This window comes from Gopherus flavomarginatus, chromosome 8 (genome assembly GCF_025201925.1).
Source record: "Gopherus flavomarginatus isolate rGopFla2 chromosome 8, rGopFla2.mat.asm, whole genome shotgun sequence".
Taxonomy (NCBI): Eukaryota; Metazoa; Chordata; order Testudines; family Testudinidae; genus Gopherus; species Gopherus flavomarginatus.
Window position 1 is genome coordinate 80154440 of NC_066624.1, and position 144179 is coordinate 80298618.

Sequence of the window (144179 nt, forward strand, 5' to 3'; positions counted from 1 at the left end):
ACCCAAATTTGATCACTCCCCTAATTGCACAAAGACAAGTTACAAAAGAAAACAAACATAAACCTATTTATTCTTTTCTAAACTTACTACTCTGATAAGAGGCTGGTTCTTTGATCTTTTCCACTCCGGCTGAAACTGAAACTGACTCTAAACAAAGGAAACTTCCCTCCTTCCTTTTGAAACATCTTGTTCCCCCATTGGTTCCTCTGGTCAGGTGTCAGCTAGGCTAGGTGAATTTCTTAACCCTTTGCAGGTAAAAGAGGCATTAACTCTTAACCATCTGTTTATGACAAAGGCAAAAGTAGTTAAGGACATTGAGGTCAATGGTAATTGGGACAAATTACAACATGGTTTTACAAAAGATAGATCATTCCAAACCAACCTGATCTCCTTCTTTGAGAAGGTAGCAGATTTTTTAGACAAAGGAAAAGCAGTGGATCTAATTTACCTCGATTTTAGTAAGGCATTTGATATGGTTCCACATGGCGAATTATTAGCTAAATTGGAAAAGATGGGGATCAATATGCAAATTGTAAGGTGGATAAGGAACTGGTTAAAGGGGAGACTACAATGAGTCAGACTGAAAGGTGAATTGTCAGGCTGGAGGCAGGTTACTAGTGGAGTTTCTCAGGGATTGTTTTGGGACCCATCTTATTTAATCTTTTTATTACTGACCTTGGCACAAAAAGTGGGAATGTGCTAATAAAGTTTGCAGATGACTCAAAGCTGGGAGGTATTGCTAACACAGAGAAGGACTGGGATATCGTACAGGAAGATTTAGATGACCTTGTAAACTGGAGTAATAGTAATAGGATGAAATTTAATAGTGAAAAATGCAAGGTCATGCATTTAGGGATTAATTACAAGATTTTTTGTTATAAACTGGAGGCGAATCAGTTGGAAGTAACAGAGGAGGAGAAGGACCTCAGAGTATTGATTGATCACAGGATGACTATGAGCCATCAATGTGATATGGCTGTGAAAAAAGCTAATGCAGTCTTGGATGCATCAGGTGAGGTATTTCCGGTAGAGATAAGGAGGTGTTAGTACTGTTATACAAGGCACTGGTGAGATCTCATCTGGAATATTGTGTGCAGTTCTGGTCTCCCATGTTTAAGAAGGATGAATTCAAACTGAAGCAGGTACAGAGAAGGGCTACTAGGATGATCTGAGGAATGGAAAACCTGTCTTATGAAAGGAGACTCAAAGAGCTTGGCTTGTTTAGCCTACCCAGAAGAAGGCTGAGGGGAAATATGATTGTCCTCTATAAATATATCAGAGGAATAAATACCAGGGAGGGAAAGGAATTATTTAAACTCAGTACCAATGTGGACACAAGAACAAATGGATATAAACTGGCCATCAGAAAGTTTAGACTTCAAATTAGATGAAGGTTTCTAACCATTAGAGGAGTGAAGTTCTGGAACAGCCTTCCAAGGGGAGTAGTAGGGGCAAAAGACATATCTAGCTTCAAGACTAAGCTCGATCAGTTTAAGGAGGGGATGGTATAATAGGATAGCCTAATTTTGTCAATTCATTTGTCTTTGACTATTAGCAGTAAAAATGCCCTGTGGCTTGTGATGGGATGTTAAATGGGGTGAGATCTGAGTTACTACAGAGAATTCTTTCCTGGGTATCTGGCTGGTGAGTCTTGCCCACATGCTCAGGGTTTAGCTGATTGCCATATTTGGGATCGGGGAAAAAAATTTCCTCCAGGGCAGATTAGCAGAGGCCCTCAGGTTTTTTCACCTTCCTCTGCAGTATAGGGCATGGGTCCCTGCTGAAGATTCTCTGCACCCTGAAGTCTTTAAACCATGATTTGAGGACTTCAATGGCTCAAACACAGGTTTGATACAGGAGTGGCTGGGTGAGATTCTGTAGCCTGCATTGTGCAGGAGGTCAGACTAGATGATCATAATGGTCCCTTCTGACCTTAAAGTCTATGATTCTATGAGCCACCAACCTATCTTAGACAGTCTGGATTCAGCCAAAATAAATAATTTGAGTATACACAAATATGCTATGTCTCAAACAGTTAAAAACACAGCCCCTTCCATGAAAAGTGTATCATGATTTACAAAGGGGTGAAAAAAAAATTAGAATAACTTCTTTAATGAAACATTAGCTTCATAATTATGGTTCCCTATTATCATAATTATGAGTGTAATGTATTTGCATTTGTGTGTCATGTTTACTGTAGCATATATGAACTTGAAAAAGTCCTGTGAAATCTTATTGAGAGAAATATTAACAGCATCTTATTTTCAAAAGCCACTTTTTTTCAAAGAAGGGGGAAAAAATGTACGTCAAGTTGGTCTTATTTGTCAACGTGAGGTATTAAATAACTGCAGTGTGAAAATCAGAAGATAATTTCATAACTAATTTCTTTTTAAAACTATGACTGACAATTTTTGTAAACAGATTGATAGAAAGCCCTTGAGAGTAGTGTGTTAATTTCTGGGTACTAATCAGAGATAGAATGTCTGAAAAGTATCAGACTATTTGCTGAATTTAACTACGCTTTGGATTTGATTATGTTTGCATTTAAAGATTTAATAGATCAAAGCACTGGCTGTTTGCTGTAGGTAAATAATATTTAGGTTGCAGAAGAGCTGGAGTTTGTTGAGGCTAAACAGAATATAGCTGTTAAACTGTTATGCGAGTCAAAAGATTTTCATATTACAGTTACAGTGGATCTGCAGTGACTGAATTTGAGTGCTCGCACTCTCTCTTGCTTTCTCTCTCTCTCTCTCTGTAATAGCTGTATGACAGGAAAGCCTTATAACAAAGAAGTATTCTGTACTCCCATTCTGTTTATATCCTTTGATTTGTGTACTTGTTTATTTTGGTCTTAGAAATGACTCCATGGAAAACTGATTAATCATGATTAATTTTCATGAGATGAAAAAAATGCATGCAAGAACAACAAGGTGACTTTGGGCCAAATTCTGCGCTGACTTAACTGGGTTGCAGAACTTCATACAATCCATCTTATAATTTACAGTAGCTGATGATAAATTTTGCTCCAGTAACATGGCATGAACCCACTGAGGTCAATGTGTTTGATCCTCCTTACCATTCAAAATCTGGGGTAACTGGGGTTAGAACTTCTCCTTCTCTTTCCAGTTTTTATTTTGCTATAAAGTTTAATGCCTTTTTGCTTGAAGCCTTAATCTGCATGCCAGATGGGAATGAAAGCCAATGTGCTGAAATACCGTAAGAAAGAATGTGTTCCTTGGCATTTCCTGCCCAACCAGAAACAGGAAGTGGGCAGTATCAGATATCTCACAAAAGACAGTTCCAACACTGTTTCAGGGCAGGGAAGATTTAAATTCAGGAGGAAGATGGTGTTGTGGTTAAGACCTTGCACTCAGGCAATTTAATATAATTCCCAAAAACGCCACAAATTTTCTGTTACCTTGGGCAAGTAACTTAATTTTGTGTCTCAGTTCCTCTTGTAAAATGAGAACTACATTTTTTTCTCTCACTTTTTATCCATTTAAATGTTCTTACTGTGTATTTGAACAGTACCTAGAACAGTTATTGTATATTGTTTGTATTGCACCAACTGGCCTGGTCATGGACAAAGGCCACATAGGGCTAGGCATTGTAGAAACACAACAAGATGATGATCCCTGCCACAGAGAGATTACAATCTAAGAAAGACCAATGGGGTCCCAATCTCAGTTGATGCCTCTAAGTGCTAGCATCAAACAAACAATAGTAAAACAACAAGTTTTGCATAAGCAGCTGTGCTATGAGTGCTCATCTGAACCAAATGCCTGAGATTTGTCAACCAATGACATTAAGGCTATTTTTGTGTTACTTTAAATGGAGACAGGGTCTAATCCTGCATACCTGGCCATATCCAATGGGCATGGAGCATCCAAAACTTAATTCCAGTGAAACTTTTAGGTGTGCAATTAAAGCTCATGAGTGTGCCAAGATTACAAGGGGTCTGAAGCAACTAAATCAGTGGATAATGACAAAGCATCCATTTGACGTCAATAATTTTTCCAGGGATGGATGGAGGGCAGATTATATTTTTATTCACTCTCTCTTTTCTTGTACTACACTAGTAACTCAATTATTTTATTCTCCATATGGGGCCTTTCCTATGGGAGATAAATCTCCCTGGAGTTTTGTAAACACTTAAGACTAAATATTTCTGTCAGCAGGGTAAATATAACCACTTTCATGGGAAGTAGTTAAAAATGAGAGTTGAATTTAGGCCTCCCATCTCTGAACCTAGTTCCTAGGAACTTCAGTGAGTACAGCACAAATGCATCTGCTGCTAGAATTTGATTTGTAGTGTTCATTTTTGTTTTACAAGTAACTGTCTTTTTGTTGTTGTTTTTTTTAAAACTTCATGTCCAAGCCCTGGACAACTGTCGCTTCAAAGTCAAGCCCAAATCAACAACGTCATGGTGTCTCTGATGGAGAAATATTATTTGTGCATTTTGTCACTGCACTTGAAAGCTTTAACTTCTCTGTATTTTCCTTTTTTTTTCTTTCCAAATGCAGTTAAAGGTCTAGACAGAGCTGCCTTGTATCCAAAGTTCACATACAAAATGTTTGTTTATCCTGTAAATCCTAAAAACATGGGATCTCTTTATATTACATATCTCTTGGTATGATTTCAAACCAGGACCCAAGAACAGCTGTCTGAATTCAGTAATCTCAGTTATTTCTCACAACAGTAGTCACTCGGAATTTATTTATTCCTAGGAATAAATGTCTTATTAATGAAAGTACCTAAGGGAGATGACATTGGTGACAGGAACTTTAAAAAAAAATTGTCCAAAGCTGCTGAAGTGACCTAGATGAATGAGTGAGTGACTTTTCTTTAACCCATCAATTACTAAGAATAGCTATATTTGTGCTACAGTCTTATTCAAGTTTTACCCCAGTGTTTGGAAGGTCTGTGAGCCCAAGTGATCACATCTTTTAGTTGTGCTGCATAATAAAACAAATTAGGCAGAGCTAATCCACCCTACTTTGTAGGTTTATATAGAATGTTAGAACTCACCCTTTTTTCTTTAGTTTCATATGAATTTTAATAGCACATCCTACCATGGTGGGGGATATCAACAGGGATACACTGAAACAAAATTAATAACTTTGGGAGGACATTCAGTTTTACTATGGGTATGTCTACACTACAATTTTTAGAAATCGATTTTATACAGTTGACTGCATATGTCCACACTAAGTGCATTTAGTCAGTGGAGTGCGTCATCACTACCATGGCTAGCATCGACTTACGGAGCAGTGCACTGTGGGTAGCTATCCCACAGTTCCCGCAGTCTCTGCCACCCATTGGAATTCTGGGCTAAGCTCCCAGTGCCTGATGAGGCAAAAACATTGTCGCGGGTGGTTTTGGGTGCATGTCATCAGTCACCCCTCCCTCTGTGAAAGCAACAGCAGACAATCATTTCACAGCTTTTTTCCGTGCAGACACCACACCACGGCAGCTTACTGCTGCCACCACTGTTGTGTCCTGGTTGCTTCTTGGGTGCTGCTGGCAGCAGACGGTGCAGTAGGACTGCAAACCATCATCATACACTGCTTCCGTTGCAACTCTGCTCTGCTGATATAGCTCGACAGCAAATTTCTCCATGTTGTCTGTCATGGGCTCCCAGGTCCTTGGGAAACATGTGCTCTGCTAACCGTCATCCTCCACCGCTTCCACTGCAACTCTGCTCTCCTGGTGCCATGAATCCACCTTGCAGGTCCTCTCATCATTCGGTATAAAATCTATTCTCGTGGCATCCATCGGCATCCACCGATTGTGCTGCAAATCTGCTTTCCTGCAGTTGCCATACCATGGCAAGCATGAAGCCTGCTCAGCTCACCGCTGCTGTTGTGAGCATTGTAAACACCTCGCACATTATGTGCAGAAACAGAACCTGCAAAAGCAAGTGAGGAGGCGACGACAGCGCAATCACGATAGTGATGAGGACATGGACAAAGACTTCTCTCAAAGGACAGGCCCTGACAATTTGGACATCATGGTGGTAAAGGGGTAGGTTAATGCCATGGAATGCCAATTCTGGGCCCGGGAAACAAGCAAAGACTGGTGGGACTGCATAGTGTTGCAGGTCTGGGATGATTCCCAGTAGCTGCGAAACTTTCGCGTGAGTAAGGGAACTTTCATGGAACTTTGTGATTTGCTTTCCCCTGCCGTGAAGTGCAAGAATATCAAGATGACAGCAGCAGCCCTCAGTTGAGAAGCGAGTGGAAATAGCCCTCTGGAAGCTTACAATGCCAGACAATTACCAGTCAGTTGGTCATCAATTTGGAATGGGTAAATGGGGGCTGCTGTGATCCAAGTAGCCAATGCAATCACTGAGCTGCTGCTATCAAGGATAGTGACTCTGGGAAATATGCAGCTCATAGTGGATGACTTTGCTGCAATGGGATTCCCTAACTGTGGTGGGGTGATAGGGATGTGCGTTCCATCTATCTTGAGACAGGACCACTTTGGCAGCCAGTACACAAACCGCAAGGGGTACTTTTCAATGATTCTGTAATCACTGATGGATCATAAGGGACGTTTCAGCAACATCAACGTGGGATGGCTAGGAAAGGTACCTGACGCTCACATCTTCAGGAACTCTGGTCTGTTTGAACAGCTGCAGGAAGAGACTTACTTCCCAGACCAGAAAATAACTGTTGGGGACATTGAAATGCCTATAGTTATCCTTAGGCACCCAGCCTACCCCTTAATGCCATGGCTTATGAAGCCATACACAGGCATCCTGGAAAGTAGTAAGGAGCTGTTCAGTTATAGGCTGAGCAAGTGCAGAATGGTGCTAGAATGTGCATTTGGACATTTAAAAGGTCACTTGTGCAGTTTACTGACTTGATTAGACCTCAGTGAAACCAATATTCCAATTGTTATTGCCGCTTGCTGTGTGCTCCACAATCTCTGTGAGAGTAAGGGGGAGACGTTTTATGGCAGGGTGGGAGGTTGAGGCAAATTGCCTGGCCACTGATTACATGGAGCCAGACACCAGGAAAATTAGAAGAGCGCAGCAGGGGACACTGCATCAGAGACCACCTTATCTGCATTAGCTTCTGGGACGAAGATGATAGAAGGAGTGTTGAAACATCTGCAGCTGCAGGAGGAAAAAACGGGGGGAAAAAACAGGGAGAGTAGTATTTAAAAAGACACATTTTAGAGAACAGCAGGTAGACTCTTTCACAGTGAACCAAGCTGTTAACATTACATAGCACATGTGCTTTCGGTACAAGGTCGCATTTTGCCTCTTATATTGAGGGCCTGCCAGTTTGGTGTGAGAGATCACACACGCAGGGCTGGGCAACAGACTTCAGCTTGCAGGCAGACATGGTAAGCCACAGTCTTTCACCTTCTTCAACCTTTATAACATGGGAATGGTTTCAAACAGCAGCGCTCTCCTTTCCCATACCAAGCACCCATTGGGTTGGCCATTTAAAAGGAGGGGCTGTATTGGCCGTGAATGCATCCCAAGTCTTCAGGGCAAATTAATCATTAAACATACTTGCTTTTAAACCATGCATCATAGTTACAAAGGTACACTCACCAGAGGTGCCTTCTCTGGCTTCATGGTCTGTGAGCCCAGGTTGGGAGGGTATTGGCTCCTAACAGTTCCTGGCTGTTGGGGAGAAATGGTTTTTCCACTTGAGTGCTGTGCACTAGCATTCTCCTCCTCCTCCTCCATCTCCTCATCTTCCTTTATACCCAAAATCCTCATGTCATAAACAGATAGCTAAGGGTTAATATTCTTTTACCTGTAAAGGGGTAACGACAGTAACCTGAAACACCTGACCAGAGGACCAATCAGGAAACAAGACTTTTTCAAATCTGGGTGGAGGGAAGTTTTGGGTGGGAGTCCTTTGTTCTTGGTCTGTTCCTTTTTCTCGTCTCTGAGAGTGATCTTTCTATCTCCTGGCTTTCTAATCTTCTGTTTCCAAGTTGAAAGTACAAAGATAGTAAAACAATAGGTTTATATTGTTTTCTTTTGTATTTACATGTGTGTAGTTGCTGGAATGTTTTAAATTGTATTCTTTTTGGATAAGGTTGTTTGTTCATTTTTTCTTTTAAGCAATTGACCCTGTATATTGTCACCTTAATACAGAGACCGTTTGATGTCCTTTTTCATTCTTTTTGTATCAGGCTTTCTTTTTAAGACCTGTTGGAGTTTTTCTTTAGTGGAGACTCCAGGGAATTGAGTCTGCAGCTCACCAGGGGATTGGTGGGAGGAAGAAGTCAGGGGGAAAAATCTCTTTGTGTTAGATTTACTAAGCCTGACTTTGCATACCCTCTGGGTGAGGGGGGAGAGAGGTTAGATCTCTCGGTGCTTGTGTTTCAAGGACTTGAAGCAGGGAGGGTGGAATCCCTTTGTTTAGATTCACGGAGCTTGCTTCTGTATATCTCTCCAGGAAGTCAGGGAGGGAACACCTGGAGGGGAGGAGGGGGAAGGGAAATGGTTTATTCCCCTTTGTTGTGAGACTCAAGGAATCTGAGTCTTGGGGTCCCACAGGGAAGGTTTTGGGGTGACCACAGTGAGCTAGGCACTGCATAATTCCTGGCTGGTGGCAGCAATTACCAGGTCCAAGCTGGTAACTAAGCTTGGAGGTTTTCATGCTAACACCCATATTTTGGACGCTAAGGTCCAGATCTGGGAAGAAATGTTATGACACCTCATCCCTGTTGTGTGAGACTCCCCTCTTGCAGGTGTCCACAGACAGGGGTGGGGTAGTGGTGGTGGGGCCCCCCTAGAATTGCATGCAGTTCATCGTAGAAGTGGCATGTCTGGGGCTATGACCTGGAGCAGCTGTTTGCCTCTTTGGCTGTTTGGTAGGCTTTCCTGAGCTCCTTAATTTTCACACGGCACTGCTGCGGATCCTTGTTGTAGCCTTTCTCCATCATGCCCTTAGACTTTTTTTTCAAATATTTTGGCATTTCATCTTTTGGAACAGAATTCTGGTAGCACGGATTCATCTTCCTAAACAGCGATCAGATCCAGTACCTCCCATTCAGTCCATGCTGGAGCTCTTTTGCGATTCTGGGACTGCATGGTCACCTGTGCTGATCAGCTTGCCACACTGATCAAACAAGAAATGAAATCCAAAAGTTCCTGGGGCATTTTCCTGTCTACCTGGCCAGTACATCTGAGTTGAGTGCTGTCCAGAGCGGTCATAATGGAGTGCTCTGGGATAGCTCCTGGAAGCCAATACTGTTGAATTGCGTCCAGACTACTCCAAATTCGACCGGGCAATGTTGATTTCAGCACTAATCCCCCCATTGAGGAGGAGTACAGAAATCAATTTTAAGAGCCCTTTAAGTCAACAAAAATGGCTCCATCGTGTGGATCGGTCCAGGGTTAAATTGATCAAATGCTGCTAAATTCAACCTAAACTCGTAGTGTAGACCACAGCTAAGGCTACCCTGCCTAGCCAAGATACTTCATATTTGTTCCATTCCTCCTAGTCTCTTAGTCCTGGTCTACACTATGAGTTTTTAGTCTAATTTAGCAGCGTTAGATCGATTTAACCCTGCACCCATCCACACGATGAAGCCATTTTTGTCAACTTAAAGGGCTCTTAAAATTGATTTCTGTATGAGGGGATTAGTGCTGAAATCGACCCTGCTGGGTCAAATTTGGGGTAGTGTGGATGCAATTTGACTGTATTGGCCTCCAGGAGCTATCCCAGAGTGCTCCATTGTGACCACTCTGGACAGCACTCAACTCAGGTGCACTGGCCAGGTGGACAGGAAAAAGCCCCGGGAACTTCTGAATGAACTTCAGCATGGACCGAACAGGAGGTTCTGCATCTGACTGTATGGGGAGATGAATCCATGCTATCTGAACTCTGTTCCAAAAGATGAAATGCCAGAATATTTGAAAAAATCTCCAAGGTCATGAAGGACAGAGGTTATAACAAGGACCCACAGCAGTGCCACGTGAAACTTAAGGAGCTCAGGCAAGTCTATCAAAGAACCAGAGAGGCAAATGGCCACTCTGGGTCAGAGCTTCAGACATGCTGCTTCTATGCTGAGCTGCATGCCATTCTAGGGGGTGCCCCTACAACTACCCCACCCCTGTGCTTCCCTCTACCCCCACACCTTCCAGGCTACCTTGGCAGTTATCCCCCCATTTGTGTGACAAAGTAACAAATAATACATTAATTTGAAACAACAATGATGACTTTATTGCCTCTGCAAGTGGTGATCAAAGGGGGGAGGGGAGGGCAGCTGGCTTACAGGGAACTAGAGTGAACCAAGGGGGCAGGTTTTCATCAAGGAGAAACAAACAGAACTTTCACACCCTAGCCTGGCCAATCATGAAACTGGTTTCAAAACTTCTCTAATGCATAGCATGCCCTGCTGTGCTCTTCTAACCACCCTGGTGTCTGGCTGCTCATAGTCAGCGGCCAGGCGACTTGCATCATCCTCCCACCCCACCATAAATCTCTCCCTCTTATTGTCACGGATTGTGGAGCATACAGCAAGCAGTAATAATGATGGGAATATTGGTTTTGCTGAGGTCTAACTGAGTCAGTAAACTACACCAGTGCACTTTTACACATCCAAAGGCACATTCCACCACCATTCTGCACTTGCCCAGCCTATAGTTGAACTGCTCCTTACTACTGTCCAGGCTTCATGAGCCATGGGAGCAAGGGGTAGGTGCAACCGCATGGTGCTGCTGACCGGGAGAGCAGCCAGAGGCAGAAGCTTCCAGCTGGCATGATATTCCAGGCAGGACTGAATCTCTATTAGATGAAACTTAAAGAAGAGAATGACCTGGAGTCATTCCCATTTTTGTCCAGACACCCCAGCCGAACTCACTGAGGCTGGCCAGGAGTACCCACGGGACTACGATGATGACAGTTAGCAGTCTTATTGCACCATCTGCCGTCCGCAAGGCAAGGCAAGGGGATGCTGATGTGTAGCACTGCAGTACCACATCGGCCAGCGGCACCCAGGAGACGTATGGTGACAGTGAGGTGAGTGGGCTCCATGGTTGCTGTGGTATGTCGTCTGCACGGGTAACCCAGGAAAAAGGGCGAGAAATGATTTTTTGCCATTGCTTTCACAGAGGGAGGCAAGGAGGGGGGCCTGACGACCTGGGCCAGCTCCAGGGGTTTTGCTGCCCTAAGCAGCCAAAAAAAAAAGTCACGATCTGAGGCAATTCAGCGGGAGGTTCTTCGCTCCGAGCAGGAATGAGAGACCCTCTGCCGAATTGCCGCCGAATAGCTGGACGTGCTGCCCCTCTCCAGAGTGGCTGTCCCAAGCACCTGCTTGCTAAGCTGGTGCCTGGAGCCAGCCCTGCTGAAGACATGTACCCAGAACCACCCGTGACAATGTTTTTGTCCCATCAGGCACTGGGAGCTCAACCCAGAATTACAATTGGCAGAAGAGACTGCGGGAACTGTGGGATAGCTTTGAGCAGGGGGTTGGACTAGATGACCTCCAGAGGTCCCTGCCAACCCTGATATTCTATGATAGCTACCACAGTGCAATGCTCTGAAAATCGATGCTAGCCTTGGTACTGTGGACGCACACCACTGACTTAATGTTCTTAGTGGGGACACACACAATCGACTGTATCAAATTGATTTCTAAAAAATTGCCATCTATTAAATCAACCTAATTTCATAGTGTAGACATACCCTTATTTTATTCCACACTGTAGGGAATTGGCTTTAAGATTTTTTTCTGTTTCTTTGCATACTTATTCCTAAATATTTTAAAGATTCCTTTACCCATTTAAATGTATGTAGCTGATAAATTTGTTTTGACCCTTTTGGGAACATTAATTCCTGAAATTTCAGATTTATCATAACTTGTTTTGAAGCCTGATGCCAATGTCTGGTGCATAATTTCTAATGAGTCTTCTGGATCCTTCAGATGTAACAAGACATCATTGATACACAAAGCTATTGTGTGTTCTAATTCAGAAGGCATTTTGATGCCTTTAACCAAGTGATTGTTTCTTACATATATTGCAAATGGCTCCATTGGCAAACTAACAGTCTCATATACCCCCAGACAAATTTAAAAGGAGTGGATTGATGACCATTAACTAAAGCAGATACTTGAGCATGAGTATATCAAGCCATTATGACCATCTAAAATTGATTTCCCACGTAAAACTTCACCAAAATCTGTCAGAGGTATTGCCAGTGCTTAATTTGTAATGAAAGAGGTGCCAGGACTCAAACAATTAGTTGCCAGGGCTTAAAGCAATATTTTTACTTTCATAACTGATGCTGCAAGCCCAGAGATGCCAGGGCTATGCACTGCCAAGCCTACAAGTCTTGGGGCTCAGGAAAGTCCTGGCAGAAATTGAGCACTGGGGTTTCTCATTCCAGCCAGGCAAAGGCTTTTTCAGTATTCAAAGAAAGCAGCCTGCAGGAAGAATTCAGAGTTTATCAGATTGGTGAGGGTGAACATATTGGGCAAGACAGATATTCAATCTGTTTGCTAGCACATTGGCATTCATTTTTGCATCCATGTTAATTAAATAGGCCTATATGATTCACAATTGGTAAGATCTTTTCCTTCTTTAGGAACAACCACAGTTATTGCCTCTTTCCCTGAATCTGGAATCTCATTTCTCTGCAATGTATCATTAAACAATTTCATTCAATAGGGACCAAAACTTGTTTTAGAACTCTGTAAAACTCCCCGAAAAACCCATTGGTCCTGGAGCTTTATTGAATTTAAAATTCTTAATTACAACTTGAACTTCCTCTGCAGCAATTTCTCTATCAAGAACTCCTGTGTCATCCTCTGACAGCTCGGGTACTTTCACACTTCTAAATATCCATAAGCTTAGGATTTGGATGTTCTGTAAATATTTCAGAGATATGTTTGATACTAGTAACAAAATCTTACTTTTTATTTATCAGAAGGATGGCTGATTTATCCTGTTTCTTTTTTAACTTTCTGGCTAAAAGCCTTAGTTTTGTTTTTGTCTTTATAACATTTTTTTTTATTTTTAATACATCTAGGTATTTGTTTGCTCAGCCTTACCTTTGCTTTCTAAGGGTTGAGGTTACTAGATCTGTGAAAATTTGTATGGACTGACTGAGAATCAACAGTGGTTCAGCTCTCTCTCACTCTCTCATTACTCTCAGTATTTTATCCTTATCTTGATAGTAGTGTAGACAGACAATCCAATTACTTGGAATTGGGGCCTTGGGAAAAGGACCTGTGATCCCTCTCAAACTTTATTGCTAAGTTTTAATGTCAAGGTAAATATCACACAATATGTCCAGCAGATTTCTCTTCTCAGTCTGCTGCAGAATATCTATAATACCTATGTTAATTCTACATTCTCTATTTATCCTGCAGTATAAATGTTACTTTTTTCCCCATCTATTTTGGATTCTTTTATCTAGATTAGTAATGCCAATTGCTCATTTAATCCCGTTTCCACATCTGATCTTTTCCCATCAATCTTCTACATCAAAAGATATTTTAAAAAATTGAATTGAAACTCTGGAACTCTTCCTTATCTCCATATTCATATTCATATTTGTGATTTCTAACACCAGCTCCTTCAGGTCAGCCTTAGAGATTGGTGGTATTCCACTCATAATTTGTTTACAGGACGGGGGAGTTACACGGCCATGAGAGAGAGTCTTTGTTTTGAGGAGGGAGGGAGTGCAACAGATTTTTGTATCAAGTATTTTTTCCTTTATTTCTCAGACACATAAATCTTTCTCTTCTTTCCTCTTTGCTCATTGTGCCGTTCTCAAAATGGCAGCTGCCAAACTTCCTCTCCTATTCACAATAGTTACAATTGTATTTTTTTTTTATCCTGTTGCACTGACCCACCCTGCTGTGTTACATCATTATGGGATAATGAGGATCCAGTTCAACATCTGAGCTTGCAGATTCATTTTTAACGTTCTGATGGCACTGAATTCTGTTGCTGGATTTTCTCTCCCAGTGGCTACTCTCTGGGACTGGGATCAGCCACCTCTCCAGTCGTCTTATTTTATTTTGAAAACTGGCTCCAAAGTAGCCATTCGCATTTACAGCACAAACCTATGGATTCAGGTTGACTTGTTTTTTGGATCTTGTTACATTTCTTTTATTCCCCATTTATTACAGAGATCTGGATTAAGCCACCATTTTAGTTGTTGGGTTAGTCACAGTCCATCTGGCTTGACTCTTTTTATACTTGCATAGCTCCAGTATCGTCCATGGAGTTACTGCTGATTCTCACTGGGGTGTGAAACCAGAATCGAGTCCTAAGTCCATGATATTCAAACATGGGTACCTAAAACAGGTAGCCTGATTCTTGGTAGTGCTGAGAACCCACAGCTCCTGTTAAATGCAGTAGTGCAATGCTGCTCTGCAGCTTTCAAAATCACATCCTATATTTAAGTGCATAGACATCCAAATTTAAAAGACTAGTCAGAAAGGGTGAGGCATTGTACTTCCAGAAGCTTCTTTCCTCCAATTTTCACATTAAAATGAATTATGTAGGTTCTAGAAATAACCTCCAATATGCAGCCTTCTGAGCTAAGCATGACCAATGAAAACACACTACAGGAATGTCAAATCAAGGAGTGCATACAAATTTGCTAGGTTTTAATTAAGAAATTTTGGCAGTGTGATTTATCTAACATATTTCATCCTACAGATCTGGGGCACATACTGTACTATAGATCTGGGACTAAAAAACAAACTACCAAAAGCTAGGAAATAGCTGACCTGATTTTACTGCAAATATTCAAAAATTTCTGTGGCTGACATTGATGTTAAACATGATGGAAAGCGGAGCAGAACATCACCTTCCTTTACTTTCCAAATTATAATAGCTAATCCCTATGTGGAATAACCTGGAGAGAGAACATTATACTGTGGCAGCGTATATATGTGAAAATTTCTTCTAAAGTACTATGTTTGTATCCCTTATCAGCTAGTTGTTTTTCCATACACATGGAGCAAACAGATGCTTTCAGTTTGAACAAGCTTTGCCTTTTGTTAAGAACAAAGCAAGAGTAAAAGTAGTCTCCATGCAACCACAGTTTCTCCTTTGACAGGCCACAAATGGCACTTGTCTCAGAGTAGGGAGGATGGATCTCTCTCCTTTTAAAGAGGCAATGCACACGAAACAAGTCAGCACAACAAAATGTATGAATAAAGGTTACTTGAGCATGATTCCTGTATTTCCTTACTCTCTGTGTTGGCATGTCCTGCAGCACAAGGATTTGGCCCAAATTAAAGATGGATGGCTTTGTTTGTGCACAGTAATGGTTGTTTATGATAAGCTATTTCTTATTTATGCTGAACTCTTCCTTTTGCTCTGAGGATGATTCAGAACTTCCCTTATGTTAGAATCAAATATTTATCTGCACTGGAAACCCCTCCACGCACACATGTATTCTAATGAGGAAATAGCACATATACATAGCAACACTGATTTCTGTAACATGCCTCATTAACTCTTGCATTTGCCAGAGTGTAGTGTGGTCTCATGTCAGTGTCTCGTTCTAGAAGCTATAAAAAAGAGTTTTCCTTCCATCTCTGATACTGACCTTCTGTTGCCATAGCTAAGTCCTCTAACTTGTGTGCCTCAGTCGTCTTATCTAGATAACAAAGGTACCTCACAAGGGTGTTCAGGATTACTTAATGTCTGAAAGCACTCTGAAGAAGAGATGTACTCTATAAGCTGATTACTATAAAGCATTCTCAGCTCTAAAAATGAGACAATGCAGAGATTCAAGACTGCCATGTGAACAAGGCCTGCAACACTGATCTCATCTGATTGCAAATCTTTGGTCAGAGCAATATTATTTACATTCACAGGCCTGGCTGTAAATGTGACACAGACATATTTAGCTCTGAATCTATGGTCTTTGTTTTGCTCCTGGTTTTGTGGTGATAGAGATTTTCACCTATTGCTGAAGTGGAGTATTTATAGCTTTCAGACTGATGTGACCAATGTTAGCTTTGACAGCTTTCCCACCTTCTGAATGTAACAGCATAATAAGTAAGCTCCTTTCCAGTCTGCAAACTGCGCTTGGAGTAGAAAAGGTACTCTATAGGGTTTTTTTGTTTGTTTTTAAATCGGTACAGTGAAATGCACGTAGTGCTATTTAACAGAGTGTAGTCTTGCACTCCAGTGACAGATGTATTGCTCACTGGAAAAGAATGAGTAATTTTCCTTGTCTTCTCTTTTCATTGTAATTTGTCCATAAATATAACTGCAGATTCTATGTCTGGTGGTGGTTGACTCTGTTGGCTGGAAACCATTTTTAAACCCAAATATCTCAAGATACCAAGTTCCTTAATCGTACGCCAAAAGTGAGTTGACAAGAGTCTACTTCCCCTCCAAGTAATGGGACAGTCCATATAAATCAAAGTATCTGTAAAAGTATCTTAACTTCTGGGAGGACGGAGTGGTTCAAATAATAGATAATGGGCTGGAAAACTTTTACATCTGGCTTAAAGCAAGGCTATGAACAAGTTCTCTTGGCAGTTGGTGAGAAAACAGCCAGAGACCTAATCATCATCCCAAGTGACTAACAGGTTAAGCTTTATGGCAATTCTTCATTTAAAAACAGAGTAAGGTAAAGAGAGAAGTAGTTACACATTCAGGTTTGGCGCACGTTCTAGGTGCCATTTCCAAAGTATAAACAGAAGAAGGAAACACTTCAAGAGGGAGAATAGGGGCTTAAAGGAGCACCAAACAGAAATAGCTCAGGGCCCATATCTCATCCCATAATTCCCAGCAGAGAGTGGCTCTTGATGTATATCTTCTCTTCCTATGCAGAGGCACAGAAGGCACAGTCCATTCTCCATTGCCCCATACCTGGGAGAGAACCTTCCATTTAGTTGGAATCCAGAGGTGGGAAGGGTGCAGACTAAGGGATGGGCTGAGAGAAGAAGATGCAAATGGCCCTGGATCTTAGAGAGACAGGAAGGCAAATACCATCCTCCTGATGGAGCAATCAGCAAACTTAGTGGCTGATATGGATAAGTTTGAATATTCGTAGCAAATGTTTAGCACATGCCCACTCCTCAAACTTCCATATTGCTGTCGTCAATAGGCCACACCTAGACACATTCAATGTATGACAGGCGTTTTAACTGCACATTTTAAAGTGTCCATTGAAAGGTTATTCTCCTGTCTTGGAGATGTGGGAAATGCTATTTGATATGCTAAAGAGAGGTAGGATGGTCTTGTGTATGTAAGACACTAGACCGGGACTCAGCAGATCTAGAGACAATTTCTGGCTCTGCTACAGACTTCCTTTGTGACCTTAGGCAATTTGCTTAATGTGGGATTTTCAAAAGGTGGCCAGCTCCCATTAAAATTTGATGGGGATTTGCATGCCTACTTCTATTAGGCTCCTTTTCAAAATCTCATCCCTGGTTTCTCTGCCTCCTTTCTACACAAGTAAAATGGGAAAATATTTCCTTTGTCAGTCCTGTCTATTTAGACTGTAAGATCTTCAGGCCAAGGATGCTCTCTTACTAGTTACGTATACAATGCCTAACACAATGGTGCTCGATCTCAGTTGGGGCTTCGAAGATACTGCAATACATTTTTCTTTTTTCCCCATATGTATGCTTTTGTCATGAAAATGTTAGTTATTAATCAAAGGCTGTTGATATCTGATTTCTGTTTGGTCCATTTGTAAAGAGAATGGTGGCATTCTAATTCCTAGTGAAGAGTTGTCTACATCACTGAAGCATGGAGCTGCAACTGGAACTAATTGTTACCCTTCTTGATTGGCTCACCAGAAAGGCCAATAATTGAATGGGTGATATCCTTTAGGTCAGGCTTCCAACATAGTGGTGGGAATGGAGGAAATCTGCATAGCTCATAGAGTGACCAAAGTCCCAATTTTATAGGGACAGTCCCGATATTTGGGGCTTTGTCTTATATAGATGACTGTTACACCCCACCCCAGTATCGATTTTTCACACTTGCTGTCTGGTCACCCTAATAGCTCATGCTCTAATCATTCTGTGGATAAAATAGAGGGATTCATATTTGTTAATCTGGTACCTTTGCCTAGCTCCAAATGTACTCCCTTTTTTTAAAATTCAAGTTTAACATTCATGAGTCTTATTAATAGGCTGCATCTTGATCTCAGTGGAAAAAAAAGGTTTTTGATGGTGCAGAATCAAGTAAAATAACTGTTTTTCTTAAGTCTTGTACTATTTTTAGGACTTATGAAGGTCTTTGGGTAATATGTTATAAGTGACAGGTGATGTACCTTTTATCAGCTTCCTGCATTCCTTTCCTGCCTCCAAGTATTCATAGTAACAGCTTTTGAAGTGAGATAAAGTAAAGGGGAAAAACAGTCACAACAACAAGCTTGATGTTTCTGTTTTCTGGTTCCTTGATACTTGGGTTTTGAATTCCTCATGAAATAAACAGAAAATGTCTTGTCTAGGCAACATTTTTGCTATTAATCATTCATTAGAAACTCTTCAGTGAATTTCACTCAGAATTTTAAGTGTGTGTTATACACCAGACTATAAAAATGTGTTCCCAGAGGTAAGTAAAGCAAAAAAGTAAGCAAAAAAAAAAAAACAAAAAAAAACAAATGAAGATTAGATTATGACTTGATTTTCCTAATTGTTTTCTCTGATATTAAGACCTGTGATACAGACTTTATTCCATATGTATATAGTATGGTATGAAATACTGTAAAATGCATACATAAACAAGAACCTTGGCAATAGTAATGGCTGAGAGGATGGATATTTATAAATGACTATGTATTATTATCTATATAGTTTGCTGTGATTTACATACTCACAACTGTTGCCTTAAGCATATTGTTTCTATGGCTATGATTCTATAATGCAGCTAAGGGTGCTGTAGGAGAACAAGCCATGAAATTTGCATATACACCATTTAACAAAATCTTAAGCTTTGGAATGTGGGGGGTGTCATAAACAGATAGTAAAGGGTTAACAAGTCCAGTAAACCTGGCTAACACCTGACCAGAGGACCAATCAGGAGACAAAATACCTTCAAATCTCGGTGGAGGGAAGCCTTTGTTTGTGCTTTCTGGGTTTTTTTGTTGTTCTCTCTGGGTTCTGAGAGGGACCAGACTTGTAAGCAAATACCTCCAAATTTCTGAAACAGCCTCTTCTGTTCTATTTAGTAAGTACCAGTTAGGAAGGCGGTTTAGTCTTTTTGATTGATTGTTTTCTTTATTTGCAAGTGTGTATTTTGCTGGAAGAATTGTATCTCTGTTGCAACTTGTATTTGTGCTGGGGGGAGGACTCTCCCTGGTGTCTATAAGCTGAAAGACCCTGTAACATTTTCCATCTTGATTTTACAGAGACAACTTTTACTTTTTTTCTTTCTTTTAATAAAAGCTTTTTCTTTTTTAGAACCTGATTAATTTTTGGGTTATCTTGTGTAAGACCCCAGGGGAGGGAGCCTGCACTCACCAGGGAATTGGTGGGAGGAAAGAAAGAAGGGGGAGGAAAAGCCTGATTTCTCTCTGTGTTAAGATTACTGTCTCTTTCTCAGGGAGAGTCTGGGAGGGGGAGTGAAGAAGGGGGGGAAGGTGAATTCCTCTCTGTTTTAAGATTCAAGGAGTTTGAATCACAGTAATCTTCCAGGGTAACCCAGGGAGGGGAAACATGGGAGAGGCAATGGTGGGGGAAAGGGTTTACTTTCCTTGTGTTAAGATCCAGGGGGTCTGGGTCTTGGAGTCCCCTGGGAAGGTTTTGGGGGGACCAGAGTGTACCAGGCACTGCAAGTCCTGGTTGGTGGCAGCACTACAAAATCTAAGCTGGTAATTAAGCTTAGGGGGGTTCATGCTGGTACCCCATCGTTTGGACGCTAAGGTTCAGAGTGGGGGGCATACCATGACAGGGGGGCGTTATCTTTGGGGAAGCGTGTACGTTGTCATGTTCAACAGCATCCTCTTCAGAAGGTAACGACTTGCATTCTTCCACACTACTGAAAGCACCACACTACAGCAGGATTATTTCCCCTAGACTATCCCAAGCCACCTTATGTCAGAGACAGAGGCTGTCATTTTTCTTACCAGTGTAACTCCCTGTTTGTTACAAACCCTGCTCCTTTCCAAGGGACGTGCACTGAAATTTGTTAGCCTCTTTCTAGACATCAAGGTGATTCAATGTGGAACTGGAGCAAAGCTTTTCTTAGGAGAATTTTGAACAATAGGAACATATTTGGGGAATAAGGTCCAATAGAGAGCCACTCTGGGCAGTCTGTACAACACAAAGCAAAATTTAGCAATGAGCAGGAAGGAGGCAGCTGGGCAATGAGCAGATGAACAGTATCTCAAAGGCAAGGTGTATATAGGGAACAGGTGTCCAGGAAAGCAGGAAAATTTAACACCAGTTGGTCAGCATATGTGCAGGGCATCTGTTCCATTACTTATGACATTTTACTGTGTATGGCATTTTGGCATAGTGCAGTACTATGTATTGAAGGATTATTATATACTACAGTTAGCACTAGATTGGAACTGAGTATGTGTTGGATATGTAGCAATGAAGGTGGAAGGTAGGCATCTTTTGTGTCTCTGTGTTAATGCCAGTGACCAGATCACCCCCAGGCTATACTGCTTTCTGTTTGACTCAGTATAATGCACGTAACTAGGGGTCGTGAACCTCTCCTCTCTCCAAATCAACTGAGTTTGAACTATTTTTAAAAATAGGATAGTTCTGGTTAAGATAGGGAGTCATCTCCCACTTCCTTGAGATACTCCCAGGAGCCTATATCTCCACTTCATGGCCCTTTCCCTTATCAGATCCCTTTCCCTTCATCCTCACTTAGGTCTTCAGCTGTCTGACTGATCCTTTGAATCCGGGACTCACCTTAGTAGGAGGCATTTTGAAGACTCACTTTGCATCCCAGAACGTCAGATGTCACTGTGGGCCATATCACCCAGGAACTGAAAACTAACACATCAATGACCTGTGCAGAGGTAGCAGTTCCCCAATGGCCAGCTTAAAAGATAGGAGGTGTTACAAGAAGCTAAGGAAGCTCCCAAGCCAGGGAAGACATGAGGAAATTGTCCAAGGCCATGAAAAGTGGCAGGCAGGTAGAAACCAGCAGGAGTAGAGAGAGGAGAATGGCTGGCCCCTGTACATGAAGCAGCTCCAGCACTGCTGTGCCAGATCAGGTGCTCCCAGTTGGCCCAATTAAAGGGACAGGGACTGCACCTGGAGCTATAAAGGGCCAGAGGAGACCCAGTGAGTCAGACCTGGCTGAGGGGGCTGGGAAGCTGCGGGGAACATGACTGCCAGAATGTTCTGAGAGCCTAAAATGTAAAGGGTGAGTTGAGAAACTGGTTTATTTGTTTAGGTTTGGACAACAAAGCTTTTAAAACAGACTATGGACATGGCTATGAGTCCTTAGCAAGCTGGAAGAAGCCCTGTCTTGTGACATGTGGTGGAGAATGCAGGTGCTGCAATGGTCCTTGATACAAGGGGGAGAGGAGAATCATTGGTGCCAGGAAAAAGAGGGAATTGAAGCTTCAGATATTGACTGAGCCCAGATACCCCCCAAATCACCTAAGCTATGGGTGAGGGGATTGTCCTGTTAGTAATGGCTACTCAGTGGCAAGAGGCCCCCTTCTAGCAACAATCAGAATTGGTTGGTCTTAGGGACTGGAGGTATGGGGGGTAGGGATGGCATTGGTCATGGAGAGGGAAAGCTCAGGCCAGCTGATCCTTGGCCTAGTGACAATGGTGCTACAGGATGACTCAGAGGCCTCCCTTCATACCTTCAAGAGAGTAGCAAGTGCAGCAGGCTCGGAGGCGTTGACTCGGGCAGCCCTCATAGCACTGTTCCTGCTGGGTGAGGCACAGGCAGCCTTACCAAGTGGTAAGTAATGAGCAGATGGGCTTCTATCCTGTGGTGAAGGCTGCCCACGTTAGACTGGAAGTGTGGGGTACTTGTTTTGGGTTGAACCACTTCCACAGAGGGAAATACCATGAGTGGTGACTCAAAGACTACAGGACCTCACAGCCTGGTGGCTATGCCTCCGGACCAGTGCAACAGAGAATCATGGACTAAGTCATCCTAACACAGTTAGTTATTAAAGGCTATTCCCTTGGCAGCCCAGAGCTGGACAAGGCAATTTCAGCCTGTCTTACTGGGGAAGGCAGTTGAACAGGCAAAAGCCTCCTTCAAAGTCAAAAGAGATGAGCAGCCTGAACAGCGTGGCAAAGTCAGAGTGATCCAACAGTGGGGTTGTTGCCGAGAAGCTCTCAGTGAGTGAGGATTCCAAATAGCGCAAAATAGGGCCCTGGGCAGTCCCCTAGTCCAGCAGAAGTACTTCGGGGAGGCGGAGGCGGGGTCCAGTGGTGTGCTTTAATTGGAGCAAGCCTGGGCATATTAGATGAGAATTCCCAATAATGGAATGTTATTACCCTAAGCTATCACAGCCAGACCTGTGACCTGGGGTCCATTCCAAATGACACTGGGGCTCAGCCATAGGTGGTAGCAGTCAGACTGGGAGGAATGGTGGTAGAAGGGTAGAAGGGCTTGTGGATTCAGGTTGAGGGTATATCCTTGTCCAAGAAGATGGTGTGATGGTAAAAGAAGGTGGACAAGCATCTGTCTGTGCATGTCTCGTCTATATGGTGAGGCACATGTCTATTCCACAATTGAACTGGAGGTCCAAGGCTAGAGAGTTTGGCTAAGTATCTGCCAGGGCCTGTGATCTTGGGGAGAGATTGGCTGAGTTTCCCAGCCCTGATGCCATTGAGAGTGGTAGCGAAGACTCATAGCTGATAGGGAAAGGAGTGGAGGGAGATTGAGTGGCAATGGCAGAGTGTGGCCAAGAGAAAGTCCTTGACTATCTTCAGGGCTTATAAGATCAGCTACAAAGGTGTTGAAAAGACTTAGAGGATGTAAACACCTGTCAGAATATCATCAATCAGTTTATGGGATTGGAACAAGAATTAGCATGTGTTAGGGTGGAAGCAGAGAGTGGGAATGTCTTTGGGTAGAGAAGGGGGCTAGGGAACAGATTCGGGTGGCTGAGACAGATGAGGGTACAGTAAGGACCCAGATAATACCTCCTCTCAGCCACAGCATGCTGTGATAAAGGCTGACAAACAGTGGGCCTTGGCAGGAGGAGGGACAGAGGGCATCTGTTCTCTGGGTTCCTTTAGGAGGACTGGGGAACTGCCAGAGCAACCTCAAGAGAGAACACAAGCTACATATGATTAAGCAAGAAAGAAAAGCAGCTGGCTGTGGAACATCAGGCCATTTAAGAAGAGAGAGGTTACCTGATCCTCATGGTCAGTGAACCTGAGGGAGAATTAGAGACTGCCTGCAGAGACCTTGAAACCCTGCAGAAGACGATAAAATTCTTTTTCAAGTGCTTGTTCATGTCGATTCCAATCAGATGTGTGCGTGTGCATGTTGACTGGAAGATTTTTCCCTTAGCAGCATCCATCAGCTCGACCTGGGTGCCCCCTGGAGTCGTGCCCTCATGGCACCTAATATATTGCCCTGCCAACCCACCACCCTTTCAGTTTCTTCTTACTGCCAGTGACAGTGGCTGGAACTTCCCTTGGCTCTTGCTCAGCAAGTTTCTTCTCTATTCCATTGTATGTAGTTTAGTTCGAGTTAATAGGTTAGTATAGTATAGTATTTGTTGGGGTTTCCCCCCTCCGGCCCCGGTGCCGTGGCCTGCCGTGGTCCCCGGATTTCAAGAACTGTGTGGCCTGCGCCTAGCACATGCTGAAAAGTGACCCTCACTCATTGTGTTTACAGTGCCTAGGGGAGGCCCATCAGAAAGATTGTTGTAAGATCTGTTGCGAGTTCCGCTCGAGAACACTTAAAGAAAGGGAACAGCGGCTCAAGGTGATCCTCATGGAGGACGCCCTATGCCCCCATTCCAACTCGGGCTCGAGAGACCTGATACCTATGGCATCATCCTTGATGGGAGCGTCCCGGCACTGTCAGCAAGTTTGGTGCCAAGGAAGGAGTCCTCTAGGGATGCGCAACACCACCACAACACCTCACAAGGCCCATCTGACGTTAGGCACCACTTCCATTCGCCAATGCCTCAAAAGAAGAAAAAGCCGGACAACCGCCCTCCTCCGGCTAAGCTACGAGGTGTGCAACCCCAGGCAGGCCACTCCTCGGCATCTCCTTCTGGGGCTGTATCGACTCCTGCCCAGGTGCAGCAGTTGAGTCCAGCCCCACCTCGATCACCGGTGCCTACGCAGCAGCTGCAACTCCCGTCCATGTCAGATGCATACCAGGCTCCTCGAGACCTCCTCCACCTGACGGCACCATTCTTACCTGCCAGGGAGGAACCCTCAGTGCCAACGGAGCTGCGTCCTCCAGTGCACTTTAAAGGGAAGCCGGCTATGATGTCAGGGCACTCTCCTTTGCCTTGTCCATCAGTACCTACCCGCTCCGACAGAGAGCCTACCTGCTCCCTGAGCTCCCGACGTTCGAGGCATCAAGGATTGTCTCCTCTGTGGCCTTCAGTGTCTGAGACTTCAGAGTCTGAGTCCAATTCCTATCGCTTGGGTAGAAGCACCAAGCCGTAGAGCGAGGTCGGGTAGAGACAGAAGGGAGCATCAGGTGTGGCATCTGCATAGCAGAATCTGCCTCAGTGGCCCTTTTAGACCCCCTGGGCTTATCACCAGGGCAAGGGAGGAACCCAGGGCTCACGCTCATCTTCAGTAGCCTCTGCCACCTTTGTACTGCCTTCCACTGTGCATCTGCCCCCGGTGCCTATGGTCCCGACACCTTTGCCTCCAGCGCCGTCATCGACTCTAGCACTGTGCTCGGTTCCGACTTCAGCACCAGCCTTCACGGCATCGATGCACCCATCTCTGACACCTGCACTGTTGTCGGAGTCGACCTTGATGCAGGCATCTACGGCCCTGGCACTAATGTGGGCACCGGGGCCCCCGACCCCAGTGACTCCTGTGAGCGTGCTGATGCAGCTCTTTCTGGTGAGACTGATGCTGACACCAATGCCTATTATGACATCTATGGTCCCAGCACTGTCATCGACACCACTTCCTCCAACATTGCCCTGGAAGTCACGTAACCCCTCTGGGGCAGACGGTAGGGAGCTTCCACTACCTGCACATGCTTCCTCCTCCTCCTCATCGCTGCATGAAGCATTAGCAGGGATGGCCATAGCTCCAGCATTAGAGGACAGCAGAGTCCTACAACAGTTGCTCCACAGGGCTTCCCAGGGTCTGAGCATCAAGGTAGAGGAGGCGGATCCCATGGTGGACACTCTAGCACCCTCAGGACCTATGACATATGCTGTCATCCCTGCCACCCACTGCCAAATGTAGTGAGCGGTGGCATTTTGTGCCTTCCAGAGGCTTTGAGCATCTTTACTCCCACCCACCTCCGGACTTGCTGGTGGTCGATACGGCTAACCAGCAGGAGAGACAGGGTTTCCAAGGTCCTTCCCCAAAGAATAGGGATGCTAAATGACTATACCTTGTGAGTAGGAAGGTCTACTTGACTGATGGTTAGCAATACAGAGATGAAAACCAACAGGCCGTTGTGAACAGGTACTCTTATAACACCTGTGCAGCAATGGCGTAGTTCACAGAGCTCGTCCCTTTGGATTCTCATTTGGAGTTCATTGCCTTGGTGGAAGAAGGGAGATTAGGCTCCTGGGCTTCATTGCTAAAAGGCTAATATCATTCTGAGATGTATTTAGAGGAATGCCATAAGGAAGACATGGGAAGTAGTTTCCTGATCTACTCGACACTGGTGAGACCTCAGTTGGAGTACTTGCGGTCAGTTGTAGATGCCAGACTTTAATAAAAACATGGACAAACTACAGTCCAGAGTATACCACCAAAAATGATAAAAGGTCTAGAAAACATGACCATGAAGAAAGGTTGAAAGAAACTGGTAATGTTTAGTCTTGAGAAAAAAAGACTGAGTGGAGATCTGATAAGTCTTCAAATATGTTAAGGGCTGTTATAAAGAAGACCAGTTGTTCTCCATGTTCACTGAAGGTAGGACAAGAAGTGGGCTTAATCTGTAGCAAGGGAGATTTAGGTTAGATATTAAGAAAAACTCTTAAACTATTAGGATATTTAACAACTGGATTAGGCTCTTAAGGGAGATTGTGAAATCCCAGTCATTGATAGTTTTTTAAGGACAGTTTAGACAAACACTTGTCAGGAATAGTCTGTTTACTTGGTTCTGCTGCAGAGCAAAGGGCTGGATTTTATGACTTCTCAAGGTCCCCTCTAGCTGTACATTTCTATGATTCTGTAATGGATTCATATTTTTAGTTTATTAAAGTACAATATGAGACCATTGATACAAGGTTCCTTTTCCATGGTAGTTGATATGTCAACTTTTCATTTGCAAGCCATGGAAAATTTATAAGATGACATTTTGTATCTAAATGAAATTGGCTTTATTAGTTTTGATTCTACTTGGTACAGTAGAAGTTAAGGAATGCAGAGGACGTGTAATAATAGACCGTTAGCTCCTATATCAAATTATGGCAATCTCTGATTTCCTGCAGCAAGAGAGACTCTCTAATTTAGTGTGACAAAATACTGCATTTCTCAATAGGTCTTACTGAACTGAAATATCAAAGAGAATTGTTGAGATAAGTAAAATAAATTGAGGACCATTTATCTGTTGTTAACTCATCTGGAATTCCAGGTGAACAAACCTTGACTTACAATCTTTTCTTATGTTGATAGTGTAGTGTGTGGCAACTCATTTTCTTTTTAAAATTGAGCAGAAGAGCAACAATAAGAAGTCATCTTTCCCTTTTTATAAACACATCTTTCCAGAGCCTGGAGCCAGGGCAATCAGGATTCCCATGTGGTTCCCAGCATTCTTTTATATTCAGTTTTGTGTATTTATTTCAGATTTCACATTTAGATCTTAGCTTTGACAGAACTCATGGCTGGCTGGATCAGGGTTTCTTGGTATCTGTATGAGTTCAGAAATGCTAAGAAAAATCCAATGTGTGTGTTTTATGCTATAATGTCCTTAGCACTGACTCATTTAGGATATGTCAGTTCACACATCCATCATCAAGCCTTTACTAGGCAAAATCAAATGAGCTAGCAGAAAAGTCTGCAAATAATGAAGAACTTGATTTAAAAAATCACTCTGCTAATATAAGACTATTAGATTATAATGAAACACTTCACAATTAATATGAAATTCAAAGAAACTATGAACAGAAAGAAAAACTTAGCACCAACATCAAACAAGTTTCTTTGAGCTAAGGACAATTAATGCTGAAGTAGTTACAAAACAACCATCTGCCAGAAAACTAGAACAGAAGAAATATTACATGAGGAATCCCTGTTGTTAGTGGGAGAAACGTAACCTTTTAAATAATTTGTCAAATTACCAGATGCTTCCTAACAGCTATGCTACCTGCAGCACAGTCATCTGAGTGAGAGCCCCTTCAGAGGGTAAGCCCTACTAAAAGAACTGAATACATGGAAACAAAGTCAAGGAGACCATTGGCTCTCTGTGTCTTGGACATCTAGAATGCTCACAAGAGTGTTTATGTTCTGGCCAAAGTAACACATGCTGACCCAAACAGTTCATTTCTGAATTCACTTAACATCTATTTTACCATTAACTAGACACACTTCAGTTGTTTAACTGCTTGCTAACATTTTCGTTTGGGAAGTGCAGTTTTTAATTAGCCTTGTCAATACCCATTGATCTTTTCAACACTGAGTCCATTTCCTATAATAATGTTGATTTGACTGAGTTATTATACCACCAATAATTCATTCTCTTATTAGTCCCGTCAGATAACTGTTCAGAATCACATGGCTTAGCTTTAATACACAGGTCTACAACATCAGTAGGTGGTCTCAGCTGGTAGCACTTTCTTGTATATCTTGCCTTTCCCAACTGACATTCTTGCATCGATCAAAGTATCCTTGACATTTGGGAATAACTTTATCTAGCAGTATTCAGTCTCCCTCATGCTTCCACTGGTACGTATGGTGCATGACCTCCAGTGTGCCTCTGTGCCTGCCTACAGCAACACGGTGGAGAATTTCACTCTCTCCAATTTTTTCTTCAATATCACGTAACTCTAGGAAAATTTTCGGAAGTGCTGAACCTACCTTTTCTAGTTTCATGCCAGGTTTTTAGCCAGGATAAAAGGTTCATGAGGCTTCATCTGCTTCACTTTTACCCAAGATTTAGTTTACACGTGGCACCATGTAGTGAACATGTGACACAGTGCTTACTGATAAGAGCGCTAGTAAGAGCATGATTTTTATTTTCTGGACCCAGTAACATGAAATAGGTCAGGCTACATTTCACTCTTCACTCCTGCTGCCTCTTAATAGGATGGAATGCCTGGTCCAATGGCCTTCTTCTCTGGGAGGTGATTTTCCAGCTATGTACCATCCCCTCTCTACCAAGCATGACTTCATGGAGGCACAATTCCTCATCAGTCCTTTCCACTGCACTTACAAACAGTATTCTTATGCCTCCAGATAGTGTGTTTTTTTTCCTCCTCCTTGTTCCCTCACCCACCCTCTCCAGGTTAAGGTCCTTTCCTCTGATCCCTGAAGAGTAACCAGGGTGCTTTTTTTTTTTAACTCTTTTATGAGAAGCTGAATCAGTGTCTTTGTCAAACTACAAGATTCATGCTAAAGTTTCATTCTTTTGTAACACATGCTGAGTTGTAGAGAGCTGCTTCACAAGGGAATATTGAATCAACCAGCATTTTCTTTGCTTCAGTACATAAAATTCAGGAAATGCTTCTTATCCTTTCCACCATGTCTGCCAGTTAATTTAGTATATCATATTTTAATAAAATTGTCCTTTAAAAATGTTTGCTGAGTTAATAGGGTGGCTCAACCAGTGAATATTCCAGATATTATTTGGCCTTTTTGAGTCAGGTCTGCTCTGATTTGTGGATTTTTACATGCCTGATATTTATCCGAGGGAGAAAAAGGATACTGAATTATAGTTCATAATGTACCCAGCACACACAAGCCTTATGAACAGAAACTTCCCTGGCTATGGTAAAGGGTAAGAGAGCTTATTTCCATGGTTTTAAAAACTTTCATTTATGAAAATGATAATGCATCTGTTTGCAGTTAATCTTTTCCACTGTCCTAAACAGAACTCATTCCTCACATAATGGAAGGATATAGAATGTCACCACACACATAGGCAAAGAAAACCTAACCCAGTTGTCAATAACACAATAGACAAGGTGGTCACGAGCAGAGCCACTGACCCTGTGTGTCTAGTACTGCTGTTCTGCAAGTCATTTAAAAGTATATCAGGTGACAAAGACAGTAGAAGGAGGAAAAAGAGAAGGAATAAAGGTGGTAAAACTGAAGAAAGTAGATAAGTGGACATGTAGATCTCTGGATAAAGAGGTGATGTAGATATACCTGTGTAGACGAGATTAGGGGATATGTTGTGAAGACTGGTAGAAGCCTCCTAGAGAAAGAGTTCATTCAGCTGGTATATGTGAATCAGGCAGCTTCTTCCTCCAAGCTGCCTGGTCTCAGCAGGTGGATCACTGGGAGCACAAGAGAGACAGGCTCTGTTGTGATAACTGGGGCCTTGCAGGCTTACTTTAATCATAAGCCTCAACAGTAGAAAGTGGGTAAAGGTTCATGAATTGTCACAATGACTTGTTATATACAATTATTGAAGAAAAGGTGTAAGAAGGAGACAGACTGGATCAATTTAAACAGATAGGGTCTACTGATACCACCTAAGGACTGTGTAAAGATTATGACTTTTAAACAAGAGGAGTAGGGGATCAAAAATCAATGGACCAAGACTAGTGCTTTGGAAATTAGGCCTACTTAGTGGACAAAATAATGAGAGGATGGACTATTCCACCCATCACCCCTTTTGGGGGCCTATAAAAAGAGGCTTGGAGGAGAATAAGCATTTCTACCCCATTGCAGTCATGGTGAAAGGATTTTCATCTTGACACCCAGACTCTGACACACCAGTGGGGATGCTTGACTATCACCATTGCACCAGCAAGGATCCCAATCTAATACCTGTGAGATCCTGCTTTATTTTCCCCTCCCTCATGTGTCCCTTTCTGGCAGGACTGGCTCCAGGGTTTTTGCCACCTCAAGCGGTAATGGTAATAGATTGGACACTATTTTCCTATATCTTTGCTTTGTTGAGGCTGGTTTATCACATACCGGTACTTTGGTTTTCCAACGATGTTTCATTTACTTGGTGTTCTCCTTCATGCAAAAGTTGCCTGTGCTACAAGCTGGGGTTAATAGGTCTTTTAATTTTATTCAGCTTTCATTCCTAGAAGCAGAGCAAGAAAAGTGATTATTTAATTTGAGTCCATAACAAGTGACAAACAGAAAAATGTAAAATAAATGGATCCAAACCAAAGGTCCTATTAGGAATGCAAAGTCAAAATATGATTGTTGATGTTTTACCAAAACAAGATCTCCTTGTTCTCCCATTCCTATTAATAAAATATAAAGTATTAATCTACTTTTGAATTACTGTACATTGATGCATTCACATTAAACTTATTGCACAACTATTAGTCATTGGATTGAGTTGACTTGATAGATTTATTAAACAGACAGACAACTCACTTCATAAACTTACTACAAGAGAATCTTTAGACTATGAAATATTTTCTATTTCTGTGCTCCCATCATCCAAGATGACATTAATCATGATGCTGCAGATGAATGCAATAAAGATTTTCCCTTTTCTCAAAATATTCTGTATTGTGGGTAAGGAGATAGAATGTCTAGATGGCCTAATGGATACAAAGGAAAAAGAGGCTGAGGGGAGGAAAAACACGGCTAAAGGCACAATTCTGTGATTTTACATTTCAGAACTGGCACAAAAAGCTGTAATATCTAAAATTATATATTTCCTTGGTGTATTTCTGATTTCTAGTTCAATTTCAACCTTTTTTCCCCAATTAAACTCATGGAAAAGATTTGAAATTTTGATTTCAAGATAGTGTGAAACAGGTATGTTAGGCAATGGCTCTGCTTCTGATCATAACCGCATATAAATCTGGCATAAAGCCACAGACGTCAATTGGGTTACAATGATGTAAAAGGAATATAGGTGAGAGTAGATTCTGAACTAGCTGCCTGATGTACTTTATGATGTATCAGCTATGTTTCTCAATAAATGTTTTAAATTATAAATAGTATCATAGTTGCAGGATCCTGTTTTCTTAGATGAAAAACTCCATTCTTGTTAGAAACTGAAATACTTATACACAGCTATTTGCACAGTAGACATGGCCAGATCTAAACAAGACCTAGGCCCTCATAAAAGGGTGGAGAACACAAAAAAGAATCCAGCCCTTAATTACTGCAGTCAGACACAAGATAAAATCATGATTGCTTCAGAAAGGTTCTGGAGAAATCTGCCTTTGTTTTGTTTTCAAATAAGGAAAGAAAACACCAACAACAAACATGGGACCAGATTTTCAGCTGCTGTAAATCGACATAGCTCTGGCATCAACAGAGTTACGCTGACTTACATCAGCTTAACATTTGTCTTGCTAACATTTGGAACTCCTGGTGAGACTTTACTGGTTAAAAGATCCAATCTTTCAAAAGCTAAATACATATTATAAGCATCCAGGCTGCAAGGTGGGAAGTGTATTGTACAGTACGCTCTCTTTCTTGACTTTGCCTTTTGAGAAGTTGTTATGGCATCAGTTTATCACAATTAGTAGCACATCAAGTATTATATGCTAATACTCACAGCTGTGCAAAATGCATGTTATCAACAGCACCCAGCAGTATTACCTCTACCTCCTCCACCTCCAGATTGAGACCGTGTTAGCTTATTAAAAGAATGAGAGGAAATGTAAAACATGGTTCTTTCAAGTAATCCAGATAGAAAAACAGTCTGTTGTTAAAGCTAAGGATCTAGTGATTGTATTTTCAATATAAGGGAGTAATGGAGGAGTATACAGACACAGAAACACTCACTCAAGAAGCTGAACAGTTTCTCATTATAGTAATATGACACAGGCCTGTGCAAAAGGTCTGTGGTCCCAGATCTGTATAGGTACGGCTACACTACAATGGCAGCCCAGAGTCAGTAGAACTTGTTAGCAGACCCTGGGTTTGTTAACCTAAGGCTTGAGCATCTACACTCATTTATGACTCTAGGTTAGGGATTGTTGAACCCTGGGTCCCAGACTGGGACTCCAGCATCTACGCTGCATTATGTGGGCCAAAGTCCAACTACCCATATCCAAGCCTTCGTAGCACCCTCCCAAAACATGGCTGTTTTAGCCCTCAGTTTGCAGTTCAGTGTGGAATGATCTCTCTCTGCCCACGAAACTTGACTGTCCAGAGGACAAAAAAGTTGGCCTGTGAAATTGTTGGATATTTCTCTCAGACTCCCAGAGCACAACCCCTGTGAGGCTGCATCTACACTGCAAAGGAATATGGATTGAACCCTGGGTTGACTCAGGCTCAGACCCTCCACCCCTGTGGGGTTCTAAGAACCTGGGTCCAAGACCTAGGTTAGCACAATCTGTATATAAACTGAAGGGGAGTTAGGCTTGAGCCTGAGTTTGAACCCTAGGTTTACATTTACGTGTAGACATAACCTGAGTCATTCCCTCCTGACACCAACCCTTGATGAGGAAGGTTACAGTTACATGAAATGACAAAAGTTGGTTTGCTGCATTTGTCTACATGGCTGCTTCAACAGCCACAATTTTCAGTTCCAGTCAAGTGTCTGAACTATGTAATAAATGTGAAGAGAAAGGGGGAATCTTCCAGGTTGTTGAACAAAAAAACCCCTACATTATGCCGTGAGGTAAGCACTACAGCAGCAAGAGGCTACGGAACAGCTGAAAAGTGAGTCCAAAACAGCAAAGCATGTAAGACTAGCAGTGCTTGTACACAACAGGAGATAACACGAATATACTAGTGGTGCTGGTGGCTTCTAAGTTTCCCTTTAGAGAGTAGTGTGTCTTGTAATATAGTTAGCAATTTACTGAGGTTGTATTAGACTTCTCTTTAATATAACTGGCAGCGGCATATGGCTCCAGACCTCTATTCTTTCCAAGTTGCTGGTCTCAGTCATTCATACTTCAGTCTTTATCTGATGTGGGCTGAGGATTTGTATCTGTTTGGGAGTAGGCTACATCTGGGGTTTCAGATTCAAGAGTGAATGATTGCTAAGGAACAGACAGAGATACCAAAATCTCACCAGATGTTCTTGTGAGTTTTCAGTGCACAGCAGAGTTCCCATATGCTCAGTCAATCTCAATGTTTATACCATCTTGAAAGCTGACATATTTCATGGGAACAGGTCTTGTGAGACATCAGACCCATCCAAATTCAAACTCTAAAGCAGGTCCCTTCTAGTGTTAGATTAGACTAACTAAAACTACAGAGGATAGTTCAGGTACCACAAAACAGCTGGTAAATAAAACACTGGATTCAAGAAATGGAATGGTGGCTTCCTGACCTGGCCCAATTTAAATGGACACTGATGAAAGAACTTTGTGGTCACTTCAAAATTGTTATCCACAATTATCCTGGCTAAAAAGGCTCAGTCACATAGTGATTAAAAATAGTTGTAACTAGTTGTCATGATGATAGAGCAAGTTTAAAAAGTGGATGTTTGGCGTAACGCTAAATTGTTTTGATGATAACGCTGAAATAGCAAATGCAGTATCCTATTGAAGTCTTAATACTACATATATCATATTTTATCTATGTATCTGAAACTGATATGCTATCTTGATCGGGTATCTTGAATACACTCTGGACACCTAATTTTCCTTACTTTAGGTCAGAGAATTGGTCATAGATTCATAGATTACAAGACCACAAGGAACCACTGTGATAATCTAGTCTGACCTCCTGTATAACACAGGCCATAGAACTTCCCCATAATAATTACTAGAGCAGATCTTTCAGAAGAACATCCAGTCTTGATTTAAAAATTGTCAGTAATGGAGACTCCCTCAGGGCCACTGGTTAATTGTTCAAATGTTATTTGCGCTCTCTATTAAAAATTATGACTTATTCCCAATATGAATTTGTCTAGCTTCAACTTCCAGCCACTGAATTGTGTTACACCTTTCTTTGCTAGACTGAAGAGCCCATTATTAAATATTTGTTCCCCACGTAGGTACTTGTAGACTGCAATCAAGTCCCCACTTAACCTACTCTTGACTAAGCTGAATAGCTTTAGCTCCTGGAGTCTGTCACTGTAAGGCAGGTTTTCTAATCCTTTAATCATTCTCATCTCTTCTCCAAACCTTCTCCAATTTGCCTGCATCCTTCCTGAATTGTAGGTGCTGGAACTGGAAACATATTCCAGCAGTGGTCGCAACAATACCAAATACAGTTTTAAAAAAACTTCTCTAGTCCTACTCAAGATTCCCTTATTTAAGCACCTAAGGATCACATTAGCTGCTTTGCCCACAGTGTTTCACTGGAAAATCTTGTTCAGCTGATTATCCACCATGACCCTCCGTCTTTTTCAGAGTTATTGCACCCCAGGATAGAGTCCCCCATCCTGTAAGTATCGTCTACATTCTTTGTTCCTAGATATATATGTTTACATTTAGCCTTATTAAAATGCATATTGTTTGCTTATTAACCAGCTTGCTAAGTGATCCAGATTACACTAAATCAGTAATCTGGCCTCTTCATTATTAACCACTCCCCTATTTTTATGTCATCTGTAATTTTTATCAGTGATGATTTTGTTTTCTTTGAGATTATTGATGAAAATGTTAAATTGTGTAGGACTAAGAACCAATACCTGTGGGACCCCTGAGAAACACACCTGCTTAATGATGAATCCCCATTTACAATTACATTTTGAGACCTATCCGTTAGCCATATTTTAATCCATTTAATGTGTAACATGCTAATTTTATATTGTTCTAGTTTTTTAATCAAATTGTCATGCAGTACCAAGTCAAATACCTTACAGGTGTCTAAGTGTATCACATCAACACTATTACCTTTATCAACCAAACTTGTAATTTCAAAAAGATATGTTTAATTTGACAGAATCTATTTTCCATAAACCCATGTTGATTGGCATTAATTATATTAACTTCCTTTAATTCTTTATGTATAGAGTCCTATATCAGATGATCTATTATCTTGCCTGAGATTGATGTCAGACTAATAGGCCTATAATTACCTCGGTCATCCCATTTACCATTTTAAACTTTGGGCAATTTGCTTTCTTCAGCCCTCCTGGAAAAAGGCTTAGAGTTAAAGCTCACTTGTCACTTCCAACTTTTTAATGGTACAAGTATTTTTAAAGCTACTATTTGGTTACATGGAAATGTGTTTCTTGTTGATTCTTTCGATATACATTATATATCTTCTAGAAGCATAATGTGGCTTTCCAGATGAAGTAGGGGATGTTTAAGTGTAATGCTGGCCAGAAGGGTCTGTGCATGTATCACTTGGTGACTAGATAAAATCTCATTTTCACTGCATCAAGACCACTGAGAGGAAGGCTATGAACTAGACTGAAACGTGGTACAATCAATCAGCTGTTCAGCTGTAGAGTAAAGAAATTTATCATCTCTCTGGTGGAATCTACACTGGACACTGCTTGTCCTGCTGAATATAGTAGAAACTCAAGTGTGTACCCTGCTTTTAAAACCAGTTTTTATGTTCTGCTTTGGGACACTGTCACCCAGTGCTCCAGGGTTGGGGGCCTGTTGGCTGCACTGCCCGGAGCACCAGGGCTTGGGCTTTGCCCCCCGGGGCTAGGGGCTGTGGTGGGGTGCTCTGGGCTCCTGCAGGGAAGGGGGCTGAAGGGGAGGAGCCGGGGGCTAGCCTCCCCCAACGGCCAGGTCACCGGCTGCCTATGGCCCCTAGCGCTAGGCATCAGCGTGGCCAATCCTGGTGCTTCAGGAAGCCCGGCCATCCTGTGTGCTGGTGTTCCGGGCAGCCTGGCACTGTAGCCACAGCACCCCCAGCTCCCATGTGCCAACCAGCACAGCCGCAGCACTAGCCACCCTGAGTCCCAGCGGGAGGCAGGCCCTCCAGGGTAGAACACTGGGAAGTGCAGGAGGGGGCCTGGCTTGGGGACGGAGCATGGGTGGGGCATGCTAGGCTGTTTGTGGAGGCACAGACTCCCCCTTCCTATGATATCCGCCACCTATGTTCGGCCCAAGAAAGTGCATCTATCAGAATCTCTTTAAATATGAAAAAACTTCATATTTCAAGCCAGTTATCTGAAGCTGCTCAGTTCCCTGGAAAGTAAAATACTAGACATACTGCATTTTAGCAGTATGGACTAGTCTTGTGTTAAAAAGCAGAAAGGCCAGTTCTGTGAATTGTGCAGTAACGGAATCATTTTAAGCACTAGATCATGTCCTGTCTCGAAAAACTATGGCTTTTTAAAAAGGCTTTTTTTAAAAGTCATTTGATGCACTGTTTCAAGGGATTTAGTGTCTAAATTCTAAGCTCAATTATAACAAGCAAATAAAAATTGTCTATCCCCAAAGACCATTACACAAGCCCCATAATAACTACAAAATATAGTTAGTGTGTGACTCCAATGATGTCAATAGGGATGAGTAACTGAGCGCACAATTTGGTACTCTCACTTGTGTATTGTGTCTACCAGTAAACTGCAAACTCTTCAGTGCAAGGAATGTGTTATGAGCCCTTAAAGAATTTCTAGGCTGCCACAGTATGCTATGAATAAACAATAAAAAATAGTAGTCCTATGTGGGAAGGGGGAGGTTAAAGGTGATCCTAAATTTAAAGTACATCATCTGTATTTAACATAGTTGGCAAAGGAGCCTCTTTAGTTCCATTTCTTGTATAAATGCCCAGCCTATATTGCTAGGCATCTGCACAACAATAAACATAGAGTATCAGCCTCAGAAAACAAAAACAAAAAACCCAAACACACATACATCACCCGAGCCAAATAAACAAATACCCCATCCAGTCTCTCAACCTCATTTTTTCTAGAACTCCAGTCCTTACTGAATACCCAGAAGTCAGAAAACTTGGGCTATTTCAGGCTGAAGGTGTGCAGTGAAGTCCAAAGTTCAGGGCCCTCACAGAAAAAAACAGAACTTTCTCCTATTTAAACCAAGAATGATCCAGTATGAGTCCTATAGGCTCATTGAAGCTGTGGCAAGTATTCCACAGGGAGAGAGAAGATTTCTCAAGTAGGCAGGTCACAAGCTATTCGGTACTCTGTAGGCCAAATCCTACACTTTAATTTCTGCTTGGAAACTAGTAAGTGCAGAGCATGTAGCATTGCTAAAATAAGATCATTAGGGGTCTCAACCCTGCAAACACACATGTAGTTGACTTAATTTTTGTGCATAGTCACAGTCTAAATCTTCAGATTAGATTTAATTTGTGGCCTTATTTAGAGTGCACTACAGTGATCTAAAATTTTCAATTTGTCTTGCTCTAGTCTGTATTTTTTTTAACAAAATGAATCACTTTGTCCAGAGGTTTTTAAAATTTAAACGTTAATTAGTCTACCTCCTGTGTGTTTTGTAGCAGAAATTAATTGTTAGGAGAGATTTGAAAGAGGGGATGTTGGTGGCTTGATACAAAGGTTTCAGGAGAGTGCTCCAGGCATAAGTGTGGCATGGAAGAATTACTGAGATAATCAGAAGGTATGCAAGTAAAAGAAACATGGTCTCATAATTGAAGCACATAACTAGGCAGCAGTGGGTTCTCTTCCTAGTTCTCCCATTAGCATCATTTTCTCTGTGACTGGAGACATATCTGTAACATGGAGATGACAATATTATACAGATATTTTATGAGGATTAACTGGTGTTTAAGTGATTTTGAGATCTTCCTATACAGAAGTGGTAATGATTTATTTGTGACAACTGTGTGTGTGTGTGTGTGTGTGTTTTGAGAATTATAATTTATTAGGGGAAAGACATATCACGTAATTGAAAATTCAATGCAAATAACACAACTTTAAGGTAATTACCTAAATAATGCTTCTAAATAGTTAAAAGTAAAGTTTATTATAACCAAATAAAATATTTCACTCTATAAATTATAGTGTTTAACCTTGATAAGCACTCCATGAAAGGCACAAGAAAACAAGCATTTTACATGTAAATTGGTCTACTCTTTCAGAACCAGAGAATTGAAAACAGATTTTAGTCATAAAAGATTGCAGCTTGTAAAAGGATTGGATGAATAATGAATTTTCTGTGGATCCCTTTTCTTCTTCACACTTCACTATTGCAGTGGTTCCTGAACTTGTTCTGCCACTTGTGCAGGGAAAGCCCCTAGAGGGCCAGGCTGGTTTGTTTACCTGCCGCATCCGCAGGTTTGGCCGATCATTGGCCAAACTTGCTGATGTGGCAGGTAAACAAACTGGCCTGGCCCTTCAGGGGCTTTCCCTGCACAAGCAGTGGAACAAGTTTGGGAACCACTGCACTACTGGACAGCGTTAGGTTAAAGTTTGTAAATCACTTTCAAGTTTCATATAGCTCTTACAGTTCCATTTATCCATTCCTGTCTGTGACATTTATACTACATTTTGACTGGATTTATTCAATAAAACAATTAGACATCTTAGGTCTTAAATTGGTAAACTGTTGTTGTATTGCCTGCTGTAACAAACAAATATACTTTCCCTTGCTGGGCTTACTGAGAGTCATACATTCAAAGTTATAGCAGAGATGGGGCCCTAGAAATAGAATCAGCTCTGTGTGATCATCCTGATTTTCATGCTCAATAAACATAAAGCAAGTCCACAAATTAAAATGAACTACTGTCGAGTATATGGCCTGAACTATGTTACAAATCTACATTGACTGAAAACTCCAATTCAACATTTCCCAAAATTCAAGTGAAACGCCTGCCCATGAAATCAGTAAGCACCCCCTTTCAACTCTGCCATGGGTTGTTTTCGGTGGGTTGATTGGTTGGTTTTGCTTTTTTTAAAAGCCTATCCAAAATGAGCAGTCACCTACAGTAACTTGTGTAGATCCTTCTTCTTCTCTCTTATATGCTTTGAGAAGCAGTGAAATAGTTAACTATGGCATTTGAGTTAGCACCTATAGAAATGAATGGACCAGTTAACATCTCCTGGGTATTGTGTCAGCCTCTCTGCAAAATCAGGAAGATACGACACTTCTTACATTCAGGTCATGTTTTTTAAAAAAATTTTCAGAACCATAACAGCTGGAGACTTCTTTCTGTTTTCATAGGAAAAAAAAAAAGACTCTTGAGAACAACTGAGATGTCTGTCTGCACCCAATTACTAGCTATTCTTTCACTCCCCACTAGGGAGAAGTTTTCTGGTCTAAACTATCACTTGCCCTGTACCAAATAAAATAAGAACCCCAAATCCAGAAGGCAAGTAAGAGAAGTAAATAGTTAGGGAAGGGGTGGGGGTATTGGCATTCTGAAAATATTGTAATGACCTTGCCTCAGTCCCTGGAAAAGTCATGGAGCAGGTCCTCAAGAAATCAATTCTGAAGCACTTAGAGGAGAGGAAAGTGATCAGGAACAGTCAGCATGGATTCACCAAGAGCAAGTCATCCCTGACTAACCCAATTGCCTTCTATGGTGAGATAACTGGCTCTGTGGAGGATGGAAAAGCAGTGGATGTGTTATTCCTTGACTTTAGCAAAGCTTTCGATACGTCTCCCAGAGTATTCTTGCCAGCAAGTTAAAGAAGTATGGGCTGGATGAATGAACTATAAGTTGGATAGAAATTTAGCTAGATCGTCAGGCTCAATGGCTCGTGATCAATGGCTCCATGTCTAGTGATCAATGGCTGGATCATGGCAGCCAGTATGAAGCGGAGTGCCCCAAAGGTCAGTCCTGGGGCCGGTTTTGTTTAATAACTTCATTAATGATCTGGAGGATAGTGTGGATTGCACCCTCAGCAAGTTTGCAGATGACATTAAACTGGGAGGAGTGGTAGATACGCTGGAGGGTAAGGATAGGATACAGAGGGACCTAGACAAATTAGAGGATTGGGCCAAAAGAAATCTGATGAGGTTCAACAAGGACAGTTGCAGAGTCCTTCACTTAGGACAGAAGAATCCCATGCACTGCTACAGACTAGGAACCAAATGGCTAGGCAGCAGTTCTGCAGAAAAGGACCTAGAGGTTACAATGGATGAGAAGCTAGATATGAGTCAGTGTACCCTTGCTGCCAAGAAGGCTAATGGCATTTTGGGCTGTGTAAGTAGGGGCATAGCCAGCAGATCGAGGGACATGATCATTCCCCTCTATTCAAGATTAGTGAGGCCTCATCTGGAGTAATGTGTCCAGTTTTGGGCCCCACACTATAACAAGGATGTGGAAAAATTGGAAAGAGTCCAGCGGAGGGCAACAAAAATGATTAGGAGGCTGGAGCACATGACTTATGAGGAGAGACTGAAGGAACTGGGATTGTTCAGTCTGCAGAAGAGAAGAATGAGGGGGGATTTGATAGCTGCTTTCAACTACCTGAAAGGGGGTTCCAAAGAGAATGGATCTAGACTGTTCTCAGTGGTGGTAGATGACAGAACAAGGAGCAATGGTCTCAAGTTGCAGTGGGGGAGGTTTAGGTTGGATATTAGGAAAAACTTTTTCATTAGGAGGGTGGTGAAGCACTGGACCGGGTTACCTAGGGAAGTGGTGGAATTCCCTTCCTTTTAAGGTCAGGTTCGACAAAGCCTTGGCTGGGATGATTTAGTTGGTATTGGTCCTGCTTTGAGCAGGGGGTTGGACTAGATGACCTCCTGAGGGCCCTTCCAACCCTGATATTCTATGATTCTATGACCATGCAGGTTTGCAGCTTTTAATTTTCTTTCACAGGTCAGATATAAACCCCATATCATTCCTGAGAAAAGCCCCATTCAAAGCATCCTACCTAACTTTAGTTTCTATTTCCAACTTGCATTTAAAAAGAACACCCCCCCTTTGTTCATCTGCAGCCTCTGTTCTGCCCCTGTTCAATGTTATTTTCATATTTGAACAGCGTGGTTGTTTATGGCAGTGTTTTGCCAAGTGTCAACCTACCTCACATAAAGAGGATCTGAGGTTATTCTTGACCACAAGGTAAAGAGATTTGACAAGGCTGTGATGATAAATAAGGATGATCCACTTATGAAAATTCTGGATCAAACTGTCACCTCAAATTTAATATGAAATAATGAACAGCTCCTAGCAATATTACACTCCCATATGACAGCTGTGTTCATAGGAAGTTTGAGTGTATGACAGTGATAGGACTTATTCTAGTCTCATAACAATTTGCACAGGATATAAATAGTGACCCAAACTTAATATTGGCACAGTTAAAATGTCTTGGATATGCAAAGCAATTTGCCAACAAAGGCTAATAGCCTCATTAATATACTTGCACTGTGTCATCTTCATTCATGGACCCATCATGAACTGCAGTAGTGTACTGCAAATTTATTTTGTTAGGTTAGAAAATTGCTCCAAGTACTCTTATTGCAATATTTAGTAATTGTTTTCAAAAACAAAGAAAATATTATTTCTGTGTAAAAAGAACTTTTTTGCTGACAAATCTCGTTAAGTTTCTCTGATTTAATAACTTAGCATTGATGCATTGGTTATGTCTTGCTGAGTCATTCCTAGAACCGGGAAAAATGTAGAGTTAAATCCATGAACTTCAGCTTGATTCATGACTCAGACCACTTTTAAAACTCTTGCTCTAATTTTGATTCTTAAATGAGAACTGAGTGCTATTGAAAATCAGGCCCCCACCTGGAAATCTCTCCCAGGAGAGAGATCTATTCTTGCTCCTCTCTCATAGACTCATAGACTCATAGGTCAGAAGGGACCAATCTGATCATCTAGTCTGACCTCCTGCACAAGGCAGGCCACAGAACCCCACCCATCCAATTTTGTACAACCCCTATCCCAGGACCGAGTTATTGAAATCCTCAAAAATGGTTTGAAGACCTCAAGCTGCAGAGACACCACCAGCAAGCGACCCGTGCCCCACGCTGCAGGGGAAGGCGAAAAACCTCCAGGGCACCTGCCAATCCGCCCTGGAGGAAAATTCCTTCCCGACCCCAAATATGGCGATCAGCTAAACCCTGAGCAGTGGCAAGCTCTCACTGAATTCAGTGGGATCAGACTTGGCAGGTGTAAACTTTGAGGTCAGTTCAGAGGAAAGTATGAAATTGCATGAAGTACTAGGAACTCTACTGGTCAAAGGTAAGTGCTTGTCTACACATGGAAGTATCCAGGAACAGCTATTCTTGGATAACTCAGTGTGTGCACACACTTATTGTGGAACAAGAGTGTGTTGTTCCTGTTAAGTTTAGTCCACTTTGAAACTTCCTAGGACTTAAGCATGTGCCTATGACCATTCTTATTCAGAGCATGACTTACCCACATATTTAAGTGCTTTCCTAAATTATGGCCACAATAACTTAGACAAGATGATGCACAGAATTCCCATAATTCTTTCTCATGAGAATAAGTGTTCAGTTGTAAAACTGTGATTCAGCCCTGCTAAAATTTTCTCTGAGTGAATGAAAAAGCAATGAAGTTTCATTCATCACTCCTTATCATGTTAAGCTAAGCAATTTTTGAGGCTTGCATGAGGACAATTAATTTTGCTAATTTGTGGCTTAATTAGAAAATGGTCTTACTCCCATCCTGGAAAAGAAGAGCAGATTAATAGCTTAAAATTGTATCCACCTCCCGAGGCTGTTTTATATCTGGCTTTTATAAAAATGGAGCCCACAAAATATATATGTTAATGACCCAGTAGAAGGAAAGGCTGTGACTTTCAGAGATTTCTTTTTTCTAAGAGCCCTGTCCATACTAAAAGCCTGTGGGCAGCTAAAGATGGGAGTATGGGAAAATCCTCTGCTGGTATGAAATTGTTGTAGGCAGCTCTACAGCGGACCCCTAAATCCTACAAAGCGGGGTGAATGCAGAAGGGGAGGGGACGGAGCACACTGCATTGTGGTGATCCTTGTCAGTGTGATTGGCACTAAGAGAGCATTAGTCTGTTGCAAGTCAGAGAAGTTTTGTGCCTTTGGCTGCTGTGGTCCTAGTCAGCCTCAGAATAAGACAAAGGTGTAGCCTAGTGTAGTTGAGGATTTAGTGTGATATATCTAAGTGGAGGTCCAAGATATAAATACTCTGGGAGGCATTCTTTTATATTTGAGTAGGTCAATTTTTTCTAATACTGCTTATTCTTAAGTATAATTATTTAGGCATCTTATTTGTTTAAGTACAGAGAATGTAAAACACATCAGATTGTTTGAAAGGCAGAAAACCAGCTTGGTTTGAATATGTTGATGATGAATTGCTCCACTTGTCCAGTTGCTGCCATTCCAATTCTGACATGCTTTTGCGCTGGGTCCGGCTTGTCTATAAACATGTGCATCAGAGTGTACAACTATTGTCATGAGTACCCCTAAAGAAGTAGAATGATGGCTGAAGGCTTCCTCAGGGATTGTTGGATGTAGCTGAACAATAAAGGTTGAATCCCACATCTTGAGTAGGGGTGGGGGAATGAATAGGAGAATAAGTACCATGTAAGTGTAGCATTAGTGGAGTAGATTATTTTAGGGAAACAGTATCCCTCCAGACTAATTCTTCATAACATGTGGTGCTGTGCCTGCTTTCCTTGATACAAGACCTGTTGAAATCTAATACTTTGAAAAACTTCTGTCACATTTTACTTCCAAAACAGAGCTCCACTATGATTTTGTATCTTCTTTCCTGTTCAAGTAGGAAACATAGCATTGTTTCTAATGTGCTAGTTTTAGTAGTCATGTAGAAAGTCTGTCAAATATAATTTTCTCGGTTGTAGTTTTTCTAACGTGTTTACATTGAGTTGTGTTGACTTACATATGCCACATACTTCAGATCATTCTCAATAGCAGAGTAATAAAGCTTTCGGTCACCTGTTCCTACTACATTACAAACAGAAATAGATAAATTAGAGTGTGCAGGAAGAGTTAACTTCATACCAGCTGAGTATTAATGTTGTGGCATCAGGAGTTGCTGATTCAATTGTAAATGGAAATCTCACAGTAATGCCATTCCTCACTGTAGATTGGGCAAAATACATACTTAACTATCCCATTCTACTGCCAATTGTTCTTGTTGAGATAACACTACTTCAGTATTTGGAAAGGTTTTTTTTTCTTGCCTTTAATAGTCAAAATAGACAATTTTTTCTGAAAATAATGTTGTTGAAGGAAAAATTGGAAGTAAAGCCAAAGTGAACATCTCCTGTGGCCATTCACCTTTCCCCCCACACCCTCACACACTACATAATCCTGTACATTTGTAGTGTTTTAATTAGGTCTTCATAACGTTTTTTTATTTTGAACTCATTGGAGACTCTCAAAGTTTGAGATTAAGTGAGTTATGACTTCTGTTCTCTGGATTAGAAGGAAAATACATTGTCTCAAGTTTATGGTAAACCTCAAATGTGTCAGCCAGGATGAGAAATGAGACTTAATATATTGCTTTAGAATTTCTGCAGACTTTGATACCAACCTGCCTTCAAAGTAAATCAACAGCAGACTGAAACTCACGTTCCTTAGTAGAGATTAAATCCCTGTGTACCTATTGGGTGTCTGGGAAGTGGGCGGGCAAAGCCCGCCCACTGCTAAAGGATCCTCCCCCAGCCTAAGGGGAGGAACCACAGGGCCACAGAACCCACTGAGTGAGGGGGACAACTAATAAAAGAACAGGGACAGGAGTGAGGTCAAAGGGTCAGAAGGAGGGAACCTAACGGGGGCACCGAGCAGAGAACCCCGGACAGCGCCCACTGCTCCTCGAAGGCGTCAAGAGCCAGTGGACGCCGCCCAGAGGAACTCCGCCCGGATGCGTGATCGGACCATGGAGCGGAAGCAAGCCCCACAGTCACCGGAGTCTCCATCGGCCAACCTCCCCTCCCTGGTCGCGTGGATGGCCTTTTTTGCCAGGGCGAGGAGGAGGTTGACCAGGAGGTCCCGGGACTTCGTGGGGCCATGGATAGGGAGTGCGTACAAAAGGAGGTGAGGGGAAAAGTGTAACCAGAAACATAAGAGGATGGCTGTGAGGAGCCGGTGTAGGGGCTGCAACCTGGCGCACTCTAAGTAAACATGCGCCAGGGGCAGGTGTCTGGGACAGAGGTAAACCGCGCCAAGTACACGCCCGTGCTCACGGCCCCATGGAGGAGCCGCCAACTGATATCCCCAGTGGGCCTTGGGACCAGGGTGGAGTAGAGGCTTGCCCACCGGGGTAAATCCCTGTGTAGCAGGGTAGACCCCCCTTACTGCTAGTGAATAAGATTGGAAAATGTTTTACAGTGGATAAAACTGAAGATCAGAAAACGTGGACGTTTATTAAGAAGATGAAATGATTGCCTCCAGTAACTGCCAATGATGATGGTGCTCTTTTGTCCCAGCAGTTCTAAAAGCTCCATAACTGAAGTCATCTTTAGCCTTGTAAAAGAATTTAATGCTGGCTTTTAATAGTATTTTTGGGATAATTGCACTACCATATTCTGTGAAAATACACTTGTCTATTAAAAATCTTTAAATCTTCCCAAGCATCTTTTCACTCCTAGGAAAACTTCTTTACAACACAGAAAGTAGATAAGACAGAATTAACAAAAATTGAAAACATTTATTCTGAATGAGATTTTTTTTCATACACTCTTCTGAATTGTCACTTTTTTTGGTACTACAACAAATATGTGCTAAAATAGACTGGACAACTATTTTCTGTTTGTCACTTTTTTTCATGTTGAGTATAATAATGAGTATCCCCATTAAAATTGACCAATGGATTGAATCAGAGCTACTTGTAGAAAAAGGTGCTGCTGAGCTTGATAAAGCTGGTGGAATGGGGCTCTAAATCTACACTTAAAGTATATTGACAAATCTCTTCCTCACCTTATCCTCTTAAAAAGAAAAAATACTCATTCACCACCAACATGAGGACACGCATAGCTTCAGCTAACATGTGAACACACACTGGTATAGCTGCTGAGAAGGCAGTCTCTTTGAAAATCCTCATTTTCAGCCATTTAAAATTTCTACAAACTCTTCTTACCTGAAAATTGTCACGATAGTCTGAGCCTAAACCTCTTCCAAATAAGAGAAAATTCATAGTTTAAAAGGCTATCGTCTAGTCTGACCTCTTGTATATCACACTGCAAAGGACTCTGCTGAATTCCTGTATAAAATAGATCATATTTTTTTAATCTAATTTTGATTTTAAATTACTCGTGGTGGAGAATCCACCACAATCTTTGGTAATTTGTTTCAATAGCTAATTATCAAAAAAATTAGGCCTTATTTTCAGTCTGAATTTGTCTAGCTTCAACTTCAGCCATTGCATCTTGCTATATTTTTTGTCTGCTACACTGGAGAATCCATTATCAAATTCTGTTTACTGTGTAGGTACTTATAAACTGTTATCAAGTCACCCTTAACTGTGTGTGTTTTGTTAAGCTAAATAGATTCAGCTCCTTGAGTCTATCACTGCAAGGTATATTTTCCAATCATTTAATTATTCTCTGAATCCTCTCCAATTTATTTACATCCTTGTATTGTGCATGCCAGAACTGGAGATAATATTCCAGCAGTGGTCGTGTCAGTGCCAAATACAGATGTAATATAACTTCCTTATTCCTACTTGAGGTTTCCCTATTTAGGCATCCAAGAATCTCATTCGCCTTTTCAGATACAGTTTCACATTGGAAGCTTGGGGGTTATGGTGGATAATCAGCTCAACACAAGTCTTTTTTGGCATCACTGCTTCCCAGAATAGTTTCCCATTCTGTAAATATGGCCTATGTTCTTTGTTTCTAGATGTATGACTTTAAATTTGGCTTTATTCATCCACTCAATTAAGAATCCCCATTTACAGTTATATTCTGAGACCTGTCAGTCATTTTTCAATCCATTCAAAGTGTTGACATATTATTCTTGTTTTAATCAAAATGTCATGCAATACCAAGTAAAATGTTTTACAGAAGTCTAAGTATATTACATCAACAGTATTACCTTTATCAATTAAACTTGTAGTCTCATGAGGGGGCGAAATTGCTAGTTTGATAGAATCTATTTTCCATTAATCCATGTTGATTATCCTCCTTAATTCTTTATTAATCGAGTCCTGTATCAGCTTCATTTTTCTTGTTGTTCTTTTGCCTGGGATCAGGCTGACAGGCTTGCAATTATCCAGATCTTCCTGTTTATGCTTTTTAAATATTGAAACAATGGTAGTTTTCTTCCAGTCTTCTGGAACTTCCTCAGTGTTCTAAGATTTATTGATGATGATCATTAAATTTGGCTTATAAGTGCAATATTTTTGATGGTTACGATGGAAGAGTTTCAGAATGTTCAGAGGTTTGGCTCGGATGCTTATCTAAACTTGATAGAACCTGTTTAGTATGGAGATGTGGCTATAAATCTGTCCGAGATTGGGCCTGGAACTCCTGATTTCTCTATCAGCTTTGTCATTGTCTTGCTTTTGAGGCCTTGAGCAATTCACATATATTATGCCTCCATTTCCTCATTTGTACAGGATGTTTCTGTACCCTGTGAAGATGCTTCATGTCTTTCTTTTTTAGGTATTCTTTTTGGCATAAATTTATCTATATACAAATTTGTGGGCATCATAGAAACACAAGAATTGCTTTACTGCATCAAACCCAAGGTCTGTTTTGTCCTATTTAATATCCAGTCTCTGAAGTGGTCAGTACCAGATGAAGGTGAAAGGGCCCTGTGGAAATCTGTACCCCATATTAAGTGTCATCCTCGTATCTCTAGGTACATCTACACTGCAGTAAGTCACCCGTGGCTGGTCCATGCCAGCTGACTCTGGCTTGCGGAGCTCAGGCTTCTGGGGTTGGGCTGCAGCCAGTTTTGGGACTCTCCCACGGTCCTAGAGCCCAGGCTCCAGTCAAAGCCTGGAAGTCTACGCTGCAATTAAACAGCCCCACAGCCTGACCCCCACAAGCTTGACTCAGTTGGCACAGGCCAGCCACAGGTTTTTAATTACAGTTTAGACATAGGCTGAAGCATTAGGTTTAATATCCTTGTAAAAAATATCAGTAATTACTACTTATATTCTGTCCACCATGAAAGATGGGGTAACAAACAACATGGTAGAACTAAACAGTAAAGCCACCTTCTTAAATTAGAGCAGATAGTACAACAGGCAATAAAGACATTTTGTGTTACTAAATGCTATAATTCATTACTGAGGGAAGGAGTGTGATATTGAAAGGACCATGCTATCACTTTTTAAGCAGAACTCTCCATTTTTTTCCGGTGAGAAATTCTGCTTAAAAATTAATGGCATGATATAGTTTACAGTTTGGGAAGTTTTTTCAGTTGACTTTAGAAAGTGTCTCAGTGATAACGAAGCCGCCTTTTATTCTGTACTTTGCAAAAAAAAATAGATCAGTATTTATATCTGTCCCACTTTGATCAAGTATGAGAGGGGTAGCCGTGTTAGTCTGGATCTGCAAAAGTGGCAAAGAATCCTGTGGCACCTTATAGACTAACAGATGTTTTGGAGCATGAGCTTTCGTGGGTGAATACTCACTTTGTCGGATGCATGCACGAAAGCTCATGCTCCAAAATGTCTGTTAGTCTATAAGGTGCCACAGGATTCTTTGCCACTTTTATCAGTTTGCAGTGGCAAATGATAAATATTCACATTAGGAATTTTGGCACTAATAAATGTCTAGCTCAAATAAAGAACATGTTATGTTAGGACCAAAACAAAATATCAGTTATACTTTACATTTTATTCTTCCAATAAAAAGACAGTTACTCAGATCAAGGCATTTACAGGATACTTTGTCATTTCCAAATGTTACTGACTGCCTTGCTCACTAAATTACTGTGTCATTTTAGGTAACAAGATATCCAGTTCTATTGGTGCAATAGACTACAGCATCCTGTGACATATCAAGCAGGTTCTATCTGTGCTTCATGGACAGATATAAATATTTAACAGACATTAACCCCTTAGTTTCATGATGAATTCAGCAACCAAAAAATGACAGGATAATATGTTTCACCTAGAATGCTTGTATTCATGAAGACAGTACCCTATCCACTGCACTCTTCCACAGTAATCAAAACAACACCATAATACCTAGATGTGGTGTTATTTGTAGAGACTTTGAGCCCCAGTGGTGGACCAGGAACAAAATGTGCTAGGTGTTGTACAAACGCAAGACAAAAAGACTGTGACACCTTGGCACCCCAATATTCACCACAGTCATGTAATTAGGATATGTTTTATACAAAGTACCCCTTGTGAGATTATTCAAAAAGTCTTGATCTGCTAGATAGAAATATCTCATTGGATTGTATGTGCTATCATCATATGTGATGTTATGAAGTCTGGCTATGTATGTGTTACTGAAACATGTTGTGAGGTTGAAAATTCCCACAGGCAGCCTTTCAGGTACAACAGTCAAAAGGCCAAACAATGTTAATGGCTTATTCAGTTCCCACAGGCAGCCTTTCAGGTACAACAGTCAAAAGGCCAAACAATGTTAATGGCTTATTCAGAAAATTCACACAAGCACAGAAATTTCCCCTAGGAACTGTGTACAATAGAAACCCCTCAGAGATAGCACTACATAATGGGAACTGTTTGGCCCAGGTCACAGCAAAAGGACTTTCCGGCAAATGGGAAGAAGATATAAAAAGGGGAGAATAACATCATGGGGGCGGGGGGAGGAATGACCCTCACTCTCCCTACAACAACACACCTGGAAACACCTGAGGGGCAAGGACTGAACTGTGGGAAGTCATGATCCCAGGCTAGAGATTTTTAGCCTGTGTATGAAAACTTAGGAAAGCCAAGGCAGCTTGTGCATTAAGAATCCGCAAGTCTGTTTATCACTTAGGGTGAGAATTTGCTAATTCATATCCTACTTATCTAGTGTGTTAAACTCAGTTTGCAGTTTTGTTTATTTACTAAAATCTGCTTTGATCTGTTTGCTATCACTTAAAATCTATCTTTTGTAGTTAATAAACTTGTTTTTGTTTTGTCTAAACCACGGTGTGGAAATTATAACTTGGGGCAGAAAACTGTTGCATATCTCTCTCCACATTGAGGGAGGGGGTGAATTTTATGAGCTTATGCTGTACAGTTCCCTGTGCTGTGCAAGACGGTATAATTTTGGGTTTATGCTCCAGAGGGGAGTGCGAGCTTGGCAACTTATCACAGCACCACAGTGTGAAAGGGAGCCCAGACTGGTAGGTCAGGCGGGCTCAGTGGTACCCCAGTTCCAAGTGGCACCCCAGGGGGAACTCATCACAGACTGTTCATGCCCCAAAGAGCTTATCTAATTCACAATCCCTCACAGATCCAGGTAAAGTCAATGAAGCTATTAGAGAAGAAATTTGTTCCTCAAAGGCATTGATGCTTATCCATGTAATAGTGAATAGTGTGCTAGTCACTTGTACTTTCAGGGTCCGATCCCACTGAAATCAAGGGGAATCTTCCCACTTACCGCAATGGACTTTGGATCGTATGCTAGCAACAGTCCTCTCCCATGCTGTGCCTGACCTTTTATCAATGTTTCCCATAAAATGGAATGATAAAGTGGTGAACTTTTTTCAAAAATTAACATCACCATTTTGTTTGAAAGCTTTCAGTACCCCTAAAATGTTGCTTTTCTCTCTAGCTTCAGACCTGTGTATATTTTTCCACTTTGAAAGATGCTAAAATGTGCAAAATGGTCGCTTTATGCAGGCACATTTTCAAACACAAGTGATAGGAATAGTATAATGATTGTCTCTGAAATTTCTCCATTCTGCAGAGAGAGAGGGTGGGTGGATGATACAGAAGAGAAGGGATTTTCTGCTGTCACTTTCATTAGACCCTCCTTTTATCTGTCAAAATTTCCTTTCTGAAAGCTTACCCACCAGACATTTCTACATATGCAGCACTCCAACCACTGGTTTTGCAGGTCTCTAAACTTTTATCCACAAGGTCACCAAGTTTGCAAATAAGAATAGCAGTAAATAGCACAAGATTCTTTTATTTGCTTTCCTATTTAAGCAAGCTGGCTTTGGGAGAGGCAACAGGGAGGGTTAGAGGCTTGCTCTCCACCCAACATCTTTACTAGATGGCAAACCTGCTCTCCCCTCAGGTGTCTTCAGGGGAAAGACAAGGCTACTGTCCTCTTCCCCCGCTGAACCAAAAAGTTATTCAGAGGAAGATTATTGGAGTCCTAGAGCTTGATCCTGTGGTCTAATTCAGTGGCAAAACTCCCATTGACTTCAGTGGTGTAAGATTAGGTGTTCAGAGTTCTTTTATGCAAAGTTATTGCAGGCTTATAGAGACTTGTGTCAGAAACTAGCCCAAAGACAAAAATTGCCCTTCATTGTACAAAGATTAATTCTTAGACGATGGAAAAGCCCACTTTTACACTGTGGGTATGGTGTACTGTCAGAAATAGCTCCATATGATCATTTTAGAAATAAGATTAATGACTAAAGAAGACTAGTCCTATGGGAAGAATACACATGTGTAAAGATGAGGTACATGTGATTGCAATAGAGGTGCAGAGAGAGAGCTGGGGAAACAATCAAGGGTTTGTACCTGTAAAGAATTTTTCTGTCCATAGTTCTTGAGTATATTTTTGTACTCATTGTTTTAAAACCAATAAAGACCTTTTAGCTATTTAAGATGTTTTTAAAACTGTGGAATATTGAAAATTAACTGTTCAGGATCAGAATAAAATTAAAAAACTTTCAAAAATTGAGATTTATATTGAAAATAGTATAACTACAATGAATTAGAGCACAATATTGGATGTATTATTTACTTCTGTATCTAATCCAATAACAATATCTGGCTCTTTGTTTTTTTAATTACTTTAAGCTGCTACAGAAATCCAAAATGCTGCAGAATTTAGCACCACCAAACTGTTTTGCCATGGTATTTAAGTCTAGTGTCCTGCACATTACTGAAGGTCCTAACAGTTAGTATTTCTATTACTAAAATCATAAGGAATGAATATAACTTTTTTCTTCTTTCTTTCACATTACTAGATTATTCATTTCACAGAGTAAATTGCCGGAGTTAGATTAATCAAGGTGTCCAACAGAGCTCATATCTATTGAGGATAGGTATGGCAAAATAATTATGTATATTCCCTATACTGATCTTTCTAAAAAAATTTACACACCTCTTAATAGTCGGACCTGTAATCTAGTAGAGAGGTGGTACTTTGGGATTGAGTCTTTCAGTGGATTGGAAAGACAAGGTGGTGCCTACCTACAGGTGGGTAAATGACTGATCTTTCACTTCACTGTTAGTTGTGAAAAACTGAAAAGAAAAGAGAATTGAGATTGAACATTGTGTGAAATACTTGAATGGTCATTAGGCCAGGGAGAGAGACTGAGAGTGACTCTATAGCTTTATGGTTAGGGAACTCACCTGAAGGATGGGAAGCCCAATGTTAAGTCTCTGCTCCAATTTATATTTAATTATTTATTCAAAGTGGAACAGCTTTAACTGGAGACAGAGACCTCCCAACTCCCACCCACAGTAACATATACCAGAGATCAGCAAACTTTGGCATGCGGCCCGCCAGGGTAACCCCCCTTGGTGGGCCAGGCTGGTTGGTTTACGTGCTGTGTCCAGAGGCTTGGCTGATCGCGGCTCCCACTGGCTATGGTTTGCTGCTCCAGGCCAATGGGGGCTGCAGGAAGCAGTAGCCAGCATATCCCTTGACCTGTGCCACTTCCTGCAGCCACCATTGATCTGGAGCGGTGAACCAAGGCCAGTGGGAGTTTCGATCAGCCAAACCTGCAGATGCAGCAAGTAAACACACTGACCTGGACCACCAGGGGGCTTACCCTGCTGGGGTGTGTGCCAAAGGTTGCCGATCCTTGGCATATAGCCTGGTGATTAGGACATTTCACCTGGGATGAGAGAGAACCAGGTTCCAATCCCTGCTCTAGAGCATGGATTAGAATTCAGTTCTTCCTCCTCCCAACTGAGTGTGCAAACCATTAGGCAAAAATTAGAACATGGGCAATGGCACCTTCTCTTCTTCCTTATTTCTTCCCTCCATATTGTGAATATAGCTCGAAAAAATGGGTCTCAAATTATTTTGTGTACTTTTATCAGATTTGTGAATAGTTTTGGGTTGACTAAAACCGCATTTCCTGGTGAATAAATTATTCTTCTGATCCATTTCACTCAGATCTGTATTATTGCTGGTTGCTGATTTATTCAACCCAAGTTATTAGTGACCAAACACTTTCAGCATCCAGTCTGTGACTTGAGTTGGTGGTCTTTTGCCAGTGGACAAATGTCCATATCATAAAGACACTAAACCACCATTATGGCACTAACTAGCCCCTCTGTTTGCAGATTCAGCAGATCATCTGAGGACCAAATGGGTCAGGGATTAAATTAGTGTCATGCCCTAGAGAGTTTCTAGCGGTGAGATCAATTTACATATCTGTGACTCATTTGGTTCTTGGATAAAGGCACACTGCAGGTTCTTGGATAAAGCCAGCTCTTGGAAATTTATACCATTGCTGTCTCAGTTTTGTGGATAAAGGGAGGGCTTGCAATCTCTGGGACTATGACTCTGGCACTTTTTACAAGTATTAAAATTCCCTTATTCTTACCCCAAGCCCTAATAGTTAATGAACTAAAAATCTCCTCCTTGTGGTGATCTATGATGAACTCATTTGACAGATCATCAGGCATAACTAGCTAAATACTTGTGGTGGTGATCAATATTCAAATGACATATTACATTTGAAATGTTTTATAAACTATATTCCAAATACAACTGAAATGGATGATTCAGTGTGTGACAGCTTTTCGAGAACAGCTGCTTTTGTAAAGTAGCTAATTAATGAGTTACAATCAGTGGTTTTCTTCCTGATGCAGAAGAAACGCATTAAGTGGCTTTTCCTATCATATGTTTAGATGCCTATCATGAGTAAGAGTTCTGTTTGTACTCTTAATTAAGTGATAATATTAATGGAATTGTATTTTGCTTCCAGATAATGAGATCTAGCCAAAAAAACAAATGGAGAAGCATTCACAAAAACACTTATCAAAATTAAACACTGAGACAAAGCAATTAGGGTTATTTCAAATAATTTACTTTTTAAAATAAATGTACATGAAATAAATCCAGCAGCCCTACAGCATGTTTCCACTGGGAGATTCAAAGAAGCTGAGTGAGCTTGTGATCTCCTGCCTGTAGCTCAATCCTGCATCAAAACTTCTTGTGAAATCAGCACAAATTTGCAACATGGAAGGAATGCAGAGTGAAATCGGGAGGGAGCTTAGTTCAGCATCTTTTCCCTGCCTTTGATGGGTTTTGGATCAGGGCACTGTTGAACAAGATACTTTTATTTTAAGAAGAAAAAGCTCCATAGTTCCAGGCAAATGATAAGAGTGAATTTAAGGCCAGTTCTGAAGTCTCCAGAGGCAAACAATTAGAAAAGGAAGACCTGATGGGTCATCTAGTCTAATTCTCAGTCCCAGAATACACAGGTAGGATCCAGGGCCAGAGTTCCATCTCTGTGGTCAAGACTGCAGTGAGGTGCTGAATACCTCCTGTCAAGCACTGACCATTCCCTACAACACCTTTAGTGTGCACAGCAGGATCTATGTAGACCAATTAAAGCACAACATATTAATGCTCTTTAGTTATCACACCTTGTACACCAGCCCTTCTTTGTACTCAAAGATCATAGGAGCTGATACAGCACATTTTCCTATGGACAGCTTTAAAAGGAACTGTCCTGGATCAACACATGTATGACTACAGCTCTGACACAGTTGGCATTTGGAAATTCCTCATAGCTCTAATGTTTCCTGGTGCATTATTTCAACATCAGTGCTGCAATCCAGATAGCATATTTAATATGTAAACTAGCGTTCAGCAACCTTTAGCCATGGTCTCTACATCTTATGTAACTCCAGGTGTTAAAGTTTCCTTAGTAGCATCATTGTTAGAATATTGTTACTTTGTGAACTGATGTCAGAAAGAAATGGGTTTTTTAGGGAACCATATATTCCTGTATTTAAGAGAACCATACAGGGCCATGCCCACAGAATGGAGTAGTTCTGCTTCTGCAGCAAATTTCTCCTTCCTTGTTTGTCTGTGACAAGAAGTTTTCCCCTTTTCCACAGACTGTTTTACAGCCAGATAGTGAGTTGCAAATCCAGGAGGGAAAGGCTGCATATGCATACTGCACTGAAGAGCAATTCAAGGTTTAGTTCCTGCCACAGTTGGTCTTGATCTATTTTATGTACATGTTCAGAGAACTCCCATTTCCCGTTTTTTATCTGAGATGGAGCCAGGATCATCTGACTGAACCAGTGAGTAATACCAGCACACTGAGTGTAAGAAGTGCATATTCTAGTGCTTATTGACTGCTATGCAGCCAATGGGGCTCTGAATCGGGTCCCATCTCTGTGGAGAAGACTGCAGGATCGGTCCTCTGTGCGTAGCCTATGGTTGATGTTTTCAAAGCTGACTAAGGGAATTAGCCATCCAACTCATTAATTTCTGTGAGAGTCATGGGCTTAACTCCCTTACTCAGCCTTGAAGATAACAACCAAAAGGGGTTTTTATATGGGGAAATAAAATTAACCGAGTGTTTCTCCTTTTAAATGTAGAGGCAAAAAAGTTAAGATTAAAGATGAGATAAGCCTGGGTGCCCTCATTTTAGTGGGGGGAGCTTGTTTTTAAAAAAAAATTAGTGTTAGGTCCTGATTCTGCAAACTCCTATGCACTCCACATGGGTCAAGTTAAGCACATGCCTACATTTTAGAGGATAAGGGCTTTCATTATTTTATTTTAATATAACTGACTTCTTTCTGTAAATCACTTTTGAATTATGTTGCAGTGGCTGAATTCAGCAAGAGAATTCTCTTCTATATCTGCACATCAAGGAGCAGGTGCTTGCATACTCAAGTTTTAATATGGTCCAAAAGAATCTTCCTATTTTTTCAGATTGATTCTATTTGGCATTTAAAATTCTAGGAAAAAATGTTTTTGAAAGATCAATAATTTGATTACATAAGGTCTGAGTGCATGGCTTTTTGCCAGTAAAATACTTAACCTGTCTCCCGCAACACTTTATCAACATGCAGTGCATAGGAACTAGTTAGTATCATTATTTACATCTTTGTTGCAGAGTTAACTTAGGGTATGTATACCCAAGTTACTCATCTCAAGTCAGCGTAGCTCAAGTAAGAGTGACCAGTCTGAAAAGGAACATTTGAACTGCTGTATCTGCATGGGTGGTACACTCACTGCTGTGTGTTGCTAGGACTTCCAGGGGCATATCCCATGATACATTATGCTGCAGTAAGATGAATTCTAGGAATTTGTTCCCAGTGAATTGTAGGAGAATGTCTGTTCTTTTGCATGGGAGGAGAGGGGGGAATGATGGGAAGGCAGTGGAGTGGCAGTAGCCTGCATCCACACTACAGAGTTGTCATGTTAGCAGCTGCCAAGTTGTATTAACTTGAGCTTCAGCCTATTCCCTGGATTGGACAGCCAACTCAAGTCAATGACACAGTTGCCCTCCAGTTCACACGTTTTACATGTGAATGGGACTCAAGATAGGGGCAACACTAGAGATATAATTTAAGTTACCCTTGCAGTGTAGACAAACATATAGGCCTGGATGGGGAGAAATAGGCACCTTAGACTGCAATCCTCAGAAGCCATCTAAGCTAGCCATAGAGAGATGCCAAGGAGAGAGGTGTGCTAAACCCCACCCCCTCACAGCTGTAAACCCTCACTGGAGCCAGGCTGGTGCCTGATATATAATATAAACAAAATATTCGGTTTTATCTTCAGTGGTTTGCCATTATTTCCTTACATAGATTTTCTTCACATACATTTTAGCTTTAATTTGTTTTCTAATCCTGTAAATACAAAAAGTCATTGGCTGCTGGTGCCTCACCCAGGTCCTCCATAGACACATTCGTCTGTGCATTTTATGATGGCTGGCTGGCAGTGCAGCCTCTGGGTTTAATTTTAATAGCAACCAATATCATTTGAAAATCTGCTTACACATCTCACATTACTAACAATGCTTTCAGCTTTGTGTGTCTTTGAGTTCCACGGCAGCCTAGTCTCTTCAATACATTTGAGTAACTTGCATGAATATTAAAAGGAACCTTTTGAACAGTTCTCTTGAGATTAAATTGAGCCTTTTATTCATTTACCACATGCTCACAGGAGGCCCATGCATATATTTCAGCCCTCTACCTGTCTCTGTAGTTCAAGGTTTCTGGGTCATGGAAGTGTATTTTCATTGTTCTGTGAAGTCTTCAAGAATCTACTTGGTCAATGTTGTGAGGAAGATAGGGCCATATTTGAGTTGGGGCTTTTATTCTGAGGGAAATGTAAAAGCAGTTCCTTGTTTCTAGGGCAAAAGTCCTATGTTTACACCTAGATTAGGCCCTCTCCACAGCTATTTCCTTAATTTATTGCAGGAAACCAGCAACTGTCATGAATTGGTAAGAGCATAGGAGTAAGTCATGTATGCACTGACTAGGTTATTTGCGATTTTAAAGAAACTGCCAAACAGCCGATGCTGCTAAACTTGGGCCCCCACATCTGTTACCCCAAATGGAATGCTGGTACCAGTTTTTCCAGCCTAGGCTGGAGTGGATCTGTCAATAATTTCTGTTTTGAAGTTGTTCTACTGTATATAAATATTAGAATAGTCACTGGGCCAGAGAGAGAGTTAGTCTATAGCCCAGTGATTATGGCACTCACCTAGAGTGTGGGAGACCCAATTTTAAATCTCTTCTCCACATCAGGCAAAGGGGGAATTGAACCAGGATCTCCCACATCCCAGCTACTCATCATGGGTTAAAACTTAAGGGAAGACACCAACATAACCTCCTGCTCTTCTGGCCATTTTGGGTGGGATTAGTTATACTCTGAGAATGCCTATTGGCTCGGACCCCATAGGTGAGATTAGTGGGGAATGCCTAGTCTGAGGATCTCATTAGAATTTAGGCATGAAATAGGTGCCTAGCCTAAGGCAGATGTATGCACAATCACTGGCAGAAATGTAGGCACTTAGGGGACTTTAACTGTGGAAAATTAGGGGTCTACAGATTTCTGGTGCCTATAGTTAGGTGGCAGTGGGGGATTTGACAATCTCAGGGGCACCTTCATGATACATTTAACTGCTCCTTTAAGCACCTAAATCCTTTGGTGTATCTCACCCTTTGTATTTCTTCTGCTTCTTTATTGGACAGCTGAAATGTTTTAAATAAAGAATGAATGACTAGGGAGAAGTTAATTTTATTCCTATTCCTTCATATTTTCTGATGCCAGACATGGAGAGCATGTGAATGCACTGAGAAAGGCATAGGATAGGATGACTACCCATGCTCTATTTTCAGACACAGCCATACTTGTAGCTAATAGCCAATGACTCATGTTCAGCAAGGAGATACTAAGAAGTATTTGATAAGATTGAAAAGCATGTTTACAACTAATAATTGTGTATGGCTTTGTACAATGAATTAGCCCTTGTCAGTTGTTATCCTTTAAAAAATAAACTATGCTGTCTTTTTTCCCCATACAGTTTTCCTGTATGTCTTTTTTTTATTTATTTTATTTATTTATTTTAAATAGAGACAGTCCTGCATGGCTGAGGAATTTGGTGCACATTGCAAAAAAAATTAGGAGTATAAGCAATGCAATGGTGCACAGCATATTACCATCTCCTCCTACTTGCGGGAACTGCTGTGACCCTTATTTCCATCAATTTAACTACTCCCAGGAGTGTTTCAAAGTAAAAGTTACCTAAGTGAAAAATCTCATTTAAAAAAAACCTTTTAAAATCATTCTTAGAATGCTTGCTTTTTCATACGGTGTTTGAACTTCTGGTTGTTTTGATACCATAATGGTTTTTTTGCTAACACTAGGGCTTGACTCATACTGTTAAACTTAGGCTACGTCTTCACTACCCGCCGTATTGGCGGGTAGCAATCAATTTCTCGGGGATCGATATATCGCGTCTCATCTAGACGCGATATAGCGATCCCCGAATGCGCTCCTGTTGACTCCAGAACTCCACCGGAGCAAGCGGTGGTAGCGGAGTCGACGGGGGAACCACGGACGTTGATCCCACGCCGTGAGGACGGTAGGTAATTTGATCTAAGATACTTCAACTTCAGCTACATTATTCACGTAGCTGAAGTTGCGTATCTTAGATCGATCCCCTCCCCTAGTGTAGACCAGCCCTTAGGTTAGCAGAAATGCAGGCACTGGAAAACATAGAGCAAAAGAATCAGATTTAAACTATGATACAATCAGGTCTGTTAGGTGCACATCAATTATTCCTGCTGTCAGCCAGAATGCAATTGATTTCATAGCAAATGTGTTCCACAGAGGATTCTAAATTGGAAAGTGTCTTTCCCTTTGTTGATGCAGATGTCTAAGTTTTAAAGTCTAAGATATCTTGCTCAGAGATAATTACAGGTTACAAAGTGAAATGAAAGGTAGTGTAACTACCGTGCACAATCCACTGCCATGTGGAAAACTTGCTTATCTGTTTTAGAAAATAGAGGTATTAAAATACTGCTGGTATTGAACTTTTTTCCATCTTTTTTTCATACATAGAGAGGGGGGGAGACTTAACAGCCCCAAGTCCGATCCTGTCTCCCCTTTTCCCTGACTCCCTACTGCTTGATTCTAAAAACATTTCATCCTCTGGATCCTGAAGAAGAGATTTACTGACTAGTAGTGGTCCATAAAGCATATCTGACTACCGGTGCTATAGGGCATTATTAATGGATAGCTCTGAGGTTCAGAGGGTATGTCTACACTGCATCTGGGAGCGAGCCTTCCCTCCCACTTGTGGTGATGAAGCTCACGCTAGCATGCTAAAAATAGCTATGTAGATACTGAGGCTTGGGCTAGAGCTTGGGCTCTCAAACTAGGGGGTAGAGGGGAGGTGATCGTGAGAGCGTCTCCATAGCTATTGTTAGTGTGCTAGCATGAGCCCCACCACACCAAGCCTGTGGACCTGGGCTAGGAGGCTTGCTCTCAGACAGATTGTAGACATACCCTGAATGAAAATGAACAAAGGAAGATCCATAACTGCTTATCTCTTGCATAGGGCTCAGTCCTGCACTCCCAACTCACGCAATGTTCCCCTGAATTCTGTTCTCCACTCCTGCAACAATATAGCATTTTTTTCCCTGGATGGCTGTTTACCATGTAAACTATTGTGTATCAGTTGCAACATAGATACAGTTATTTCCTTTAATCAAAATCTTATTTACTAGACATCTCTAACTCTTATTCAATTTTGCAAAGGTTTCTGTCCATTGTACTGAATGTCTAGGTATGGTTTGTTGCTGAATGTGCTCCTACACCAATGACAAACTCTTACCATAATTAACAAGGACTCAAATTTTCTGATAACAAAAAGGACACAAGTGCTGTGCTACATCTAGAACACAAGTGAAGCAAAAACATTTTCATGGTCACAGATTAGGAATTGTAATGCAAGCAATTTTTTAAGGATCCCCTAACTCAGTCTTGCAACTCCACTGGATTCAGAACTATACAGCAAAGAAGCAGACAACTTAGTAGATGTTTATATGGCAGAATTGTTCAAACACAAGGCTTCCTCAGTAACACCACAGTGCCTGGTCTCTATAAGATCTGGTAAGACCTGCAGTTTCTGTGCTCAATGGAGCATAGGGCCCTCTCCCTGTCTAGTCCCTGAGATAACAAGCATCAAAGCAAAGCTCATACATTAAGAAGCCTCTAAACACAGGAATACTTTAAAGGAGCTCAGAGTGAATCTTCATGTTGCAGGGTAAAGACACATTGTGCAGAGGGCCTCTGCTGTGGAACACCTTCGTGCCAGAAAGATGGATGAGTCCTCCTCCCCTCCCTCCTTTTAGAGGAAAATGTGCATTGTGCATCTTTACCCAGGCCTGTCTCTATTAATAGAGGTTTCACCAAAACGTGCACACAACCTGTTCCCTTTCCTTACTTCCATGAGAGACTCTCCCAACTGCTATCCGGTTGACTGACAAGCAATGTATGGTTCTCTTTAGTTATTGAACTAGGCAGCTAGATACTATGGTGACATGCATAATAAAAATACTTAAGAAAAATAGTTGTTTATAAAATTAAAGTTCATATGGAGCAAATGCTACAATGCACAGAAATACCCACCTCCTACCAAAGCCCTGTGTTAATAAACCACCAGAGGACGCAAAGGAAACTGAAAATGTGAGACTGAGGAAAAATTTGCCAGGCCTAAAAGCAAAAAATAAAACACCACATCCCCAATTTTCTCCAATTTAAAATCATGTTGGAATTAACCTTAATTAATAACCTGCATCCTAGGTCCTGATATTTTTGTTGTTGAGGGCTGACTGCTTTTATTTTTTGCTTTCACTGTTAAAAGAGAAAAATCAACTTTCCTGAACTGAGTCTACAGCATCTGTGCCCAAACGCCTCCACTCATGCTGTGTGTTTGTGCGCACACAGTAAGAAACAAAGTGGAGGTAACAGATAAGGATTCTGATTAACAAGTTACAAAATAAAATTAAATGACACTAACCAAAGGATTTGCCATGCAAGTCAAATTAAGAGTGAGAGCTTTGCCAGCACTTAAGCTTTAGGGCAGGGGCGGGCAAACTTTTTGGCCTGAGGGCCACATTGGGTTTCTGAAATTGTATGGAGGGCCGGTTCCGGGAGGCTGTGCCTCCCCGAACAGCCAGGCATAGCCCGGCCCCTGCTCCCTATCCAATACCCTCTGCTTCTTGCCCCTGCCTGCCCCCCCTCAGGACTCCTGCCCCATCCAATCCCTCCTGTCCCCTGATGGCCCCCCTGGGATCCCTGCCCCATCCATCCCTCCCTGATCACGCCCGGAACTCCTGCCTCGACTGCCCCCCTGCCACCCCATCCAACTCCCCCTCTCCTTCCTGACTGCCCCCTAGGACTCTTGCCCCCATTAAACCCCCTGTTCCCCACCCTCTCACCGCCCCGACCCCCTATCCACACCCCTGCCCCCAACCACCACCCCAAACTCCCCTGCCCTCTAGCCAACCCCCCCCCCACTCCCTGCCCCCTTACTGCGCTGCCTGGAGCACCGGTGGCTGGCAGCACTCTAGCCCCACTGCCCAGAGCATTGTGCCGGCAGCTCAGTGAGCTGAGACTGTGGGGGGGGGGAACAGTGAGGGAGGGGCCAGGGGCCCAGGAGCCAGGCAGGAGGGTCCCGTAGGCTGGAGGTGGCCTGTAGGCCATACTTTGCCCACCTCTGCTTTAGAGGGTGCAGAATTTAGCTATGACCTTATGAATTGCATTTATTTTTAACTTCTCGCAGTGCATATATGAGGAGCTTTTGGGGTGTGCCTATATCTCTAGGAGGACCAGGTGGGTGAGGTAATATCTTTTATAGGATCACCTCCACTGGTGCATGGAGGTGAACTTGTATCTCTCTGTCCCAGCCAGGGCTGCTGCATCCCAGGGAGACTTTGCTCCCCAGAGAGGAAGACAGTGTTCCTCCACAAGAAAGCTGCTTTTGTCTCTGCCAGGAGCACTTTCATAATCCTGCCAGTGAATCCTACACTGAGGATGTGGTGAGGAGCTGCTACTCCCCGCCATGCAGACTCTCCACTGTTAGGAACGCTCTGCCAGTTTTTGTTGGCTTCCACCATTGCAGACCCTAGTGTAAATCTGGCCCATTGAATAAAGCATTTGAAACACATGCTTTGTTAACATAATGGTTTGTGTGGATTAGACATCCTCAGCTCACCTACAGTAACTATGCTCATGTAATGTGGTAGGTATATTGATGAAGCTTATACCTGTTTTTTTAGTGTCTCCTTAGAGTTGATTTCTATCATTACCATCCTTGTTGGAAATAATCTGGGATGTCATTTAAACAAGGGAGATACGCAGGAGGTCTAGCTTTAAATTAAAACAACCTGACACAAGAAAATGACCGTAAACCTGATGGACCCTGTAGTCCATAAAGTTTGTGCTTTCAGAACATATATTCTGAGACAATGCAGTTTAAGAATTCCCAGATGAATTTTTGCAAGTTATAAAAGAAACTTGTATATAAATGTAAATAACAATGGTGTGGAAACAAGAGAACAATTCCAACAAATAACCCAGAAGGTCTTTCTGCAACACAACTTATTTTATTGCGAAATGGAGATCAAATTTTATCTTTTGGTCACAGCTCACCGACTGTCCAATAGTTTACCAGACTGCAAACTAAAACAAGAGACGTCTTCGAGCTGTGGAAATTATATGGTCATGATGTGTTATGCAGAGGTCAACTGAAGAGGCCTTTATTCAACCACAGTAGCAATAAATTTCATAGCTAAATAAGCAGAGATAAATGTTAATAGATGAAAATGGGTTTTTCTGCTTATGTAGGCAGATGGTACAGAATAACAAAGCTAAAGTTGTTCTTATTATAGCTGCATAACCATGTAGCTGGAGACCAAAATATGTCTGAAGAATGACATTGTCAAAAGTTGAAACATTTTCTGTTTTGTCACCTACGTCTACCTGAGTTGTCCCTCTTTCCTTACCTGTCTCTGGTGTGGGCTAAGGGCCCCATCCTGCAGAATCATGTGAGTGGTGAGTGTTGCTTACTCACATAAAGTATGATATGCACTGAAGTCAATGGAAAGCCTCTGTAAAGCAGTGAACTCATTCAGGGGCACCCCCAGAAATGTTTAACATGATACACACCATCAGTCCCTGTGGAGCCATCTCCTCCTCTCTCCCAACAGCTTCTTGCTCCAGCGCCTCGCCCACCAAGTCTGCACTACTCAATCCTTGCCCGCCAGCCAGGTGCAGTCTCATTCCTCATGTGCTGCCAGAAGTAAGGTGAGGCCAGGCAGGCCCCAGGGGGACGGGGTGTGCTGGTACTGGAGCAAGCCCCACAGCAGTGGTAAGGAGAAATAGTACTGGCCACCTCGTTGTTCACTCAGAATTGTCACAGTAGCTCCTCCATCATGGTACTGCTACCCCTGTGCACCAGGTTGAAATGTCACTCACTCAATTTTGACCCCTTGCCCTCCCCACCCCACCCCCCGACCCTGCTTCATGACAGAGGACCAGCAGGGTCAAATCTGAGTGAACACTGGGGTGGTCAGCACTGCCAGTGGTGCATTCCACATATAATGTGCATATGGCTGTGGGTGCACTAGAGTGCTTTCTCTTGGCCAGAAATACCGCTGTTGCTGCCTCTCCACCAGGTACTCCCTGAGATTGCTTGGGTATTTGGGGGTTGATTGGGTTTGTCTTTTGCTTTTTCCAAAACCAAGGGGGAAATGCACTGATCTAATGGTAAGAGTGAGCACCAAGTTCTTCTGTGATGCCTTCTAGATAAATAAGTGGAAAATCATAAGAGTTTATTTTCTAAGAAAGAAACACCACAACCGTTATGCTGGAAATAGGAAAAAAAAAGGATATGCAGCTAAATAATTCTAATAGGCAAATGGGAAAATAAATGCTGGATATAGATATGGGATCTGACCACATGGCTGTTTCATATGCAAAGAGTGAAGCTGAATGCAGGTTGTGCTGACCAAATGGAACTTTATTAAACCCTGCGCACTGCTGTGTCCATCGGGTTTAGTTGTTTCCAGGCCAACTCCTTTCACTCCCAGCTTTCCTGATGTCCCATCAGTAACAGCCTCTCTGGGATCTCCGACTCCAGTTCCACTGATCGTGATACAATGGCTATTCCAGAATCTAGTACTTATAGTCATAGCCTGATGCTGAGGGGAAATTTTAGCCACTGTTCCCCATAGTGTGATCCCTATGGACAAGAAAAGAGGGCCTGCTGCTACAGGATGAGCACTAAGCATTCCCTTATTCAAACAGCCACCTGTGCATGAGAGAGGGCTGTGAAACCTCCTCACCATATTTTCAGGTAGCTAGTGCTTCTAGCAGTGCTACCCCTGCAGGTTCCTAAAGCTCACCATGTCTGCACCTAGATCCCCAGTGCCACTGTTCCCATGGTGCTGCCTGGATCAGGGGACTTGGGGAAGTGGTGGGGCATCATCTCCCAGACTGCAGCACTAGAAGTCTGTCTGGGGCTCCCCCAATTGGCAGGGATGCAGGCCCCCTGCCTATTACCCCTGGTGCAGGTGGTGGGTCCCTGGCTGCAGGGTTGTCATCCATTCTGCTGTCTCAGGTATGTCCAGGAGGGGAGGTGTCAGCTGCTGATCTCCCCTATGGTCAGTGCCTTTGGCACCCTTGTTCCCCTTAAGCCCGGGGCAGGGGTGTGGGAGAAGCCCTTTACCAATGCACAGGCTGAAGGTTGATGGCAAGAGTATAATGAACTCTCTTGACCCCATTTGCTGCTCCTGGGCAAATGGACTAGACTGGTGACCACAGAGCTCCAAGTAGGGTGACCAGACAGCACGTGTAAAAAATCAGGACAGGGGGTGCAGAGTAATAGGTGTCTATATAAGAAAAAAAAAAAACCAAAATCGGGACTGTCCCTATAAAATCAGGACATCTGGTCACCCTAGCTCCAAGGGAGAAGTGAGTTCTGGCACTTTTTTTTTTTTTTAGGACTCAAGCACTGCATAGAAAGGAGTTTTATATCCATATAGTCCATTCCTTTTACTTTATGGAAAGAAGCAATGCTGGTATAGGCATATCTACATCAGTAAAACCCTGTGTCCACATTGTAGGTACTGTACAGCATTTATACCAGAATAGTTAAAATGGTGCAAACTTTGTGTGCAGACAAGACCTTGAAACAATTTTTGTTGATAAAGTACCTTTTAAGCTTTATTTCAGTTCAAGTTCCAGCTCCTTCATAAGGTTTCAATTTATTCACAGTCTGCTTTTGTTAAACTGGTGATGAAACCAGAAAAGCAATGCATATTCTATTGCTGTATTACACTGTTTTGTGACCAGCTTCCCCACAAAAGCTTCTCTGTGCCTGTCTTTCAGTTTTAGCTATGTGAATGGCTGTCAGTGACATGAATAGTTCAAGTGTTAAAGGCCTTTAAACATTAGGTAACACAAACACAATTGAGCTGTCTATATGTGCCAGGCCTTTCTTCCACACCAATCTTCATCAGTGTTATTCTCTCACTCAGAAGAGCACACGTCACCTTGCACAGTCAGAAAGTAATGATCTCTTATCAATTTGACGCAGTCAGCTTCATAAACAAACAGCTGGTGGTGCTTACCAGTCAGAATTGCTAAAATCTGCAAGACTGGCTGAGGAATAGCGGCCCAGTGAGTGGCTGTAAAGAGAACAGGCTGTGAGACAGAACCAAGGAATATTTCTCTAGAAAAACAAGCTCTCTTTGTCATTGGTTTTCTTTAATGTAGTTACACCAAGGTTGAATGTATATATTCTTATTTATGATCTAGCTACAGTATGACTCCTGTATAGATGTACAAAAATATGTAAAGAATATTAGATTAACATGGCTGTAGCTTTTTTTTTAATATAGATTTCACTTACATTGTGCTCTCCCAAACAGGTTTTCTGGCCTACTCTAGCTCCTTTGCTCCATTCAGGCAGTGCATGGGACATAGAACCTGGCCCATGTTGGGAATCTCTCAGCTAGTGTAAAGCCAGGATTACCAGCTGCTGCACCAACTGTCCCATTCTCTCTCACTCACACAGCAGACCCTATCAAGCTGACATAAATTACAGCAGCCTGTAGGCTGTTCTGACTCATGCCAGGGCTAGCTAATTGGCCCAGAGAATTAGGGAGCTGAAAGTTGCTCACTGTCACACCACTGCCCAATCTAAGTGAATCTCCAAGCACAAACATATCTGGCTCTCCATGCTCAAAGCACTGTACAAATGTAAAGTAATTTTAATCCAAGGTTTTCTGAGTGTCCCAAAACTGAATCTTTCACCAAAGACCCACCTAAAAATACCTTTGCAAGAAAATGCATAGCCCTGCCTTGAGTGCAAGGGTCTGGACTAGATGCCCTCTTGAGGTCCCTTCCAGTCCGACAATTCTATGATTCTATGTTGTGAATGACATTAGCCTTGAATGCCAATCAATGCCAGTGAAAAGGCATTAGATCACTTCATAGTGGCTAGCAATAGCTTAGTCAAAATCAAACCTATCCTGGGGAGAGAAAATAAAAATTGTTGCCTAGTCATCCCTCTCTCAAGCATTTGAGTTTCATTTAACTTCTCTTTTTAATAATAAAAAAAGTAAATCTTAGCAAATAATTGAATTTGTAGAGAGATGCAGTTACCATCATCTGCTCATTTCTGTTGGGAATAAAATACAATTCTATTAATTTGAGACTTGGAACAAAAAGTGATGGATAGACTATTATCGAACAATAGTGGAACTGAAAACTTCCTGTAGAAGAGCGGGGGATGATGAAAGGTAAAGAGGATTCATATTTATTGGCATGAATGAAAACAATTCTTGCCCTGATGCTCCTTAAAACAAATCAGTGGAAGGAATCATGGGCAATTCAAAAAAGTGAGGGATTATAAAAGGCCCACTTTCTTTTTCAGTAGGTGTATGTAATAATAACATGGAAAAAATGTGATCCTCTTACTCTACAATCTTTCCATAGAAGTTGCCTGTGTCCACATATTTTATATTGGAAACGATGCTGTACCGGGTAGACAAGCCCAAGAGTGTATTGAAAATTCAATCCTAGGTTGGAGGGGAACCACCCCTGCTTTTCTGACTGTAACCACAGTGTGTAATGTTAACCCAAGGACTAGTTGGTGATGGTCAAACCTTGAAAGGTTCAGAATTTCCATTTAACTCAGATAAGCATCTGATTGTAATAGCTCAGGTGGTCAAATTAATTTGCCAATTTTATCTTTCTGTTAAAGTGTCATGTAGGTTTGGCTCACTACTAACCATTATTTGACACATCAGATAACTAAGTTTTATCAGTTCTCTGAGAAGAATCTGAATCTCTCAGTTCAAACAAACTTCTTAACACCAACCACAGGTTGGCCTCCGATTCCAATTTTCCGGGTTTGATTTTGAACACATTTGCAAAGGTTTTACACCAGTATTTCTCCATTGACTTCAATGAAACTGCATTGGATTTACACTGGAATAAGTGAGATTAGAATTGGGCTCTTAATTTCCAATTTATGAACCGTTTTTATGATTTTTCACTGAAGAACTCTAAGCACAAAATACTTAATCAGAGAAGTATTTAATTTTATTTATTTAAAGATACTAGAGCATGTGCCTAATTTAAGCATGTCAGTAGGCCAGTTGGCTCCAATTTAGTCATATACTTTGGTGAATCAGAACCAAAACAAAGAATTATGTACTTTATGTAACTAGGGACTAGATATCCTCCACTCCTAATGATGATATAACCAAACCTGCAAAATATTTCGTATGTAACTTGTGACCAATTGAGATACGTCTGTATCAAATTGTGAACTCCACTTTGTATTGCAGCCTCCACCTTAGATTGTAACCTCCACTTTGACCTTCATTTCACAGTGTAACCTCTCTTTTGCATTAGAACATCTATTTTGTAGTAGAGCCCTGGCACATAATTGAATGACTATGGCTGAGAAGCCATCACAGAGCAATCTAGGGGCATCAGCAATGATTGTGTCTCAACTACTGGCCCATCCCCATGGGACAGTGGACTTTCATGCACAATGGAGTGGGGAAAGGGGCTAAAATTTCCCAGTCTAGACCATTGGTAAAACAGGGTCAGTGACTGTATTTAAGGGGGGCTTCTCTGAGTAAGGGGGTCATCCACAGCTGCAAACCAGAAGACTGGGCTGGAAGGAGAGAGAAGGCAGGAGGGGTTCTGCTTTGCCTGAAATACTGACCAGACCTCAGGCTCACAAAAAGGGGTGAGATCAGACTAGAGAGCATCTCAAGACTGTTTGTTATTCTGTATAGAACAGTAATTCTGCAGTACTTTCCTAAGAGTAAAAGTGACTGTGGTTAAAAAATTCCTTTGCTAAGCCTTTGTTTACCTGACACATTGACCTTGAAGGGGTTAATTGAGAGGCTCAAAGTGCCCACAGCAAGATGGAACTCTAAGGGTATGTCTACACAGTCTGCAGCAGTGAGCTTCCCAGCCCAGATTACTGACAGGTTTATGGTGTTCACGCTACAGTGCTAAAAGTAGCTGTGTAAATGTTGAGCCTCAAGCTCTGAAACCCATGCCCCTCCTTAGGCTTCAGAGCACAAGCCACAAGTTCAAAGTGTTGTCTACACTGCTATTTTTAGCATAGTAGCGTGAGATGTGCAAGCCCAAGTGCGTTGACCCAGACTGGGAGGCTCGCTACTGCTGGCTGTGTAGTCATGAACTAAGGGAACATGAATAACCAACTGGGTGGTTCAGGAGGGCTGAGGCACTAGCTTTGGGGTCTAAAATAGCCAGATTGCAGAGTACTATGTCCCAAAGACAGGAGGCAGACTCTTGCTTGGGAGCATGCCTTAGCGATCCAGAACTAGGAACAGTTACCTGACTCTTCTCAAATCTGGTTGAATTATGAGCACATGGAACCAGCAGTTGGGTCCACTCACAACAGATTGGTGTCCTTCCAGAGGGCACTAGGTCAGCCTGTGATATATATAATCTCACTGATATCAGTTTGGCTGCTAATATGAGTAGGGACTAATCCTGTGAGGAAAAATTGCAGAACGACACTTCAGTGGGAATTAAACGTACTCAGAACTACTGCAGCATTTGTGCAATACCTTGCAGAATTGGGTTGTAAGTGTGCAATAGATTCTCTAGAGCCAGACTATTATAATAATTTAACTCTATTTCCCAAAAATTTCTATCTTTGCAAGTAACTGTGCTGAAGTTCACTGAATTTCCTTAAAACAATGGTTAATTATTATTCTCTCTCCCTTTTAAATCAATCTTAGTCTCTACATAAAATCTGGCCATTTTGATAATGATGGGGAATGGCGAACCGCAGCCACTGGGAGCTGCGGGCGGCCGTGCCTATGGACGGTCAATGTAAACAAACTGTCTTGCGGCCCGCCAGTAGATTACCCTGATGGGCCTCAGGTTGCCCGCCACTGCTTTGATGCCTTAAAAAAAGTTTCTTTTTTCCCTAAGGAATAGATGATGTGTCTTCCTCCCTGTTAAGGGAGTCCTGGTTATTTGCCATGATATACAGTAAATCAGGCGCTGAGAGGAGCCTATACCCATTAAGTAGCTACTTATAATAAATGGCCCAATCCTGTTCCCTTTGAAATAAGTGGTAATTTTATCATTGATGCTGCTGCTGAGAGTCCCCATTTCTCACTGTAGTCCATGGGAATTGGGAGTGCTCAGAATTTTTCAGCTGATCTCAGCACTGCATAAGATCTGGCCCTACCATTTGAACTGGTCTGTACCACATGCTAATTGAATAATAGAGTGAATTTTTCTCATTTTGTAAACTATATCAGGTATCTGTTAAAAAAAATTAAATCAAAAACGTAATTTTTGAAAAATGATTATCTGGAGATATCTCATCCCTGAGGCCAGTTTCCACATTAGTTTTGCAGAAAATGCCATTACATAAGTTATCATCCACAGCATGCTCCCTTTAGAAAATGAGTATGGAGAAGTAATAATTACAGTGAAGCACATGAACATATAGTAAGAGGCAAATACAGATGTTTTCTTTGCACCAGCGATCTCTCTGCTGGTTCTCCCCACACTCTCCCAATCCCAGAAATATCTACCCACAAGACCCAAGCACGCTCCTTTCTCATCACTTACAGCCTTGCCTGCCTAGGACTGAACTCTGGACTTAAATTCAGACCTTCTTTCTTTAGGGCATGAGCCAAAGTCCATGGAAGTCCCTGGGAAGATGAGCTCAATAGGCTTTGGAAACGGCCTTTTGGGATCATCCCATGCAACAGCAACAGGCCTGGCACTGACAAGTTCTGGAGTGAATTGTGTTAAACTGCTTCGGTTTGGAGGAATGGCTTCCTTGAAGATTTGCAAAGAGCTCTTCACCCAAACTCATTTTCCTTTTCTTTTTTTCTTGTCTTAAAATCAGTGGACCGGGTCCTAAGGTCTGGATCCAAGACTGTTATCGATTGGACTCATTCATATGCTTAAAACTAGGCACAGGCATAAATGTTACATTGGACCTAGGCCATGGTGTAAACTGGCAGAGTTCCATTGAAGTCAACCAAACTATACTGATTTACACCAGCTAAAGATCTGGACTGTCTGTCTAAAGGGGTTTTTGTACTGTAGACATATCCAAATGAAATGTACAGCTTTTCCACTAATGAAAAACCCAAACCCACAGAGGAACTCAAGAGCAACCTCATATTCTAACATAGATGTAAACAAAATAATTACTGTTGGTATGTTAGGACATTGCAACAAGACAACATTTTAAAACAATCAATCAAATATAATTAAAATATTCTTAGTGACAGTTCATCAGAATTCATTTTATCCAATGACGTAGGACTCTTAAATCTTTAACGCCAGCCTCAGTGAAAAGTTTACAGAAAATCAGATAAAATATGCATCATACATACTGATTAATGGTCTTCAGGGGAATGCGTCTTCCAAGATATCATATCTGCTGCTTAATTTAATTTCTGTTGCTACAGAAACACATTTGTATGTAGCTCTGAGTCATAAAGCATCATGTTTTACACATTTATTAGAATAAAACTCTCATTGACAGTGATTTAGATCAAATATTGCCACAAGAGATAAAAGTACAAGCCTTCATAGTTCTCTAATGCATAATGCAATTTGTTTAATATACAAAGATTACGGCCTCAATTCAGCAGGGCCTTAAGCATGTGCCTAACTTTAAGCATGAAAATAGTCTTACTGAAGCCAATGGGACTTCTCAGGTGCTTAAAGTTAGGCAAGTGCTTAAGTAACTCATTGAATCCAGGCCTAAACATGGAAAGGGATCTGTGGGTGTGGTCCTTATGGTATGACTATTTAAGTCCTTTTGCAGGATTGGAACTAGGGTGACCAGACAGCAAATGTGAAAATTTGGGACAGGGAGTGTGGGGGACGGGGTAATAGGAGCTGATATAAGAAAAAGACCCAAAAATCGGGACTGTCCCTATAAAATCAGGACATCTGGTCACCCTAATTGGAACCTAAAGTTGTTTGTTATTGCATAGAGTTCTCCAGTAGCTTTCTTGTGATGATTAGAATAATGGTCTTTGCTATGTACAATTTAAAATATAAATCATCTTCCTTCTCTAGAAGTTCAAAAAAAAGAGAGAGAGAGAAATCACTCAAAAGACATTGCAGGCATCAGTTCCACATCAATAAATAAGTAAAAGCTAGATTGTGCTAGTTGCAAACAGCCCAGAATGAGGGGCAGTACAGAGCTACCTCAAAGAGTACTCTGTGTTTTGGCTTTTTGCTGCAAATTTGAGACTTGTCCTTTGTTAAAGGCAAAAATTATCCCAATCAATTTTTGAATTTTTCATTCAAAACTGGGCCAGATATACAGTTAAAATAGACCCATTCTCAAGGCCTAAAGGTTGATACTTGATACTTTGATACACTCAAAAATGGGTGCATTTGCAAAGGCAGAGTTGCAATTGGTGCAGGAGATGATTAGTTTGATTTTTGATGCAAAAAAAAAATTAGCACATTTTTTGGAGGGAAGGGAAGCAAAAATTTTCATGCACAAATTGCCTGAAACACACTGCAAATTAGAAAAAAAAATCTGAAAGTTTTCACTTTTGCATACTGCTACTTTGGATACATCTGTTCAGCTCCCATTGAAGGTAGTTGCATGCATATTGCTAAGGGCAAACTTCTCTAAAATGACAACATGAAAGTTTAATGAAAATCCCTAGCACATCATATTTCAGCGTATCATGTAGAAATCTTAACTTAGATCTACTTGTCTGACTTTCAAAAAGTGAGTCTGGTGAAATACAGTACTAACAATTCTAGAAATGGCCATGCCAGCAGCCTAACATTACTGAATCCCAATGCTTTGCTTTGCTTTGATACACCAGCTTAATTGTTCCTGTACTAAAAGGGACAGGAAACATCGGTTAGCAAATGTAGTATATCACTTGTTCTTTTTAACCCTTCCCCCGAATTTACAAGTGGTAATGATGAACCCCAAAAGGAGTTTTATCCATTCATCCTCAAGTGTCTAGTCAGTTCACCCTGTTATTCTTATTTGTACTGCAGTAATGCCTAAAGGCCCCAGTCAAGGATTAGGGCCTACTCTGCTAGGCACTTTTTGTATGTATGTTGACACACACACACACGCACTTGTGAGATTGAAGGTAGATGAAATCAAAGGCAATAATATAAGGGATTAAGCTGAAAAGGATTTATTGGAATATTTTCACCCCTTCAAGGATAAAGTTTAGCTTCTGATGGCTCTAACCCATGCTTCCGCCAGGATAAACCCATGGATCAACATGCAATTTTTTTAAAGAACTTCTCCATCTTTGCAGTTACTGCTATAGTTACTCCTCTATTTATACATCTCACTACCTGCTGTAGCTTGATATAACTTGAGGCACTGATTTCAAAATTGTTACTTATTCCGTCAAGATGGTTTATTTGTTTCTCGGCCATAAAATCACACCTTGAAGACTATTATGATGCAGCCTCCAATACATTACATAACATGCAATGCACAGTATTGGTACTTAGAGAAATACATTTTCTGAATTAAATACTGTTTGATTAAATGTGTAGGTCAAACAGAAATAAAAAGACCTCAGAGATATGGAGTAAACATTAAAAGGATTGGGGCACCCATCCATAATTCTGGAAATACTGTGCAGTTCAGTGACATTTGTGAATTCCTTTCAGATATCTGAGTGTCCTCAAGTACAGTGTAATTCAGTGGTCTCTGTCTGTGTACATTTTATTCTGTATGGTTAGCCACAATCCTTGAGAAAGTCTTTTTCGCATATACTAAACTCAAAATAAAAAGAACACTGGATTCCAGATTCAGGCAGATGGGCCAGTGACTTCCTCAGTTTTTGGATACTAACAAGAGTTCAGGTTTAATTTTTTATAATTTTTGTTCAGGAAGCTCATACTCTCTACTAATTTCTGTAGTTGGCTACCATCACCAGGCTTCTGCACAGGGTTGAGCTGGTCAAAAAATGGTAAGCATTTTCTGTGACATTTTTGAAAGAAAAAATTGTTTTCTCAAACTTTTCTCAGAAATGTTCTGGCTTTTCTACTTAAAAGTGACAAGTCCAAATTCAAAAAAATGTGCATACAACCCAGATTTCCAGCTTATTTCAACAATTGCCCCTTGACAAACAGAACTGTGCATGGACCCCTGCACAAGCAGCTAGGATCTACTTGTCCAGGAAGAGGCTACAGTGGGGAGTGGGGAATGGCTAGAGATCCATCCTTGTCGCCATATATTCACTCTCTCCCAGTGCATATCTATATATAATGAGTTAGTTAAAATTGGACGTATCTCAAAGGATCATCTCATTAACCCTCCCCAACAGCTGTAGTCCTGTTCAATCAAAGTGGATAGAGCTGATTCTATCGGAGGAAGGCAAAAAAATGTTTGAGGCCCATTCAAAAATGCTAAGACTGCTTTTGGACATCATAGTTTTCATCGCTGATAATATGACACAATAATTCTAGCAGTTGCATGGTATGTTATGGCAAATGTTGATGTGTAATGGCCACCATCTTATGCCAAGTAAAAATCTTCCTTTTGGATTTCCCTTTCCTGTTCAAGTTCAGGTGTAATCAAGCAAAAAAACCAGAAGGAAAAAGAATGCTTTGTCATATATAACCATCATTTAAAATGGAGGCAAATAAGGAGAATGCATTTCCTAAGATAGAGCTGTCAAAGCAGCTTTTATGGGCTTGAAAATGAAGGCTTTATTGAACGACTTCTTTTTCAACAAAATAGTTCAAGTCACCATAGCAACAGCCATTTTGTAAGATGCTTACACCTCAATACATTCCAGATAGGGAGCAGCTAACTTAAAAAAATATATATGCCTCAGTCATCACATTGGAACTTTGTACTTATTATAAAGACTTATGGGAAAAAAATACAGTATCTATTACAATGAAGTGACAATTTCCCAAGAATAATGCTTATTTATAACTTTCTACAGATTATATTTTTCCTTTCTGAATCCATCATGTGAATAAGATGAGACATTTATTTTAAAAATAAAGTTGTTAAAGGGCCAGATTATTGGTGGAAGTCAGCATATATTTACTGAAGTCAGGGGAGATGTGCAGATTTACACCAGCTGAGGATCCAGCCTCAGTGTGCCAGTGAGGGGTATGGTAGATGCTAGGATCAGTTGAAGAATGTCATGGTTTCCGCCACATCACAATTTGGCAGGTGCTGTGCAACTAACAGAACACAACGTCTTAACCAGCTGGGCTCAAAGCTTGTATTTTATCTGTGGAGTTTTTGTTATCATGGGGTAAGAATTAAATACGAGTCAAATCCTGCCTTTTTTTGGCATTGTGTGATTGACTAAATGAGGCATAAAATTGTGATCTGCAAATCACACATAAGCAGAGGTGGGCTTTAGCCACAACTTTTAGATCGAGGTCTGTGTTTAGAATTTAAACACCCTCAACATTTCAGAATGTAACATGTGAATCTGAGATTTTTTGATTCAGGACAATCACCATGGGAGTTTATGAAAACAAAAAGGAATGGAAAGTAAAATGCAACATCCATCTTTACTCCACTGCCGGTTGCTTAGAACTTTGCAGCTTGATACCTGATATTGCAGGGTCAGATCCTCAGCTAGTGTAACTCAGTATAACTCCATTGACTTTCAGTGTCTATCTGCCCATTTACCAGATGAGGATCAGGCCCTGTAAGCATGAAAATGATGGGTTACATTTATCCCTGGTGTAACTCTCTGGAAGTCCAGGGTGGCTAACACCAGGCATAAATTTGGTCCAGAATTTCTGAAGACCGTTTGCATTATCAGACTTGCTTTTGGACATGGTAGGGTTCACACTTCATTCATGCTGAGAAGTGCCGCTTATATTTCTGACTGCAGAAATTGAATATATTTTTCTTTTAAGTATTTCCAAACATGATTTGTAGGAGAACACAACTGAATAGAAATTGCGAATGTGAAATGTATGAGGGTGGCTGCACTTTGTGGCATGAGACATATGTCAAGTACGTGAACAACACAGTGACTTTTTGGTTGCAGAGTGGGCAGACAAGGCTAGACAGGCAGCATTATTCCCCACCACCATCCCCACAGAGCTTACTAATAGAAGATAATATAACCAGGAGCACCACTAGCTTTTTTGCCACCCTAGGCGGTGGAAGGTCCCACCCCCAACAGAGGCGGCAGAAGGTCCAGCCGCTGTGGTCGCCCCCCACAAATGTTAGCTCCCTAGGCGACCACCGAGGTTGCCTAATGGGTTGTGCCGTCCCTGAATACAACCTTACTCTGTGTTATCTTTTTGTGTACATTCCCGCCCCCAGCCATCCTGTGGTAGGAATTCCCCTTTGAGAGTGGTCCCTGGACACAGGGCACCCTGCAGATGTGGCGCTATCAGAGAACAGGATGGGCCACTGGTGCACAAGGGTGTTGTGGAGGCATGGGGCCTCTGTGCAGAGGAGCCTTGTGGAGTCTCTTTGGAGTGTTGGGGTTAAGTCAGTGTTCTATGGAGTGGTCAGACCCAGCCTCACTGCTGGAAACATGGGAGAATTCATCTGCAAGGAGATCCTTGAGAGGGTTTCCCTACCATGATCCCCCTTCCATTTTATTTTTAACACTAGAGGGAGCAATCTGGTTCTGTGTATGTTTGTTTTTCTCAGACTATTGATTTGCTCATACACAATGCACCTTCCAGTCCAAGTAATTGTGTGCGTTAGTTTAGTCAGAGTGTCTGATGGATCCATGTATTTCATTATGTGGTACATTATGTTCGCTATAGCAATATTATGTTATTCTTTTCTTATAATATTCTCATGCTAACAAGCCAAATTCATCCCTATTTTAACTCCACTGCCATCAGTATGTTTAAGATAATTGAGACTTTTTAATGTAATAAATTTTAACAACAGCATACGTCTCTTTCCAGTGAGTTCCGTAATTTTTTTAATTTAAGATGATTTGCGGGTTGTTTCTTTCTGATGCCTCAGCACTGACAGCTTGAGTTCTAATTTTGTTGCATATGTCCCATGAACTCCAACAATAATCCATAAATATAATGTGCACAAAAACAACAGGTGATAGGTACAATATTTCTGTAAGACTTTAATGCAAAATGCATTTATGCTAACCTCAAGAACTCCTGAGGGTTGAACCAGAGGATTACAATAAAGCTGCATATTACAGACTGTCTGTCAGCGGTCTACATGGCAAATGATATTAAATAAAATATTAATCTATGTAAAATGCTTAATAGCCAGAGCACAGTTTACATTCTCAAATACTTATATATGTTAGCCATTCCAAAGACAATGCAACCTAAGCCACCTAAGATCTTCTTCATTGTGAAAGAGGAGATGAGCTAACGTGTGTTACTCCAGCTCACGTGGGGCTGAAAATTGCAGCCGGAGGGGATCCTATTTCAAACTTCTGAGCAATTTCAGGCAGAGCCCAGTTCAAAAAACAAACAAACAGTTACTGAAATCTTTCCCTCTTTTCCCCAAAAATTGCACTGGTGTCAGATGCAGGACAGGCAATATTCAGTCCTAGGGCAGTGATTGCTTTTAAGTCTGATATCTCATATCCCATCAGAAATGAAAAATAGAGGTTTCCATGAGGGCTTTTTACCTCCAAACAGTGGGAAATCCTTAGCTTTCCAGTAGGATATAATATACTTGCTTCAAGGTCTAGAAGTTCAAGATGCCAAGGTGCCACCGGATTCTTTGTCGCTTTTTACAGATCCAGACTAACACGGCTAGCCTTCTGATACATTGTCAGCTGTGTCTTTGCTGATTTTGTGCTTTTTAATTTTGTTTAATATGGCTGTGTGCCTATAGTCCCTGACAAATAGTCCCAGTAATCTTCAATTTAGTCCTTAAATAGTACTCGGACAGCTTTCTCAAACGGGGGTCAGGACATCCTTAATCAAAAAGAAGGTAATTGATAAAACCTCACTTGGATGATTGTCATTTTGTAAGATTCATTCTTATGGTACTTTGAATATCCTCAGAGAAGCCTTCACTGATACAAAGGTACTGTTCTGGCCCTAACCTTGCAACCCTATTCACTTACTCAGTAGGATTACTCATGAGTCAGAAATATACATATGAATAAGGCTTGCAGGATCAAGTTCCTGATCAGCAGGAGAAATTTTCCTCAGCACAGCAATTTATAGCATTATTTGCCTCTTTTGGTTTTCAAAAAGTTGTTACAGTGACCGATATTCAGATCATTTCCTATCACTTACAATTTTTCTCTATGTAAGACACCGGGACTACTGAAGTCAGGTTAAAGGTACTTGCATTTATGGCAAGAATAAGATAATTAAAAGGTTTTTACTTTCTCTATTCAGAATGGCATTGTTCCATGCATACAGCAAATACTGTACATAATCCTTTCTATCTATATGCTTTTAGCCTGCCCAGGCACTGTAGAGAAAAGCACAAAATGGCATCAAGCTGTGTTTTGAGAACTCTAAATCTCCTGGTGATGAGCAGCCTGTCACCAAAGCCATTAACATCTGCTCATGGAGATTTGACATTTTAAACCTAGGGAAGAGACTCCCAGCTGTGATGAGCAAAGTAAGAAGAGCAATGGAATTGTGACCTGTGAGTGTGAAGATGCTTTCTTTTCAAGTGGAGGGCACTTCAAGGGCATGAATGGATGAAGAACAGCTAGGTAGCTGAGTATCAAATCTGATTTGCACAGAGGCCCTCAATAAATAAGACTTGAGGACAGGAAAAGAGAGAGAATTAAGCAGAGGAAATCCAGTATATTTTAAAATAGATGAAGAGAGAAGTGTAGAATTCTGAGCAAAAATATCAGATTTTGAACAGTTCTGGTGTTTTCAAATATGCAACATACATCCTAGAGACAGCGATGGCCTTTGGAGCTATAATCCCATATTTTACCATTGTCATTTTGGATGATTTATGTTTCTAGTAACATACTGCTAGAAATAACCAAAAAATTGCAATAATTTAGCGTCTCAGGGATTGATGTCTGCACCTGAGCACAGACTTTTTAACCTTCTCTTACATATTGGTTCGGGGCACTTTTTAATTATTTTCTCAGTGTTCTTATTCTTTTCTGCTAGTCATGGAGAAAGAGAGTCATGCTTTGTTCTCTTGTCACCTGGGAACAGTATACTTCTCCCACAACTTTCCTCTTGTAAATAACACCAAGAAAGCCCAGCTGGCCCCCTCACTGATACTGTGGACAAGCCTATTGAAAATACTACATGCTCTGTACTGCTTTCCTACCTGTCACCTTCTAGCTGCATTTCTTAATACCACTATTTCAAGTTACCAGCTGAGGCGCTAATCCTGTAATGGAATCCATTCAGGCAAATTCTTATGCCCAGTTGGAATCCCAGTGACGTCAGTAAGACTCCGTGCCCAGAAATCTATTCACATGGATCATGTTGCTGGACTCACTGGGGACATAGACCCTTCATTCCAAATAACCAGCCAATTGTTTTTCTGCTGCACTCACGGTTATTTAAATCCATTAGTTTTTACCTAATTTCTACACCTCCTGTGTGCTCATTGTGCACTATTTTAATCCAGGAACTAAAAAGATAATTATCTGCATGTGGTTAATTAAATACCAGTCACCTGCTGCTGTGCTCCTTTTCGTAGCAGAGAAAAGGCTATGCAATGTTGCAACAATTTTTCAAGCTTGCATCTATGGATAATTACAGGTGAAAGCAGTAGCATGCTGAGATTTTGCTAGAGAATAGCCCCAATTCAGCTCTCAGTCACACCCAGGCAATACAAAGGAAGTCAATGAAGTTAAATGAGTGCAAAGGACAGCAGAGTTTGAGCCCATAAAGAAGCTGGCCAGGCTGCTGTATTTTGCTCTAATGCTTTGGGTTGCCATTTATGTTGTTTGTTTGTATTGTGCCTAAATGGACCTCATTCCACTGGGTGCTGAGCACTTATACTAATGAAAAGATGGTTCCTGGCCCAAAAAGCTTACAGCTGCATATATGATGAGAGAGAGGCTACAACAAACAGACAGGGGTAGCACAAAGTAAGTGTGACACGATTCTCATTCATGTAATAAGCAACAGTCACAGCATGGTAGGTGTTTTGTTAAGGAAAGCAAAGTAGTGCTGAGTGATTCTTCTATACCTAGCATCACATCTTTGTATTATACACCACTACCTCGATATAACGCCACCCGATATAACACGGTAAAGCAGTGCTCCAGGGGGGGTGGGGCTGCTCACTCTGGTGGATCAAAGCAAGTTCAATATAACACGGTTTCACCTATAACACAGTAAGATTTTTGGCTCCCAAGGACAGCGTTATATCAGGGTAGAGGTATATTATGAATGTCATTTGCACTTTTGGGATGTAGAACTGGTAGGGCCAAATTCCTGCCTCATGAGTCGAATGGTATTGGGGGAGGCTTGTGTTGCTATCACGTCACATTTGTTCTTTGCACAAATGGAGGATTTCAGTCCCTATTAGAGCTGGGCCTTATCTTAGGGTTTCCCAGACTTCCAGTGAATCTCTAAGCAATGACACTAAGAAATGTTTTGTAATACTCTCTGTCTGCTTATCCAAGACTTGGATTTGGCTTTAAGATAGGAGAAGGGGAGAGAAAAGGATTGCACATACCATAATTTTGCAGAGTAGTGCATAAGCATGCTGCTGTTGGAAACTCCCCTTGTAATATGCATGGACCAAAATGAACAATACTAGGATACTGACAAAGCTATCTCAGGTTTCATAAATATAGCCCAAAGGAGATGCAGCCAAAGTGGGCGGGGGGTGGGTGGGAGAGAGCTGATGTGTGTGTATGTGTATTTACTTTCTGAAATAATAAAAGTTTAGTTAAAAAAGAAAGGGGACAAAACAAACCAAAAACCAATGGTTTTTAAAAAACAGTTGTGGTTTACAGTATCCCTTAAGATGGGGTGGGCAAATGTTTTGGCCCAAGGGCCGCATCTGGGAAAAGAAATTGTATGGTGGATCATGAATGCTCACAAAATTGGGGTTGGGGTGTGGGAGGGGGTGAGAGCTCTGGTTGGGCTGTGGGCTCTGATGTGGGGCCAGAAATGAGTTCAGGATGTGGGAGGGAGCTCTGGGTTGTGGTGGGGGACTGGGGTGCAGGGTGGATGAGGGCTCTGGCTGGGAGTGCGGGTGCTGGGGATAAGGAGTTTGGGGTGTATGAGCGTGCTTCGGGCTGGGATCAAGGGGTTCGGAGGGTGGGAGGAGATTCAGGACTGGAGCAGGGGCTTGGGGTGCAGGGAGAGGCTCCGGAGTGCAGGCTCTGGACAGTGCTTACCACAAGCGGCTCCCGGAAGCAGCTGCTTGTGCTTTTTCCAGCTCCTATATGGAGGCACGGCCAGGTGGCTCTGCACACTGTCCCCTTCGCAGGCACCACCCCTGCAGCTCCCATTGGCTGCAGTTTCCGGCCTATGGGAGCTGCGGGGGTGGCCCTTGAGGTGGGGGCAGTGTGCAGAGGGGAGCTCCCTGGCTGCCCCTACACATAGGAGCTGAAGGGGGCCATGCTGCTGCTTCCAGGAGCCACATGGAGCGGCCCACAACCCTGCTTCCTGGCTGGAGTGCCAGAGTGGGGCAAGTCCCAGACTCTGCTCCCTACAGGGAGCTCAAGGGCTGGATTAAAATGGCTGGGGGGCCGGATTTGGCTCGCAGGCTGTAGTTTGTCCACTCTTGCCTTAAGAGCAAATCACTTTAGACACTTACAGCTAGTGAAAAGTAGAACAGTGCAGGAGGATATTGACATATTTGGATGGTTTTGATCCAGCAGTTGTAACGTGCTTATGGGCAAGTTGTGGTGGAATTGTTGGCTTTCCATTCATTAGCCCTCATCTGTGTTTAGTAGGTAATATAGCCTATAATGCAGAATAATTTCTAGGGCTTCATTAATTCATTAATGCATTTAGGCATTCAGCATGGAATCTGGTATCATTTTCAAGCAGTATATGGAAGTGCATCAGCTGAGCAGCAAAAGTGGGACTTTGACCCTCTGTTCATTATGCCTACTGTCATAAACAGTTAGTTAAGGATTAATGCCTCTTTTACCTGTAAAGGGTTAAGAAGTTCACCTAGCCTAGCTGACACCTGACCAGAGGAACCAATGGGGGGACAAGATATTTCAAAAGGAAGGAGGGAAGTTGCCTTTGTTTAGAGTCAGTTTCAGTTTCAGCCAGAGTGGAAAAGATCAAGGAACCAGCCTCTTATCAGAGTAGTAAGTATTAGAAAAGAATAAATAGGTTTATATTTATTTTCTTTTTGTGACTTTGTCTTTGTGCAATTAGAGGAATAATCAAATTGGGAATTCTTTTGTGTACTAAATTTTGCCCAGGGGAACATCATCTGTGTTTTGAATCTGTTGTCTGTGAGATCGGCTTGTATGCTATCTCCCAGAGGTTTTTTTTACCTTTCTCTTCTTTAATTAAAAGCCTTCTTTTTAAGAACCTAATTGATTTTTTCCCTGTTTTTTTTAGATCCAAGGGGATTGGATCTGGACTCACCAGGGATTGGTGGGGGGAAAAAGGGAGGGGGAATGAGTAATTCTTCCTTGTTTTAAGATCCAAGGGGTTTGGATCAGAGTTCACCAGGGAATTGGTAGAGGAGTCTCTCAAGGCTACCAAGGGAGGGGAGGGTTTTGGGGGGGGAGACAGAGTTTTCCAAATGACTCAAACATTTGGATGGTGGCAGCCCATTGATCTAAGCTGGTAATTAAGCTTAGGAGGTTCACATGCAGGTACCCACATCTATACTCTAAAGTTCAGAGTGAGGGTGAAACCTATGACAACTACCAATACATTAGAACTCTGTTCCCAAGGCAGTTGAACTGCTCTGTTCTTTGGGCACTAGTTTTCTGAGCTTAGATTTCAAGCCATTCTTCCACACATGAATCAATGTCATAATCTGTGTACAGGCCATTTTGGGCCATATCCTAGCCAAAGAGCAAAGCCAGGTATATCTCAAACAGGTAACAGGTAGAAAGGGAGTCAGTGATCTTTTGTTATCTCCTATAATTAAACCAATTAAAGTGGTGAAAGACTTCAGACTTTATTTTCAATGTTCCATTTTCTTTATATCCAGAAGAAGCTTATGTTACATCAAAGGTTCTTTCCTATTTTGTTCATATACAGCAGACACCACATAATAGCATGATGAGCTTCCAGGGAAAGGCTGGCAATGCCATGGCTGTTGTACATATAATTAGTTGCATTCATTAGATGCTGCTATTACATATTATATTGAGAACATTCTTCATCATTAATATATATTACATTGTTAAAACAAAAACAAAGAAGATACTTAAAATGAGGTAGTGCAAAGTGAACCTTTCATCCTGGTTTGAAATTTGTTCACTCTCATCTAGGTTAGATATAGAAGAAGCTTATGGAAGCCTGTAGGTATTTCCAAGCAGAATTGTTGAACCTGAAAAAGCCCTGGAGAAATTAAACATAAGATGATGCTATCGGCCAGATTCTGATACCTTAACTCCATAATGAGTAAGAGTTTCAACATTTTTCCCTGATTCAGTTTGTGAACCTAACTGACAAGTATGTGTGGCTTTTAAAAGGTGACAACATTCTGAATTCTCTTGTCCTACTTTTCATTATTTTACTTATATAATTTTCCACCATTTTCATACAAAGAACTGTGATGCAATTTTCTGTACAAAGATTATCTCAAACTTCGGTGTTAAATGCTAGAAGAGAAAGAAGTATTATATTCAGCCAGCCATATTTTAGCCTCTTGTTCCTTTTCTGGGCTCAGACTTTCACCTTGTATTTGAGATCCGTATGTTGACTAAGTAATGGAAAGGTTCTGCAGCTTCTCTGAATTTTTTTTATGATTTTGTCCATTTGGATCTCCAGTTCTTTGTAAAATCAAGCCAGATTTCCACTCAGATTGCCACAGTAGTGTCACCAGCCTGTAATCTATCAAATTCCTTCAAAATCTCTTTTAATTGCCTTTATACAGTTAGTGCTTCTATGAAGTGTGCTATGTTGTGAAAAATGTGTGCTCTGTTTTGATCTAAATTCTCCTTGTGTCTGGTGCATGTTTCAACACATGGTGCATATGGCAGTTGGGTGCAAATGGAGACAGACCATCTCATAAGAGTTTCAGAAAGTGGCATTGGAAAGATCAGATGTCTGTCCTGCATTATTCAGCCAACAAATTCTGAGCTCAATGGGAGTAACAGAAGATTACTGAAAGACACTGGATGCTTTAGGACTGTGTACAGTGGTGTTTTCTCAGCAATATCCTGCTGAACACACAGCCATCAGAAGAGTAGGATTATTGTTATTCTTAATATGATAATCTACTAATGTTCTAGCACTCCTCATAGCACCACATTTAATTTTTGAACTACTAAACTCATTGTAATAGGCACCATGTACACTTTAATGGTTTTTAAAATATGCAAAGATAGTTAAGTGCTAAATACCATGAACCAAATTCTGCCTGCCATACTCTCAAACTCAGGGGAGGTACAGCAGTATAAATGAGTGTACAGTGGTTGGCCCACTCAGTATTTATTGTAGTAAAAGAACAAAATTTTAGTTCTTGATATTTCAAATGGTAGATAAACCATCATGGTTCAGATTAGGCCTAGTTAAAACAATATCCAAAACTAAGTTAAAACCTTCTAAGAGAGGAATGTGGGTCTTGTGGTAGAGGCAATGGACTGGGATTAGAAGACCTGGGCTCAGTTATTAATTTTGCCACAGAGTTCCAGTGTGATCTAGGGCAGTGGTTCTCAAAGCTGGTCCTCTGCTTGTTCAGGGAAAGCCCCAGGTGGGCCGGGCTGGTTTGTTTATCTGCCGTGTCTGCAGGTTCGGCCAATCGTGGCTCCCACTGTCCGCAGTTTGCCACTCCAGGCCAATGGGGGCTGTGGGAAGGGTGGCCAGCACATCCCTTGGCTCATGCTGCTTCCCACAGCCCCCATTGGCCATGAGCAGCGAACCGCGGCCAGTGGCAGCCACGATTGGCCGAACCTGCAGACACAGCAGGTAAACAAACCAGCCCAGCCTGGCCCGGCCCACCAGGGGATTTCCCTGAACAAGCAGTGGACCGGCTTTGAGAACCACTGATCTAGGGAGAACTGTGCTTCAGTTCTCTCTTCTGTAAAATGGGCATAACATTCCCATCCTTATTCCTTTCAACCAATTATTTAGATTGTGCACTCTTCAGGTTGGGAACTGTCTCTTATATTTGTACAGGACCTTGTGCAATGGGGCCTCAGCCTTTGTCACTAACAGCAACTGCACTGATTAACATTTATGAAGGCATCATAAAGTATCTCTACCTGTTGGATAAAAGTGACAGTTACAGTGATAGAAAGTAATCAGTTAGTCTGGGGTGTGACTAGAGATAGATGAACCTCATTGGGTATGTCTACACAGCAATTAAACACCTGCAGCTGACCTGTGTCAGCTGATTTAGGCTCACAGGGCTTGGGATATGGGGGCTCTAAAACTGTGATTTAGTCATCTGGGCTCAGGTTGGAGCCTGGGTTCTGGGACTCTCCCACCCTTGCAAGGTTCCAGAGCTTTGACTCCAGCCTGAGCCCGAATGTTTACACCACAATTTTACAGCCCTGCAGCCCAAGCCCCATGAGCCTGAGTCAGCTGCCGTGCTCCAGCCGCAGATGTTTAATTGCCATGTACACATACCCATTGGGGCCAGAGGTATAGACAAAAATAAAAAAATTCAGATGTTTATTCAAATGTTATCTGAACATCTCCACCTTTCTTGTTCATGAGCCTCATCCTGAGCTTATTGAAGTCAATGGAAAGACTCACAGTGACTTCAGCGGCCTTTGGATTAGGGCTTATGAACATACATTAGTCCCCTAGTGCCCATTTCACTCTGTGACATCAGGAAACACTTTCTAATCACAAGATGGTTTGCAATAGCTTCTCAAAAGACTTGGTGGCTGATCCGTCACATAAGCAATTTAAAGCTAGACAGGACATTTAAAGTGTGGAAAATTCTGAAAAATAAGTATAAAATATTACTGTGGCATATCATGTTCATTTACTCTCCATATCTGACATTGGAAGGGTGTGCAGTGGCAGTATTCAATACACAGGAGAAGCCTTTTTCTCAGGACCTTTTCTTTGGTAATTTATGGTGACCAGGTGTCCAGTTTTTGACCGGAACACCTGGACGAAAAGGGACCCTGGCAGCTCTGGTCAGCACTGCCGACCGGGCTGTTAAAAGGCCAGTTGGTGGTGCTGCAGTGCTAAGGCAGGCTAGTCCCTCCATGTCCTGGCTGGCACCGTGCTGTGCCCCAGAAGCAGCCAGAATGTCTGGCTCCTAGGTGATGGGGGCTCTGTGCGCTGCCCCTACCCCAGACACTGGCTCCCAGACAATGGGAGCTGGGCGGGGTGGTGCCTGCGGGTGAAAGTGGCACGTGGAGCCTTCTGACCCTCCTTCCCACACCTAGAACCCAGACCTGGTGGCCACTTCCGGGGTGCACGCAGCATGGTGCCAGGACAGGCTCCCTGTTGTGTTGCTGACTGGAAGTCCCCCCAAGGTAAGCCCAAGCCCCAACCCACTGCCCCAGCCCTGAACTCTCCCGCAAAATCTGGAGCACCCTCTTGAACCCCAAACCCCTCATCTTTGGCCCCACCCCAGAGCCCTCCCCCACACCCTGCACACCTCATCCCTGGCCCCACCCCAGAGCCCTCACCTCCTTCTGCACCCCATTCCCTTGTCTCAACCTGCAGCCCCCTCCTGTGCTCCTAATCCCTCGGCCCCATACCCCTGCCTGGAGCCCCCTCCAGCACCCCAAACCCCTCATTCCCAGCCCAACCCCAGAGCCCGCAGCCCCAGTTAGAACCCTCACCGTCACCCTCTCCCCCACCCAACCCCCTGCCCCAGGCCAGTGAAAGTGCGTGAGAGTTGGGAAGGGTGAACGAAGATGGGAGGATGGATGGAGTGAGTGGGGCTTCTGAAAGGAAGGGGCAGGGCAGGGGTGTTCGGTTTCGTGCAATTAGAAAGTTGGCAACCCTATCCAAGTGCAGCTTATCCTCTTACAGGAACATTAGTTGCCAGCATGCCTTTCAGGGAATTGGCCCTTTAAGATTGTCAGAGACCAGAAGCTGCAGCCTAAAGTGGCCATTTTACCACTGATTGCACAATCTCTCTCTTCCAGTTGATGAGCTCCTGTTTTGTTTTTTCCTTTGTATTCCTGAGGAGATGGTACAGTCACACAAAAAATAGTGTTCCTTCCAAATGTAAATTAATTTGCACCCCAAGTTAAGTTAGAAGAAAATGCTGAAGCTTCATTTACAAACTAGCAATTTATCACTAGCAATAACCAGTAAAAACTAGAGATGGCACAAAGCCTAACATCCAAACCCACCTCTAAGCCATCTGCAAGTCTGGAAGGGGCTGCCTTTAGGTATCTGATTCAGAGGCAAAGATGATTGAAGCTGATGTTTGCAAGCTTTCCACTAGTGGGAGCCATCATGTCATGAAAACAAGTTGTGAAAATTCAGCACTGCTTTTATGAACTGAAGGGGTTTGTGGATCCTCAATGCCTTGTTAACAGAGCTGGTAGTGGACCCCATAAAGGAAAATCTCAGCTTTCACTAGACAAAACAGTAAACCCCTAACCATTTTTCTGGTGATGAAGGTAACCTTGAAATGCAAACTGATTGATGGTGCAAAAAGAAGCAAATATTTGGGCTCTACCTCTGCAGCAGGAGGCTGGTGGGACCAAAATATTTAGGGGGGAGGTGTAAAGAAGAATCATCTATCTTAATTCTCTTCAAAATCTTCAGGCCTGCCATGTGCACAAAACTGTGGTTGTGATGGAATTTTTCATGGTTTCCTGGCTCATCCTGCTCTGCTGGACTCCAGCAAACGCCACAACACCAGCCCAGAGAGGCTCACTACGGTTTCAAGGCAGACTCCTACACCATTCAACTCCATGCCTCTGGAAAATGCCCAGCACAGTCCACAGCAGTGCAAAGGTCCCCTGTGCTTCCCTAGTATATATACACCCATTCATGAGATGGCCAACTAGGTTAGCAATTAGTGCCAGTTGTGGTGATGGTGGTTATTGTGATGTGGCCACTTCACTGAGAGCACCAAATACATTTCACATTGATCACCAAACAGCCATCACGTGATAACTTGCGGTTGCTGCTGCTCAAATTAATGTAATTTTAAGTATAGTTATTAATCCATAAAGAATGTTGTTCACTCTTTTTAATGTGACAGCATAATGGATGCTGCTCAAACTAAAGGGGAACAGATATTATTGAAATTACCGGTAATCTGTATCTGATAACCATGCAATATACATTTCATGTGATTCAGCTTACAAAAATGAAAGACTGATAAAGAAATATTAGTTTGGGGATAAAATTGAATGTGCTGAAGTGGCATAGTTAATAACATTCACTTTCATGTGCCCTTGAGCTGATTGTCATTGATAGAGCATTAGGTTTTGCACTTGTATTTTTGAATATTGAATGTATGCAGGTCTCCGGGTATTGCACAATAACACTTCTAATCAACCAGCAACAATACATTACTGGACACTTTTGGAGGTGTGTGGTTTTTACATTGATATTCATAAATTATACAGTTGACCTAATATCTGTGGATATTGAACGACATGATTTCAGGCTGCATATGTAAAATAAATCAGTGATTTTTTCAATCTCAAGTGTATCACAGAGAGGAAAAGAAATGAGTTAATGTATAATTCACACATTATGACCAAGAATGAAATTTCTAGGTTTAATATTATGAGTGGCTCTAAATCAAACCCACGCACTCTGATGATTGGTAATTTTTTTCGTCCATTGTTTTTGTCATTGGATTTATACACAAAAATTAATGGGCAATGGTGAATTATGAGGTTATTAGTGGGTTATATGATGTAATAAATCATGGAAATGAAGTGATTTATGTTACTGAAAACCTCAGACGTATGAGAACTTTGTTCTAAAGTTTCATATTTTCATTTTACTTAATACAAAGGTTCGGGCTACAAATTAAACCAGAGGGAAGGTTCCTTTTAGCCCTCTTCTCAGCTATCCATTTGTGAGTTGTTGATACTATATATTCATTATTTTTACCAACATCTGTGCAGGTGATAAGAACAGCAATTTATTTATGTGATTTAATTTGAAGGTTATTTTGCATACAGCTTCTAACTGTGAGATATAAGGAATACTGTGGAATTTTGTCCATGCCTCCTCCTTGGATTTCCTTCTTTTCTCTGTTCTCTTGAGTCCTTTCCCCCTATTCTTGAGCTCCTTCTTTTCTCCATATATCTCCCACTTGTCCACTGCTTTGTTTGTCTGTGCACACGTATATAGCAAAATAACTAGATTTACTTGGAATGAGGGCTAAATACCACCTAATCTATTGTACTGATAGTTTAGATATTGTGTTCAAATAATTTTTAATCTAAGTGCATTTCCAGCCCTCATTAGGTCTGGTCTTCCTCCTCCTCCTCCCCACTTTTCTGCCTTTCTTCATTTTCCTGATCATCTCTATCAAAGAATAGGGCCATGTTTTCAAAAGAATATGCACTTTTGTGCACATCTGACTTCCAAGCCACACATCTTTATGGACCTATAAATGCGGGTTTATGTGCACACATTTTAAAAAATCTGGCCCCATAATTTACATGCCACTGATGTGTATTTTTTTTTTAAGATTGACGGTCAAGTTCAAAGATGTGAAAAGCTGTAGGGTATCCACCTGTCACTCAAGGTGGCGCTGTTGTGTATCCCCCATACACTCATTCTCTTGGCGTGCAGTGGTCAGCTAAATATGCTATATATTTTTTGATTTTACTTGGAAGGCCTTGTCACTTAGAATCCCCACAAATCCCCTTCTCTCACATCAGATAATAGAGTTTTATTTTAGCTACCTGACCACAACGTCACCTCTTACTTACCAGACTACTTCCTCATTCAGAGAGAGGAGTGCCAACTACTAAGGCCACAGTCCTGCTAAGATTTAAGCACACAAATAATTGCATTCATGTGAGTGATCCCATTGACTTCACTGAGGCGACTGACATGTGTAAAGTAACACCCATACCTCTATGTTATTTGTTCTGAATAATGAAGCAAAGTAGTAAAGAACTTTGAAAGTCAATAGCTTTGGGGTTAGATTCTGCCATCCATATTCACACTGAGCAGTATCTTACTCCCATTGAAATGAATAGAACTGCTTGAATAGTCTTACTCAGAGTGAATAAGAGCAGCAGAATTTTGCCAGGAATATCTCTGTAAAATGTGTCTTTAAGTACTACATATTCCTTTCGAACCAGACGCTTTCAGTAGAACTATGCCAGGAGTGAGTTACTCGTCAACACAAGTGTATCAGAATCTGGCTTTATTGAATAAAATAATGCCTTAGTTGTCCTTTTCCATACTTACCTAAGATATTGATCCCTTGCTGCGAATGTGTTTTATCCAATTAATTTTGGCAAAAAAATCCAGGCATCATATCTACAGTATCACCTTACACTTAAAAGCAGCGCCTTAATAAAATGGAGATCATTCCTTTTTATAAAATGTGAGCAGCATTCCCTTCCCCACCATGCTTTTATGTCACTGAGGCAGATGTAATCAGAAAATGCCGGCAAGTCAGGCAGAAAATCAAAGCTCCTGGTCTTTTCAGTAAAGCACGGGTTCTTGTACTATTAAACTCCAGAGTGTTGGAAATCTCCCATACTGAGTCTTTGACTGTGTTCAGTTAGAAATCAAAGAATACAGGATGCTCCCTCATACATACAATTGACACCATTGTGGCTGGAGTTAAGCTTGACACTATATATTGTATATGCCAAGCCACTCAAGAGAGAAAAAATCGAACCTGTGAAAACAGAAGGGGTTTGTTACACTAGTCAGCTTATTGCTAAGGCCCTGGTCTCTCATGCCCCACTTCACCTCCTGTCCAATGAGGTCTGCTGATGTGGGGATCTGAAGAAACCACACAACTGTATACAATGTAAACCCAGAAGTGAAGCCTTTTAGGTGATTGTCTCAAATAATGTTAATTTATGTCACACTGTTTTCACTCAAGGATCTCAGAGCACTTTTACAAACATGAATTAAGCACCTTCAGACTAACAGTACCTGATGAGAAGTATCCATATACTTATGCTACAAATGGATAAACAAGGAACAAATTGATTTACCTAAATTGGTGGAGTTGTTAGCATAGTTGGGAGTAGAACACAGAACCCAATTCCTTGCTCTGAATACTAGATACATCTAGACTAGAAGTCCACGTAATTTTACTGCCTACATCTTCCTGTTGCCTCTGTGGCCCAAATGCTTCACCAGTATTCAGGGACTTGCAGGGTTGTTTCTGTTAAGATGAGAAATTGATCTTACAAGTAAGGTATGTTCTTTGATATAATCTTTTTTATTTACAAAAGTAATACAAAATGTTTCCCTGAACACAGTAGAAACAAATAACAGCAGGCAATGAGTTTCCTTGCTCAAAAATCTGAACATCTGCCACTCCAGCAAGCTCTGCGCCCAAAAGCTCACTCTGAGGGTATGTCTACATCTACAATTTTGCAGCGCTGGTTGTTACAGCTGTATTAGTACAGCTGTATAGGGCCAGCGCTGCAGAGTGGCCACACTTACAGCAACCAGTGCTGCAAGTGGTGTTAGACGTGGCCACACTGCAGCGCTGTTGGGCGGCTTCAAGGGGGGTTCGGGGAACGCGAGAGCAAACCGGGGAAGGAGACCAGCTTGATTACCAGAGGCTTCCTCAGGTATGCTGGGATACCTGCTTATTCCACGGAGGTCAAGAAAAGCGCTGGTAAGTGTCTACACTTGATTACCAGCGCTGGATCACCAGCGCTGGATCCTCTACACCAGAGACAAAACGGGAGTACGGCCAGCGCTGCAAACAGGGAGTTGCAGCGCTGGTGATGCCCTGCAGATGTGTACACCTCCTAAGTTGCAGCGCTGTAACCCCCTCACCAGCGCTGCAACTTTGTGATGTAGACAAGCCCTCAGGGACCCACAGCTCATAACTCCTGCAAAGTTTTCTGCCTTTAAACACACACAGGCTGCAAAACCAATATCCTAGTACCCATACTTGCAATCAGAGATCCCCGTCAATCCACTCAACATAGCTCTGACCTGACATGAGCCTTGGGCAGTCCCTCCATTGTTTATACTGTCTCTGCTATATAAGGGGTTTAATTGCTCTTTGCATTTGAATCTGAAAGAAGGATTGGCACATGCACTGACTTTAACAAGATCTGTCATTGTTTCTGGATTAAAGACTCACCTGATTGCAGCTATGAGCACCATTCAACATTACATTTCATTCCCATGAATGAATCAGTCGCTTAAAAACTCGACTGAAACAACCACACTCATTTCACATAGTGGAACAAATTCTGCATTAAGTTTCAATGGGAGTTATGTTTATGCAACTAAGAACAGAACTTAGCCCTTTACTTTTCATTAATACAGTGAGGAGGACTATAAGTGTACCTATGAATATATAAATACTGAAAGGACACACAGCCTCTAGAGTTGGAGCTTTAATTCACAAACACACTAATTGAAAGCTAAAAGTATCCTTTTTCATTATGCTTCTTCAAAGACAGAGTAGTGGTTAATATGGATTTAGCTCCACCTAGAGGATTCACTTGTAATGTTTATTATTTAAAAATTATTTCAGGTGCAGAAAAGAGATCTGTGAGGATGGCTTGCAGGCAAAAAGGGTGTTTTGATGCTGGATGCATCAGAAATGGGATAATTTTGGTTCATCTTTACAGAACCTTTGAACAGATTACAATGTGAGTGGGTTTTGTACACCCGGAATCTTGCTTTGGCTTTTGGGCCAGAATAAACAACAAAATTCAAAGGACTGGAGTCTGTTGAGTAATTCTTTACACCACCTGTGATGTCTCTATCTTTAGTGGAACTGAGCAGGATGCTACATTAGCACAGGGAGAGGGGATTCATTTTTTTCAACATTTTTCTGGTCAGTTTTTTTGTGGGTTTTGTTTTGTTTGTTTGTTTTTTCCAAAATAAAAATTGCTTAGAAAATTGGACCAGCTTTACTCAATATGAGTGAGGGCTTCCAAAAATGACTCCAGATAAAACCCAGCTGAACCATCATGTTTATCTAGTTTGAGCTGGATGAATACATTATAATTTTTACCAAAAAAAATCCTGGGTTTTACAAAAAGTATTTGTTTTTTTCCGATTTTCACTCTACTTTTGTATCATTCAAATATATAAAAATAGCTTGTTTTATTACAAAAATACCATATATTGCATGTGATATGCATTACGATAATACATTAGTCTGTGTGTATATGCAAAGCTGCCTGTTGAAGTAAGGCTATGTGTTAATTTAGAAGATACACACAATAAACAAACAGGCATACGTTCAAGCTCTGAAGTGCGTGCGCATCTGAATGTACTTATCAATCTCACGCCCCCCACGTACACATTTCAAGATGTTAGTAGAGAACGGTTTAAAGATCTAACACACTAAAATGGGAAGAAAACAACGGTCTGTACCAAAATACATTTCAGAACACAAAAAAGTAATTGAAAGTTTTAAAAAAACAAAAACAGGAAAAAAGGATGAAGTTGAGTGTATGTGCTGCAAAGGGTGTGGCCCAAGTATTAAATGTAAATATTTATAAGCTAATAGTTCTTAGTCTACAACAGTAAACTGTTTATTCAAATGAAAAGTTTAGTTTGGGAATCAGAGAGCTATTGTTTTCTTAAACTCAAAGGTAATGTTTTTTCAGTTCTCTTTTAGTTCTGCAGCAAACCACATCGAATTCCATTCATGAAAGCATTAATCTACTGAATATTTTTTTCCCTGTCCTTCCGTCCACAAAAATAAGCCCCAATATTTACCCAGTAAAATTATTAATAGTTTTTTCTACTGATTTTCATTTGTTTTTTGTTGTAGTAATAAACACTGATAAATTCCCAGGAAAAATTAAATAAAGACTGAAAATGAAGGGCCCTAATTATAATCAATAGGTCAAAAGTCTCTAAATGAACAACACTGGCACACCCGACCCCACATAGACAAACTACTCCCATAACCTGCTGTAAGTACAGAAAAGAGATCATATGCTTCATATTCCTCCTCCTACCTCAGAGTACCCCAACAGCTCAGCCAGTCTCCTGGTCATCTCCCAATCATCCCTCTTCATCCAGGACAAGCCTATGAAAACTGGTCGGTTTCACAGCAGAAGGTCATCAAATGTAGGCTTCAGTGAGATAAAACTTAGTACAGCAGCTATGGAAACAAATGGAAAACCATCCCAACAGATACAACATACAGTGTGGTTTATGGAGTCTCCTTCCTAGTATGCAATTGAGAGGAATACGCCGTTGGCTCTATTCCTGCCATTCTAAGAAGAATGGAGCTTCACTGTCCCTGAGCTGGGTATATCCTGAATTCCAGGATTTTTAAAAGTCTGGGCAGGGCTGTGGCCCTCCCTCTAAAGTACATCTAGGGAACAGATCTCTTCACTGGTGCCCACTGTGGACCTGGAGGGGAACAAAGAGGATCACCCAGTCTCAGTAGGGGTCACCCAATAAGGAGCATGACTTGAAGACATCTAAGGTAAGTACTGGGTGTTTTGTGGTATGTTTAGCAGAGGGGGTGCAAGAGAAGCCGTCTGCCTATAAAACCACAACAACGCACTCTGCGACATACAATGGGCTTTGATTAGGCTCCCACTGTGATGTTCTATACCTTGGGGGAGCGTACTGTAACCCCTATATTCCTCATTTTCATATAATTGTGATCTTAAATATAAAGTATGCCTTGTAAGCTATCAGGGGAAACATTATGATTTTCTGAAAGTCATTTCTCTATCCATATATATGTATTATTAATGTATATGAAATTGTGAGAATTATGTTGTATGGTGGTAAATTGTGGAATCAGCCAGATATTAGTTCCCCAGAGGCAACAGCAAGGAAAATAATCAACACCCAGGCGGGAGTGTCAAACAACCCATCAACAATCATTGTCCAGCAAGGCAGCTACAATGCAATGACTCACCTGCATGAGGCCACACCAGGGGAATTGCTCAACCTTGCTTGGAGAGACTCAGCAATGCCCCCCAGACATGCCTGGACGTGTGCTCCTCAAGCACATGGACTGAGAGTATAAAACAGACAAAGTGGACACATACGGGGCCCTTCGCCATTTAACTGCAAAGCAATTTCTTAATCTGCTGTGCCACTATGTGGGCTGATGTATAAATACATGTCTTAGAGTAGGGTAGTAGCATAGCATAAAGCATTCTGCTCACAGTTCCATTCCAGCTAGACCCATAGTTCAGTTACTAATGTCACACCAAACATATGAACTCCATCCAGACCAGGGCATATATTTCATTAGCATGGTGTAATTATCCGTTCAAGAAGAGGCACGGACCTTTTAATTGATCCTTAGCTTTTATGCGTGACACACGAGCAGAGCTAAGTAAAGCTAGTTCTTTAACAGAAATTTCTCCATTTAATGCTAGGGTATTGAAGATCTTTGTCTGAATATGCACATTAGCTACTAGATGTGATGCTGCGAGCTAACAAAGCTAGTACTCTGCAGTGTATTGACAGAAAGGAGACATTTCAGACTCTGGAGCTCTACCTCCTTGCAGGAATTTGATTTCCTGACTGAGAGGGTTTCACACTTGGGTGCCTTTCCTGGGCTGTGAAAGATGATGGATTTCGATGTTTGGCCTCATGATTATTTTTTAAGTGCAACCAAGTAGCTATTGTCGGGCAAATGCAGCCACAGTGTAACTTCATTGACCTCAGTAGAGTTATCCAGGGAATACATTTGGCCCACTAAATTTAGTCCATTTAGGCAATCTGAAACACTCCCCCAAATACTTTAAACTCAGCAATTTATTTCAAAAACTCACTTTTGTGACTAACTGTAAATTAATCACAAATAACCTAAGTTTGGTTATAATATACATTAATATGTTTTTCTCAGCTTGCATACATAATGAAAGACTGTAAGAATTTCTCTGGCATTACTATAATTTTCTCGTTATAGCTTCTCTGCCCCCAAATGAAAAACAGGCAGGCATATAGGAAGATCTAGTCCAAACCAAAGGGTGTTTGCATTTCCAGGCACCAATTCTGAAATTGATATTGTATGAGCAGATTGCTGCACCCATGTGGTGCCCCCCCTGATTTTAAGGGGCTTTGCACCAATGCATTAGTCCAGCCACATGCTTTCAGTTGCAGGTTCAGAGCCAAGGGACCAAAGGAAAAAGCTGACTAAGTGTGGATGGCAGGAGACTTGCATATAGGGAATGCAGCAAAGAGTCCTGTGGCACTTATAGACTAACAGACGTATTGGAGCACAAGCTTTCGTGAGTGAATACCCACTTCGTCCCATGCATCCGACGAAGTGGGTATTCACCCACGAAAGCTCATGCTCCAATACATCTGTTAGTCTATAAGGTGCTACAAGACTCCTTGCTGCTTTTACAGATCCAGACTAACACGGTTATCCCTCTGACATAGGGAATGGTGTCAGGATGATGACTGGCACCCATCTTGTTAGTCCCAATTAGAGGAGGTTTTGTCTCATGTAAAAGTGTCCCCATCTGCCCTCCAGCCTTGTCCGCTTTATTTCTTAATTGTAAATGCAAATTTTTAAAAAATTACTAATAAGCTACGAAAGAGATTTCTAGGAGTGATATGAATGTGCAAAGGATTGTAGTGATATCTTCTCTGATGAAATTACACGTTTGATTGATAAAGGTAATAGTGTTGATGTAGCATACGTAGATTTCTGTGATCTATTGGACCAGGTTACTGCATGACATTTTGATTAAAAAATTAGAACGGTATAAAATTAACATGGTACACATTAAATAGATTAAAAGCTGACTAATTGATAGGTCTAAAAATGTAGTTGTAAATGGGGAAGCATCACTGAACAGGTGAGTTTCTAGGAGGGTCCCCAGGGATTTGCTCTTGGCCCTACACTATTTAACATTTGAATTAATGATAATACAAGAGGAAAAAACATAAAATTGTCACTGATAAAGTTTGCAGATGACACAAAAATTGGAGGAGTGGTAAATAATCAGGAGGACAGGTCGCTGATTCAGAGTTATCTGGATCATTTGGTAAACTGGGCTCAAGCAAACAATAAGTGTTTTAGTATTGCAAAATGTAAATGTATAGATCTAGGAACAAACAACATAGGCTGTACTACAGGATTGGAGGTTCTATCCTGCAAAGGAGTGATTCTGAAAAAGAGTTGGGGGTCCTGGTAAATAATGAGCTGACCATAAGCCCCAAGGTGATTCCGTGGCAAAAAGGGGTAATGTGATCCTTCAATGAATAAACAGGAGAATCTCAAGTAAGAGTGGAGAGGTTATTTCACCTATGTATTTTGCATTTGTGCAACTGCTGCTGGACTACTGTGTCCATTTCAAGAAGGATGTTGATAAATTGGTGAGGGTTCAGAGAAGAGCCACGAGAATGATTAACAGATTGGAAAACCTACCTTGTAGTGATTGGCTCAAGGAGTTCAATCTCTTTACCTTAACAATAAGAAGGTTAGACTACCAGTAGTTTAAGCACACTCTTTTCCAGAGTTCCACTCTTGTGGGCACCCTGGTTTCTAGTTTACCCTTTCAGGGACACATGATAGTTGAAACAAATAGACACAAACTTTGCAAAAGGTTTTCTAAAACAATTGCTCTGTACTTTAGCCAGTATAAGGCGCATACAGAGCTAGGTAAAACAATAAACATGTACGACATGCCATTCCCCACCTCATTCTCCTCACCACTCTGGTGTGTTCTTTCGCTTTAGGTTAGCTTTTTTCAAGGTTCCAGGTCCTCTCTTCAGGATTTCACTCCTCCAGGTCAGGCTCCTCTTCTAAATCCTGGAGTCTCTTTTCTGCCCCGTAGCCATTTTCCCTTAGCTTGGGCTGTTCCTGCACTCAACAGGTCCCCTATTTACTCATTTTTATTTCCTCTGTTTGTGTTTTTAAACCCCTGTCCTGACACCTCTTTGTCCCCTTCTAGAAATTTTTCTACTCCTTAACACCCTAGCTCTCTGCAGACAAGCTGGAGAAAACTGGTTTCAGCTAGGCTGCAGCCATCCTATTATTGTGTTTAGGCAAGCTCTTTTCAGGTGTTGATGGTCTCTCGCAGCCATCCTATTCAGAGACAGACAGGTGACCATCCCTGTCTCCTTAGCATAAACAGTATGAGGCAACAATACCGTATAGATCATTTTAAGAGCTCAAACATAGTCTCAAACATAATTCATAATCTGTACATAGACACATTCCACAAATCATGTCACCCCCCACAAGCTGGAATTTACTTGGTGAACAGCTTCCAAGAGCTATGAAGCAGATTCTGATACCCTTACCATTTTGGGAAGCACCTTGCTCCACGAATAGCTTCTTTGACTTCAGTGACTGGTACTGTTCTGTATGACTAAGGGTATTGGACTCCAGAGCTAAGGCAACTGCAGAAATATAAAATAGAGTTAAATTCATTGGACAGATTATTCACTATGAATAATTCAACCAGCTCTAGCTACAAACTTACTACATCAGAGACTTGTGCAAGTGGGAGTCCCAACAGGGGGATGCTATAAGAACCGAGATAATTTCCTTTACAAAAGGTTGGCTCTTGTAGTTATTTTCAGTTTGGGATCTCATTGATCTCCCAGTAGAATCTCCCAGTGAGGAACAAAACCCTTCCCTTTATAGCAGGCATCAGTATAATTCAAGCTGTCTGCCAGTGATTAAATTCACTACTTTAATAACAGGTGGTGAAGCTTTATTTTTTTTAAGTCAGTTATGTCATGGATCAGAAGGGCTGTTTGTGCAGCACTGTGCAAGTCTCAGATCAGGAGAGATTCAGTTCGATGGCAGTTCGGCCCAGAAGAGAGGTTGTTAGATGTGTGAATCCTGTAATTCTGTGTAGACTAGGTAAGGGAGGACTCGGGGGACAAGGATGTGGGAGAGAATCACTAGGGGATTAGGTGGGGAGACAGAGGAGAGATCAGAGGGTCCTACTGGAGAGTATCAGGGAGGGATGAGCAGCTAATGTGATGCCGTTGAAAAGAAGGATGGTGCAGTGGTTAGGAGCAGCCAGAACAGGGTGCCACTTGAGGGTAGCCACCCGAGGTGAGCAACCCCCGCATCTGACACTCCGCGCCCAACCCACTGCCCCGAGTCCTCTCACTCACTCAAAATCCCTCCCAGAGCCTGCACTCCACCCCCTCCCATGCCCCAACTCCCTGCCTGCCCCACGTCAACCGGACTATGAACCAGAATTTCAATGAAGATCAGAAATGCTGGTTTATAGAGCTTTCCGGCTGGTGAAATGCCAGATAAAAACAGCTTTTACTGTACATGGTTTCTGCCTTTAGCGCCCCCAGTATAAGAATTATTCCAGCACCACTGGACTTGGGAGACCTGGGTTAAATTTCCTGCTCTCTCACAGACTGCCTGTGTAACCTTGGGCAAGTGACTTAGTCTCTCTGTGCCTCAGTTCTCCATATCGAAATACGGATAACAACACTTACCTCTTTCATAGGGGTGTTGTGAGGATAAAGACATTAAAGAGTCTGAGCACTTGCATACCTCGGCAAAGGGGGCCATATAAATACTGAAGATAGATATTGGAGAGGAGGTTTCCCTTTATAGCAAAATGGGCTACTATCCATAAATATTTCATACATGTGGACTGTTCCATGACTGTTTGATACAGTCTGTATAGATCCACCTCACTGCAGTGGAAAATCCGAAAGGAATTATGTTGCCTGGACAAGCTATCATCCATTCCCAACTCCCCCAGGTCCAATCTGGAGTGGGAGGAAAGGAGTTTAAAGCTACCATCACTGTACTCAACAGATGAACTCTTCACGATCACCCGATCTCCCCGCATCTCTCCTCTTCCATCCAAATCCCACTCCTCACCCATCTCTTAGCAGAAAGCAGTCGTCAGTTCCTCTCTTCCCAACTACTTTGTCCATATTTGGATTAAGGAGTGTGAGGTTCTCCACACCCAATTTACCTCATTCTAGTCCTTTCCTGAAGGACCAGCCTCTTCAAATAGATTCTTCTTCTATGGCAGGCCCCAACCTCTGGTGATGATGTGATAACTAGGGCTGGCTTGAGAAAGAAAATTTCATTTAATGAAAAACATCAAGATTTCACCATTTGGTTCCATTTCACATTGGGATGAAACTGAGACCCTTCCAAAAAAATTGTGAAAAAAGCAGACACACCTAAGAATAGCTTAGGTTCATGAAAACATCAGTTTTGATGAACTTCTCCCACATCCCAGGGGAGTGCCCAAACCACCAGGTTATTTGACTACTCTAGGATGCAGCTTTCTCAGAATTTCCTGTTGGAGCTATACTATTTTGTATAAATAATTATATATTCCTTAAGACAGAGAGAAAGACAGAGAGACAGTCAGACAGGCTTTAGGGCTGGTGGTTCAAGCACTCACATGGCATGGGGGAGATGTCCTCAAATCTGATATTTTGCCATCGAAATATATGGTTTCAATTAAATATTTTGTCAAAAAAATTCAAAAGCAACTCTAGTAAGAACCTGTGTTAATTGGGGCTGGGGATTTTACCTACAAAAATAACTTAGGAAATTCAGCTGGAGACCCCCAGAAAGCTAAAAAATAACAACATAAATGATGGGCCCGATTTTGCCCCTTTTACACCAACACAACGTATGGTTTTAGGTAACTTCATGGAAGTCAGTGGAAATGTGTGTATGTCTGTCTGTCTGCTGTCGTACATGCTGGAAGGTGTTGTTTCCTATAAGGAGTTAAAATGCCATATGGAAAGCAAAGGTATCTGACAGGCTGACTTACTAAGAGCCTGGATAAGTGAGTTCATTTCTCCCCAGCACTGTGGACATCAGGATAATTAGATCAGGCACTAAGCAACATTTACAGAATTGGTGTCACTGATCTTGGCTAAATGAAAAAGCTTTGTGGATTCATGGCTACACATTTCTCTTTTAGCAACCTCTGGCTAATTAGCCTAAAATGTCTCACCTGTGTCAATTCTATGGTTACATAAAGATAAAGATAATTATTTGTAGTTCTTTGCATCTTTAGTTTTAAAAGGCTGTTTCTGTTAATTGGCTCTGAGCATGAGCTAAAATGCATTTAAAAGGGTCTGGAAACATACCCATTAGATATTATTTAAACCTTTGCTATAGCAAAGTTCAGAGCTAATTAGAAGCCTTACAAGATCTGAAGCATCTCTTAGAAATGTAATAGTGACCTGGTACAAAGCTTAGAGTTCTCCTCAAAAAAGTTCTACTAACATAGTTACTCTTTTGTTTATGCTGTCAAGATGAAATAGACTGTTCCATATACAGTATAGATTATGAGGGCTTTATATTTTCTAAACAATAAAATATAGTATGGAATGAAATTTATAGTTGTATGTGTGATATAGAGTAAAAAATTTGCCTTTATTAATTTGTCAACTTTGAGAGCTAATTCAGATTTATTCTGTGAGTGAGAAGTCATTTATTGACCACAGGACTGTAACTCATTGCAATAAAAAGGCATGTTCAATATTGCAATATTATGAATGTGTGTAAAAAGATGATTACAACAGCATATTTGAAGTAGCAGCTACTGGTTTAGAAGTCGTATCTTAAAAATCACTTTAAGCCCAAAAGTACATCATGAGTTACTTCTGAGAGGAAGTTCTTTAATTATACTCTCTTTGCATGGCAATAAAGAGACTATCGGGGTTATTCTATTTTAGAGTTCTTTGCCATTTCAAAGGATCTTAGTATATTTCCTCAAAATTTTGAACTAGCAAAAATTGTTAATTTTAGTGCTCAAGACTGTCATTTACCTTGAGGTTAACTGCCTGGAATTCTTCCAGTTAGGCACATTCCCTCACCATTGAGCCAATCTTAGAAGTGCCACACACAGAGTAACCAACATGAGGGCCCTGTACCGCCACCTTGTTACCCATCCCCACCCCAGTTCCACTGGAGGTGTACCACCAAGGATTCCCACACTGTGAGCCTCCCTTGCACCCCCCTTCAGGGAACATTCCATAGGATGGAGGCATTACCACAGAAAAGTGAATACACCTTGAGTTGTATTAATTTTTCAAGGTATTTTCCATGAGGCTTGGGGTGGGGCTGGGAATGGCTATGGCTACAATCCACCCAAACCCACTCCCAGTCCTCCCCATTCTTTATTCTCAGCCCGGCCCTTCCCACTCAGGGGTCTCTGGGTCTGTGGAGAGTCTGTCCAAGACCAAGGGTGGTGCTGTGGAGGCACAACACGTCCTCCTCCTTCTGAACATGCAGAATGAGTCCCTGCTATGTAGGCAACTATTAGGACAATGGTGTCCCATGCCTCAGATGTGGATCAGATCACAAGCAGTTTATCACATGACCTGACACACAAAGCAACACAGGGAATAAACTAGGAAAGTACAATTTAGATGGGGCTACTATAAGGTGGGTGCATAACTGGCTGGATAACCGTACTCAGAGAGTAGTTGTTAATGGCTCCTAATCCTGCTTGAAAGGTATAACAAGTGGGGTTCCGCAGGGCTCTGTTTTGGGACCGGTTCTGTTCAATATCTTCATCAACGATTTAGATGTTGGCATAGAAAATATGCTTATTAAGTTTGCGGACGATACCAAACTGGGATGGATTGCAACTGCTTTGGAGGACAGGGTCAAAATTCAAAATGATCTGGACAAATTGGAGAAATAGTCTGAGATAAACAGGATGAAGTTCAATAAAGATAAATGCAAAGTGCTCCACCTAGGAAGGAACAATCAGTTTCACACATACAGAATGGGAAGAGACTGTCTAGGGAGGAGTATGGCAGAAAGAGATCTAGGGGTCATAGTAGACCACAAGCTTAATATGAGTCAACAGTGTGATACTGTTGCAAAAAAAGCAAACGTGATTCTGGGATGCCTTAACGGGTGTGTTGTAAACAAGACACGAGAAGTCATTCTTCCGCTTTACTCTGCGCTGGTTAGGCCTCAACTGGAATATTGTGTCCAGTTCTGGGCACCACATTTCAAGAAAGATGTGGAGAAATTGGAGAGGGTCCAGAGAAGAGCAACAAGAATGATTAAAGGTCTTAAGAACATGACCTATGAAGGAAGGCTGAAGGAATTGGGTTTGTTTAGTTTGGAAAAGAGAAGACTGAGAGGAGACATGATAGCAGTTTTCAGGTATCTAAAAGGGTGTCATCAGGAGGAGGGAGAAAACTTGTTCACCTTAGCCTCCGATGATAGAACAAGAAGCAATGGGCTTAAACTGCAGCAAGGGAGATTTAGGTTGGACATTAGGAAAAAGTTCCTAACTGTCAGGGTAGTTAAACACTGGAATAGATTGCCTAGGGAAGTTGTGGAATCTCCATCTCTGGAGATATTTAAGAGTAGGTTAGATAAATGTCTATTAGGGATGGTCTAGACAGTATTTGGTCCTGCCATGAGGGCAGGGGACTGGACTCGATGACCTCTCGAGGTCCCTTCCAGTCCTAGAGTCTATGAGTCTATGAATGCTGAGCAAATGGATCAGAGCCTCCAGCATCTCTTCCCATTTTTCCAAGTGGGGGGGAAAGGAGACCTGACTCCCTCCCTCTCAGCAGCCAGGAGAGGGGAGATAGTGTCTGATGGAGCTAAAAAGACCTACAATATACTTGTCAAGCAATGTGTTGATGTTTCATTGGAATGTTTGCACCACAGTATTGCCCCAACTCATACTGACCTCATCTCAGGAGAACACAGTGCCATAACTCAGATACCATCGTGAACTCTAATTCTGCAACTATATAGCTTCCTGTGATGTCATTTGTTGATTCAGTGGCTCCCCATCTCTGTAAGGGCCTGATCCAAAGCCCAACAAAGTCAATGAAAACACTATCATTGATTTCAATAAGCTTTGGGTAAGGATCGCTAGATTGACTACCGTTAACGGAGCTTCTGAGTGCAAGGGCTGAAGATGGCAGGAAAGATAACCTCCATGGGAAATGTGTTACATCTTGTCCGGTAATTCAATAGTTGTTACTTTGGATAGACTGTTTAGCTGACCATTTTATAAAAGTGGGGAAAACTGAATTATTTGGGGGAAATTCTATGCTCTGTGTTATCCAGGTCAGACTACATGGACACAATGGTCCCTTCTGGCCTTAGAATCTATGAATCCATGACATTGGCATTACAGCTGTTCTCTTATTTGCCAGTTCATGTTGTTTATGTTCATTCGTGTTCAGGATGTTTCTTTAAGAATGGCTTCAGACAAAATGATTACATTGTGAGGAGATGAGCTGTCTTGGATTTACGTCACAATCCATCTGCCTGTTATAAACAGGCTGCTTGCTTCATGCAGTTTCTGCCTCATTAGGTAGGCAGTAATACTGACTGCATTGCATTTAGCTTCCTCATTGCATTTGACCTTCTGTAGTTTTATTCCACACAAAATATTTTGGAATTTGTTCCTCCTTCCACCCACTGCAACAACAAACCCTGACTCTTCTCTGCTACTTCTGACAGCAGGACTAGAGTATTGCATCTTTTAGCAGGGTCTCAGCTCGAATCTGAAATAGGTTAGTCCCACAAACTTCAAAATAGCATTCGCAGTGTGGTTCTGGATCAGGATCAAATCTTTTGTGCAGTTCAGGTTCATCTCTTCAAGCTGCAGATCTAGTTTTCTTTCTAGAGCAGATACAGAAAATGCAAACATTTTCCCCATAGGCTACAGACCGTTGTTTCACAGGATAGTCTGGATTCAGTAGTTTCTTTCCTTTAAAAATATGCATTATGATGAATCTGCCGCTAGATGCCAGTGTAGTATAGAAGATAATCACTAGTAAAGTAGAGGCTTGCGGCTGTAGAATTCTCATTACTGCAGTAATATAATTAAAAACTCCCTTCTGGTGAGTCATAAGAATTGCTATTTGCCTGCAAAAATTCAGGTCAGGTCACCTGAATTATTTAATCAATAAAAGCTTCTCATGCCATGGAAAGGGAAAGAAGTAAATTTGATATAAATGACTAAAATAAAAACTGTGTTTGTAATATACTTGAAGAACAGCTCTATGGAGTTCAATAACTTGTCTCTCTCACCAACAGAGGTTGGTCCAATAAAAGATATTACCACATCCACCTTCTCTCTAAAATAAAAATGTGATCAACCACAAGTACACACTTTATAGGTAGGCCTTGAAAGATGAGATTTTTACTGGTAAATGTCCATAACTATATATCATTTTGCCATACGCACACAAACAAATGAAAAAAATGTTTCCATCAATAATAATCAAAAGGTATCTGTATAGGCAAAGTAAGAAAAATGCCACTTGAGAACTTATTAGAGTTTGATTTAAGGATATTTGCTCTACATATTTTGACATTTGAGGTTGGCAATGTGTGTTTTAGCTTTAACATCTACTGCCATTCCATAATTATTGTCTGACCTCCCCATTTTCTGACACACACACATACATTTTTTCCTACAAGTGTGAAAATTTAAATAAATAAAAGTAGGGAAAGTGCTAAAAATAAACATTGATATTATCTATCTAAATTATAAAAAAATTAAAAATTGATTTCTTTGTAGCCATGTGTAGCTTAGTGAACTTCAAAAGGAAACTCTGACATGCTGGATATTAGAACTACCTGGGCTAATCAACATGTGTCAAAAAACCTGAAAAGTGGCCATAAGTAAAAGTCAAGAGACTGTGAATAAATTAACTCTTCAAGGCAAAGAGTGAGAATTTTTAGATGAAATGGCTGCTGTGTTCATAGCTTAGGGGTTTAATGACTGCTGAGCAAAAGGGAAACTAAAAAGACTATATTCATGAACTCCATTAAGTCTCATGGCATTTTGGCAGCGGGTCCTTCAGTGCTGCAGAAGACCCAGAGCGAGAGAAGGACCAACTGCCAAAGTGCCACCGAAGACCCGGACCGCTGCCGAATCGGGCCCCGTAGTTCCTGAGGCCGGCCCTGAGAGCCTGAGCTCTCATTGAATTTCAGTGGGAGCTGGACACCGGATTCCCTTAATCTCCTTTGAAAATGTTAGTATTACAGTATCTTTCCCACTGCTGTAGGAGGGAGTAGTTGGATAATAGGGAGAGGACATGGGAAAAGCAGCAAAAAAGAAAAGGTTTTCTTCTTCTGAAATTATTGTACTTCTCCTAACCTGCTCAGCTGGGTGCAACAGTATGTATGGTAGGTGCATTAACAGAATATATTCCACTGCATTGAATGCTTCTGTAGGTGTTAATTCCTATCCATATTGCATTTTGCACTAAATATAAGTCTTTGAGAACACTGGCTAGTGGACAATAAAGTAGAAAAACTATTGGATTTATTATTTCTATAAAGGACAAGGGAAAGATGGAACCTGTTTACTCAAAGAACTGGCTTCCTTAGGTTCTACACCAGCTGTGGCACCATGCTGTTCTTTAGGAGAAAGTTTACTGGGCAGCAGCTCAGTGTCAGAGGTCAACAGAGCAACAGCAAAAGATGCATCATGTTCCTGGGAGCTCAGTGGAGGCAACTTGGGAAGATAGTTAACAAAGCTGTGGGAATAAGACTCATGCTGCTGCTATTCTTTGCTCTTTTGAGAGTTTTTTTTTATTACATTTTAATGAGCAGAGAGAAGGTATAAAGATATACAGACTGTAACAGCGGCATGAGAAGAAACAAAAGACTAGATGGTGGGTTTTAAGCTTGTCTGAATGTGAGAGGGGTTGAGAACGCAGTGGCACACTGATAGTAGCTCCCAGAAGCAATAGGAGAGCAAACTCAGGATTGGTCTGCATTACAAAGTTAGGTTGATTAAAGCTACCTTGCACAGACCTATTTATGAATGTATCTACACTCAAAATTGGTCTCCCACTAATATAAGTGCCCAGATATGGTGATGAAATAACACCACCTCCCTGAACGGCGTTGAATTAGGGTGGATGTACTATGGTTGATGCAGAGTGAGCGTAGACAAGGGGTTTTTCCATCACTGTTGTAAATCCACTCCTTCAACAAGCAGTAGCTAGCTCAATGGAAGAATTCTTTCAGTGGCCTAGCTGTGTCTACAGTAGGGTTTAGGTCAACCTAATTATGTCACATGAGGTCTGAAAATGTGCACAGCCCTGAGTGATGTAGGTATATCCACCTAAGTTTTAGGTGTAAACCAGGTCTTGGTCTCCATTGCCTTCCTCTTTCTGTAGCCATTGCTACTTATGCAAAGTGGATATGAAACTACCTTTTGGCAGCCTCCTCAGCCATGCAGTTCAGGAGGAGGAGAGAAGGTGGTCCAAGATGCTGCTGTATTGCATTGGGGGGACCTGTAACCAATGCACCACCTTTCTCTCTGCTGGTCCCTGCCTGCTCCCAGGTGGAGTGGGGAGAAGAGTAGGAGCGGGGAATAGGAAGGAAGTGGAATGAAGAGTATTTCACTCTCTAAATGTTGTGTTGATCCTTGTCTGCCATGGAAATTTTCTAAAGTAGCTTCGTGTTGATATTTTGGCAGCACAACACTGGCATGAATTTCTGGATTGGTGGGGAGGTCAGAGGGAGCCATTTCTGCAAACTGTTTTGAAAACATGGCTTTTTTTGTTCATGTAGACAGAGGTTTATTGCAAGAATACATCACTCTTAGCCAAGTTTATTTCATCCCTGACCTTATGACCACAGCTAAACTTGCTATTCCTGGAGGCATCATTCAGAATTCAGTGCCATACTCGTCATGGGCCATGAGTCACAAATGTAATGCTAATGCAATTTTAAGATAACAGTGAATTTTCTCACATCCTGGTAAGGTAATTAATTTGCCACAATGTCCAGTATTGCATCCCAAACAAATATGAAATGAGAGACCTTTCCAAATTAAGTAAGTGACTAAGAGCCCAAGATTCAGTTCAGTTTATCTACTAACCTTACACTGAAAGATTTTTCATTAGCTCTTTTTGAAAAGAATGAAGTCATAAGCATTCTAGAAGTTACAAATCCCCTTGGATCTCACCATGATTTCACTCAGAATCTGCCATATCTTTGTTTTAGAGGCACTTTTGAGTGGGTTTTCAGACAGAAGGAAGAGAGATGACCTTAGAGCTTTAACTTGACTGGCAAGGTGCCATTGCTTGAGGCAAATTTCAGGAATAACTGTGTTTGTAGCTAAATGTTCTGAATAGGGCATATTACCTATCTCATCTGCTCCATAAGGAATTTTCAATACTTGAAGAAAAGATGCATTGTACAGAGCAGATCCTTACAGTATATTTTGTACTCAAGTCCTCTGAGTAGTTACTTACTCCTCAGGCAGTCCCATTGATTTTGATGGGAGTAATGTAAAATTCAGTGGGAGGAAGGGAAGCAGAATCTGGCTTTATGTTTCTGAATGTGAGGGGGTTGAGAAGGGTGTGGCACCCTGACAGTAGCTCCCAAAAACAATAGGAGAGCAAACTCAGGACTGGTCTACAAAGTTAGGTTGATGTAAGCCGCCTTGCACCAACCTATTTATGCATGTGTCTCTCATTAATGTAAGTTATGGCAATGCACCTCCCTGAATGGCATTGAAATACAACCAAAGTTTACATTTCATTCCAGCTGGTACACGTCATGTTTTCTAACTATATTCAGTGTCTAATTATTTCAAAACAGAAAGTGTGGTCATAGAAAAATGTTATAATAAGCATTAACAAGGAGAAAATAAAACAGATGGGTCACAGCAAATGGTCAGCTCAGAAAGAGAGAATCAAGCAGAATTCAATTCTGAACTCTTACAGAAAAATCCCTCACTGGACTGTGAATGAAATAACAGGTACCTAGCTGTGATGCATACAATGGTGGCAGCTGTCAGCCTGTTAGCAGGTAAGGCGTTTAGAAAGTGAATAAATTAAAAGAGATGGTGGAACCATTAGAAGAACTGGATAAATAGAGATCTCAGTGCAAAAAAGATGATTAACCACAAAGGTTAAAGGAAAGGGGACCTCAGCAGATCTCAGAAAATTTAATGGCAGTATTGAGAGGAACTTGAGGAAGATGAAAAGAAAGCCACTGATAATGAGCTCACATCGGTTAAGGATTGCTCCAAGGAGCATACTGATATCAACATGTAATTCAGATAAAAATTCCATTCGAGAGACCAGAGTTTGACAGATATAGAATGATACACATGGGGAGGATACAGAATATTTTAGGAAGAATCAGTTAAGGAAGAGAGGTGAAGTTATCCTTTGTCCTGAATCAGATAATATCATTAACAAACAATGAAAGAAATCCTCTAAGGGGTCTATCATAGTATTCCTGATGCAGGCAGTGTTTTCACTGAAGCCAATGGGAGTTTTGCCTACTTAAGTAGATGGGTTTGAAACTGTCCACATGTCACAGAGTAGAGAATCTAAGAGAAATAGATAATTGCTGCAATCATTTTCCTTCAGAATAAAGATAGCAAAAGTGCAGTGTGTGGCTTACATTTTTTGGCATATAACCCTCAATTAATTCACTGAAATGTTAAATTATATACAACCAACAAAAAAAGGATCCTACCTAACAGACTCCAAATGAATGACTGGTGAAACCCAAGCAGATTTAAACTACTTTCATGCAGTGCCAACAACTGATTTTTTAAGTTTTTTAACCCAGTGAGCTATCCGGAATTCCATGAGGCCTGGAGCTAGTTTCAAGTTCCAGTCATCTCTGGTTTCTTGAGCAATATACATGTATACAGTGCAAAGATTTTTTCAACATGCAGTACAAAAAGAAGGTCAAAAGACTGGAGAAAGCAGGGTGGAAGTACAATACTTTTGCATCTGATCTTGCAAATCTTATTGTTGCATAAAATAAATGTTACAGTTTCAAATGAACACTCAGTGACATCAACGTGAGTCTCTCCATCGGTTTCAGTAGGTGTTAGATAACATCTACATAAAGTAGAAAATTTCTCCTAGATTAGTTTGTTTTTCCTTAGGAGTTTATAACATTCCCATTTCTAGAGGGATGGACTGACCCCTCAAACCCTCAGAGTAAGGTGACAAACTACCCTGTCACAGTAATCAACTAATAAAAGAAAGCAAAGGAAATGGATGAGACTGGATTTCAATGTTTTATACACCGTTTATAGTCCCAAATGGCTGTCTTTTCAGGTTAGTAGCTAAATTTCACCACAGTTCAGGAGGCCTAGTAGCTTACATTTGTAAAGTATTTGGTTTTGTGTCTTTGGTCATATATTTTATTCCAAAGAACATATGGATACCAATTATAACCCAGATTTTTTTGTATATGTAACTTGAAGTAGAAAAAACCCAGATTCACAATCAGCTAGCTCATCCGTTACACAAAACAAATAAACCAATTTTAGTAAGTTGAAATGGCTTTTAAGATACAGTATGACACTCCATTTCTCAATAGATTATATCAGGATGTGCTTGATGGCATAGGTGAATGAAACCACTCTGCTATGATTTATATGTACCAGGAGTGTCAACCTTAATGTTACCAGTGGTCAATTTTCACTTTCGCATTTAATTCAAGTGTAAAATGTAGGTTTTGAATTTCTCTGTAATCTGACAGTTTTAGATGTGTAGTAGATGTAATAGCAAGAATATGTCTAAAGTGTAGACATTTCTGACACACATCTCTAACAGACATATTATACCAGGACATAAAAAATGTACTCCCAAAAGATGCTTCATGTTCTAACAAGATGTTTGCCTACCAGTAAAACATCTTAAATGCTTCACTCAGTATTAGTTTGAATCAGTGTAGTAATGCAAATAATATTGTAAAGTCCCTCCAAAGCTGAGGAATCTGAAAAATCCCTGGGACAAAAGTTTCAAGAGTCTGTCAAACCTGATAGTTACCTTATGAGTAGCTACAGTCCTTCCCCTGTTCCATTCTCCCATAATATTATTTTCTGTTAAACACCTGGCTAGTTCTGATTTCTGGTTCTTACTCTACTAGTTGTTGAAGTGGGACTCAACTCAGTCTGGAGTTGTTTTATATCTCATATTGCTGCTCCTGTCGCTATACAGAGTCATGTGATCATTTTGGGTCTCAAAGAACAAAGTGTTGGGCTCATTTAGTGTTTGGATGGCAGACCTATAAGGAGTATCCTGGCAGCTTAACAGGAATTTTGTTGTTTTAGTAGGGCCCTACCAAATTCACTGTTCATTCTGGTCAATTTCACAGTCGTAGGATTTTAAAAATAGTAAATTTCATTATTTCAGCTATTTAAAGCTGAAATTTCATGGTGTTATAATTGTAGGGGTCCTGACCCAAAAAGGAGTTGTGTGTGTGGAGGGTCGCAGTATTGCTACCCTTACTTCTGCACTGCGGTTGACAGCAGCACTGGCTTCAGAGCTGGGCAGCTGGCAACTGGTGACTGGTGGCTAGGAGCCCAGCTCTGAAGGCAGAGCCACTGCCAGCAGCAGCGCAGAAGTAAGGATGGTATAGTACAGTATTGCCACCTTTTCTTCTGCAGTGCTGCCTGCAGAACTGGGCCCCCATGCAGCAGCCACCACTCTCTGGATGCCAAGCTCTGAAGACAACAGTGCAGAAGTCAGGCTTGGTGTGGCATGGTATGGTTTAGCCACCCTGACTTCTGCACTACTGCTGGCAAGGGCTGCCTTCAGAGTTAGGCACCTGGACAACAGCTGCCACTCTCTGGCCACCCAGCTCTGAAAGCAGCATAGGAGTAAGGGTGGCAATACCATGATCCTCCTAAAATAACCTTGCGACCCCCCCCCCGCGACTCTCCCAAATTTGAGAAACGCTGGTCTCCCCTGTTAAATCTGTATAGTATAGAGTAAAAGCATACAAAAGACCAAATCTCATAAGGGGAGACCAGATTTCACAGTCCGTGATGTGTTTTTCATGGCCATGAATTTGGTAGGGCCCTAATCAGTAGGTCACACTCTTCCTTTTGTGCCTCTTCAGAGAATGCAATGACATTGTCTAGACTCAGTGTAACTGGTGGTGATTAAAACTTTAGTCCTTGCCACGCATGATCATTAAAATCTCATAGTACTGTTATTTTCTGGATACTTACAGTCTGGATCATAATGTCTTATCCATGATTTCCCCAGTAATTTAATGTAGTATGATATTCCTCACATCCTGTTTTCAGGGGCTGTGGATTCTGTGCACTGTAAAGAGTTGTTGCATTTCATTTCAGGGCTGGATGGCATGATCCTGGTGTCTAGTGTGTATCAATTTGTCAAGAGTTTTCAATCCTTTAGTGTGCAAGCTGGAACAGAAATGCAAGATCCTTAATGATTATATTTTATTGTACAGCATGCAAGAAATATTCCAAACTATACAGTGTTAGTAAAATGTGAAGAATCAGGGTTTGGTTTGGTTTGGATTTTTCATATGGTGCTTTTGGGCTCCCTTCAATTTGGCCTATGAATATATTTATCTGTCACAATAAAGTCAATGTATTGGTCAGTCCATATGGTTTAATATTTAGTAACCATGTGAGCCAGTAAGTTATAAGGGAAGGTTTAGATCACATTAAAAGAAAACCAGGTACACTAGTTTGTAAGGACAAAGTGAGTGGAAATTTCATAATGGATAAATGATTTTAGTTGTAGGTACAGTCAAGTCTTTGTGATTTATGAATATGAGTGCTTGTGACAGCTACAGGGAGGAGTTCTGTACTGACATGACCTGGTGAATCAGAGGAAAAGGTTGAATGAGCAGACCTTATCTGCATATTTACCTGCCTTCCCAGTGTTTTGATTAAAACTCAATTAAATGTTAGGTGGAGGGGTAATGAAATGTTAGTATCCTTATAGTATAAACAAATGGCAGCAGAGCTGTACTTAATATGCTCTGAGTGAGGAGTTCTCCTTACCACATCACCTCTGTGTGACACCACAGGGAAATAAGCCAATCACAGAAGGAGAAGGAAAGGAACCCTAGCTGAAAGAGGTGGGTGAATCCCTGGTATCAAAGACTCTGTTTGACGGTTCTCATATGCCATTAACCTACTCTACAACATAACGATAGAGTTGAGTGCACTCTGATAGAGACCTGGGTTTGGCACCTACCCAGAGCTACTAGAGCTGTGATCATGAGAGCTGGGTAGGTGCCTGATCTAGATCTAGTATCTTGGCGTGAGGCAACATAGTGGCCACAGCAAGGCACCCTTACTCTACACCAGCAGAGCTATAATCTCTATAGCTGGGCTGGGTGGTGGAGCCTAAGGACCTGGGCTCAACATTGCAGCTAAGGCTACAGCACGTGTGAGACGGTGAGAGATGGCACAGAGCCAGCAGCACCACCTCACTTCATAGGAGCCCGGCAGCCCTTCTCCCTGGTGGTTTCAGACAGGCCCTGCCTGAGTGCACTCCTGGGTCTGGCATGTGACTACCCAGTCTCAGTGGGGAAAAGTGGGGAAGTGAGGTGTCAAAGGGACAGTTGTCCATCAGATGCTCATTCTGGTAGGTGGGGAAACTGAGGTAAGGGAATACTGCCAAAGATGTCATGGGTGGACATTTTACTTACTATTCATATAAGCATACTTTTGATTTATTGGTGTTTTTCCAAATTAATGTTCTGTTCCTCTGCCCCTTAATAAAGTTGTCTTTGTTTTAAACACAGACTGAATGTTTGTGAGAAGGGAAGTATTGCCTGTCCAAGGCACTTAGGACAGGTATTTTGTTCTTTCCCAGGTATTGGGGTAGCAGTTTGAGCCAGTGGTGTTTGTTAATTTTAAGAGGATATTTGAACCCATCCGTTTTTACTGCTGACACCATCTAGCAGAAGGGTTACATTGGGGGGGAGGGCAGGGAGCTTGTCTGGCATTGTTCCTGGGTTAATAGCCTTTGCAAGCACATCTTGAAAAAAAAATAATTTGGGAAAGCAAGTTATTTGGGGGAAATATAATTTGCATCATGGCTGTATACATGTTAGAAGATTGGTGCATGTTTAGGAGGAAGAAGGCTGCCTGTGCAGCATTATGCGAGCGGCTGGTAGCAGTGGAACCTTCACAAGTTCCAAGTGGCAGATAATGTGTGGAAACTGGTAGCATCTGCAACCCAGCTTCCCCACCCCACCCTGCTTCAGATGTAGAGTTGTTAAAGAAAATGACAGCTTTCTTAGAAAAGGAGGCTAAGATGGTGGGTGACATGCTGGGGCTGTTGGACCAGCAGCGCCAATCCTGGGTACCACAGTATCTCCTGATGTATGAGCAAAGGCTCTGGGGCAAGCAGTGGAAAAGATGGTGCAGCCCCATCCTGAGCCAGCCCTCTGTTGTAAGTTCAAGGTTACTTTCAGGTGCAGGGAGTCAAAACACCTGGTGAAGAATGGGTGAACTGTCGGTTAGGAGTCAACACCGAATTGATTCAAGAGTGGCAAGTACCAAATGCAGAAAAGTGAAGGTGTCTACTAGAGCATCTCAGAGGCCCAGCTTAGGACATGGTCAGCACCTTGAAAATCAGTGACCCGGACAAGAAGGTTTCAGCCTATATACAGAAGTTGGAGAAGCTATTACAGTGAGCTGTGGAATATCAGTTAAAAGTAAAATAACTTTGTCCAATGATGCTTTGACTTCTAGATTATTTCTGAAGATCAGGAAAAGTCTTAGGCTCTGTATAAACTCTATTGCTCTATGTGGCCACCCTAAAATACCTTCCAGTTTTGCCTTAGATAAATAATGTGACAGCAGTATTTCCACTCATTATTATACATATTTTTCAGACAGGGGAACTAAGGCAGAAGGGGTAAAGTGATTTGACATAGGTCACCTAACAAGCGAGTGCACTGTTCTTACCTTCTCACAATTGCGGGTCCTGGTAAATCAATGCTAAATTTAATCAAGTTAAGGCTCAGATTCAGATAAGTACTTTCATATGAGGCTGTGATGGGGTGTTCGCCCCACACTGGAGTGGAAGGGGTTAATGGAGGCCTCATGGACCTGCCACACTCTGTCCCAGAAAGGAGCAGTGGAGGTTAGTCCTCCAAGCAGTCTAGGGAGGCTATGCAGGAAGCAGCCAATTGGAGGAAGGTTGTATGAAGCAGCCAGTCAGAGCCCAGCGGTCTCACATAAAAGCAGCTGCAGTGCTACAGATAGTCAATTGCTGCAGGAAGTGCAAGAAATAGAGACCGTGTTTCTAGTCAGCTGTAGGAAGATAACCCTTGGACAGAGCAGTTGCTGGCAGGGACCAGGGAAACAAGAGGGAGTTCCTGGCTGGCTACTGGGACTTGCTGAGTAGAGGCCCTGAGAAGAGAGTGAATAAGGTGCCTGGGGCCCTGGGGAAGTGGTCCAGGGAATTGAAGCAGTATTGGCAGAGAAGTTAAGGAGAGGCAGCAGGAGGCTGCCATCTACAGGGTTGGGACCTGGAGTAGTGTGTGGGCCCAGGTCCCCTCACGTGCCACTGAGGAAGTGGCTAGACTATCGAACTGGAAGATACTTCCCAACAGCAGGGGAAAACATAGATGGTGACACAGCTGGAGGGCCAAGTCATAAAAAGGATGCTGTGGTTCCGGTGCTGAGATGGGTCTGCACGCGGAGAAGGCAGTGGAAGAGGCACCACCAGGAGAGGGCATGCTGGATAAGATAGCTAATCCATGGGATGGCCAGCAGGAGGCACCGCTCTGGTGAGTGAACTCCATCACAGATGCCTACATGACTAAGACACAGTATCAGAAGGGTAGCCGTGTTAGTCTGGATCTGTAAAAGCAGCAAAGAGTCCTGTGGCACCTTATAGACTAACAGACGTTTTGGAGCATGAGCTTTCGTGGGTGAATATGACGAAGTGGGTATTCACCCACGAAAGCTCATGCTCCAATACATCTGTTAGTCTATAAGATGCCACAGAACACTAAGACACAGTAGTCACAGGTGAGGAGAAATTAACACTAAGATCACAGTGACTTATACAATACTATCTTTTCACCAAGTGAATGATTTTCTAACTTCTAAGAAAAAAAAAATTCTTTTTTCACATAATCAAGCTCCCTATTTTCTCTTTAAAATCTCCCTAGATTTACAGTGATCAGAATGAGACACCACTATTTGCAAGCATTTTTGTTTTGTGTTTCCTGAGAATTAATTAATTCTCCATGTTCCTACAAAAATGTTTTCCTGAACATTCATTTGAAAATGCTCTCAATATATCAACAGGGGTCCTTAGGCCAGCAGCTTTCTCCTGCAGTAGCCGGTGAAGTAGTTTCGAGTCATGTTGCTTCACAGAACAGCAGCCCATGTTACACATTATCACATCTGAGCATAGATATGTGAACCAGAGTAAAATGTTTATTTCATTTTTCAGCTTTAATACATTCCCTACTTCTGTGCTGTTGCCAGCCCGTCTGCTGTCTCAATCATTATGGCACTCTGGGAACGTCTAATGATAAAGCAATTTAATACTGTCTGTGTTTATTCCCCCAGGAGTTTGTACTTTAGCAGAACCACATTTACACTGTGCATGGCCTCTGCTCACCCTGCTAACACTTCTGGCAAGATGGAAAGCCTCTTTATAGCTTTGGATGCTATAGAGATAGTTGCATCTTTCCTGACTTAGGAACTGGTAAAAACTTCACAGATAAGATGTATTTGATCCAATTTGAAATGTTTCTTTACAAACCATTAAATTAACATGCAAACTAACATCACAGATGGGAATAAAGGGTTTGACTCTGAGAGGTGCTGAGCACCCATCACGGCAGTTAATTTCAATGGGAGCTGTGGCTCTCAGCACTCTCAGAATCAGACCCAAAATACTAATGGGAAAGCTAAGAATTTAGTGCAAAGTTTATATTTCTACAAGTATTGGGTCGGTTCCTAGGCTCTCAGTATCTCTGCTGGGCACAGGGGAACAAAAATAGCTTTAGGTACCTTTGCATCTCCCAAATTCTAGGGCTGAACCACTCACTGGTGTAACTTAGAGCAGTCATGGGGCAGCTCTAACATATGCTCTGATTGTCCATAGTCCCCTAGAGTATGTCTATACAGTAAAGAAAACCCTGCGGCTGGCCTGTGCCAGTCAACTCCAGGCTCACAGGGCTCAGTCTGTAGGGCTGTAAAATTGCTATATAGACTTCTGGACTTGGGACAGAAGACAGAATACTTGGCTAGATGGAACATTGGTCTGATCTAGTATGGCCATTTTTCTGTTCCCATGTGTGCTCTAATGTAACTGTTTTCAGGATTGCTCAGTATAGCAACTCTGATCTGCACACACGCAGGTCACTCCCTTGTTTTTAAGGATACAGTTTTCTGCAGTTATTTGTAAGATGTTCCCTTTCAGTTCTTCCTAATACAGTCTAGGCTATTTAGAAATTAAAATAGCATTTTCTAATAATTTTCCATTTTTGAATTGGGCAAAAATAGTATTCATTTGAAAAGGTTAGAGAGATATTTAAAGTGTGCAAAGAATTCTTCAGTTTAAACTAGTCCACATTTTTTGGCCTAATCTATAGTGTTTAAGTCTTCCTTTCAGCAATCATCTTAAAACAACATTACCACTAGAGACAGGCCCAAACCAAAATACCAAACCAGAACATCCTTCAAAACTTTGGGAAAGTTTGGAGCTGAATCTTTGGCCAGCCCTTATTTTTAAAATGAGCTATCCTAAGATCCCAGATCTAAAGTCCCCCCAACTTTGGAGAAATATGGATCAAGTTCTGATGTGAACTTCTCTAATTTCTATACACATACTAGATTTTGGAACAAAATCAACCCCAAAACACAGCCCTTTTCTGAATAAAGCAAGGTAGAACTGTGGGCTGCTACTATTGTTCAAATAAGTGCGGGTTAATAGCAAATATAACGCCTACACTCTGGTAACACAAGAAGGATATTTTAATTGTTGCTATTGGAAGAAATATATCAGCATACTGCAACTTAAATCATCTAGAAAAATGTGTTCCTTGGCTTTTTTTCCACTGAGCAAAATGTTGTTTAAGACAGAGAAAAAAGTTCCATTTCCTTATATGTTTTTAGTGTGTCTTCAGGGCATTGCTATTTATTTTGCAGGATCATTGTAACAGTCTGTTATTCATTTCACTGCATTTTTGAAGCATGGCCCAACAACTATCATGAAGTGAAGATTGACCTAGCAGTGTAGTACTTTTGTCTGTTATGGCCACAGTCTCTGATATTTCATTACCCTTTCATTTTACATGAGTTCTCTACTTTACTAGTCTGCTTTATAATAGAGACGCAACTATAGTGGGCTTGGAACAAACTTCAACATGTAAAAAAATCATTTATAGACCCATTTCAAGGGCAACAGCTGAACTGGGACCACTATTTTAAAAAAATGTCCATTTAAAAAAATACTGATTTGCTCTGTTTTCCAAACAACATGGAGATTTAACGGAGAAATCCATTTAGTCGAAGTATGTGGCAGTTGGGTGTGGTTTGCCAGTTACCTGGCAAAGAGTGGAACTCAGCTATAGTTGAAGAGTGGAACTCAGCTATAGATTTATTTTGGCATCACTATGTTCTACAGAGCCACTGAGCTGAACTTTAATGTAAGATTTGTGAAAATGATTCAATTTTCACTCTATTTTTTGTATCAGTTAGATTTCTGACCGTGACTGATGCACAAATCACATGCTCCTCTGAACAAGGGTGGAAGGAACCACTGGCCAAAATTTTACAATGCAGCCCTCTTTTTTAAAAGGAGATACACTTGAAATCCTATCCTGCTGTCCTTGCGCGTACTAAACCCTCCATCTAAGTCCATAAGCGTTTTAGATCACAAGATATGTAGAACTAGGCCTTTTATGGACTAAGAGGGGAGAAATTTGTCAGAGGAACTTGCTGAGGTTTTTCTGGGAACACTGCCTCAGTATGAGCTTAGTATGCAGATTTTACATATGTGGTGACTGTCCAAGTTCCTCTTTCACATCCACTGCTGTTGATGCCGCAGTACATTCTTAGGTATTCTATATCCAGGGCTCTTGCATAGCACTCTGGTATCTAACTACCTCTCACAGCTAAACGAAGTGTGCATATAAATCTATAGGGCTCGTTCCTTAGCTGCAGCCAAGCCCTGCTTAACTCCGATTGGGAGGGGACCAAGGTGGCACTGAGACATTTTACACCCTCATGCCCTATTCCTGGAGCCTGCACAGGGCCAGATCAGCCTCCTCAGGGCTTCTCTAAATGACACTGGTTGCAGCACAACCAAGGAGCCATTACGCTGTCACGGATTGCTGAAGTGCAAGCGGTCATCTCCTAGACATGCCATACACCAGAGACTGTGAAAGGACTTGTGGTGCATGTCACCTGGGGATGCCTCCCACTGAAGAAACCCTCAATATTTAGACTCCTTATATTGGCTTTGTTGTACGTTTGTACTGCTAGAGCAGCCCAAAGGGGCTGTATCAGAGCCAGGATCTGGCCCATAGTTCTGCCTGTCTGTTCAGGGACTGGATTTTGGTGGGAAGGGGTATTATTTTGACAGTGTTACTTTTTGTGGGAAAGCTAAACTGAAAAAGTGGACTTTGCAATTTTCTCTGAAGGTGCTAAGGTTTGTTAGGAGATGGGGCACCCCCAGACATTTGCAGGCTAGGATAAGGACAATGAAAGGACACTCCCCAAAGACAGGCATCTGAAAGGGGCCTGTGAATACATGAAACAGCAAAACACAATTGCTTAACCCTGTGCTAGGAGATAGGTCTGCTTCAATAGCTATACCAGACTCCAGTCGATGCTCAGGAGCCTCTTGGGCATCATTTTGTTGTTCCATAGCCGACAGGTCAGCAAGGTGCAATAAAAGACCTGAATATCCCATAAAGATTTGGGCCCGGGGTACATCAGGAGTCTTTGGTCCCCTGAGAGATTTGATCCACTTAGAATGATTGAATAGTGTATCCAATGCAAAGGTAATTTAAGAGTCTCTGTGGTTTAATATACACTAACCAACATAATAATAACTCACTGTATTATCATTAATGCTAAACATTTAATCAAAAGCAATTTCATCTTATTTAATTCAACTATTTGGGTAAAGAATAAAGTGATGTGCAAGTATTCCAGAAGTGAAACTCCAGACTGAGCAGAAGCTAAGGAACTTAAGTGTTGTAATTCCACAAACTGTATACACAACAGTTAACTGCAGAAGGAAAATCCCCCAGCTCCAGCTCACACAGCTCATGGTTAGAAGATTGTCAAACATCTAGAGTATGCAGAGAAACAGAATCACATGGCAGGGAAGGCAGAATACAGGAAACATTCAGCCAGATGCTGTAAATTATGAATTATAGTACTAATAGTAAAACACACAGGGGGAGAAACAGACCGATCACAAGAGAGAGGGTTGTTTAAAGTGCAGAGAGATAAAATCATATAAAGAGCAAGACTAATTTGTTTTAAAAGAGACAAGCTCTTTGTCTGAAATTTCGTTTTAAACTACAGATAAATACATGTTTCAGAGTATCTAATATTTCAATCATTAGAGCTTCCCAGACGTGCTAAGGGGAGTTTAGTGACAAGTCCCTGCACATCAGCAGCAGAATGGATTTCCAGACTTGTATGGATTTTAGACTGCTGCCCATCACTGAGGTATCTGATCTCATGGTTGACTCTAAACTAAATAAACATTCAGATGTTTTAAAATAACTGGTACTCTACTGTGTACTGTCTTCCACTCTTATAATATAAATGTAAAACAGCTGAGCTATTAGTGAGCTGCTGACATGTTTTTAAAATGGTGTTCATTATGTATTTTATTACTTTTTTACTGTACAGAATAGAGTTGCATTTTCATGTCAGACTTTTAGATAATCAACCAAATAAATAAATAGTTCCTCATTCACAAAAAGGACCAGAATAAATTATTGTTTCATAACATTTTCAGCTAGGTAAAGTGGAACAAGGACTCTCTACAAGAGTAACTCCACTGGAAATATTTCACAAGGGCATGAGAGTTTCACAAACATGTGTATGTGATTTCTTTTCAAAGGTGTGAGCACCCATGTTGACTTCAGTGGGAAACAGGTGTTCAGCACTTCACAGGATGAGGCTTTTTCTGCATATAGATAAAATGAGGCAGTTTAATAATATCCTTAGTATATTCACAGGCATTAACAACATATCTGTGTTGCAGGATCAGTACATGTTTTTAATATTTCTGCCGAGTAGGGCATTTGAAATGAGAAATGTTTCCAGAAAAATTGTTGCTGGGGTTGCAGATTGTGTAAAATCTTGGCAAGAATATTTCTTCCTTTTGTATGGAGCATTGGTATTGTTTGTTGTCTTTGCTTTTCTCTGATGTACTCTATATCTTGAACACACAGTAATTGCATCTTAGGGCTAAGTCTCAGAAAGACGTTCTGTGTACAGTATTCAAATAGGGAAAATATGCCAGTGGAGCTAGTCTAAAATATAATTGTTTGGGGCCATATAACATCCCTAAAAGCAGTCCTGAGACAGTAAGAGAAAACACTATTTCTAGTCAAGTATCAGAGAGATAGCTGTGTTAGTCTGGATCTGTAAAAGCATCACAGAGTCCTGTGGCACCTTACAGACTAACAGATGTATTGGAGCATGAGCTTTCATGGGTGAATACCCACTTCGTCGGATGCATGTCTATTTCTAGTCAGGCACTTGAATACCAGGAATGTGGGACAGTATCCGAATGCAGATGGATGAGTAAAACTGACATATACTACTCGAAAAAATAAATGGTCTTTGCACTGCGTGAAGCAAGATCTCAGGAAAAGCCTAATTGCACGACTGCAAACTCAGTTCAAGGGGTGAGAATCATATCACAAAGACCAGATAAAATGGTATTTTAATAATTCATTCTTCTAATCAAAATAGCAATTAGCCTCTACTATATTTTGGAAAAAGGAAGTACCAAACCCTCAGCCCTGCTCAGGATGTTCTGGCACTTTAAACACACATAAGGGGGCAGCATATCAGGGCCTGTTAAGATACCCTCTGTCCAAGAGTCTTCAGTTTCTATGTCCCGGGGGGGACAGGGACTGTGGTTATGAGACTACTCTAACTTACAGTGGAAACCAGACCAACCCCAAAATCAGGGGACCATAAAGCTAACTTGAAGCCACTGTCCCTCCCAATCCCTTATAGTCTTATGTTGAACCCAGTTTGGTCAAACCAGAGGGTTTGAGCCAAAATGTTCAATGATGGGAAAGCTTTTAGACATGGAGAAGTGAAAATTTAAAAAAACTCTCTCTAGACTGATGATGGCTACAGTCCATCATGTAATGGGAACTGAGCCTTTACAGATGTCACTATATGCACTTCAGGGCCCTCTAGGAGCAACATTTTTATCTGCTTGCTCCATATCTGGCACTCGGCACATTCCTGGGCCACCGCTAGGCCATTTACTAGTGACCTCTGGCACTGCTGCTCCACCTCTGCCTACTATAGTGGTGCTGCCTCTTTATTTCAACAGCAGATTATTTGATGGCAACATCAGGAGATTCTTGTTCCTCTAAAATATTCAGGTGCATGAATGCATTCAGTATGGCATACCAGCCTGTGTTTAAAAGTGCAGGTGCAGTTTTGCAATTAAGCCCTATATGTCTATTTCTGTAGTGAGGTGGATGGATGCCTTTGTATATGTGTTATCAAGTTTATAAAATATATATATTACGTGCCACATCAACAGTCAAATTACATGACGTTTTAGCGTGTATCAGGATAGCAAAATCCATCACCGGTTTTCCAGCATCTTACCTGAGAACCTGCCTCTGACCTAGCTGAGGTCAAGCAGCTATGCTTGAGCTGGCAGTCCATTTGTATGTGAGAGAGAACTGGTTGTATGTGAGAGAGAGCTGGTTGGAAGGCATTCTTCATGAGGGCCCATAAACTGTGGAATTATCTTCCTCCCCTTTAGTCCAAAGTAGCCCAGTTTGTTGACCTTCTGGGCATGCTGCAAAGCCCATCTTTCAGACCAGGTATTTGGGGAGGGCTGAGGCAATCAGAGCTGAGGTCCCTTTGAGGAAAATTCAGGGTGGCCAGATTTTGATTTGATTAATAATATATCTTAGCTGAACAGTGTAGGGGAGCGTGTAGCCATTTCACTGTGTAATTATTTTAGCATTGTATTTTTAATTGATGGCAAGAGGACCTATAACTTGAGAGGTAAGTGGGAGGAGTGTTCTTTATGTTAGATTATTTATATCCAGTAAACTCTACTCTGAGACTCAGATTTACCTCACCACCCAGGTTTCACCAGAAGCTCAATGTCCACAATCTATCTTAATTACTCCCTCTCTATTACTAGCCACATGGCATAATACTTCAACAGCAAAATCATTCAGAAAAACCATCCATCAGATCAGTACTAAGCAAGGAACTTTTGAGTAATTCAGCAAAATTTCATATGCAAAATCTAAACCTAATAGTCTTATAATATTCCAAGAACCAGGCACTCAAGCATTGTACTGACATATTGTATTAAAGGCCCAATTCTGTAATCCTCACTCACTTTGAGTAGTGCTTTTGTAACCCACTGGTGAGTGTGTGTTACAGATCCCTTCTGTGCCCAATCCACAGAGAATATGACTCTATACAGCTCCACCTTAGCGCTTTAGCTCATGAATTGGTCCCCAATTCAATTCCTGATGTGTTGGCCAACATGGCTGCTATCATTTTTTACTTACACTAGTCCCGTTTGATATGCTAAATCTGAATAGAAAGGAGTAAAGGTGAACAGCTTTGTGCAAACATGATAAGGAAAGTACTCACTGGATCTATATTGAATCCTGAATTGTCCCTGCTAATAGGAAAAAAGATTTCTTTGAAGTTTGCAATACAGAACTCAGCACATGGATTACCAGGGTGCAGCCACTTAAGCTGTTAAAATAAATTCACATGCTGAGGAGTTGACATTTTTGAGCTATCTAGTCTGTTAGCATCTTGAGGAGGTATTACTTGACATAGAGAAGTGTTATAGAGAAAAGATTTATTGTAGTAGTGTCTTCTTTCACGTCTTTTATAAACAAGTCTGTTTTATAATCTGTATCTAGCAAATAAGTAAATAGCAATGAAAAACTCTTAAATTACTTTTGACAAAAAGAGAATGTTGCACTTATTCTACATTTTTGTTAATCTGGAAATCTTTTATCTGCACACTATCATCCACCCTAATTCTACTGAAGGAGGTGACCTTCCTGTAGAAGCCAAATTGGCTAACATAAGTGAATATTTGAAGAGTCCCTAAAAGAACAGAATGTCTTGTTCATTTACATACAGTAAACACGTTTCATCCAAACAGCATGGAATTGTCAAATAGTTTGGAATCCAATAGCTTCTTTCATTTCAGCTTTGAAAATGCTGGCTAATGAGTCCCAAAAGGATGTATTTTCTCTTGTTTACAAGAGGATTATATTATAAAAAAATAGTTTTGAAAGAGCATTAATCTTTTATTTCTTGAGCACTCTGTTTCAGTGGAACTACTATTTCTAAGATTGAGCAATAGGCAACCCCATGATTCATTCATTTATAGTTACACATCACATTGAGATAGATAGATAGACTGACAATATGTCTGTCTATCTTTATCACCACAGTCTAGAAGTAATTTAGAAGTTGGAAATGCTTCTTCTAACAGTCATAATTCAGGCTGCATTCATCTGGCACCAGACTCTCCTCCTCTCTGAAAATCTAAGCAGATTGTGAAGAACAACAACAAAACACTCCAAAACTACTCTCTACAAATATTTCATTTCTGTTTCCTCCTGAGCTTTTCATACACTGAACATCTGTAAGTATGAATGCATTGAATTCCAGCTGATGCTAATACTGATTTTGGTCATTGATTTCAGTGGAAGTCGAAAGTGTTCGGTCCCTCCCAGGATCAAGTCCAAAGAGAAAACTGCCAGTTGTAGTCTGGGCTATAAAATCACCATAGCAACAACAAACCATCAGTCCACAAAAAGATATCATGAAGAAACCTGTCCTAATAAAATTACTGTGTTTGTGGAGGCAATTTCATAAGTTTTCCACAGGATTGTTGCTGCAGAGCAGTCCAGGTACATAAAGCAGAAACAAAGGGGAAAAAAATCATAGGGCTGAATGGCTTAAGTGCTAAGCTTTCACTTCTGAGACCAGCGTTTAATTTTAAAATAAAATCATATGCAAAACAAGGTAGGTGGTCTCCTTTCAGTCCCTGCTGGCTAGGACGCCACATCATAAAACTGTCCCACAGAATCTGACGTAGTTAGTAGTCACTGCCCAAGAGAGGCCCAAATCTGATTTGTTAGCAGCTGAATTATCTCTTAAGTGAAGGGTTAGCAGCAAAGGAAATCTTGCATTGCAATCAAATGTATCCAGGCTGTGGAAAACTCTCTGTGCACAAAATGCAAGTTCCATTTCTTACCTTGCATAAGCTCAACCACTTGCCCAAATTTAAACATGCCTTCCTTTCATAAATTACCATGTTAAGACTCCTGTAATAGCATCTGGAAAATCTTAGGTATGGAAGGTACAAAAATCACCCCAAAGGGCTAGTCAGACCATAGCTTGAATATCATTCACAATTTAACCCCGCCATAGAATTCACATCAAAGAACTGGAAAGGACATAGGAGAAACAAACAAAGAGTGAGATGTCTCAGCAGCTCTAGTGACAGTAAAAGAATTAGGTTTCGTTCCAGGGCCGCCCAGAGGATTATGGGGTTCTGGGGTCTTTGGTGGCGGGGGCTGCCGAAGACCCAGCACTTCGGCAGCGGGTCTCGGAGAGGAAGGACCCTCCACCGCCGAATTGCCGCCGAAGACCCAGAGCTGAAGAAGCTCCGGGGGCCTGGGCCCTGCGAGAGTTTTCCGGGGCCCCCGGAGCGAGTGAAGGACCCCGCTCCAGGGGCCCTGAAAAACTCTCATGGGAGACTGGGGCAAATTGCCCCACGTGCCCCCCCCCGGCAGCCCTGTTTTGTTCCTTAGTATTAATGCTTTGCACTTTTTATGGTGCATTTCATCGAGGAATTTATAGATTTTTTTACTAATAAATTAGTTAAGCCACATAGTGCCCCTGTGAAGTACTGCCATTTTACAACCATTTAAAAATGAGTCAATTGAGGGTGAGTGATCAGTCCAAAATTGCACAGCATGTGCAGAGTTAAGAACAAAAGCCACAAGTCCAGCCTGACTCCCAATCATATGTTCTAACCAAAAGAGACCACTCTCTGCAGAGGAACCTAAGGCTATATCTGCACTAGCACTTTTGTCGGTATAACTTATGTGGTTCACAAGTGTGAAAAAAACACGTCTCTGAGCAACATAAGTTACACCAACAGAAGCACCAGTGGGGACAGCACTATGCTGGAGGGAGGCACTCTCCCACCAATATAGCTACTGCTACTCATCATGGGTGGCTTAATTATATTGACACGAGAGCTCTCTCCTGTCAGCACAGAGATGGCTACATGGGTGATCTTACAGTGGTGCAGATGGATCAGAACAGCTGTGCTGCTGTAACGGCTCTAGTATAGACATGGCCTACGTTCCTACATTGTGTGGCGTTTTCCCCCTTTCTCTTCAGTGTATGCAGTGTTAGAATGTTTGTCCTATTTTAGTTAGAACAGAATTTGTTAAATCCACCTACAGTATTTTCAGCGAAATTCGCACCAAAGCATAACATTTCCATCTTATTCCATTAAACCGGTGTGTGAGGGGAGAGTGAATTTTCCCCCGTCTCCTTGAGTAGGTGTATGCAATTGCTCATGTTAGAGCAGATCACTGGCAATCTGGAAAGAGAAATCTTCTTACCATTTATTTTTCTTTATAGAGAGAATAGCACATATAAAATGAATGTCATGCCTCATTTCTTTTTATTTCAAGCTATACTTGATGAGCTTCTTTTTTTGCTAAAGTAAATAAAATATTTATTTAGTGTTTATAGAATTGCAAGCCCCATAGAATGAGTCAGAGAAAGCTTGCACAGAATTTATCAAAAGGTGGAATGAGCCTCTATTGTTTTACATTCATCAGTCTGGTAAGCCTATAGGCTTATAGGGAGTACTCTGTGAAGCCACAAGGGGAGATTTAGATTTAGGCCTTGATCTTGTGACATGTTTTATATGGACTAACCCTTGTGCTTGGAGTTAATTGCAGGATCAGGGCTTTAATGCTTAGACTCAGCCTTTTGTTTCTGGGGTAATCAGCACTATGGAAGTATGTCTGAAAGCAATAACAGTCACCCACAAAGCAATGTGAGGTGCAGCCTGTAGAGAGTCTTCTGTTCTTCTAAGATAAAGGTGTGACTACTGATTGGAGGGATGCAGAGGGTATCGCATGAGGAAAGTAATTTAGTGTGTTTTTACCCTCAGCTGCAATTTCTGCCTTGGCAAATCTGTGTCATAAACTTCTACAGAAACAGGACGGGTTATATGTTGAGCCATGACAGTTGATTCGTGCTGTACATAGACACAAAGCTATCTCACTGTCTAATTCAAATGCAGATAATACAGATCAAATTGACTGCTGGTGGATGGTCAAATTGGTGGGGCTATCTAGGAGACATCATTCCAGAAAGTCCACAAGGAAAAAAAAGTGTTTTCAGGATAGCATGGAAGAAGGGAATTCCTGAGTCAGTGAGAAGAGGGAGGCAGTGAAAGCATAAGGATGAGCATGGAAGAAGGATACAAAGGGGTTTCCTGGGAGTGTTCAGGGGAGAAGATGGAGCATGAGAGAGAGGAGAAGAGAGCTGGAGTTGTGCAGGGATGATGGAGTATGAGGGAGAATGAGAAGTTGTGAGCTGGATGCAGTTTCTCTAGGCTTACAGCCATGTAACTCAGAATAGTGTTTGGAATCTAGGCCATAGTGTTTGGAATCCACTCCTGTGGCTGAAAGCCTCTTAGGGCAAAGGTTAGTGCCACAACCTGTTCACAAGGATGCTTGCAAAGCCCATAAAATCTTAAAGAGGGTTGTCAAGTACTTGCTAGCACAGGTCATGTGCTTATAGAGTATGCTTGTATGACTCAGGCACACTAGAAAGAATACCGAAAGAAAATTGGCCAGACAAGAATAAAGCTACATCTTCACTCATTCATTCTCAGACAAACAAATCTAGTAATAAGCCTGACACAAATAGCCCTAAACTTTGAAGTTCAGATCTAAATCCAAATCCAGTGTTCCCAGCAGACCTTGTCCTTGCAGTGGGCCCAGCTAAATCGCTGGTCCAAACACCCCAAACTGGCGGAAACTGCATTTCTAGATCTGAAATCTGAAACTGGGGCGGATCTCCAATAAAAACCACTGTCCTGATAGTTTTGGCTGTGTTGTACTGCACTCTATATCCAGAGAGCCACTTGGTCGAAGGGGTGAGCACCTTCTTCACTCTGACCTACAAGGAAGCTGATGGAACTGCCTTCCATGTTCCTTCAAACAGCTCTTTTCCTGCAACCCTTTTTACGAGCCTGAAGGACTGCTTCTCATCATCTGCTAAAAAGGCCATTTGCAAAGGGTCATCAGTCCTCATATTCCAAAACAATTAGTGAAGGAAGCAAACAAAAATACAGCTGGAGGCAAACTACGATACATTAGAAGCTTCATTGCCTCACACTTAAAGATAAGTATTCTTGAGTAGATGGTGCATGGCAGTCAGATATTTTAGGACTATAGCAGTGGAGTACCAGGGAATCACTTCTGCCTTGCGTGTAGCTTATATTTTTAATGTGGCAGGCTATGAATATAAAGTGACCATTATCCTCATTCTGCTTTAAAAGCAAAACAGAGAAGAACCTTTTATTGTACATGCTAAGGGAGCTGGCTACTAGCAGCTAATATAGTAATATATCTAGTAACTCTATAAGGAACCAGACATTTTTCTCACATGCAACCATTTCAGAAATGTCACTGGTTGATGCAGTGCCACATTAGCTTAGACCATCATGATTTTATCACACACCATAATGTGCCTAATGAAGAAAGGAAAGAGAAATGCTATCGTATGTATTGTGGGTACTTTACTGTGGAAGGTAAAGGGAATCAATAGTGCACTCTGTATAGCATTCAGAGAGATCCCTGCATGGATCAATACTGAATTTCACTCACTCAGACTTGTGTGATTGCAAAACCAAAAAATGGATCATGCTACTAGCTTTTTATTTTGAAATGAAAGTTTCCTAGGCATGGTTCTGGCTAGTCATGCTCACAGACACTATACTCACTCTGTAGCATTAACATTTTGTTTTCCAAACATAAAACAAGCCATTAAAGAGTGAACATTAGCTAGCTACTACCCCACATTCATCCCTCTACATATAGGGGAAACTGACATCTCAGCCCCCATAACTGTTGCTGATTCCTAGCTTTTTAGTGGTAACCTCTGACTGTGACTAGGGTTTTGAGAAATCAGTTATCTGTGAGAGCATGCAGTTTTTTAGGAGTGTAAGGACCAACTCAATGTAGAGATGTAACTCAGGGACCACTGGGTCTAAAACCATGCACTCCTGTTGCCTAAGCTAACGAACCAAGCAGTAGAGCCTCATGCTTTTTAGATCCAAAGATCACCACAGATGACCCAATTAGGGGTGGCCCATATGACAATTTGAATTGCAATACATCTCTGAAGCTTAGAGTCTGTGTAACCCATGCTAATGGACTGTGACTCTTCATCCACCTCTGGTGGCCAGACCACATATAGAGATTTATGAGTGTGCTATAACCTCCACACTGGTGAGCCTGAGTCTCTAGCTCTAGAAATAGCGTCTTGTGCTTTTAGCTCTAGAAGTCTAGGGGGGTCAGTTCTCACACATAACCTGTCCAGTTACATTACATTTGCCTCAGAAATCAGCTAGCTTAAGCCATAAATAGAAACTTTACATTCATGCAGTTTGATTTTGTATTTGTAAACAGATTCTGAATGAGCTCTCCCCTGACATCTAGTGGTGAGCTGTGGAAAAGGACTTCAGCTGATCTCGTTTGCATGGACACACCCACCGTGCTCAGCATGATGGGATTGCTTGCCCAAATGATCCCTTGTGGCCGGTGTAAGATCCACAGTTTCCTTGTTATTGGGGCAGGAGTATTAAAGGATTGTTATTGTTGCTGTGTGAGTCGAGGGCAGCAGAACTGTACCTGGCATACCCCAATGGAGGGACTCACCCTCAAATGAAGGGTACCCGCTAGGCAGGGGACATGGGTTCCAAAACCCAATCAGGGGGATGGAAGGTATGTGTGACTAGTGGTGTGGGTTCAGCTTAAGGGTTCTAAACTCCATTTAATCCTTCCCTTCCTGGTACATGCTATAGAGCTGAAATCACTAATACCTAGAAATAAGTATTAGACCTACTTTGGGACAGTGTCTCTATTGTAAGAGCCTGCCCTGTATGCATGGGTAGTGAGACTCCCCCACTAACAGCTGAAATCACTTTTGTGAAGTGTGGGGCCATAAGACATCTTGGTAGCTGCCTTACTCTTACCTTACAAGAGTGGTAAGGCAGCAGGTGGAAAGGCATGGCCATCAGGGCAGTTGGTGGAGAGGAATGGCCAGCAGGGCAGCTGGCAGAGAGGGCCAGAGCAGAGCCCCACAAAGAGGTGTGGTAATCACACAGTGGGGCAGCAAGTGAGTGCCTGAACAGTGGAGTGTATAAGGTGCCTCCTTACCCTGCCCCCTTCCACCCAGGGTGGGAGGTGAACTCTGCAGATGAACCTCTGAACTGTGGGGCTGCACTGGCCAAGGATAGCAACTGTAAGTGGGGTGCAGAGAAAGGATGGGCATGTTAAAGGAACTTTGGGATTGCTGGACTTAAGAACCTGAGAGGAAAATGACACTGCTCAACTTACTTGGGGGTGGGTCTTTTGTTTATGGTTTATGTTTATGTAGCCTAGTTGTGAAGTTTTCCCAAATTAATGCTGAGTTACCTCCTTTTATTAAAAGTTTTTGCTACACTCAGATTCTGTGCTTGTGAGAGGGGAAGTATTGCCTCATAGAGGTGGTGTGTAATTGTCCTAGGTCACTGGGTGGGGATTCGAGCCAATTTTATGTTGTACTGGTGAAAAGGAACCACTAGATACTGAACCCAGCCTTTGTTGCTGCTGGCTCCACCTGGCAGAAGGATTACATATTTGTTAAGTTTAGTTTGCTGGCTCCTTGGCTTTTTCTACAGGCTCCCTTCCTTTGTGCCTTCTCCTTTCTCTTTTTTTTTAGGTTTTTGTTTTGTCAGTTCTGTTAAAGTGGTCTAGGGGCCTTTGGCATTGCCTGCAAATTATAATGGATTGTTATTATTTATTATTAAGTTGTCTAACGTCGTCTTGCTATATACAACTGATTTTTCCAGTTGTAAAACAAGACACTATTTACAAAGCAATGTTGGCTTGTGTTTATATGGTTTTGCATTGTTGAGGTTGGATTTTTTAAATCTATTTTTCCATGGCAGCTGATAGATTAATTTATCCTGAATCCAGCAGTTGATGGTAAGAGTGGTAAGGCTGCATAATTAACCAAGGAGAAGTAGTTGTGGCTTAGGAATGGTATGAGTTCACAAGCCAAATCTTCAGCTGCTGTAAATCAGCATAGCCCTACTGACTTCAATAGAGTTATGCTGATTTATATGAGCTGAAGATCTGGCTCCATTTTCTCCATTGTTATTTTTTTAAATGGTCTGCTCGGGTTTGACTCATAGACTTTAAGGCCAGCAGGGACCATCATGATCATCTAGTCTGATCTCCTGAACTTTGCAGGCCACAGAACCCCATACACCCAGACCCGTAGTAGGCCCATAACCTCTGTCTGAGTTACTGAAGTCCTCAAATCCACATTGCATAGGAGGATGGAAGCCCCCCCACTCAGGGTTTCTTCTGTGTGACCTGGAGGAAAATTCCTTCCCAACCACAAATATGGTGATCAGTTAGACTCTGGGCATGTGGGCAAGACATGCTAGAGTTTTTAACTGGAATAAAGCTATTTCCACTTTTTCCCTTAAAGAAAGTTCATATCTGGCTTTATTTGGGCGTCCTGACTATCGAACCTCAAGTTATAACAGGGCTAGTGCAGAACCTTAATATCGTGAAATGCTATTGCCTTCATTCCTCAGCTTCTTGTTTAGAACCATCAGAAACTCAGTCCACTTTGATACCATACAGATCAATCACAGTAACCCCAGAGAGTCACTGTCAATAAACATGATTGCCTGAGAGTGTGAATGGAAAACTGAAACTGATTTAAAAAAAAAAAAGTTGTGCATGAAACTGATCATGCATAAAGATGCTTGTGTGGTCTTCAACCATTCCAAGTATCATCCGTGAATCTGCAGGGATACAGTACCTCCTGATTAGTGCTTAGTGTCAAGATTCTGAAACGTGGTGACCTGGCCTTGGTCACTTGATCCTGATACTTGACAGGAAAAAGTATCCACTGAGTCCACTGGCTACTGTTACACTAAGGGTCCTCAATTCTCACTGAAGTCAATGAGAGTTAGGGTATCTCAGAAGGTGTTCATTCCCTTGAAGAATTGGGCCCTAACTCTCCCCCAGGGGTGTCAGCAACACATGCCTAAGATTAGTTGGGCAGTGTTGTGAGAGCACACTAGCGATTAATAAAAACCATAAAGCAAATTCATCCCTCATGTAACACCATTGACAGCAGTGGTGTCGAGCCAGGGACAAATATGGGCCAATGTGTAACATAACGTAATAAAGAAAAATGTCAGCAAATTAGTTCTTTTTAAAAAGAGAGAGAGATTTATGTAAAGTGTGGGTTCAATCCTCAGCCGCACTGAGTTTATAGTCTAAGCCATCTTTCTGCTCTCCCGATCCTGGGCTGGCTAGGGACTATAACTTTAGAGTAGCCTTGAGACTGCTTTAATTTATGGTGACTGCAGCTAGCTGTTCTGCTAGCTGAGGGACCTAGTGAAGCTCCGTGAGCTCCAACTCACCCTCCTGTTCTGGCTGGTCCTCCTACCCTTGACACACTCTCTGTGTGGAGGGGTGGGGACAGGTAGTGTAGAGGTCTTGTGTCATTAATACCTAGCAAGTCCTGTTCAAACATTATTTGAGGCTATGGAGTCTGTTCCTTCCAAAGTAAATTATAGTTCACAATCTACAATTTTATAGACACGGAGCAATATGTTTTTTAGCCGATGCGTTTGGAGGTTTTTTTTAAGAAAGAATAATTCAAAGAGTCGGTATATTAATCTCCTTTCAGACAGTCAGCTACTCCACTCCCATGCATTTCTAATAAGCCCAGTAATGTCGCAGTACCAAAAACCCTATTCTGGCTCTTTGGTGATGGATTTTCAAGGTCATAAATAATCACTGAATCCATTCTAACTGATAGGAGCTTATTCCTTTGCAACCCCAATGGTGTGTCACACCATGATCCATCACAGAGCCTCATAAAAAATGAATTGGTCTTCTATCTCTTTCTGAACATTAGCAGCCATTTTCTTCAGCTGACTTTTATAATCAGCTCTGATGACACATTCTTTTACAAAAGGCTTCAGATTTTCTGTGGCACAACACAGAAGGCAGAATGTCACATAAAGGGCTTGAATGTTTCTGTGGTGCGTTTTACAATGGAAAGAGCTGCAAACGTTTTCACTTTCAAAGCAGAGTCTTTATAAAGCATTTGCACCAGACATGTTTCACCAGTATCATTCTTGCACCCATTCCAAAAACAACTCTAATATGTGGTTTATGTCACACACTAAGACTGGTGCTGAAAACTTTGTTGTAAAGCTCCAAAGTCTGATGTGACATGAAACAAATGTGTATATATAAACCTTGAAGCTCCAAAATATTGAGCAGCATTTTGCTCAAATTCCAGGAAATTTGCATGGAAATTGCATGGAATAGAGTCCAAAATCCCTGATGTTTCACAGTATGTAGAATCCGCTAAAACCTTTATCTATGTTGCACATTTTCTGTCTGCCATCTCTGAATTCACATGGATTGCAAAGCAAAGAAAAAGACAAATAAAATGAAAATAACTATAAAAATGTGGAGGGGAATGATCCTATTAGATCCTATTTAATTTGGACATTTATTTCTAATCTATTGGCTAAAACCCTTGATTTTTAAACAAAACAATTAGATGAGACTGTACTCATGCTATCCACACAGAGTCTTCTTATATTAAAAAAAACTAGGGTTGTCAATTGCAGTTAACTCATGCGATTAACTCAAAAAAAAAACCTATTAAAAATTGATGGTGATTAATAACACTGTTAAACAATAGACTACCAACTGAAATGTATTAAATATTTTTGCATGTTTTTCTACATTTTAAAATACAATGATTTCTATTACAACACAGAGCACAAAGTGTACAGTGCTCACTTTATATTACATTTGCTTACAAATATTTGCACTGTAAAAATGATAGATAAAAGAAATAGTATTTTTTCTATTCACCTTGTACAAGTACTGCACAGCAATCTCTTTACAGTGAAAGTGCAATTTACAAATATGGAGTTTTGTTTGTTTGTTACATAACTGCACTCAAACAAAACATGTAAAACTTTAGAGCCTACAAGTCCACTCAGTCCTACTTCTTGTTCAGCCAATCACTAAGATAAATGAGTTTGTTTACATTTATGGGAGATACTGCTGCCTGCTTCTTATTTACAATGTGACCTGAAAGTGAGAACAGCCATTCACATCGCACTTTTGTAGCCGTCATTGCAAGGTATTTACATGCCAGATACACTTAACATTCATATGCCCTTCATGCTTCAGCCACCATTCCGGAGGACATGCTTCCATGCTGATGATGTTTGTTGAAAAAAATAGTGCGTTAAATTTGTGACTGAACTCCTTAGGGGAGAATTGTATGTTCCCTGCTCTGTTTTTACTCACATTCTTCCATATATTTCATGTTATAGTAGTGTCAGATAATGACCCAGTACATGTTGTTTGATTCACAAAACTGTCACTGCAGATTTGACAAAATGCAAAAGAGTACCAATGTGAGATTTCAAAAAATAGCTACAGCACTCAACCCAAGGTTTAAGAATCTGAAGTGCCGTCCAAAATCTGAGAGGGACAAGGTGTGGAGCATGTTTCAGAAGTCTTAAAAGAGCAACACTCCAGTGCAGAAACTACAGATCCTGAACCATCAAAAAAAAAAAAAAATCAACCTTCTGCTGGTGGCATCTGACTCAGATGATGAAAATGAACATTCATCAGTCCACTCTTCTTTGGATGCCTATCCTCTGGAATGGTGGTTGAAGCATGAAGAGACATATGAATCTTTAGTGCATCTGGCATGTAAATATCTTGTGACACTGGTTACAACAGTGCCATGCAAATGCAGGTTCTCACTTTCAGGTAACATTGCAAACAAGAAGCAGGCACCATTATCTCCTGAAAATGTAAACAAACTTGTTTGTCTGAGCGATTGGCTGAAGTAAGACTGAGTGGATTTGTAGGCTCTAAAGTTTTACATTGTTTTATTTTTGAATGCAGTTTTTTTTGTACATAATTTGACATTTGTAAGTTCAACTTTCATTATAAAGAGATTGCACTACAGTACTTGTATTAGGTGAATTGAAATATACTATTTCTTGTTTTTTACAGTGCAAATATTTGTATTAAAAATAAATAGAAAGTGAGCACTGTACACTTTGTGTTCTGTGTTGTAATTGAAATCAATATATTTGAAAATGTAGACATCAAAAAGTATTTAAATAAATGGTATTCTATTAGTGTTTAATAATGCGATTAATCATGATTAACTTTTATAATCTCTTGACAGCCCTAAAAAAACCCCAAATTGCTATGCATGGAATTTTTTTATGATTATATATAGTATTAGGCCTACTCTTGCTATCACTTCCAACAGTTCTACAACAGTGTAACTCCTCTGATTCAGATATTCCTGATTTACACTGCTATAAGTGAGATCAGAATCAGGCCCATTGTATCCATGTTGATTAAAAAAAAAAAACTAAGATAGAGAGGCAGATGTTCAGCACTTCCATCCAGTTACCATGGGCAACACATATCCCTTTGACACACTGCACCACACTTTTACCTCCAGTAAGTCAGCTACAGTCTGCTGCACACAATTACTAAAATGATTAGAAAATACTATCCAATCAAAACCAGTCTTACGCTGTCAACTATGATTTCTGTTCTTTGATAACAAATAGGTACAGCCCCTCCTAAGAGTCTTCCCCCATCTTCTCTGAGATGTAGAGATGGCTAATTTCCCAACATTTGCAGTAAGTAATGTACCCTAAGAGGCGCACACACCTTGATCACTTCTGTGTCAGTGTTGTGGGAATGACCTCATTGTCACTTCCTTCTGCAGCACACTTCTGCTTCAGATACCAATTGAGGAGAGAGCATAAAAAATAGCACCAAGACACCGTGCGGGTTTGTTAGGCAGGAAGCTCTCAAACTGAGGTTGGCAGAGTACTTGCATGTAGGGAGGAATCAAAAGGGAAAAGCCAGTGTAGCTGTCTTCACTAGAGGTTGCTGTTATATAGATATAGGTGTGAACAGAACTGCTTTCAGGGCCAAATCAGACTACCTGCAAGACTGAGGGAACCAACAGTATGAGAATTCCTAGGAATCCTAGTGCATATCAGGTTTCTATCCATCACTATTCATGTGGGTAACTGACTTGCTGCAGTTTATTGGCCGTAACTGTTACTGTGGTCTCATATCAAATGACTTTCAAATGAATCTCTTCTAAAAGCTTCAGAAGGTTGCTATTGGTGGTTTCCAGTGTTTCATGGCCCCGTGCCAGCTCTGAGGAAGATGGAGTAGTTCAGTCTACTGAGGCAGACATTTCTGGCAGGAAATCGTTTGCTACTCTGCTTGCAGTGGCTTATTCTTTCCCTTGCTGCCTCCTTTGCTCCTAATGGGAGTCTGCAGAGAGGGAAGGTCAATCCCAGAATTGGCAGACAACAAGGCAAGCATAACCCCTGAATCCACTAGAAAATCATAATGGGAGTAAGCAGTCAGAGCAAAGCGTGTCTGTTCAGCTCTGCACCGAACCACACCCCCGGATTGTTTATTTTATTGAACACATATCCTGTAGCACAGTTTCTTTGTGTAATAAACCTTTTCCTCTGCTTTTACATTAAAACTGCAGAGCAAATCCTGAAGTCTATAGCTAAATAGCACTCTCACTGCAGACAATAGGAATTTTTGCCTGAAGACTGCTGGATTTGTCCCATAGTCAAGTTGTTCCTTGTTGTTTAGATGCCATTGTCTGTTGACAACCTTGAATGAAGGATAGTCTAAGTGATTCACTCAGTCAAATGCTCTTCACAGTATAGTATAATGTCATGACCCAGTAATCTCATTTAAAGCAAGGCAGTATCTGCTCACTGGCTAGCAAGGGGAGATCAGATTGAAATGTAATTATAAGACCATCACATTCATCTTGTGGTTAATACCAATTCCTAAATATTGCTCGCTGTCCTCATTTAGTTCACCTCGCGTGGGAACATTAAACTGATGAACATATCCATGTTTACAATATGGCATGATCGAAAGTCTTAAATCCTAAGAATCTGTGTAAGATTTGAATATAAATGTAGAAGACAACATTCTGGATGGGTAAATTTAACTTTCATGCTATAGTGTGTATTGCTAATTTCCTTTAACTATCTCTAGCCAATGATATATGATATACTTCCAGCTCAAAAATAAACAAACAAATGAACAGTGGTTAATCAATCATTAAGAAAACCCAATATAAAACTTTTACAAATGGACATAGGAACTTTAAGGCCAGAAGAGACCACTATGACCATCTAGTCTGACCTCCTGCACATTGCAAGCCGCAGAACCTAACCCACCCACTCCTGCAGTAGGCCCATAATTTCTGGATGAGTTACTGAAATCCTCAAATCTTAGTTTAAAGACTTCATGTTACAAAGAATTCACCATTTACTCTAGTTCAAACCAGGAAGTTATCTGTGCCCCCATGCTGCAGAAGGTGTCTCTGCTAACCTGACCTGGGAGAAAATTCCTTCCCAACATCTTTTATTCAGCTTTAATAATCTATTGCTCAGTGATAAGTTATTGTCTTAATGCTCAATAGAAATATGAAAATAAAGGTAAATGTGATTTTTATAATCCATTTAACCTAACCATTACCTGACAGTTGATAAGAAGTGACTATACCACTTACTTCTTAAAATTCTCAACTTAATTATTCCAATAATATACTGTACTTAGATTAATAACTACTCAATAGATATTCAAATCTTAACCAAGAATATATAGTAATTGTGTATAACATTCTTTACTTACTGTAATAGATGTTCTCTTTTGCCATTAAGGTTGCTGTCATAATATAAACCTGCTACTCTCCCTCGGATATTCCTGACTATTCTGCTCTGTAAACAGCCTGTCTAGATACAGTATAACCTAATTCACTTTATATTCCATACACTTTTAGCGTGCAGTCATGGTGCCCATGTAACTTATTCCCGTAAACTCTCACACGCTATGTGTAGTCTCACTGGACCAGTAATTGGATGGAAAACTTCTAAGAAGCATTGTAATATTGTAAGAAGTTAGTGATTCAGCTGGTGGAACTTCATCTTCTTAATCACAATTGTCTCAGCATGATGTTAAGGGGAACACTGCTGCTGGAGGAGCTGTCTTTCCGATGACATAAAACTGAGATCATCACCATTATGGCAACTAAAGACTCCAAGCACTTTTGTAAGAATGGTTGTTAGCGTCTCTTTGGGTGGATGGTTTCATCTCTATGCATGAGTTGCAATAATCAAACATGGAGGTATGAATGAGATTTGCCATGACTACGTAGAATGGGTGCAGTTTTCTGGCCAGTCACTGATAGAAATGAAATGAGTGGGTTTTTTATCACTGTGCCAAACAACCTCAAGTCTGCAGACCAAATTTACAGTCTGAGGACAGATACCTTCAATAGATGCAATAGCTAAAATGAGTTCTTTGAAGTGTCTTCCTCTACCTAGGAGCGTCACTTCAGTCTCACCCAAATATAGTGTTAGTCAGCTGCTCTACATTCAGGTACTGATTCTAACTGACCATCAAGCATGCCGGCTGTGTAGAGCTGCTGGTTGTCACCCTGTTATGGCTGATACCTCAGTGTTTGTTGTCTCACCAGTTCTCCCAACAGCTTCATATGCAGAATGCTGACATCTAATTCGAGTTGACCTGTATCAGATTTGTTCTCAAAGGGAAAAGATAAGATGCCAGTCCTAAAATCTGGTGGCAGGAGCAACAAGTGAGTGTTTGACAAAATCATTTTCTCCAGCCTCCCACCAATTCAAGTATTGCGAATGATGTTCATATGGCATCACCATAAAAAGAAAATACTGTAGATATATAAGGTTCCATCCTCATTCTATGCACACTCAAATGTACCATTTAAAGATGGGAAAGAGATTCAGGATTTGATCCAAGGCAGGGAAATGTTAGTAATGAATATTCCTCCAGGCAATATAAACTCATGTCCTAGGATTTCTTTAACAGAATACTTTAAATTGCAGCTCCACAGACTATGGGGGAAAATCTCAACTGTGTGATCGTCTGACTCATAAAGATTTTTGCTTTGAGGAGAAAAGTAAAATATCATTAATTGAAATGATTTAAAAAATCATGCGCACTTGTTTGGGTTGATTGTTTATAACAGGGTATTGTTGATGCTAGTACCCTGGATTAAATTATCAACTCATTAGCATAAAGGGGTATCAAGTGTTGTCATTCTCAAAGACAAATTCTCTTGGCTGCAGAGTTATCTTAATCATGTTCTCTCTAGAATTAAATGGGAAAGGTTTTCAGTGACCAGAATAAACATTTCCAAAGGAAAATGCTCACTTACACCCAAAGATAATGATTAGCCATCCAGGGGACCAAATGATAATTGGCTGCAAATGTGGATTGCAGATGTTTTACTCTGTATTCTGGGATTTTCATGATGAGTCTCATTTCTGTACCAGGCAATGGCAGGACAAAACACATCTGTTTCCATTATTAGGAAGGGGAAAAAAGGTATATTGGAAAAACCAGCTGGGTCTTCAGTATGCTAAAGATGGCTAGTAAATATTCAAAATAACTATAGATATGTACTACCTACAACATTAAAGTCACAAAAAACTTGTGATTACTTAGATTTTTGTACTTGTTATAATGCAATTATGTAACATGTTTTACTGTAGAGTTTTGAAAGATATTAGACATTTCAAACAAAACTCCATATCTGAAAGTTCTCGAAGTTTGGATTAGGAACCAAATCTCTATACCATGCAGAACCCAAACCCTGGATGAGAAAACTGTTGAAGCTGAGAAAAGTTTGGATCTGGTTTCTGCCATCCATAACTGGATAATGGAGTACAGCAATCACCATTAAAAACTTTCAGTTGTGTTAAAAACTTGAATAACAGCAGCCATATTCCCAGTACTAAATATAGAGAGTAAGGGATTGCCAATGTCTTCCTGCAACTTCTACTGTTAGCAGGTGCTGTTCCTAACAGGGAATGTTTAGTGGCATCTGCTGGTTCACTTAGGCAGGCATCTCATTGCCTGTCCCAGATTTAAGATAGACATATATGGTGTTCTAGAGCAAAAGGATAAAGAGTGTAGACTAGGGAGTCTTGAAATAATGAAAAACACCAGAGAGTTTACAAATTATATCAAGCGATATCAGTGTTTGAATACTGTTATATAAATAAAAATTCAAATAAAACTTAATCCTAATATTACAGAATACTTTAAAAATGTTCTGTACCTTCCAGAAATAAACTAGATAACACTGCATGATTCACACATGCAATCTATTTTCTTCACACATTAGGGTGATCAGGGCTCAGATACTGAGGAAAATTGGCAAGTCACAATGTCCCAACCTCAATAACACATGATCCTACATCTCCAGTCCCTGCACAACATACCTCTAAGCAGGCCAGGCTTTCATCTTTATTGTGTGTTTCCTTCAAGGGGAAGGCCTCGCTTGGTGGCTTGGTACCTTGGCCTGCTTTTCTAGAAGCACTTTGGAAACACAGTGAGACACACATGGCTGAACTCTGCCCTCAGGTTCACATGCACAAATCCCATGGAAGTCAGTGGGAGCTGTACCCCTGTAACAAGTGGCAGAATTTGCACTGTAGAGTCTTTCTCTTATGTTATTCCCCCCAAATAATGCTTTCCAGAGGTGATGCTCTGGAACATTGCCAAACTAGAGCAAGCCATACCAGTTCATAGTGCCCATTTTGGTACACAGGGCAACAACAGCCATTAGAAATGTGCCGGGTGGTTTATCATTAAACATCAGTGGCCTTTCCCACTAAAACTACTGAGAACATTATGGAACTGACAGGGCAAAATGTTGTTGACTTGTCTATTGTTGTTGACTCTATTCTCCATCCTGCCAGTCCCAGTAATTCAAAGGATTGGGCCCTTAAATTATTACTAGCTGCATTATAGGACTATCCATTCAAAGTGGGACTGATAAAAGGTTCCAAGAGTATATTAAAACATAAATAATCGTAGTGGAGGATGCAAAGTTCCAAATGACTGTGTATTTTAATATTTTGTCACTGTTTTTTATTTCCCTTGTATGTTGCTTGGAAAAGCTCTGAATGTGTCACACAGCTGACGTATTAAATCAGCAGTTTCCTTGTTAAGAGCCCAGTGGAAGCCAACAGCGGAAATGCTGGCTGTTGTGTTTCTTAAAAAGAATCTATAGAAGGCATTTTGAACTGGTGAGTACAGAGCAGCTTATTTTTTGCATTTGTAGTGCAGCACAGATAGCCTTTTGATGTTCAGCTGTTTCCATCACAGATTTGATAAGGGGCCTCCTGTGTACTGCACTTCATCCATGATTATGGAAATAAAACCATGGAATTGATAAAGAGCTGCACAGACACATTTTTAATTGGTTAATTAAAATCATGCAGCCAGTATTACAGTCCAGTTGCTGCAGAACTGTTCAATAGCTTTATGCCTAAAGTAATGCCATAGGCAGTAAATTTTGAGTTACAACACAACCTGCTTCAACATCTTGGGGCTTATTCTATTTTACTCCCAGTAGTGATGACGTTATCACAAAGCATTTTGATATTTCAGAGTATCCTCATTTTGCACTGTGATGTAAAATGGAGCTGCAGCAATTACAAAATCTCATGCTGGATACATCTCCCACTATCTTGTCATAGTGAACAATGACATTGTCAGCATTTTTGTGCACTGTTTGTAGCCTCCTGAGAGATCCAATCTTTCTACCATGAATAAGTAGTCTATTCTACATGCGATAAGAATCAAATCGAAGAGCAATATTCTCTGGAATTTCTCCTCTCCACTTTCATGAGCAGAGGGGGGGCAGAACAAGCTATTCCCAGAGTGGGAAATCCTGGCTTCAGGGTATGCTTCGCTCCATCTTGACTGTCCCCACAGAAATCTTCCTCCAGATCTCCATGGGATTCCGAAATTTAGGGGGCTACGGAAAAGGATGGAATCACAGAGCAGCTGCTCTCTGTAACATGCTGTTTTCCAGACTGCATGGATTTGTTGTCAGAAGTCAGAACAGGTGTTAACACCTGTGGACACCCCCTCTCGGCTACTACTGCACTGCTGAGTGTGCACCCAACCCTGCTGCCAGAAGGAGGAAAAGGGTGTGTTAAGGTATTTTTCCCCCAGTTTGAACTTTAGCATCCAAAAGTAGGGACCTGCATGGACACTTTTAAGCTTAATTTCTAGCTTAGATCTGATAGCACTGCTACCAGCCAAAATATAGTGTTTGGCACACTTTCTGTTCCCCCAAAACCTTCCCTGGGGAACCCAAGACCCAAACCCCTTTGGTCTTAAAACAAGGAGAAATAAACCATTCCCCCTCCTTTCCCCCTCCCAGACTTTCCCCTCCCTGGGTTACCCTAAGAGACTACACTGATCCAAACTCCTTGGATCTTAAAACAGAGAGGAATTAACCTTCTCCCACCTTTCCCCCTCACCAATCCCTGGTGAGTTTAGACCCAATCCCCTTTGGTCTTAAACAAGGGAAAAAATCAATCAGATTCTTAAAAAAGAAAACTTTTAATTAAAGAAAGAAAAAGTAAAAATTATCTCTGTAAAATTAGGATGGAAAATGTTTACAGGATATTCAGCTCATATAGACTAGAGGGACTTCCCCCCCCAGCCTGAAATTCAAGTTACAGCAAACAGAGGTAAAAATCCTTCCAGCAAAATACACATTCAGAAGTTAAGAAAACAAATATAAGACTAATCCGCCTTTTCTAGCTCGTACTTACTATTTTGAAAATGAGAGACTGTTTCAGAAAGATTGGGGAATCCTGGGGTGCACGTCTGGTCCCTCTTAGCCCCAAGAGCGAACGATGAGCAAAACAAACAGCACAAACAAAGACTTCCCTCCACAGAGATTTGAAAGTATCTTGTCCCCCCATTGGTGCTCTGGTCAGGTGTCAGCCAGGTTCACTGAGCTTCTTAACCCTTTACAGGTAAAAGAGACATTAACCCTTAACTATCTGTTTATGACAGAGTGCCTTTTGGAAGCAGAGAAGCCAGCAAGGATCCTCTGAGACCCACTCGTTTACGTAAGATGTTGCTGAAATAGCTCATTCGTCAGAGAGCAAACTCTGCCTCCCTATAAGAAGGCCAGACCTGGGGAATTGCTCTGTGTCAGCTCAAAAGTTTATCTCTTTTGCCAAAAGAAAATGGTCTAATAAAAAGTATTACCTCGCCCACCTTGTCTCTCCTATAAGAACGGTGAGTGGAAAACTGAGCGTCACACCTTATAGAATTCCTACCTCCTCTACAGGGAAAAACCTGAGCAAGAAAGAACCTGATTTCAAATGAGCATCAATGACAGCCCTGTGCCTCCAAAACATAAGAAAGCAGACCCCTCCCTGGCTGCTGGTAATACAGGTTTGGTCCATTCCCTACCATTGGCAGGAATGCTGGGTTCAGCCTATTACTATTTTGATTGTAAAATGTCCCCTACAGAATTGGCTACCAGACAAATATGGGCCAGTTTGGCTAGAAAATGTAAATTCCTCCCTTCACACACATTGATGCTGTACTTTGAGAAAATCCAGGGGTTTTGCCTCCCCAAGCAGCTGGCCGGGGGGAAACGCAATCACGATCTGTGGCACTTTGGTGGCAGCTCCACCGCACCACTTTCTTCTTTGGTGGCTCTTCAGCAGCAGGTCCTTCTTTCAGAGAGGGACCGAGGGATCCGCTGCCGAATTGCCACCAAAGAGCTGGACATGCTGCCCCTTCCCCTTGGCCATCCCAAG

The 144179-nt window shown here is 41.4% G+C and overlaps 1 long non-coding RNA gene across 1 annotated transcript; it reads right to left on the reverse strand.

Moving 5' to 3' along the window:
- Positions 1 to 29386: 29386 nt before the first annotated feature.
- LOC127056400 (uncharacterized) lies at positions 29387 to 94256 on the reverse strand. Its single transcript, XR_007775800.1, has 3 exons — positions 94172 to 94256; positions 30158 to 30272; positions 29387 to 29511 (listed from the first exon to the last, which is right to left on the reverse strand). It is a non-coding gene; the product is annotated as an uncharacterized LOC127056400 (long non-coding RNA).
- Between the last annotated feature and the right edge of the window lie 49923 nt (positions 94257 to 144179).